Here is a 144,179-nt window from a genome sequence, read left to right as displayed (position 1 = left end):
CTTTATATTCCCCTTTGTGTGCCATGTCCATGAAATATGTTCACTTTCTTACTTTAGCAAACACACCTGAATATGCTTCCCTCTGCCCCCTGTCAGGGATGATGCCTAGGCATGCATGTACAGTCCTGGGTCTCCAGGACTGCTTGGAATCCTCCAAATTTGGGATTGACCTCCTCATCTCAAGCCTTAAGTTAACTCCAAACTTGTTAGACAGCAGGATGGGACTCTTCACTGCCAGCTGCCTTACAGCTTCTCGATGAGGAGCTGGCTGACCACCGGCTGCTGTATACAAAATAATCTGGGTTTAGGCAACAACATGTAAATGATTTCTTCCCTCTGCGGAGCAGTGTCTTTCCCAGAAAAATTACTAGAGCTCTTATTTGCCTTTAACTAAGAGAGCAGGAAAGTAGTCAGCCAGAAGCTATAAATGCAGATCCATTGTCTATTTAGCTCCAGGAAATGGCAACTGCTCATCTTTTGGAATGTAAAATTGACTGTAATAAAACATGCTTTCCTAAGAGGGACTGTGCTTCAGCAGAGCTTAAATAGCATCTGCCTGAATACACAAATGCCCAGGTACTGGATCCAGTCTCTACCAGAGCTGTATCATTTAGACTAGGTCAACCATTAGTGTTCACTGGCCAGACTAGTATCTGTGATTTACAGAATTTCCTCTGTACCATGTATGGTAAAACACCTGAAGGTTGCAGGACCATGTGCACTTCCATTGTATAACTTACTAGCGTACTAAGCTAAGGTGTTAGTGATAAAAACTAAAAAAAAAAAAAAAAAAAAAAAAAAAAAAAGCAAAGCCAAAACCAAAATCAAAAAACCAAACAAACCCCATCAAACAAGCTAACCAACACCATCACCACCACCTCCTCTGCCTTTTCACAGAAGAGTATTTGGTGTAGCAAACAGCTTCTGAGGCCTCAGTCAGATCTCTAACAAAACAGGAATGTCACAGGCTGCAAAAACATTTGATTCAGGCATTCATTAGAAACACACAAAACCACACACACACACGCACACACAAGGGAACGCACAGTTCATATGAGCAGACAGAATTTATATTCTGACAATATTCATGCATGTAAACACTTCATCTACAGATCAGGTTTTTTTGTGTTTGTGTTCTGTTGTTTGGGGTTTTTTATTATTAATCCTAACCTTTTTAGCAAATAAAAATGTTGCTGCAGATTTTCTCCAGTGCCATGATTTACAAGGAAAAATAATGTGCATCATCAGATATAAATATTCATGGATGCATCCATTGTGCAAATAGCTTTGTTTAAAGCAATGAGTGTATTTACGATACTTAGATCATGTCAACAAATACTCCAAACTAGGTAAATTGTGGCCAATCCCACTGAAAAATCTGGCCATGACTGACCAGAGAGTTCAGAATCATATGCAAAAATTATTCAGTAAATAATCAGAAATACAGAATACAGAATAAAGGGAATCATGGAATCCAGAAAATGGGATAGGATGTGTTGGTTGCATACTTTTGTGAATTATTAGCCTGCAGTCCTCACATAGCACATACATCTTATAAAATAAACTCATTTTCTTACAATAGAAGTCTTAAGACAGACTTAAACTACGTAGTTCTGTCCAGCTGTTCAGACTGATTATATCTCTATGAAAACTATTCAAGCCTCTGTTTATTTTTTCAGTTGTACTCAAGTTACTACTGAATGAAAGAGCTGTGACTCCAGGTGTCATTCTTGTGTACCCATTTAACAATCAGATTATTGACATTTCAGTCCCCTTAGTTTTTAGGCAATATCTCCAAAGGAAAGCTTTGTTTGGTGAAAGTATATTGAATGTGACCTTCAGTTTGTTGTGGTCATTATTAATCCATGTAATGAAGTTAAACCCAAAGGAATCAGTTTTAATTATGTGTTGAACAAATCATCTGAGCGCACTGGAAAAACTGAGTAAAGGTGAAATTTGAAGAAGAAAATGCATTGCCTTGTCTCAAATGTATCAAGTATATTCATCAGTCCACTTTATGGGTAGGTGCTTGCATCTACACACACACATATATGCATACACTGAGACAGATACATGCACATACATATCTACGTGCATATGAATAGCTTTATGGCAGGTGTCTCCAAATGGCAGTGTTCCCACGGAATCTCCAGTTCTGTTCCTTGGCAGACAAGCAGATTTTTCTGTCATGTAAAGACATGCTGTTATGAGTTTTAATTTTCTGGCTAATTGTTGACAGAAGGTCATGACATCTCAGGGCACCAAGTGAACCCTGAGACTGCAAAGAAAAGTGAAGAGCCTAGATACAGTTAGGAGCTCTTAGTAACTTGTTGAATCTGGTAACCTTATTTTTTTCTTGACTTTGGCCTTTATTCTTTCTCTGAATCTGCGCTTGGAGCTGGTTTGTGTGTGAGACAACTTGGGAGCCAACAATCAGCATGAAAGGAAGGATTGCTTTGCCCATGCTTGTAATCCCCTCTCTGCAGGAGAAGTGCAGACATCTAAATAAAACAAATTGCACTTTCTATGTCACCAGACTCATCCTCTATCGTGCTGTTTAGTCAAAATATGCGTATATATAACTCCAGTGAACTATCTATGGTGGAATACATGAGAGAGCAGAAGGAATTGCAACATCTGTCCGGTTTCTAAGAAAGCAAAGGACTTCCAGCCTAGCAAAAGAATACATTCAGATTAGAACACCACAGCTTTTTCTGATTCGTTGCCTTGGAGAAGTAAGAGCAGCTTTGGCATTGTGTTATTGTGTGCCAGCTATGACAGAAGCCACACACCGTAAGCCTTACACTGTAAGCAAAAATTTAAGTAAAAAACCACGGCAGTAATTGCTTCTTGTTAGTGTAGCTCCAACCCACAGACTGCAAAAGGTTAAGCTTTTGGTATAAAACCTAAATAGAGTTTGTCATGTTGGACCCTCATAAATACAGTACTCTTCTGTTTAGTTTGTTGTTTAAAACCTCTTGCCAGTGCCTGAGCCTTCTTCAGATGTCTGAACATGGGAGAAGCTTTCTGGTGTCAAGTTCATTTTGAGACTAGCCATTTATTTTACTTTGGGTTTTGCTTTGGGTTGCGCTCTTTTTCTTTTTTTCTTTTGCAATTTACTTTGTTTTGATGTTGACTTTTTTTAAAGAAATTCTTATTCTGTTCCCTGGAATCAGCCTTCTGTGTTTGACATGTAGAAACACACACGTGTTCATGAAACAATATTGTGGCCACTTGCCAAGAAAAAGGTCAGGTCCTCAGAACATGAGCTGGTGGGTTTGTATAAGTGCACTTGTCCACAGTGTGAACACGTTCACCATGGCAGCACATCTGAAAGTGCTGTAACAGAGCTCTGGGCTCTCACCAGGGCTGCCATGGAGAAGCCACAACCCCACCAATTGCCTGGGCTTTGAAAAGAAAGCAGATTTCTCAAGCACTGCTAATACTTCCTCAAAAGCCTTTGTGCACAATTAACTAGCGGAACTCTTTGCCACTAGATAGAATTGAAACCAAGGTTATACTAATATTCAAAGTATGGATGCAGAAGCACAGCACAGAAACACCCAGTGATACCTTAGCTTGCATAAACATATGTACATACAGAAAGCAGCACTGAATTTACATTTACAGGCAAATTTCTGTGGCCTACACTCATTAACAAATTTCCTTAAAAGGCAGTTAAACAGTTAATCGAGGCTACAGCTCCCTGCAGAAACTGTGCGTAAAAATGTAAAAATGTTGTTTTCTTTCTCTGTATCAGCTTGTGTCCCAATGAACTGCTATAAATTATTCTGCAATACAGATTCTGAGCAGTACAGTTAAGCTCATCTCAGATAAGAAAGGTTTGTTGTTTGCAAAGATGTCATGGCTTTACCCACAGTAATAATATATCCCTAGACACTGTAATCTCAGTTTGCTCGTGTGAATCCTCGTGACTTGCTATAGTGGGAAAATATCAGACTTAAAGATGGGTCAGAAGATGTTGAGTTAGTGATCAGCAATGCAGTCTCCTGAACTAACCTCTGGAAACCATTGCATCAAACTCTGAGATGAAACAAAAGTTCAGCTCAAGCCATTTCAGCACTGCCTAAACTGTGCTGTTCAAGCTGTACAGACAGCAACTAAGCATTTCATAGCAATTTCTGTAATTAACAGTTATATTAATTTAACAGAATTTAAACAGATTCCATTTTCCAATGACATTTTTTGTGAAGCATCTAATTTAAACACTTATCAGTATGACAATCAGGATATAAAACCAACTTTGGAGAGAATGATAAATCTTTAAAATGTATCAGACAACTTGCCCTTCTTTAAAGTAAGCAATTTAAAGAATTTTGTTCACCTGCACTATTTTTTTGCTTGAAGCTATTAAACATTCAGTTACACTGATTCAAGATTGTGATCACATCTTGTGTGATGAAAGAAGAAAATGTGTTAGATTAGATTTACTCTCAGGAGCCTGGATCACAAGTGCTTCCTATTCACTTCAGAATGAATCTCAAATAATTCCATTAAAATTTCTTTTCTGAACCTCAAACCTAATTCATGTCTTATTTGCAGGGCTTTTTACAAAGGCATATAACCTTATCTACCTGCTGTCCTGACATCCCTTGTTGGATTAATGGATTACTACCTCTTCTGCTCTACCAGCTGGCTGATGATTAGATTTGGTTTCATCAAGCATGGCCCAAACTCCTTCTGGAATGTCTATTGCTGGTCTCTGCTTTGCTTTGGTGGTGGGTTCTACACCTACTTCCTATCTTCTACCCTTCCCTTTTGTGTCTTTCCCTTGTCAGGTCTGCCCTGCCTCCCTTGTATGGGGCTCACTTCCAGCTGCTTCTTGCTCACCCATGCTAAGTGCAGATAATCTTGTGGCAAGCCCAGGACTTGTCTGATTTCCCTTTAACTTTGCTGACCTTCTAGCTAAATATTTTTTAGTGATTTCCAGGCAACTCTGCATCCTAATATTAGCCCCACCTCACCATTTGCCTCACCGTTCTCACTATTTCTTCTTGAACTTTCTCCAAATCAGATCTCAAGAGTTCTTTCAAAGGCACAACATAACCTTCCTGGTTTCTTTGGTGCTATTTCTCTTACTTGCTTTCTATCCCACAGCACTCTCCTTCCTTCCTTCTGATACAGAGGCGTTTGTGTTCCTACTCTAACACTGTCAGGCCTACCTCACATGGTGTCTTTGCAGATCCTGTCCCTCATTCCTCTGAATTTTTCACTTTTCTGTCATTTTTACTGCATTTTCCTCTTTCATACCCCACCTTAAAACATTGTTCTCCCATTGCACCTCCAAAGATACTGGTCGGGATCTGGAGTGCCAAGGTACTTTGACTCCTGTTTGTCACACTGAGTAGTAGTTGTCTCCTTCCCTTGTGATTGTTGTCCACAGCCATCTGTTGTTTCTTGCCTCGCACCTACTGCTAAGGTACATGATCTCGTTACCAACACTTGGAGGGTCACCGAGATGCACTGAGCCACCAGGAAGGCCTGTGTGTAAGCCATTAGCCATCAGCAAAAACAGTGTAAGACAGCTTAGATGGTAACTTTATTAACACAGGGTCTGTATTTATGGAGCTCTTTGTTGGGGACCTGACCCTAGAGTTCAGGTCTCCCAGGGGCTAAGATACTATGACTAATAATAATACCAATCCCACGAACATCAGCAAGGGAATGTTTTTTATTACAATACAGATGCTGATGTTTGAACACAAGGTTTCAAAATATGCTTGTATTGTAATTTGAAAGAGATGGTTATGCTGTGGAAGGCCCTTTGACCCATTTATTCTTGCTCCCAAAGTGATGTGAAATTCATTCCCTGAAGAAAGACAGTGCAATGAGCCAATTAGACCTCCAAGACCTACAAAGGGTGAGTTATGCCCAAAGAGCGCCTACATGTTATGAAAGTATATTGCTGAAAAAAAGTACCCCAACTGTGTAACAGTCTCTTTGAACACAATATAAATGCTACTGTGGACCACAGGGGTTAATCCATTACAACAAGGCAATTAGATTTAGTGACTGTTTGGAAGATAAAAGCAGCGAGTCATAATCAATCCTGAGAACCCAGACATGATAAATTTCTATAATTTCCTCTTACTTCATAGATCTGAGCATGACAAAGCGAGTTAGGGTGGAGTGGTTACAGTCCCATGTCAGAAATGCAAGAGGAATTTTATTTTTATTAAACAACTTACATGTGAAAAGAAGTCTTTCTCTCGCTCTTTTTCTGGCAATCCCATTCCAGATGGTGATATGTTTAGCCCTCAACCATTTTGTGGATGCCTCTTGCTAAGCTTTGAATGTCAGCTTCTGTAGAGAAATGAGAACAAAGGTTTTTGGTTTTTTTCCTACTGCAGCCAGGAGACTTCAAATTGAAGGTTCTCATTCTCTATCTTCTGGCTAAATCCTGCCCAGGACAGTTATGCTCTGCTTAACAGCTTGTTTCACGCACAGTGAATAGTAGGAAAACATGTTTTCTGTCTTGTCTAGAGGTAGTATGTAGCATTATGCACAGACACGTTTCCCAAGCCAAATTTCAGTAGTGGACCAAAGGATTTCTGCAGCAGAGAGTGGCAGGTCCTCCAGTCATAAACCACTATGCTGTCCTCAGAACCAAAACCCCAGGCAAGTACAAAAGACTCACTTAAAAGGAAAGCCACTGCAGCAGTTTGAATTGTGCACACATCGATCAACTCTGCAGCACAAGTCATCCAACCTGGCTGGAGGAGGATCCTGGCTCTCTGACAGTATCCTCCAGCAACCTGTGTGTTGGCATAAATTAGATATGTGAGTTTGGATGCAACTCCACTGATCTCACTACATTGTGATATGCCTACAAAGCAAAGGATCTTATTCTCATAGGGTATGAGTATCAGGGTGATGCCCTTGAAATACTGACCTCTGTGAAGTCGTTGTTCAAATTTTCTCTAGAGACTCAAGTTAGAGAAACAGCAATGCAAGTGCACGTCACTGCCACCCCACACAGCATAACTGTCCTTGGCATGTGCTACCTGGAGCTGATAACAGCTTGGGGGCTGAGATTCCATCACAAATAGTGGGACTTATCTCACCTAGACTTGGCTCTCCAAAAATTACTGACATAACCTAACCAAGTCATTGAGGTTCTCTCTGCACTCAGGAGGAAAAGATCAGCCGAGGACTAGGATCAGGAGTAGGCAGATTATCAAGAGCTAAAACAACCCTAAATAGGGGTGATTAATGCCCTTTTAAGTTGATAGCCATACAGAAGGACTAAGCAATTTGTTTAGACAAGAAGCTTAGCTTTTAAAGAGCCAAAGTTAAGTGAGATAAATGCAACTCTTTAAATCTGTACCAAGCTAGAGGCTAAAAGTAAACTCAGGTACCTGACATCAGTTAATTAGCCTCCTGCTCCCTTTTTTCCCTTGTCCTAGGGAAAGCCCAAATGAAGCAGGTTGGGCAGCACACAGACCTTGTCCTGGCCCCTTGTAGAGCTGTAGGTTCAAAACCACCACATAGGAATTCTCAGGAAGAAGTGTCCTTGGTGGGACAACCCTAACTTTTCCTAGGAGAACATTGGCAAACTGTCTTCTTCAGTGAGCCCACAGCTTCAGCACCGCAGGAGTAGAGTGCCAACCAAAAAGGTGACACAACGAGTAAATAAGTTGCACCCCCCTTCTCTCCCCACGCACCCATCACACCCAGCAATGTGCATCTGCTGGCAGCATTTGAGTAAAGAAAACTGGGCGTAAGCCAAATCGCTGGCTGTGCTGCTATTCAGTGCCCTAAGTGACACATAATCCCCTGTTTGACAACTGGCCTTCGTATCTGTGGTGATGTGACCAGCTAATTGCAGTTCGAGCATTCCTCTTCTGTGTGTAGTTCATTAGGGCTTTCAGCATTTTTTTTATAAGAATATGTGAGAAGGAAGAACATGGTAGCAATTAAGTGCAGCCGTGAGTTGTATGAACAGTTTGCTGGAAACCACATTAATGAGTTCATCAAGGCTGAGTGCATACATCAGCCCAGCGGTATTTGCTTTTTAAAATAAATGTAGTGCTCAGGAAAGATGCCCAGCTGACAGCCCTGAAGGCTGAAGCCCCCTCATAGCCACAGAAAAGATACAGTGAAAGCAATAGTGGGATATACCTCACTGCATTGCCATTCACATGTGGGCCTCAAGCCTGTTTCAGAAGGGTCACCTCTAGACTGGCAGAATAATTTGATATTACATCCTTTGCTGCTTATCTGTATTTGGAAAAGGTTCCTGTTTATGCCAGCAGTAATAGTATCTTTAGTGCTACAGTAACCAGAGCCTGGATTTTCTTTCAAACTGTACCTGAAGAAATCAAATTACAGCTTTCTAAAAGTCAGCATCATTCTGATGTACTTCTTTGCCTAATAGGAACTAGAGGCTCTGAGCTACCTGTGAAGTTAATCTTTCTTGTCTATTTGCTATTTTTTTTTTTTTTTATTATACATAACCTCACACCTCTTTTCCAGGCTGCCCTTTGAGTTTGGAAGAAGTTTCTGATAAATATCATAGAATCATAGAGCAGCTTGGGTTGGAAGGGACTTTGAAGATCCAGCCCCCTGTCATGGGCAGGGACACCTTCCGCAAGACAAGGTTGCTCAAAGCCCTGTCCAACCTGGCATCGAACGCTGTCAGGGATGGGGCAGCCACAGCCTCTCTGGGCAACCTCTGCCAGTGCCTCACAGTCCTTGCAGTGAAGAACTTCCTAATATCTGATGAAACCTCACCTCTTTCAGTTTGAAGCCGTTCCTCCTTGTCCTATCCCCACATTCCCTTGTCAAAAGCCCCTCTTCAGATTTCCTGCAGGTCCCTTTAGGCACGGGGAGCTGATCTAAGGTCTCCCTGAAGCCCTTTCCAGGCTGAACAAGCCCAGCTCTCTCAGCCTGTCTCCATAGCAGAGGTGCTCCAGCCCTCGGAGCATCCTTGTGGCCTCCTCTGGACTCCCTCCAACAGCAACACATCCTTCTTCTGCTGGGGCCTCCGAGCTGGACATGGGACTGCAGGTAGGGTCTCAGGAGGGCAGAGTAGAGGGAGAGAATCACTTCCTTTGACTTGCTCTCTATAAAATCTCTAAACCTACCCTATTTTCATTACATTGGTTCTCTTCTTAAGCATTCCCTTTGTCATACTGTCTAAAGAAGACCAAGTTGGAAAAAAACCCAACAATCTTACCCCAGTTTCTGTCATACTAACCAGCAATGACTCATTGGCTCTAATTCCAGGGCTATCTGTTCGCTTATTCTGACCCAACTGGTGGCTCATGGTCAGCTGTATCCTGCAGGAGGATATGTTCCAGCTCCAGACACCAGACACTGCATTTGTACACCTAAGAGATGGACAGTCTCAGACTGCTCTGATGCCTGGTTGGCTTTTGAATGCAGAAAAGTTAATTTTTTAGACTGTTGACTTCTTAGCAGAAGAAGCCATTTTTAATGCAGTTTATCAGAGAGCACAGTGAGATCCAGGTCTCCTGCAACAACAACAACAACAATTCCAGACAACCCCACCACAAAATTCATATCCGATTCAGGATTCAAAGACCCATAAATTTTATTCTTGGTTATGAAACTCAGCTTAGATTCTCATTACAAATGATTGCTAAGGCCACTGTCATAACTGGACCCAGGCCATCCTTTGCTAGGAACTGAATCACTGCACATAGAAAAATGGAAAATTCTCAAGTGAAAAGAAAAATACTGCCAAAAAATGTTTATAGACTACCCTTTCATCAAAATGCTATTACCTGTGTACTCCATTCTCAGTACTTAAGGCTACTTCACCCTATTTTTCACATTTTTATTCCATTGTTCGTGAAATCTATCACATGCTGGTTTTGCATAGGTACTATTTTGTAAGAAGATATTTGAGATAAAAAGCAAATCCATATTTATTTTTTTAATTTCCTCCCCCTCATAGTGTAAGAACTAGAAGAATAAAGAAAATGGAAACAAAGATTTTTCAAACACATGAGAGGAAAGAACTTTTTAACACACTGGGTAATAAGCCTTTGAAATTCATTACTTTTACATAAGATTACCAAACATACATGAGGACCTAAAACAAGTAATTGATTTGAAAGCAACCTTATATATAAGCAGAGCAGTTTTTAATTTTTGGAACAAAGGCCATCTTTCATTTCTTATAAACTTTTATGGGTTTTCATGAAGTTAAAAAAATGAGGAAATAATTCATCACGTAACTCCAAACAATTGTGTTCTTTTCAACAGAATTGCAAAATCACAGACCTGCTGAGTCTGGAAGGAGCATCAAGAGATCACCTAATCCAAGCCCCAGCTCAGAGCAGGGTCCACTACAGTGGATTGCCCAGGACTGTGTCCAGTTGTGTTTTGAATATATCTGAGGATATATTTTGAATGGTTTGAATACATCTGAGGACTCCACAATCTCCCTGGGCAACCTGGTTTTGTATCATCTGCAGCCTTGCTGAGGGTCCACTCTGTTCCACCAAACGTATCACTGACAAAGATGTTAAACACTGTTGACCCCAGTATAAACCTCTATTGCAAGCTGCTAGTGACAGGCCTCCAGCTGTATTTCATGCCACTGCTCACAAGCCTTTAAGCCTGACATATTACATATACATCACTTTTTTTCTTACCTAGATTCCATATCACATGATCCTACAAACATATATATACATATACCTATGTATCTGCACACATACCTGAGTGTCTGGCTCTAAAACTGGATATAGTCCTGATCATTTTAGACTTACTTCCTAACTATTCTATGATTCTTGTGTGCAAGCCTGTACAGGATCAGGACTTTTTAAATAACATATTTGGATCCAAACAAGAAATATTCATCTGACCTCAGAATGCTGGGTATCTCACAAACACAGCTGAGAGCTATGTATGTCAGGAAACTTACAAGTAGAAAGATTAGAAATGGAAACTCTGAATATTGAAGCATCTCCTTGGGTTTTTTTAATGTAAATTTCAATGAGGCCAATCTCTTCAGTCCATGTTTTTTTTAAACATTTCCATACCTCTCAAAGTATCTAAGGTATGCTAATAGCCAGCTTTTATGCAACACAAGCAAAACTACACTATTTCAAGTTATCAGAGTTCCTGCTTTGGAAAACAGCACCTTCCTAAGGGTTTGCACCTATTATTGTTGAGCAGCAAGGTCTTTTCCCATGTCTTTTCTGAATTAAAAAAGGGATTTCAAAGGTGGTGGTGAGATGTGCTGTGAAACATAGCTGTTTATGAGGAACCATGCATGTAATGTGTATTTTCATAATGTCCTCAGCAACAGCCAAAATTCCACTTCAGAAGAGCTAGCCTTTCACATTTCTTTTTTTTTTTTTTTTTTTTTTTTATAATATGGGAGGGAAGGTTTCCAGCACTTCTGTGTTTAGTTTCCATATCATGCTTTTGCTGGAAATGTCCTCTTTCCATACAGTACTTCTGAGTCACGGCTCACTGGGAAGGCTGACTATAATCTCCTCTTGACATTAAGATGTTGCTGAGCGACTAGAGGATATTTCAAGCAGTGGAATTCATGTTCAGCCACATGTTTGGGCTGACAACTAGTTAAACCTTGCTAGAGCAATATTTTTCTATGCCGTTAGTTTTTATACCAAACAAGGTCTGTAGTAACTGGATGCCTCAATTGAGCAAAACTGTTTACAAGAAATAAATCACTCCTGGCATTAAGAAAATACAAGGCCCATGACTCGCAAGCACAGCATCATTCACATCTTTATTTCTCATAAACCTAAACCCCTAAACATGTGTATTCTCATATACTGTGACTTGCGTGTTGAGTTGTGGTCAGCTCATTTCCATAACCCTTTATTATCATGCTTACCTAATCTTGTAGCCATATTTAGCTGCAAAAGCATAAGATACCGTTTGACTGCTCAAAAAGGGAAAGATAAAAAGAAATGGAGCTGAAGACCTGACACAAGGTAGGCATTTTATTTGCTTAACACCAAATCTTACCTTTAATGCAAAACTCCCAGTGATGCATGAGGACCAAAACTTGGCCCCAGGAATGGTGTGTGGCTTTCTCGAGCCACTGGTGCGCCTGAGTTTCAGGTCCTCTTTCTACCAACCTACAGTGGATAGGAGTTACCACAACTTCTAGCTAGGCTTTCCTGTCTGGAGGTTTCTGAGTTGCACCATGACGTGTCAAGTAAGAGAACTCTTCTATCACTTGTGAAGCTGTCAGACCTCAGTGCTGCAGACGAGCTTCCTCTGAGTGCAGGAGGAGTGCAATCCCCTGATGACTTGGAGTTTATGTTTTCCTACAAATTTCAGACCAGACCGTGGTTGTTCCATTTTGTTTATGGAGCTACACCCTCTGTTCCGCAAAGCCCCAGAGCACAGCTGCTGAAAGCAAAGAGCACTGAGCAAACCGCTTTGAAGAAAAGAAGGAAATGGAGTCCAGCACCTTGCTTGCTTCCCTCTCCATCACAGTAAGATGCAAGCAGAGTGCTGGACCAGAACGGGATGTCAACCTCAAATCCCTGCCAGTGTCCATTTTTTTGTCCAAGTGACAGTGACTGAATACAGCCTCAAGGCCATCTATCTCCCTCTACTTTGCAATACAAGATCAGACCCTACTAGAGAAGTTACAGAAACTGATACTCCTTGGAATAGATTTTTTCTCAAGCTGCAAGTTTCTCATCTCAGATAAAATTGGTATTCAATCCTTTGAGTGGTGCGTGTAGTTGTTAGTTCCTCTTTTGTAACGTAAGAAAAACAGTACTTACATTTTAATACTCGTAATCTCATCTCTCCAGACAGTTATCTTTTAGCACCAGAGCCTATTTCTTCCTCTCTTTCTGCACAATATGCAGCATAAGAAGGCCTTGATTTTTGACTCAGATGTCTCGTTTCCTCACTGTGGAAAAGAAAAAACCCAAGGTATTTTGAGACTTTAATTAAGTTCCCACACTACAAAACTTCACAATTTTTCTCTCATATAGGTAGCAAAATGTTATAAAAAGCGGAGAGTTTCTGCTCAAACATCGGATGTTTTACTTAAATTATATATGTTACATCGCTGATTGTTTTAAATGGATTGCCTCTGTTTTGAAGTATTTTTTCAAGTGTCCTATGGGTTCTCAGCCCATTTTCTAACCCTGTGGGTACCCACTGAAATGAGCCAAAATATTTTATCTTAGTTTTAACAGAAAACTACTATTTCTGCAGACAAATAAATAAAAACCTTTGTCAGTCAATCTCAAGAGTGTGTGTGCAGAAATTTTACTTCCTTCAGGGAAGGTAATTGACTGAAATTTAATGTGTTATTTCTGGTTCTAAAAGCATGGCTTACATGCACATAATGACAATTTTCTGTATTGTTTTCAATTATTAGTTAATTTTAAGTTATTTGCCAAATTTCTCATCCTGGAAACAGCTCTTGAAAGATGTAAGTTATGAGAGAGGCCAAAGGATCCCACTCAGAACAGTTATATTTATAAAAATAGATTAAATGGGGTCACACGCCTTTCTCTGGTCCTGAGGGCAAATGGCACAACATAAATCATGTCTGTGTCTTCTCCCTTATTTCCAAAACCCCCAGTGCGTCATTATCTGCACTGCTGACCAGGAACACCATGCCGTAGCCAGCCAGTACAGACCAGGTGAGTCCTTATTGGCATCTATCAAAAGCATGCCAGGGAGCACTTTTGATCATATGAACCTATGCTTGATGTAGAATTTAAATATGTCCCATGATATTAATGACCTTGTTTTCTCATCTGAATAATGTTTTTAATAGACAGAATTTTAAGGAAAAGTTGCTCCATCGTATTTCCACCAAGATGTGCTTATTTTGTTTTTAGAAATTACCAATCAGATCTAATATCTGCAGTAACATTCACCTGACACAGGCTGAGTTTGAATGCAGAGGTTTAGAAGAGGTTTTTCCAGGGTTTTTCAGATTTATGCTTGTTTATATTATTGAATAAAATATAATCCTAGAAAGAAAACCCAGAAAGCCTCCTTTTATATACTTTAGCTATGGGTGATCCACTGTTGGCTTTATGCAAACCCAGAAAATTTAACTTCTGAACTAATTAATGGAAGCAAAGATGAATATCACTGTTCCAGGCTCACTCCCATAAAAGCAGGAGCTGGGCTTCTTGTGTGGGCACAGGTTTTAGCTGAGTGGGCATATTTCTAGGCTTGGTACAGAGTGCAGCAGGTAGATCTTGTGAGACTCATGACAGGAAACTCTATGGCTATCAAGTGCTTTAAGATGTCTTTGAAGTCTCAGCTGTGAATAATCATAACATTTCCACAAAATTGACATAAATTCTATGGTGATTATACTCTTCACCTTAACTGTGGAGCCAGAGTTATAAAGCTGTGGCACCGGGTGGCAAGTGTGCTTGTGAAATCGGATAGCCCACACTGTAATTCGTAAAACTGGAGCACGTGTTTGGCTGTTGGATAAAATTGGAACAGATTAACTTTGTGTCATCAGTCCTAATAATATAAATAACACTTTTTTCCTAGATGGTCATTTTTGTCAATGATCCTCAAAGTCTTTTACAAAGCTGACAAGTATAATTAACTCTGGTTTATAGGATAATAATTCAAGGCACTGAGAAGTGAAATTTCTGGTGTTACGACTCACAGTCTGAGTTTTGCATGCCCTGCACACCCATCTGCATTCTTGGTGATGTTAAATCCAAATATTGGACTTGCAGATTCTGAATTCTTGTCTTTTTCTACCCCGATGCCCTATCAATATCGTATGCATGATATCTGTCTATAAAGGATTTAGGCTCGTTGCTTAAAAAATCCTATTCGTTGTTATTGAAATATTGTTCTACTTCCAAAGCCCTGTGAGAAAACAAAGCAGGTGGAAAGAAAGCAGGATAGCTTTTTGAATGCAGTAATATCACTTTTGAAGTCAATATGCCTTTTCTAAACTGTCCGACTACCCCAAGAACTGTTGTTCTTTAGAGACAGTGAAATAAGAAAATGCAACACATTGGCATAAGCCTCCTACGCAGATAAATTAAGAAAAGCAATTAGTAGGCATGAAACACTCAACCAGCTCTACTCTTCCTCTAAGCTCAAGTGTTCCCTTTACCCTCTCACATAGAAGTAAGTAGGAACAGAGCCAGACATACTAGGTTTAAAGGTTCAAACACTTCCTCCTCCCCTGCCCAACAGAGAAGAGAGACGTCCAAATATCTCCAAAGCAAATTATAATGGAGCCAACCACAAGAATGTCCTGACATTTCACAGTGGCTTGCGTGAAGCTGGTCTTGCTGTTTTCCCAGTGGAGCAGAGCAGAAGAGATGCAGCATGGTGCATGTCGACCTCAGCCCCGTCAGCCCTTTCCAGCCTCAGGAATCTCAGGGTAATTTATGACCAGCTGCCCTCTGCCTCTGTGGCTATCTAGGTAATTAGCAGTGTACTGGAGGGGACTTGAAAGGGTAAGAGCCATGCACTTTGGATCACCTTCCATCATAAACACATGGATCTCCTGGTGTACTTGGTGCCGAGCTTGTGGGTGGACATGTCATCTACATGGCGTTGCTCCATCTTTGAAATGCACCACTGGAAATCCAGGAGGAATACACCAGTGTTTGTTCTTACTTTCTGACAGCTTGGCTTTCTCTAGAGGTTTTCAAGACCTTTCTCTTGGCTTTGTTAAAAGTGGTTTCCTGTTCAAACATCCACTTTTAACAATATGCTTCATTGCACAGCTTTTGGGGGCAAGAACCACAAAAAGTCTTGGGTGTTTAACTTGTCCTCTAAGCTGTCCCTCTAAGCTCCTATGAAATCCAAATCCCTGTGTTACCTCCCACCTAACCTTGGAGATGCCTCAAAGGCACCATCAGCTGTATTCCCTAAATTTGCCACAAATCTTTGCTCTTGGCGCTGCTAAATAGCAAACAGCCTAACCTGCTCTGCATCTCGAAGTCCTTCTAATCCTCTTTTGAGTATATACCTGTATCTACCCAGGAATACAATTCACAATGGGGAGGAGAGGTGATTCAGTAATTCTAGCCCTTCTTTAACACCACTTGGTGTGGCATATACCTTCTGTGACAGCATTGTGAAGAAACTGGCAGAAGCATATTCTTTCACCTGCAGAAGAACTCCATGAGCCCTTAGCTCTGTACTATTCTTCAAAGGACACTGTCCTATAGCATGTACCTGGCTTTCATACGCTGGCCTACAGTAAAGGGAGCCTATACTTCATCCCACTACGACACTCTTTTTATAGCTGTTCATAACTTCGTAAATTTAACCATTTGGGATGATATTTTACAAATGCAGTTCACCTGTTTCCAAAAAAAAAAAAATCCCAAGAAAAAAAAATCCGTTATTTTACAACATAAAGCACACCAAAACCCAAATAGGTGTTTCATTAAAAAATTCTACTATCCTTTTTCTCTGGAGCAGAGATTTGGAATTCAGCAAGGGGCTTACCCTACTGTCAGAGACATGTCTTTTCCTGCAAAAACCTTCTCCAGTGAAATTATCCTACGAAATGAGCCTTTGGGAACTCTGAGGTCGCACACACTCCACAGAGGCTTTTTTCAACTTTAACAGCTTTGGAGTTTCCTCCAGCCCTGAGCCAAATATGAGTTTCCAGATAATTTGCTACTCTTGGCTGTGGAAGGGGTGCTGGTAATGCTGGGGAGATGGGGGAAGCCTCTCGTGTGCTCCCATTGCTCCTCCTGCTGGAGTAGAGCAGCATGAGGGAGGCTGCTGGGAAGGAGATGGCTAACACGGCAGTAGGGTGGGAGATGGATATAAGTAGGGCAAGGAAGAAGTGAAATCAAATATAGGCTTTGACCAGTCATTGCTGCTGGGATTGTCTGTTCAGGTTTTTCCCACAGTTACTGTAGTTGGTAATTTATATAGTTTTTTAATGAAAATTTAACTCTCTGTGCGAGTTTTATGTTCTGTCAGCTGGAAAAAAAGAGGTAATTCTAATTACCAGGGGAGATATAAGCACAAGTGTTCACAGCACCAGGAGCAGAAAACACAGCAAGAAAGCAGATGGAGCCTCTTACAACACTCTTTTCTTCCCCTGTAGTCCCCTACTCCATTTTCCCACATCCTCACATGAGGTATGGTACTGCCATATGGCAGATCCTGGGGCTTTATGCTCCTCGTTCACCCCTGAGAGCACTGATCCTGAGCATTGGATGATACTGAGATTGTTCTAAAGAGAAAGGATGTGATCATTTTATTCAAGACTTTACCATGGACCTTCTGCATATGGAAAGAAAACAGGTTCCAAAAGCTACCGAAACTGTGGCTTTTCCTAATTTCTTGCTTGCCTTTGTGACCTAAAGCTCTTGAAGCAAAGAGAGATGTGTGCATGCGTATGTACGTAACATACATTTTTCCCAGCTAATTTGTGTCTGGGTTAACACAGGCATCAGACTGTCTAGTGTAAAAGTATACAGTATGCGAGGTAATACTGCAGTCAGAAACTGCCATTTTGCCATGGATTTCAAAACTGAGAGACACCACAAATAGGATAACAAGGAAAGTTTCATTAATCCAGTTGCTCAATACCATAATGCAGCCTTTTTAAAGCCTCAATGGTGGATGCCTGTCTCCAGGCTCTCTTGTGGTCAAAGAAGTGTGAGGAGCCACAAATGACAGCATGTTCTTGGCAGCAGCATGCTGGCATTGCAGGTCTTGTAGGATTCTCGTACTTCAGGACCTCAGTTTTTCATGCACTGAACAAGAAAAAAAAAAAAAAAGGCATGTGTCTGATTTATTTTTTTAATTATTTTTTTCTGTCTCCTGCACTTCATGCACCCCCCCAGTGTGTGTGTGTATGAGTCTGAGAATGAAAGAGGAAACTGAAGGATTTATCTATTTCACATCACTTTTCAGTAATGTTATTAGACGGAAAATAAAAAAAAAAAATGAAAACCCATCAAGCAACAGAAAAGCATTTTAAGAAATTGAGACAGCAGACAGAACTGAAAACACCTGTCTGTGAGATGGCATCACATTTGATACAGACATGTTTGAAATTTCTCAGTGAATATGGAAAAGATCACAATCATTATATGTAGTTGTTTCAGAGGGTGGTAGGCGGCTGGATATTCACTTTGAATTTCACTTCAGTGGTTTTCTAGGTAAGTATCTCTCACCACAAGAAGTACTCAATGTTTGAAGTCCTTTCAATACTGTAAAGACAAAGCTCTTTTTTTAGACACTGTGAGAGAAAGACTTGCCTGTTGAGATCCTTGGTGAAAGAAGATGTTCAGAAATCACTTCTGGTAAATGGGAGAGGACTAAAATGGGACCATTCCCTCACCATAAAAGCAACTCGTCATTGTGCTGTGGGCAGCTGTTGTTTGAGACAGTGGGGAGTATCAGAGCTTCCTCTAGAGCTGGCTTAAACCAAGAACGATCAAAGTGAAAAGAAAATCCTATTCCTTTAACCATGTCTTAGTAGACTAATACATAACTGAAGTTAAAAATTCCTTTGGGATACAGAGATATTCGAAACCACTTTAGACAGCTCAGTTCATGGGCTTAGACACACAAGGTGCACATGAAGAGCAAGGGAAGATAAACAAGAAGTAATGAGTTTAAAATTCAACAAGAACAATCTAGATTTGAAAAAGGGACAAACTTTTAAAAGCTAAAACAGAATATTACTTGTGTATTTGAGTTTGGGTGATTTTTAGAGCAGGCAAACATGTCAAGGACAACATGGATGACATTTAGCTTTGCCTTCAATGTCTTCTTGAAGTCTTTTCCAGAATTCCAGAGTTATATTTCTCTAATTCTGAGATGTCACATCACACATGTAAAACTACATTAGAAAAACATCAGTAAGATTACAAAACAGGCTTCAAAATGTTCATAAAATCTAGACTTTATGCTTCTGTGTTTCATTTTTCTATCTTTAGCCCCCTGCATACATGCATGATGAGACAGCCAGCATCATTATTATTGCCTTTCTACCATTTTCAGTAGTAGCAGTGGCATTGGGTCTGGTTTGTACTGTTTGTTTCACTCCTGACTGTTTTTTCTGTCTTTTACTAATATTCATCTGACAGACTTACAAGTACATCCTGAATGTCCATATTTGGTCTCAGACATCCTTCTGTGGCAAGTATGTTTCTGCTCCAACACAAAGGAAAACTATCTGGAGGACTTCAGAGTTGGGGAGGCTGTTGTGGGATACAGCCTCAGATTTTCTATACAGAACTACAAATTCATACCTGGAATATGCTGTAGACAAGAGTGGTAGGAACATCCAAGCTGTCTGTCTTTGATGAGAGTCTGAAATTCAGATCTGAAAAGGGAAAGGAGGAAGCATAATAGCATGGTGTACATGGGAGCTAAATACCAGGTCTCTTTCTACTCCAGACCTAAGTGATAATTGAAGGGCAAACTAACATTTGTAATGTGTTGTCAATGACTGGTCTGGATTTGCTACCAAAACAGATTAATTTGTCCCTCAGTCTCAGGCTTGTTCAGCTAGCTTTTATAGTAGGATGAATTTAAGTCCAGTTTTGGAGTAGATACAAATGTAAGGTTTCACCTCTTTGCTGCTAATGGTGAGATTAAAGGTGTTTAACAATACAAAGACTGAAGAGATGCTGTAGACCTTTTATTGAGTGATCTCTAATTTGGGTCTTCTGCAGTGCTTGGACAAAGACCATCAAATCTAACATGAGTGTGCTTGACCATATGGATATATGCGGTCAAGAAAACAGTACATGTCCATGACTTGTAAGTGTAAGCACACAGGTTTGGTTGATTGCCTGTAACAAAAATGTCTTCTAAAATAGAAGAACTTTTAATCATCTTTTCTACCAGCAAGAGAGGAATTAATCAGATTACAGAAAAGAGAAGGACTGAACAGTTTGCTGGGCAAAGTCTGTTAGAGGTTTGATCGTATATCAGTATGGTTTAAGGCAAACAGTTAAGGTGCAATAGCAATTTTGGTACATCTTTATAAATTTTCTAAATTTGTACGGATGTGAACATTGTATTTTTGGTTCCACAACCAGCTCAAATATGCAATGCCTCAGAGGAACCACTTTGTCAAAGTGATAACTGCTCAGATGATTGGTTATAATCTAAGAAGTTAACACTTCCCCTGATACAGAGATGAAAAAGGCACTACAGTAATTGTCAGAAACTTATGATCTCAAAATTAGTGGTTTAACTCCCCTTTTGCAACTATTAGATCCTTTTTTGCAACTTGTTTTTTACCTTCAGCTTTGCTTCATTTGATGCAAAATTAATAGGCAGCTCTTCCATTTCTTTTTCTGCTCCTCACTGTTACATGTGCATTTACAGAGAGGAGCCTTGAGGAAAAAAGTGTATGTGATGAGATAACTAAAGACTGTATCATAATTTGCAATGCCAGAAGGCAATGTTTTGAAGTTGATTGACATCCTTAATTCTGGCATTTATCACCTTTAAGTGCTTGATTCTACAACTATAAAATGTTCTTTCAAGTTGGCTGGACTATTTATTTATATATTTATTTAAAAGTGTATCCCAGGTCTCAATAAATCCTTACTCTCTTCCCACCCCATGGTTCAGCAGGTGCCATCATGCTAACGTTCACCTGGGTCATGGGAAGGGCTGGACACTATTGATGCAGACTATGGACCAACCACTACTAAAGTTAAGTGGGAAAGCAATGGCGGGTGTAAATGTCATCTTCTGCTGGAGCTAGGTAGAGGTGAGAAAAGTTCACCTGTAATTTTCACAGGCATTTACTGACTTCAAAGAAATAATGAGCAATAGAAATGCTGGTAGTCATCCAGACTGCAGTGGGCACAAAACCAGGGCTCATTCCTTCTTCCCCTTCCTTTCTGACTTCTCCCCCTTCCTTTCTGACTTCTCCCACTCTTCTTCCTTCTTCTGACACTTTACCCAATCCCATGCTTCTCCCCTATAGAGCTGCTCAAAACAGAGCAGAAAAATATCTGGTGTCAAATTATACATGTGGGCATTTAATGATTCTCTGGACAGCCAGAACAGAAAGATAGACAAAAAGGTAAACCTCCTAAATAGGTGGACTAGAACAAGCAGGGGTATGTTTTTCTGTGACCTGCTACATATCTGATAACAGGTTTCATATTCTCACTGTGTTCAGAAACCATATTAAAAACGTTTTGGGACACATTATACTAAATTTACAAAATCTAGAGTCAGCATTTGCTCACACACATCAAAGGCCCATATAAACATGGGCACATTTGACTCCATAGTACAGATGCTAATGTATTTTCTTCCTGTAGAGGTTTTCTTTTTGGTCACTCATGTGGTGGAGAAGATACATTTCAAGAAACACAGTAAGTAAATTCAGTAAGGCCCAAGGAAGTGGGTATTGTCATCTGTTAACTACCATGTTGAGCTTTGAAGTTAGAAGAAGCCACAGTGCTCACCACACCGCCATGGTCAATTTCTGAGTGGTAACATCTTCCTCCAGATGTCATTATGTCAACCACTGCAATAATGTGCTCTCTCTCTTTAGCTTTGAAGGTTTTTCTTCCGATCAGTGTCTAGGATTTTATCGGAAGAGTCACAGACCTTGGGGGAACAACTGCCAAAAGCTCATTGTGAAATTTTGCAGGATCAAATTACAGTGGTGGAGAGAGGGTGAGAGTCCAAGACAACTTTAGTCAAATCTGTCTAACTCAGTTTATTTGATACAGGTTGTCTGGTTGCACAAAGCCTTATTTCTTTGTCAATATGAAACAGAAAATATTGTTGCTTAACAATGAGACAATTATATGGCTGGATTCCAGCTCAACAGAACGGACCTTGCAGTAAACTCTTTTTTTATTTCCCTTAAGATTTTTTATTCACATGAAGGTCCAGTGTAAAAAAAAACCTTTGTAAGAATGATGCTTTATGAATGACTAATGTTCAGCAACTTTTTATTACTCAGATGTCAGGTGCTATCAAAACATTATGGCTTGTGCTCTAATACTTTTTATCCTTTATCTCTTCAGTCTCTGTATCCTTTGAGTAACTATTTCTGTGAGAGAGACTTTTTCAGGTTTGTAATTGTTGTGAAATTAAAACTAGCTTGCTTAGACCCTCATTGTCTCAACTAAAATATGATCCAGACTTAGTCAAAAACCCTGTGTAGCATCCATTACTATATTAGCCTTATCCATGGTCAAACAGGAAGACTGTGAAATGACTAGAAAGTGAGTTTATGGATCCTATACCTAACTCCAGTTCCTTGACCACAACATCATCCTTCTCATAAATCAGTCACATTTGGTTTTGGTTATCCAAAACCTCATTGATGAGGTTTTGCGTAAGCAGAAAAATGCCAGTGTTGGGCTAACAGTAGTAGTCAGCTGGGCTATCCCAATCCTCATGTCTTCTGTGGGTTTGAATTGGTATTAATGAGGGCAGGATTTGCCCTTCTGTTACTTGGCCTACAAAAGGATTTCAGTATGCAATGCTTGAGAGGTATGGACAAGGGGAGAAAGATGTTCAAGGTATGGATTTGTGCAAGTTGCTTGGTCTTTTTATTCAATCATTCCTCAAATATACTGATCTTGCGTCAACTTTTTTCAGGATAAGAAGTACCATATATTGTTTGCAGCAATCCATGTGTACTCATATGTTTCAGCCAAGACTTGCATAAAGCCAATATAGAATCATAGAATAGTTAGGGTTGGAAAGGACCTTAAGATCATCTAGTTTCTACCCTCCTGTCATGGGCAGGGATGCCTCACACTAGGCCATGTTTCCTAAGGCTTTGTCCAACCTGACCTTGAATAAAAAATAGAAAGAGGTTCCCCTCTTTAGGTAAGTATAGCTCTAGAAATAAGTAGTGCAGACTATGCACAGGATCTTCAGACCAGCAGCAGATGTTTTTCTGGAAAATATGGGTAGATACATTAATGCTGTGCTTTGGCCAGGCAAGATGTGACCCAGAACAGGCATAATGAAATAAACTGTAACAGTCCGTTAAGTACAGTGAGTCAGATGCACTATTTCAAAGTTTTCAGTTTTAGACCACAAGGACCAAGTTCACCTTACCATGGGTATACACTGAAATACAGACTTCCACCAAAAAACAGTGACTCTGGATTCTTTTTATAGTCACAGTATCATAGAATCATAGAACCATAGAAACATGGTAAGGTTTGGACTTGAAGGGACCTTCAAAGATCATCCAGACCAGCCCTCCTGCCAATGGCTGAGGCATCTTCCAGTAGATTAGATTGCTCCAAGCCCTGTCCAACCTGACCTTAAACACTCCTAGAGGCGGGGCTTCCACAGCTTCTCTGGGCAACCTGTTCTAGTGTCTCACCACCCTTTTAATAAAATAATTCTTCCTTATGTCTAATCTAAATCTTCCATATTTTAGTTTAAATCCATTGGTCCTTGTTCTGCCACTACAGGCACTGGTAAAAAGTCTTTCTCCACCTTTCTTATAAGCCCTCTTTATATATTGAAAGCCCACTACAAGGTCTCCCTGGAGCTTTTTCTTCTCCAGAAGAACAACCCCAGCTCTCTGTATAGCCAATAAGGACAGATGCAATTTAAAGTCATGACATATCTCTTCCAAATATAGGTAACAAAAATAAGCTAGATGAAGCAATCCCTAAGAGATCCTATTTCCTTTGCTTATAGAAGATACCTGGGTGATTACCCTTAATGCTGATATCCTCATTGTATCTTTCTAGAGTTACCCAAGATGAATCCCACCTCAAGTGACAACAAAGGAAACAAATTCACTTGAAGTCAGGGTATATTAACATATCTCTTACTAAATTAAACTTTTAGAGTGGCATATATCAGGAATAACTCAATTCAGTCTTAAAGAGACTCCAATTCAACTGACAACTTATTTTGAAAGATAGTCTGATAAATGATGAAAGAGCCCAGGTCTCAGAAGCAGTTTGTCCCAGTTTCACAGTGCATTTTTGAATCATAGACTGTGTACCCCTCAGGTGAGGTTGACTTAATCAGTAGTCACTTTCAAAGTCTCATTTTTCATATATCATGATATTGCAGATTGAGTGAAACAGTGTTTTCATGGTATAAATGCCATTAGTTTTCTCTGAAAATCCATTCTTTAAAGTGAAAATCAACATTAACATCAATGCATTCTGACATTCTGATTGGTGGAGTCTTCAGAGAGTCTTTATCACAAACTCAACCACATCTGTCTTTCAAGCAAGTCTACTGACATTTCTAATGATGAGGAAGGGAGAATGGCAAGCCTGTTCACTTCTACATGTCTGGCTTTCCTCCCTAACATGACATCATTGCTCATGCCCTACTCTAGCATAATCGAGCAGGTCAGTGGTTATTCCAAGCTTCACCCATTCCAGATTCCCCCCTTAACCCTCCAAAATGAGTCTTTTATAGTTAAATGATTCACTTATTAGGTAAAATAAACACAAAAATAATGTCAAATTAAAATAAAGCGAAGTAGCATGAAGTTAAATTCAGACTGACACTGAGCAAACAGTCTGGCTGGAATCATTATACCCTTTTGGAAACAGGCACGGATATCAGAGCATGGATCCAATTAGTTTCAATTGGGAGGACCCTTCCTGTTACTGGCTCCCTGAGCTTAAATCTCACAGTTTAGATGTTCAATTACAGTTAGGTACAACTCTCCTGCAGTTGCCATCTACAGGAACTCCAGAAACCTGCAAACTGTTCTGAGTCCAAGACAACAAAAGTATTTGAAAGTATGTAATTTATCATTTAAAACGATCTTTAAGACCTTGGTCATGTAAATGCTCCACAAACTATGGCTCTTGTGACAGCTTGGAGAGTCAAATCCAGTCCAGATTCTCCAAGTCTGAGCACTGGTCTTCGTATCTGTTGCCAACAGACAGGCCAATGTACACAGAAGAAAAATGAGTGGAAAGAGCTGTGTAAGGGCTGTTCTGCAAGTCCTTAAAAGAAGTGCTAGACCACTTTTTCAGGCTTACCATTATTAATAGGGCGCCACAAATTATTTAGTTAGATTCACCACCAGATGATTGCTGCAAGCCCTTTTTTCTTTCCTGCTACTTCCCCTTGCCTCAGCCCAGCAGATACAAAATTATATGCAAAGTGGCATGAGAGAGCAAGTAAGCAGTATGGAGTAAGCTTTTAACTGTAGGTAACTTTCTGCCTTTCAAACATAAACTCCGTTGTTGAAGTTGCAATATCACAGAATCACGGAACATTAGGAATTAGAAGAGACCTCAAAAGATCATCTAGTCCAATCCCCCTGCCGGAGCAGGAACACCTAGATGTGGTTACACAGGAAGGTGTCCAGGTGAGTTTTGAATGTCTCCAGAGAAGGAGACTCCACAACCTCCCTGGGCAGCCTGTTCCAGTGTTCCGTCACCCTCACTGAGAAGAAGTTTCTTCTCAAATTTAAGTGGAAATATCTTGTGGAAAAACACAAAACCACAAAATTAACTCGGAGGTGCCACTTCAGGATCCAGCTGGACACAAGATCATCGCTGAGCACAGCTATTATTGGTGTCACCCGAATACTAACCCAGAAAAGGAGGAAAGCACATTTTCCAGGTAAGATAAGCTTTGCTGAGCTCACTGAGGAGAAGACATCTTTCACACTCATTTAGAAGAAAACTCCCAGCAGTGCTTGTAGGCTTTAAACCACTACTGAAACCATATCCAGGATGTGTATAAGAGGTATAGTATATATCCTTACTTGTTTGTAAACATGCCACTATCCTGAGAACTGTCAGTGCTCCTCAGCTGTATCACAAGGGGTAACATTTTAATATCCTGACCAAACAGAACTCAGGAACATCTCAACAGCTACCTATCATGAGGCAACCATGAGCTCCATAGATTAGATTTGTGCAGTTCTTGATTTTGCACACAGTGAGAATCAAGAAGAATGTCCGGATGTAATTTCAAATACTTTGATTTTTATTTGCATTTTGGTGATAAAATAGGGACATTAAATCCCTTTTTTCCCTGTGTTTTTTTGGGTTTGTTTGTTTGTTTTTGTTGTTTTTTTTTTAAAAAATCTCAAAACAAATGGAGTTACAGTATTTCTGCTGGTCTACACAAATAGTGTTTTTCTGAATTCTGTGTATCTGATGGAAAGCAGTTTTCAGCTCTGTTTGCTCTATCTTAAATTGCCAATGCACATAAGGGTATTATACATATGCTTAAATTACCTTTCAGCCCAATGAAAACCAGACATATATTTTTAATTATCAAACTGTTGACTTTGAAAATTGGGCAACAGTGATTAAAAAAAAATTAAAGATGATATCACCATCTCAGCCAAGTGAGACTGATCCAATCAAAACTTGGCATAATCAAATGGTACGAATTCTTCCAAGCACTCATTACAATCTTTAAAACAATCCTTCATCCAAAAGGCTGATACAGCATCAGTCATCACTCCAAGGAAGCACTAACAAAATAGGTAAGAGAAAAGAAAATGCAAAAGAAAAACTCTCTTATTAAAAATCATGTAAATTAGGCAAGGAAAGTCTTAGCTTTGTTTTTCTTATGCTCACTTCTCAAATATGACAGCTGATGTTGTCTACTTGTGCATGTCATCTGTGTAGGTTGAGTGTTCTCTGGATGTGGACATCAGCTTTTCTGCAGAACACTTTGCACCCTGGCAGTGTGTCACAGGCCTATGTCCACACACAAAAAAGAGCCATGTCTACATTAGTCTTAAGAAAATAAAACCAGCAAGATGGTATCTCTGTAGGATTTCTTCCCTTACTGCCCCAGGGAAGCTGGAGATTTCTGCCAGCATCTGATAGCTCTAGGCCAAAACTACAAGCACAAACAAAAAGAGGAGGAAGGTATTCTTGGCTGGGGAACCTCTGCAGCCTTCCCTTCTACAAGAGAAAGGCATTCTTGGTGCCAGTCCCATCTTCCCAACATGCCTTTCTGCAAGACAAGCCACCTTACCAGCATGTCCTTTGGTAGCATCTTGTCCCTGCGGTTAATATGGCCACTGCTGTCAAAAGAAAAGTGAGATTTGCCATGCTCACACACCCTAAGGAGAGCCAGCAGCCTGGCTCCTCTCACAGAACATAAATAGCTACTTGCACCTTTCTCACTTTCTTCAAGATGAACTTCTGCCCCGTCGGTCTGTCATGACTGTCATGACAGTTCAGCCCTGACACAATCCATTGTGATCCCCCTGTCCTTTCTCTACAGTCTTCAAGGACCAAAACACCCACTACAAAGAAGACATTGTAGCAGGTTAGTCAGCTTGTTGGAATATTTCTGGTTTGGAAAGTCTGCCAATAAAAAAATGTCCAATGCCCACTTACATACAAAATGAAGTTTCTGTGGGTTTATGCCCATAAGCATTCTGTTTACTAGGAGAGATGGCCAGGGTGAACTATGGGGCCCAGAACCATTGCTATTGATGACCAGACCCAAAGCATTACAAACAAGACTGTTGTCTGGGTCCAGTTTGATCCATTCATATCTTCAAAACCAGAAAGTGAGGCATAGAATTAGAGGCCAATTGCTACTTTAGGACATCTCTGGTCTATTCACTATCCCTGTCATTTGAATGAAACCTGTAGAGCTTAACCTTTTAAAATTTCATATGAGTAACTACTTATTCTATATGACCCATATCTTCCAAGCAAGTCCACAGATTGCAAGCACAACAAGAAATAGTGACTAATGTCCCTCACCAGTCTGGACCAAGGTGAGACTGTGCATCATTCACTACTATTTGTCCTCTGTGGAACTATAAATCTTCCTGTGATTCTCTTATTTTTACCCTTAAAAACACAGAACAGAAGTAATAAAGAACAGTCAGCTTTTAGTAGTACTTAAAATTCAGCATCCTAGCACAATATTGAAATCCTACCAAAAGAAGGTTGTTAAAGAGAAAGTATTTATCAAGAAAACAAGTGATGATTGAACGGATTGCCTTCATGGCCCCTTAATGATGGATGGTCTAAGGATATTCACCCTACAAGATGATAGTGAAGACTGTAGTCTGGCTCCTATTGACACAGAAGTACGTGTTTATATAAGCAAATCAATATGGCTCTGCATGATGCCTCTACTCCATTTTTATCACGCAACGTTGGACAAACTTCAGAGTTAGCTTCATTTTTTTCAGCCTAAATATTGCCACTCACTGTTTTATACAATGCAGCGTATCATCTATGTTAGCACTAAGAATGTCTTATAATCAAATACATAAGACCTATTTTCAGTATCAGATATTGCAAGCTAGTTGAACAGATGCTACAGAAGTAGAAGGCAATGCTGTCATTGACCTCACAGAAATCAGAGAAAGACTAATAAGAAATGGTTCTGGAAACACAATTTTGAGGACACTCATGAAGGAAAAATTGCTCATCTTGATCTCAGTAATGTGTTTCCATAGCTTACCCTTGTGAAAAGAAAAAGGCACAAATCACAGTATCTGCTGCTATCTGTCTTACAGCAAGACATTGTGGCCACTCTGCCTCCTTGAATTTTGTAAACAGTGAAGTCCCAACACACTGGCTACTGTTTTGTATATTAAGTTGTTGGGGAGGTGGTATCAATAAACAGCTGCACAGTCAAATTAGTACTGTTTACTGTCAAATTAACAAGGAAAGTGATACTTTCTGCTCTTTGTTTATAACTCTGCACAGTTGGCTCTGGCACCAGAAAGTCTAAATGAAAATGGACAGCTCCCAACGGTAGATGCTCTCCTAGATCAAGCAGAAGGGAAATTTTGTTTGTCTTGTAAAATAAACAGTATCTTTTCAGGTTCATGTGCTCAGAATAACAGCTATTCAGTTGCACCAGCTGTTTTTTATTTCACTGCTAATTGTATGTCTCATTCCTCAACCGACTTACAGGTCATTGTTTGATTGCTGATGTTCACTCAGGGAAAAGGAACGGGAGTCCAGCACACATGTGTGTGCATGAGGTAGTAAAGAATGGAGATGTTTAAATTCCTGGATGAAAGTTGTGTACATTTGTAGGTTTGTGTTGTACTGAGCTTTAGAAGATACGCCCTGGCCTTTCATCACGCTCCCTGAGCTTTGTTCTTGCAGAGGTGGTATGAAGGGGATTCCAAACATTTGCAACAGGTATAACACAGTATAATGTGCCCACATGTACAGTCTTTAACCCCCCAAAAATCTACAAATAGTCTTTGAGTGTAAAGAAATCCTGTGAGCTCCTCAGTTAAAATATAAATTTTGAACAGAATTGCATTACTGCTTTATTGTCTATTTTGATAGGAAAAATGTAATTCCTTCCAACCAAGCCTCATTTTCAGGCGTGGTGGAGGGCTCTTGCATCAGGGAACCATTATTTCTGCACACTGTGCTTCTTGCCATTCACTCACTCTTCTGCCATTTTTTCTTTCACCTTTCATTAAAATTTCTCTTGCAGTTACTCATTTTCTGAAATCCCAAATACTCAGAAACAAAAAATGTTGCCACTGCAAAGCAAAATAAAGTCACAAAAACTGTGCACAAGCTTTGTTTATAATAGATTTCTTCCTAATTTTACATGATTTGCATTATTGTCACTTCAAGACAGGTTTCTGCAGAACACTTGATGTTGGTGTATCTGCCTCCTTAATTCCAATAATAATTTTACCATGTATTTTCAAAAGTACAGTTAGGAAAGCTGCATGGAGAGCTTTATAGAGCTATATTTCTTATAAGAGTAAAAATTGGAGAAAGTAAAATACAGGCCATCATAGTTCACTTTTTGCATCTTTTGTTAAATGTTCAGAAACTGAGTGAATGAGTGTGACATAAATGCTTGGATGCATTAAAACCAAAAGACAGCACTTCTCTGTCCCCAGTTAAAGCAGTTTTGTGGTGATATCATGTTGATAAGAACTATGAAATGTTATAAATAAGTAGATACAATCACTAAAGAATGTACTTGAGGTATTTTAACTCATCCATCTCAAGAAAGAAGTCACTGTAAGCATCTTTTGCAGGTTACACAAAGTTTATTAGGCAGTTATGTCAGTGAGAGCTGCTCATTTCTCCTGACTTGGTCGCTTGCAGATTAGCATTACAGTTGGGAATCCTCACCTAAGTGTTTTACTTATAAATTAGACATGAAGGTTGGGACAAATCAAGCCCAAAGTGCTTTCAAGACACATTTACATGTTCCTGGTCATCCAGACCCCTGTTTTAGTCAGTTCAGGTTTAATCCTAACAGTCAGTGAGGTTCGTCTTGCTGTAGACATCTACATGTGATCAGATGATCTTTGGCCAAGGTTCCACTAACCGCACCAGTAAACTTTTAACTACAATGGTAGTCAAGACAATGAGTTCACAGGTAAATATCTACATCTATAAGTGCCTGAAAGTATGAATTAAGGTGACACATAAGTTATTTGCCTAGGTTCCCTGTATAAAGGATGAGAGGAATGTCCCTTATTCCACACTAAGAGGCAACTGTAAAATAACTGATGGGATGCCATACAGCACTAACTTCTAAGGAACCCTAGATGAATGATTAAAGCTACCTACACAGCTTTGGAGGACTGAAATTCAATAAGATGAAAGGAGGAGGAGAGGGGAAGAGAGAGAAAGATAGAAAGAAAGAAAAAAGAAAGAAAGACAAAAAGAGAAAGAAGAGTGATTTTTTTAAATAGAAAATAGCATCATGTATTGGGGAATTACACAGCCATCTTTACAGGCATTTTTAAAGAATAAATTCTTAGTTGCTATAAAGTGAGATATTGAATCAGGATCCTACCAATTGGAATTTTCCCTGTGCTTTCATCTGGATGTTTAATGATATACTTGCCATCCAAAAGCTTCTGTAATATTATTCCTTCAGTATGACACTTCACAAATAACTAAACTTCAGAGACAAGTGAAGCCATTTCTGAACACTTCTGGACATTTGCAGGCTGAAGAAAATACATCAGAATAACACAACAGCAAAAGGTGCCTGAGTAACATATGCTGTAGCTCTGCTAAACCCTAAACATGATAGCTACTTTATTTAAATGTAACAGCATTTCTGTTGTATGATGAACAAATGCAGGGACTCTAAAGCCAAAGAGAGTAAAGGAAATCATTTTTGCAAATCTTTGTCAGACCCCTTCAAAAGAAAACTAGGAATGTAGCAAAACTGATCAAAGACAAAAGAGCCTGCCAGTTTTATTTACTCTCTACCCTCTGTCTGTTGGGGATTGACATTTTTAATATTTTTATTTCTTTTTTAAAAACAATAGTTTAGACAAATGTGTCTAGACTGATGGTAGAGCAAATGTGACATTAATTACAGATTCCTGCACAGTGGCTCAGTGCATGTGGGCAGTTGCCAGTTCCCAGAGAAACAAAAATTGCCAGGCTGCCAAACTGGAAATAGCTGCTCATCTTACCATGGTTATGTCTCTTGAGTGTGACTGGTATCAGATGCTTCAGAAGAGGTTGCTGGCACGTTGAAGTGGACAACTGTACGGTAGCAGCGCTGGAAATGAGCTGCTACATTTCCAGCAAAAGGGGTTAATGGAGAGGAGCCTACAGGAAGATCTATTTTCACAGCTCTGCAGCAGGTACTTCAGACCAAGCCACATGCCAGGTGAAAGCTAACTGTTGAGACTGTTTCTGCACCCCAAGCTAGCTCATTTAGTGGTACCCCTCAGTCTGCTCTCACAGGGTTGATTTGCTCAGGTTTGTCCACAAGATGATGAGTATACAGAAATAGGCAATACTGCAGATCTTTTACAACAGTGTTAAAAAAACTTCCTTGCTGGGAATATCTTCCATCCTGGGAAGAGTTGAATCATAGAATCATAGAATAGTTAGGGTTGCAAAGGACCTTAAGATCATCTAGCTCCAATCCCCCTGCCATGGGCAGGGACACCTCACACTAAAAACCATATCACCCAAGGTTCTGTCCAACCTGGCCTTAAACACCACCAGGGATGGAGCATTCATAACTTCCCTCGGCAGCCCATTCCAGTGCCTCATCACCCTTACAGTAAAGAATTTCTTCCTTATATCCAATCTAAACTTCCCCTGTTTAAGTTTTAACCCGTTACCCCTTGTCCTGTCACTACAGTCCCCAATGAATAGTCACAATACCCAAATGAGGTCTCACGAGAGCAGAGGGGCAGGATCATCTCCTTTCATGTTATTCTGGTTCCATTACGTTGGTGACTCCAAATAAATATGATTATCAGCTAACAAACTAATGCCTTTCCCATCTCAGTTACTTTCAGTTGATGTCTCTGATATTATAGCAAAAATTCCCATTATTAATTCTAAAATGAAATCCTTGCATTTTGCTCAGTTGAATATCATCCTATTTCAGCTTTTCTCACCCTCAGGACATTGGTTGTCCCTGCGTGATACCTCAGTCCTTCTTTTTGTGTCATCAGCAAATCTCAGAGGCCTTTTGTGCTAAAGTGACTAATGGCCATATTAAATGCCTTCATTCTTAAGAAATGGATAATGACAAACATAGTCCTTGAAAAAACTGATCTAATAACCTCCTTCTAGCCAAATACATAAATTGTTTCATCACATGCATCTTTACTTTCTATTGAGCTCATTTCTTACACATTTTCCCTCTAATTCATATTTGATCACTGATCAGCTACTACATACATTTTGATATCTGGTGGGGTTTTTAGAGGGCAGAGCACGATATGAACACATGATAATAACAGGACAATATCATTTAGTGTAGAACATGCTGCTGACCATACCCTTCTACCCTTCTCAGTTTATACATGAAAGTCTGTATTGTAATAGTGTCCAGAATGGATTGTCAGCTTCTGCACAAGTTTCTAGGCAATGTTTTTAGCAAGAAAAAGACTTTTTAACACTTGGGCTCATGGCTGAGCCTAAAAAAAAACCAAAACAAACCAAAATAAACAAAAATAAACAAAAAAGTAAACAAAAACAAACAAACAAAAAAAAAACCACGAAAAAACCTAAAAAATAACTTTTTTTTTTAAAAAAAGATAGAAGACAAAATTGTTGAATGGTTGTGGTTTTTAATAAAGCCTCAGCAAGACAATTTTTAGAACTTGCCAGTGACACAACCTGTTGTTGGTTTGTCCATATTAAAAACTTCCTGTATTTACTTTTAATTAAAAATAGCTCTGACTGGCAGAAGTGCTGAAGGCTGTAACCTTCTGGTTATCCACAAAACTAGAATAACAAGGGCAATGGGGCAACCTTTCCTCACCGTGACTGTTCTCCCAGAGGGTCTAACTCTTCCCACTCAGTCTAGTGCTGTTTTGCTGTGTTTGACACCAAAACTGTGGAGCTGAATTTCCTGTAGGGATGCCAGGGACAAAACCAGAGTCAATGTGTAGCCACAAAAAAATCCCTTAAAATTTAAGACTCAGAAAAATGACTCAGTCTGGCTGAGGAAGCCAATTCATACAGACAACTTCTCTCCATAGCATTCAGGCTAGGGTGAAAGAGGTGGATGAAAACCCTTGCCCTCTTATTAAAAAAGCAATTTTCCTGAATTCTTCCTGAATTGAATTCTCCATTGCCATAAGTGAGACACTGGTGAAAGTGCAGCAGTCAGCTCTGCCGGAGCCAGAACCACAGGCGCTAGGCATTGCTCGAGCACCGCACATTTTCTCCGGAGGTAACACACCTCCTGAAATCTCTGGCTCTCCACTTTTATGAGGGGTGTGAATATGGAGCCGCTCAGAGTAGAGTGGGTAGGGATGGACTGTATGCTTCTCTGCTGTGCCTGATACCTCAAGAGTCTAAACCAAATTGTTATGGCATATATGTAGATAGCTTTAACACTCCATTTAATGACCAAGAGGAAATTAGCACATTTGCATGTAGTGTGTCCTCCCGAGCTGAATGAATGGTTCAGGCATGTTTTGACTCTATTCACCGGTGCAAGTGGTCAAGGCAGGTAAAAAGAGCTGGAAAACTAGGGCTCCAAGAGACATGCCAATGGGAATGCCACCTGCTGGGGCCTGTATCACCTCCAACTCACAGGTAGTGTTCAATTAAATTTCTTACTCCTCAGTTCTATCACATCCCTGTGTGTGGACTAAATGATGCTCCTGGCGTTTGCATGAAGACACTGCTGTGAGTAGAATGGCAGAGTCATGACCCCCAACAGAGAGGCAACAATCATGTCTGGACCCATCACTGCCAATTCCACGAGCGCTGCTTGTCAAAATCCTGCCTCCTCATGCTGCCCCCTTCTTCATGGGGTCTGGTTTTTAAGATTGAACATGTTTATTCAAATCAGCTCCCTGATACCTAGAAGGTGAAAAAAAATATACCTTTTAACTCAGACTTTGCCGGTGAAATGTTGTTTTTCTGCAAGAAGAAAGCAATCCTTGAAAGAACTGCTCCTGGCAAAGATGTATCATGAAGACAAACAGATAAGACACACAGAGGAAATTGAAAAGCCTTTGAAATTCCATATCAAAATGGGGTTTCCAAAGGTTCAAAATGAGGACTTATTTTACCCAAACCAGTCCAAGGAGCATTACCATACCTGCCAAGCTATGTGACCGCATGCAGAACAGCAACAGCAGCAGGAGCAGAGAAGAGGGGAGATGAGACACCATATGGAGCATTTGCTTCTGGCATGAACATCAATTCATCTTTCAAAATATGCAAAGAAAATCGAGATGAACAGCATTCCTTTGGAGTGTCCACAGTGTTCACTAAAAACATTTATTTCATGAAAAACAGGCAAACCTGCCTGGTGTGGTAGGAACTATCAACCTAGGTAGAGTAAGATCTACCTAGTGACAGTGAAAGACTCTGAATGACATCTTGGGCTTCCTGAGCCACCAAGTTCCCCCTAAGCTTTTTTTCCTCACTTGGGCTGTCTGACACCTTTGACATTGTCCACATTTCAATTTTTTTTCAAAAATTCTAGAAGAATATTCATTTTCCATGAAATCTTGGGCAAAGAAAAATACCTCTTTTTCCAACTGAATCCATAAGTAACAAGGATTCATGGATTATGGAAACAAATTAACTGCTTTTCTGTTCCCACTGTGCACCATTGTATTAGTTTACTTAAAATTATTTAGCTTCAGGCAGTAGTCAAGTCCTGAACACCAGTGCACAACAGGAGACCAGCTAATTTCAATCAACTTCCATTTAAAAGACGTATCTTTAAACGCAGCCTAAATTTAAGTAGGTGATATTGTTCCATAGATAACTCACTAGTGAAGAAGCTGGAGATACACCCTAGATATTCTGTATTCAGGTACTTGTCTTATTAGTATCTCTCTGTTCCTCAGTTCCCCTCCCTTTAAGAGACAGCATTAATATATCCTGACATATTATTGATACAAAGTAATACAGTAAAATTAACCAGTCCTGTTTATTTAGGAAATTCAAATCTAGAAGTTATATACAATATTAGTTAATATGCATGTAAATATTAAAGTAATTATTACTGATGCAGCAGTTCCTGAAGACAACATATATCTCAGTTCCCTTCTGCACATCGTCATCAGCTAATTTTAGTTTTCAATAATGCCCCAAAATGCTACTGCTCTGCAAAATCATTGACTGGGGGTTGCTTGAAAGGGAATTAAAGGAGACTATTTTCATAATTTTCCTTTGATTTTTAGCCATCTTTTTTCAGCCTCTTTTAATTTGCTAGTACTTTTCCTGGTTTTGTTGACTGTTGAATAATGCCCATGTGTTGGGCTGACTTGCTTTGTTTTTCTCCTTTTAGTATATTTTTCAGTTGCTCACTTCTCATGGGAGGTGATGACCTTTCCCTATCCTCATCCTGACAAGAAATGGCTATAAGTACTGAAAACAGGCATTTTCCCTGTTTTTTTTCACAATTGGACTTTTGGTAAAGAAAATCCTTTAAAATCCTTAAATAAAGAGGAAGCAACCTAGAATAGTTTTTTGTATTGTACTAAAACTTGATTTCTTTATGTGGGTTAGTCTGAGGCTGTTGCAATGAATTATATGTTCCCAGCATTCAAAGATTCGGAATGCTCACTGGCAAATGCCAGGAGTTACTATTAATAGTAAGCTTTGGACTACTTCCTGCTTGGTAAATGACTGTTTGTGATACAGACTGGTCTCATACTCAGCATGAGCAACATACATGCAAGACTGCACATTCATGAAATACACATGTACCCTATGAAAACAGGGGTCAAAATGCACTAAAAAAAAGAAAAGGGAGATGGGAATACTTTATAGATTGAGAGAAGAAAGAGAAAAGGCAATAGGGTTTGGACAAGCAGCAGAGCAAAGAAAGAGAAGGTGCAGGACTGTGGGACCCTGGTGTTCAGCTGTTCTGAGAATTTCCATTCCAACACGTTCCAGAAATCTGCCTCTAGTTGTTTATGATACATACATATTTAAAAATATCTATGCATTTATACTAGTACATTAAATGTGGGAGCAACTCCTCACTGGATTGTCCATGTCTAGGCTGCTAAATACTGTTCCAAAAGTGGTCAGCTGCATCCTTTGCTGCTGCTACCAGGAACTGGGAACAGTTCCTGCTCTATGCTAACTCCAAGCTCACCACCGGGCCCTGATGGGATAAGGCCAGAAGCATGCTGGGGAAAATTCAGGCAATTTGACAGCAGACTCAACCAAGGGGCTGCACAAAAAATTACTCCTTGGTACTGCTTAATCTATCAGCGTAGGTGAAGATGGTGTATTTGGTGAAAAAACCCCAAACAACAGCAGCAGTAGCAACATAAAGCCATGGATCAACTGAAGTAGCCAAAACCACTATTGCTCTCCCAAGACATTGAATTCTCCACATTTTGCTTTCAGAGCCACTCCTAGCAAGTGGCCTTGAGTCAACAAGGTATTTACTTATTTATTCTAAATTTATCCCACTGTTGAGTAACCAATCTTTTATTGGTTTCCTTCCTTTCTTGAGGGTTCCTTCCCCCACCTCCTCTTCTCTACCTCAGATGATGACCCTGTCAAATAAACATTTCCCAAGCAATCGGAGCATGTGGACCTCAAGCTATCTCTTCTTTGAAACAGGTTTCAGGACTCATTTTTAATGTATATTCAGAGTGTTGGGAAAGCAGAAAGGAGGGGAAATGTGCACAGTGGATTTATTTCTTTTTTGCACTAGAGCAAATCCAAATTAATTCCAGTTGTGCTGATGAAAGAGAAATTCATCTTTGTGCTGCCCAGCAGGGATCTTGTAAGCTACAGAGTATTCAGCTCCTTGGTTGTCGACCAACACAACCTTACAGTACACAGGGCTCTCTCTTCACAGCCCTTGTTTGGCTCAGCCCTGATTTGCAGATGTCAATAAGAGCTTTTCTCCTGGCTCCAGTGGGGGATGTCTACAGCTTTTGCCTGGTTTGCTTCCTACTCATCACATTTTGCTGGCAGCTACATCTACCACTGGAGGAACAAATGTGTTCTCATATATCTTCTAATTACTGACCTATGACGCTGCAATGAGAGGAGCCTTTCTGGGGCTGGAGCGGAATTTGTCCCTTGCAGAGCAGTGGTTCAGTGAATGTGACCGCAGATAATCCTGAGGGTTGGTTAGAGCAGCTGCTGATTGCCCAATCCAGAAAAGTGCAAGCCCAGTGCTTCACTTCAGGCCACTCATAGTCCCATTCATCTCCATATGAGATTATTCTCACTGGAGTTCACCCATCATAAAGCTAAATTAGTAGTCTGAGATGGTCCTCTGGAAAACAGGTTTGCTCCTCCCATCCTAAGAGATGTGTCTACAGTCAGCAACGAAAACAACTTTGTGGAAGTGCTCATCACACGTCATTGATAGCAGAGAGACCTTGGTCTGAGGTAGCCAACATTAGATAAGGACAAGCCCACGTGAAGTGTTTGGTGTGAACCCCCAACTTAGCAGAGTCACACCAAGGTGCACTGGGCTCTGCAGAGGCAACACTCAGCCCTTACTGATGCAGCAGTTCCTGAAGACAAATAAGAATCTTGGTTCATTCCTCCTGCGCATCACCATCAGCTAGTTGATCCTTGTGGTTCAGAGTAATATAAATAAATAGGCAGACCTGTGATTCGCAGCAGACAGGTTTCTAAGAGGGTTTAACATCTTTATGAGTGATGCTTTTTGCAGAGTGAGGTACCAGTGTCCCATCAGGATGCACCTAGTGCTGCTGGCTGAATTCATCGGAAAATCTAGCTCAACCTGCAGAGACCAAATGGAAAGAAATCCAGCTCCTGGGTCTTTAGAAAACCTGGCCTTTGCAGTTCAAAGTTTCTTGTTTATTTCCTCCTCATCTGTCACCTCTTGCAGTCCTACAAAGAGTCAGAAGAAACTCAGTGCTAGGAAATAATAAGTAAAGAAATATAGACAATTGTGAAGAGAGTGCAAGCAGGCCTTATTTCCAGAGCTCATCTTCACAGGTACTGCAGATGTGGCATGTATTTATAGCTCTCTGGGACTCAACACTTGCTATTCACAAAGTTGGTGCAGCCATCTTTTCCCCTCAGCCACTGCATGTATGTAACTTATGTGCCTGGGATGTTTTTACTACAAACTTCAGTTGTTCCTGGTTTGCACAAGTCCAGGTTGTGAGAAGCCACACAACTCCTTACAATGCCCCTGATGCAGTGATGGCAAACACCAGGAAGGGGTTGAACACCACCAAGCCACGGCTCAGCTGGAGTGGCAGCTGCAGAAAACCAGCTTCAAGTCAGGTGGGGCTGGACAATGCGAGGTCAGATGTCCGGTCTGAACCAGGACCTCGGTTTCTCTCTGCCTAGAGAGCATGTAGGCTCGTACCGTATTTGAATAACTGAGCAGATGCTTAAAAAAGGAGAAAGTGCTTTGAAAATATCATCTCCTCCACTGCCTTCGGTGCCCACAACTATGTTTGTACAAATATATCACGAGTATCAAGAATGTTATAATGATACTCCCTCACCCATAGTTCCAGTTAAAACCTCTGTAATAAACAAAACATACACAGCACATCACTGGCACCAGAGGCTATAATTTTCTCTGAGCAGAAATATTACCAAAAAAAAAAAAAAAAAATAAGGAAAAGAAAAAAAGGTAGTATTACATCCAATTTAGGAAGAAATCTACGCAGATCTTTTCTTTCCTTTCATTAAACTTCTCAACTATTATTAAAGGAAAGCCAGTAGCCAAAAATTCTTTGATGATGACATTGAATTATTTGATGATAGAGTGTTTTGGGAATGGCTGCAGATGCAGATCACTGGTAAAAATCTTGAGTCCCAAGAAGAATAATTTTTCAAACACCAGAATACTTTCCCTTTTGTGAGGGAACACTTTTAAACCCTCTTCTTCAAGTGTGCTCTACATTTTGTCTTAAATACTCTGGTTTTGCAGTTATGAGGAAAATAACATATGATGCCTTTTATTCTGAGGCTACAGAAGATTTTGAATGATGGCAAAGAGAAAACAAGTACCAAGGCAAGAAATCTTGATATTGCAGAATATGAAGCATGCAATACTCAAGCATTCTGGGAGAAAAGGTGTTTATTTTCTTATTGTCCTGCATAAGACATTACATAAAACCACAAGGAAAATGTGGGCTACATAGTGAACAATTCAGCTCTGCATAACTCCTCATTATTCCAAATTCTATTGTCTACATATCTGTAAGTTTCAGATATCCCTACTGATTTATTTTTCACTAGTTTTTAGTGCTTGGCTGCAGACACTTCAAAGAAGAACGACTTTAAAAGGTGCTGATCATTGCTGTTCAGAGGATGCTGTCTAAAGGTGCTTCTCCTGGTGTGTCACCTGTGTTCAGTGACAGTGACCTTCTCCCTTACCTTGCCCTTCTTTTTTCAGTCAATCCATCTTTCTTTAAACTTGAAGGAAATGCTCCCATTCAGTAAACAAAATGAGCACATCTTCAAGCACACACTAAACTCTATCCCAGATCAACAGACCATATAATCCCTTTGACTTCAACCCCGGATTTAAAGATAAGTATGTGGCCATGATTTTTCCAAGTGGGAGTCTAAGAAACAAAAGATCCCATCCATGCTGCATCTGGCCAACTTTGAGCACATGCGAAAAGAAACCAAGGGGTTGCCTGCACCCATCCTTATGATGAATTATGATAGAATCATGGAAAAGTTTAGGTTGGAAAAGACCTTTAAGACCATCAAGTCCAACAGTTAACCCAGCACTGTCAAGTCCACAGCTAAACCATTTCCCTAAGCACTCATTTCACCACTTTCCTGGGCAGCCTGTTCCAATGTTTCATAACCTTTTCAGTGAAGAAATTTTTCTAATATCGAACCTAAACTTCCCCTGGAGCAACTTGAGGCCATTTCCTGTCACCCTATCGCTTGTTACTTGGGAGAAGAGAGCAAACCCCCATCTCACTGCAACCTCCTCTCAGGTAGTAGTAGACAGCAAGAAAGTCCCGCCAAGACTCCTTTTCTCCAGGCTAAACAACCCCAATTCCCTCAGCCACTCATCAGTCTTGAGCTCTAGATCCTTCATCAGCTTCGTTGCCCTTTTCTGGACCCACTCCAGCACTTCAATGTCTTTCTTGTAGAGAGGGGCCCAGAGCTGAACACAGGATTACAGGCACAGCCTCACCACTGCCCAATATAGGGGAACAATCACTTCACTGGTCTTGCTGGCTGTGCTGCTGCTGATACAGGCCAGGATGCTGTAGACCTTCTTGGCTGCCTGGGCACAAGTTGCTCATGCTCAGCTCCGTCAATCAGCTCCCTCAGGTCCTTTTTCATTGAGCAGCTTTGGAGCCACTCTTCCCCATGCCTGTAGCATTGTATGGAGTTGTTGTGACCCAAGTGCAGGGCCTGGCACTTTGCCTTGTGAACCCCGTGCAACTGGCCTTGGTCCATTGATTCAGCCCATCCAGATCCCTCTGCAGAGCCTCCTCTTCATGTATTCCTTCACTTCATATTTCATCAGTAGTAAACTGTGAGTCCCCTGTATTATATGCCATGTTCACTCAGCCCACTTGTCAGAGGACAGCAAATGAGTAAAGCAAGAGGGAGCACAGAGTGACAGTGACTACCAGCCAAAAATAGCCTTTTTTGATGCATAAGAAGGAATAATTTCTTCTGAGCTGCCATCTTACTTAAATATGTAATTCCATTTCCAAATACTGGCTTTCAATTAAATATTTAATGTTGGTATCCTGGTTAGTAAATGAAGATTAATTGTTTTGGTGGAGTTTTTTGTGTGTGTCCAAACTACCAATTTTATATGGAAAATTTTGAGAAGATTACGTTTTTTAATGAGAATTTCCTTTTGACTAAAAATGTTTTTCATTTGGGATAGACATTGCTCAGAAGAACCCGTACCTAACTGAGAAGTCACACATAGAAGACTAATGAGCTATGCATTCAAATTTTCCAAAACTGTTGATAAAAATAAGTGTGCCCCTGGGACCTCAAGTCCCCAGTGCAGCAAGAGGTTCCTGACCAAGTCTCTACAGGTGATGAGCCACTCTCATGGCTCTCAGGTACTCCTAGGAGACATCAGGATTCCACTGGCCTCACTACAGAGTGGATAAAGGCAAGAAAGGTGCCTACCTGTGATGTCCAATCCTTTGACTGTGTGCTGGTTTTGTCTGGGATAGAGTTTATTTTCTTCATGGTAGCAAGTATGGGCTATGTTTTAGATTTGTGCTGGAGAAAGTGTTGATAATACAGGGATGTTTTAGTTACTGCTGATCAAGTAACTAGAGGCAAGGCCTCTTGTACTCCTCAGCCCACCCCACCAGTGAGCAGGCTGGAGGTGCACAAGGAGTTGGGAGGGGACACAACTGGGACAGCTGACCCCAAGTGACCCAAGGGGTATTCCATAACGTACGTCATGCTCAACCTATAATGCTGGTGGAAGGAAGAAAGAAAGGGGGGAACATTCAAAGTTACGGCATTTGTCTTCCCAAACAATTGTTATGCATGATGGATCCATGCTTTCCTGGAGATGGTTGAACACCTGCCTGCTGATGGGAAGTAGTGAATGAATTCCTTGTTTTGCTTTGCTTGAATGCACAAGTTTTGCTTAATGATTAAACTGTCTTTATCTCAACCCATGATTTTTCTCACTTTTACCCTTCTGATCCTTTTCCCCATCCCTCCTGGGGGAGAGTGAGCAAGGGGCCGTGTGGGGCTTAGTTGCCAGCTGGAGTTAAACCATGACAGACTGCTACAGTGGTAGTGGCACAGAGAACATGAGGGTTTGTTGATCAGTACTATTTATCAACTGCATGATCTAGCCCAAATGCTGAGCATGACTTCAACCCTCTACATAAGATAGGAGGTCGAAAGCTAACATGGAGCACGGCACAGACAGATGTGGCAAACAGAACAGGGAGGAAGAAATGGAAATGAGATTGTCATGCTTATACAGTGTCTGGTATCCTACATGGTCCCAGAAATAAGTGAAGACTTGTGGACTCAGAGGGGAGCTTTTCAGAGCATGGTCTGGCTATATTTTTCTCTAGAACCACCAGATGGCAAATAGGCCCTAAATAAACACCATTTCTTCTTAGCTCTGGCTTTTTCTTCCTAACTCACTGTCTCTAGGTTTCAATCGAAACTCACCACTACCCTTTTCCTCTCTTCTTTCTTTCAATGAAGAAGAAAACCTTCCTTTATGCTGGAAATAGGAAGGCACTGATGATCCTCTGCTTCATACATTAATTTCCAGGAGATGAGGGCTGAACTACTAACCTGGTTATCTGAGTGATGAGTGAACATCTCTGGACAATCCTCTCTCTGCAAATGGAGGCTCTAGTAAGGCATCTTTATCCCATTTGGCTTACAAATACATGGGAGTAGCACAATCACTTCATGAACTTATTATATTATTGACATAGTGTGTCATATTTTTTCATAGAGAAAAATCATTATTATATTGCTACATTACTAGAATATGATGTCAGGCTTTGTGTAAAACCTCTTTCAAAGCTTGCTGTGCCAAACGATGCTGGTGTTACCCATTGACTATTTGTCACCATCCCTTACACTTCTCTGCGGTTTTTCCAGAAGAAGGGATTAACCAAATGCTCTGCCATCACCTTCTGACAGAAGCAGGCAAGTTTGTGCACAACCATCCTCACTGCTCATTCAAACTATTCCAGATAAACACCATCATTGACCTAAAGAGTTCTCAGGCAACCCCTTGCCCATGGACAGAGTTGTAGCAAACACCTGAGACAAGGACATTTTTCAGCAGCTTGGTAGTTTGCTTAGCAAACCACTGTCCATAGCATTTTACAGCCCTGAGGTTCTACGAAGATAAAACAAATCTGATTTATTGGCAGAGAAAGGAGGACTTGTCATGGAGGATCTCATTCCTGGGCACTTCCCAGGATGGTGTGGTGGCACCATGGTCCCACTTGACCACTGTGGCTTGTGGCACTGGGAGGTACAGTGAATTTAAATCAAGTTGTGTCTCTCCCCAAAAAGTGAAAGGTAAAAGCATGTTAAAACATGATTTGTTGAATGGCAACCAACAGAACAAAACTCCTTAGGCAGCTGCTTTTCCCAAGTGTCTCTTCAACAGGCAGCTGGAACTGATAAAGCTGTAATTGCCCCTTCCATTTAAGACAGCAGCACGAGGAGGGGTGTACCAAAAGCAGTCTCTGTTCTGCCTGGTAGGTGCAAGGGTTTTATGCAGAGCAGATCTTTCAGTGGAACTGGTGTAAAGATGTAGAGAAACCATTTTACTTTTTTTTTTTTTTTTTTTTTTTTTTTTTTTTTTTTTTTTTTTTTACATCAGCATATATCACCTAAAATCCCTTGGTCCAGCTGCATCTCTTTACAGACCTGGTCTGCTGGTCATGAATGTAGGACACTGATACAAGGGAGAAAGCAGAGTCCCATGTTGCTCCTCCATGCATGGCACAGATACTCAGAGGCCAGAGGAGCCCCAGAATCAGTCTGGTCTTGAAGGAAACAATGGCATTGTTGCCACTGGAATAAACATCCTGGTGGCCCATTTGTGTTTATCTGGTATTTTCATTCGCTGCTGATTAACCCAGCCAAGAGAAGTCTTCATGTGGTAATTACAACACAGCTCATTTGTGTGTGTTTTACAATGGTGTTGATATAATCCCACTAGAGCACCCCAAGCATGTGCAAGGAGTTCCCACCAGAAATCTAAATAACGCCCCAGCGCTGCTGACAGCTTAATAACATGACAAAGTTCAGCCTTACTGGATGTCAGGGACAGGAATGCAGCTCAGGCTGCTCTGACCTGGAGCTTTCAAAATACCTTACAGTTGGGACTGAGCATTTGACAAATAACCTTTTCTTTGCCTGCTCGAATACATCAGACGTTACCAGGTGCCATGGAAAGGCCACATGCCACTGTTAAAATGTTAAATTGAGTGGCACAGCCATCGAAAGCTCTGGGGAGGAACATTTATCTTTATTATTATTGTTATTAATAATGCAGATATTGCTGTGTGTTGCATTCCAAGGTATTTTTGCAGCACTTAATCACCCAAATGCCCATCTATGGCCCTGATAAATCACACAATAAACCAAAATTCAATACAGCTGTCAGCCCAGACCCCAAGCAAAATCTCAGTGAGCTTAATTATAAAGTTCAGGCAGGGACTGAGCCTGTTTGAAAGGGGATGAGTGGCAGCATGGCATTGCCATTTCAGGCACTTGGGAAAGGCTATATCAGCCTTCTCCTCCTGCTCCTCAGTATCCCGGCACTGCCAGAAGCAGCAGGATGGGGACAGCTGCTCACAACAGCATTTCTCATTGTTTTCCTCTCTCTGCTCTTTCCACACTGTTTACTTGCTTCTTATTTATTTTCTCCATTTGTATTATTTCTACTTTTTCTTTTGCTCCTCTCTTTTTCTCCCATCTTTCCCTCTCCCCCATCACTTGCCTTCTATCTCACCATCCCTTTCTTGCTCTTTCCCTCTTCTTCCCCTCCTGATCCCCCCATCAAAGCAAGGAAACTCTAACCCAAAGGAAGAACAAGAATTGAACCTGTGCCAATGTAATGGGCCAAGAGGCTACATATGGAACCAGCAAATCACGGAGCCTTGAAAGATGTTAGTGATTTAAAGTTATGTATATTGAAGTCTGGATCTTAAAATGAATCCATAATGGTAGAGGTAACTAATGGGAAGACTTAACTGACAGCAAGCAAAGTTTTTTCTTTAACATTGTTATGTTCCCACAAACTCCTCTTTTCCTGTCCCCACCCTTTCCCTGCTCCCCTTTCTGATTAGTTCAACATCCACACTGACAATGAAAAGCTAAAGCTGCTGCTTTGTGAATAAACATTTTAGTCCATACACCGTAAATACGAGTGTTACTCTGGTTGGACACAGAGCAAGGCACCCAACTGGCTCTGACAGCCATGGGGCTCTCCCTGGGGAATCGTGCCCTGTGGGAAGGGATAGTGAATTTTCCCAGCCGACTGGGCATGGTAGCACATCTCTCACCGCAGTGTGATAACTAACCTCACTAGGACTCTGGCTTCAGTGAAGATGAGGTACAAAAGCCAGCTGGTCCCCTGTGGCAGCTCAAATACCAACTGCACCTATTTTCTGTGATTCTAGATACCCAGACTTAAAATGCTTCTCAGAGGGAAGGATGACACTATACATGTATACATACATACATGTAAATAGATGTATATATGTGTCTATGCATGCATATTCACACACACACAAGACATTACACAAAGAAAAATTACACTAAAACATTACTAAATTTGCAAAGTCAAACACTCCAAATTTAGGAAAGACCAAATACTGCTCAGCTGACCCAAATGTGCTACTTTTTATACACGAGCATTCTGGCAGCACTAGGACCCGAAGCAACAGTTGGGGTGCTGGAGCAATGAGCACTCCCAGCTCCACTTACAAGCAGCAGGAACTCAAATACCTGCTTTTACTGCTTAGCGTATATACATAGATGTATGTATTTCTAGACTGTGAGATCCTTTTTGGTTCAGGCCACCCAGCACCCTCCCAAACTAATCTGTCCCCAGCGTCGTTTGGAGGTTCATTTGCCCAGGGCCTGTTTCTAATAAGCAGTTTGCAGGCAGCCATCCAGTTTGGGAGAGTAAAGCCAGTATGGACAGGAGCCATATTGCTCCAGTTTGTCTCAGAGATCAGGAAATTCCCAGCACATTGAATTTACTGATACAGCAGTACCCTGAAATTGCTGTTTAGTGCAACATACTGCAAAAAACTACATGTTAAATAGATGAAACTGAGCATCATGATCCCATGATACCATGGCAATTTTAAAGAGCTTCCTAACAGGCTGAGTAATAAGGAACAAAGAAGGCCCAGCACCACACATTGCTGAGAAAACAAATGGCATCACCTGTTCAGGGGTAGGGCCTGCGCAGGATGTGGTACATGAGCCGATGAAAGCTGGTACCACAACCCGTCTGCACAAGGACATGAATGAGGATTACACGGGTGATCTGAACTCCAGCAGGTTCTTTAAAGCCCTTCTCTTGACACCTATCATGTTCTTTAATGTTTTTTTAACAAAGATTTGAGGGAAGGGAAACTTCTTGCAATAAATTCTCTCTCGCACTTCTCAGTTACTGTATTTTCACCTAGCTTTTCCCAAACCCTGTGGCTTCTAATAGAATAAATCCCCCCTATTATCTCTACCCTAGAAATCAGGAGCATAAGGACTTAAGCACCAAAGAAAACACTCTTTCTTTTTGTTTTTGGCAATTTAGGCTTTCCAGCCTGCTTCACCTTCTTCCCTATGGCATTAAATAACCCTTTGCATTCCGCAATGCTGACTTAAGGAGAAACTTAAATAGATTAAAAGCCCCTGGAGTGTGCATGAAACACATGGGAGGGTAGGACTGTTTCCCTCTAGTTGCTGAACAAAAGGAGACTGGGCATCAGCATAGTGACACTCAGCCCTGTGCTGACAGTGCTGGTGGAGCTGGTTGCAGGCCTGCTGTGGAGTGACTAGACTGCGGGTTTTTCTTTTTCCTCCAGGCTTCACCAGAGAAAGGCTAGATACTCTTAGCGGTGGCTGAACATTGGCCAGATTATGGGGCATGCGGGTATAGCCTATATTTATTTTTTAAGTATATATTTGTTTGATGTTTTGCAAGCATCTGCTTAAGATTTCTGTGCTTATCTAACGGGAGGAAAGAGCCCATTCTTCCCAAAGCCAATTCAGTGCAAGAAATGTCATAATACTGCTGGGCCCCTTCGTTTCATCCTTCGCCAGAGGGACTCCATAGTTCCTCTGCTACTTCTTGGAAAGCCAAGAGCAGTGGCTGGCAATTAAAGGCATCTGCTGGGTTCATGAAAAGAAAGGCATGCATGAGATATGAAGGATGGATGACACCTGAAATGTCTAAACTCTTGTCTGGCGCAGACTGGACTGATTGCAGTGTGTCTAGCAGGATGTGTAGAGTGTTACAGCAGGTATTGAGATAAAAAAGAAAAACTAAACCCTCCTTCACAAAACTTCTCCCCCACTCCATCCCTGAAGGAACTGGTTCCAGCAGCTCCATGCAGCCTGCTAAGGACACTATTTTTCACATAGCAAGCAGGGAGAGACAGCAGTACAAATCCCTGTCAGATAGAGGGATTAGCTGGGTAGAAGTGACGCTTCAGAGACCAAATGACCAAAGAAATGACCAGCAGCATATACACATGGTGGTGGAAAGGGGAAATGTTGCTCAAAGCAGATGCATAAGGAATGATAAAGACAGGAAAAATGATGAGTGATCCAGGTCGTTACTCACCCCATTTTTCATCATTCAGGTCTGCAATCACAATCACTCATACACAGAAACCTCTTTTCTTGCACAGAGCCAAATGAATCTTATGCACTCACTACCATAACATATTACCCAGACCAGTGTTCAGAAAGCCTTAGACCAGTGTCAGATCTGTTTGTACCACAAGAGCAGCCAGACCTATAGGTAGTTATTTTTAATGAAATAAACACTGAAAAAACACCACCAGTGTGGCACATTTTTTGTGTGTGGTCAGTATGTTAAATCCCAGCCTGGGGCTCCTGGCACCACCTTTTGAAGCATTCAGTACAGACCACTCTCAGGGATGCTCATCAGGGTGGCACAGTCTCATGTGTGTGGTTCTGGCAATGCAGCGACATGATGGAGCTGTGTAAGGTGTGAGTTTCTATAAGAAAATGCATGGCAGTGTTACCAATCAGCCACAGCAGTGCTAGCCACGGTTGACCCTCATGCAATTGAGTGACCAAACAGCAAGCTGTACTTCAGGACCAGTTACAAATTGGGCGGTAAAAGCATCACATTACCTTATTTATTCATTCTCTGATATGCCTGATGGTGAGCTTTGCAGATAGTCTGGTTTTCCTCCATGCTGTCAAAGGGAACGACTACATCTGCTATAAAGATGCAATTGAGTATACATTGAGAGCTTAGTCCAAAAGCAACCAGCTGAGGACCAGGGCTTCTACAGTTCTGGACAACTGAATGGCTATTTCAGCACTAGTTAAAGCAGAAACATTTAACTGATACTTATCAGCTTGGGTTAGAAGAATTTGAAACAAATTCTCATTTGTATACCACACATCATGAGAGATGCTATACTAGAGGGATGTGGCCTAAAGGGTTCAGTCTTTGGTCACCAGAAAAAAAAGTTGACGTGTAAGCTGGGAGAAATCCTACATGTTCCTCTTCAGTTGCAGCTGTTGATGATGGACTGTTGTTATTCCAGATAAATGGTGATTCCCTGTCATTTGCTGTGAGAGGGACTCTGAGCCTTTGTCTCTAATGCCTCTCTGGAAGTGGTTTGCTTTGGGAAAGCTAACTTCAAACTTCTGTGCTGGAATAAAATTTGCAATACTTCACATTTGTGTATCATAAGCCCAGAAAGGCCATCCCAGAGCCAAGCCACCCAGCCGTACCTCAGCTGTGTCTAACCTCTCACAGCAGAAGTAATATGAGAAATAAGGCAAGTGGAAATCTGGGCCTTCTTCCTGGACCCTCTCCCACCCTTGGCATTTAAGGACTTCTTGACCTGAAAGCTGCATCCAAACTTTCATGTTTAAAAAACATTAATGGATCTGTTCCTCATGAAGTTGTCAAATTCATATTTGAAAGCCATTTTCATTTTGATCTGCAGAGCATCCTCTGGTAAAGGTTTCCAAAGTTTAATTATACAATGTGTAAAAAGGCACTGCTTTCCGTTTGCTTTTGACTTGCTGCTTCATCATTTCGTTAAGAACACATACCCTCTGATATGAGAAATACTGAATAATCATTCCCTATTTCACCCATTTCATTATTTTGTAGACTTATATTATAACCCCACCAGTTCTCATCTCCTGTGTGCTGCACTTGGACTCTGTCTTGAAAAGAGGTTACCGGTCCAGGCCAAAAGGCTTCCACCAGCTGCACCATCTATATGGCACCAACATCCTGGTGACAGTGTGTGAGTTATACCCTGACCATGTTTCTTCTTCCAGTACAGATGTAGCTTACTTGTTCTTGCTCTCTTTCCCTTTATTTCTATTAAATCTATTTTTAAATCCAGTGATGAGTATAGCTGTATTCAAGCTGTGAGCATAAGTTTTTTTGATAGCGGACAAGGGAATGATGCCTGTTCAAAAAAAAAAAACAACGGATCAAACAAACAAAAAAACCCAATTAACAAATCAAACAAAAGTTCAGGAATAACCCAATGAGAAAATAAACCACTTTTATTCAAATTATCAGATGTTAATAACTCTTAGAATATAAGATTATAAACAGTTCCAATTCAGGAAGGTGCATTTCTTCATTTAACACATACTCATTTGAAGGATACAAAAGAAATGTTTGCTTATTTATCCAAAAGCTTAAAATGAAACAATGATCAGATTCTTCCTTGCTTTTAAAAATTAAATTTGACTATTTCTTCAATAATAAAATATACTACCTATTATACAAAAAGGACATTAATTTTGTTCACAGTTGACAGAATAGAGCCTCACAATCAAAATAATAAAGGTGAACTGCAATGACATTTTAATTATATTATTCCTATTATTATATATTATGAGGGTTAGAGCAGCACACACAGGCACTAATCAGGTTCCTTTAGTTTCAAGAGCTGCACATACAGAGAAGAAATATATAGTTCTTATCCAAAAGGTTACAGTCTAATCTAAAATTATCCATCAACAGAGGATGTGCCTCAACTGAAAATCACAGGTATGTGAAGGGATTTCTCCTGCTTTTCTTTCATATATGGTAGAGACCCCTAGATACACAGTTACTTTTCATCATCAACCACTATAAAATAGCTGTTTACAAAGAAATAACTTTTTTTTAAGCTTACAAGGTCTGAGTTTAAAGGTCATTCACGCTTCCTTCTTAATAGTTCCTCATTTTGCTTTTACCCCAGAATTTCAGGCAGTGACAATTCCAACAGCCAGTTCTGAGATTAATGACATTTTGGAGAAGAAAATCCAGTCCTGGACTTGGGTCTGGGCCAATACCTAAAAATTTGAGTGTCCTTCCAAATTAGATATTTTTTGCCTGTATAATGCCCCAAAGAGAAACTGTTCCCAGTCGTTAAGTGTTCAGATTCCAGGTTTTGCTTTTAACATCATTTCAATTTTTAAGCAACTATGTGTCAGCTTAGGGCCATTCATGTGCAGGCTGCTTTCATGCTGAACATCAGAAACTGTTCATATACCTCCTAGGACTTCCATACCAGTTCCTATTATCCTCTCACAGTGGAAGGACAGTAGCACATACAGTGGGTTTCCCTTCCTCTCTTACAAATTCAGATCCTCCTCAAGGTAACCAGGATTGTGCCCCAAATGAGTGGAATGGAGTTTTGGAAATGGAATTGGAGTTCCATGTGAATTGGAAATGGAATTGGAAATGGAGTTTGAATTAAAAAACCCAGCATTTCCAATCACACCTAAATCTCAGTATGCAACTTGATTTGATATTCAGGCTTTAGAAATGAAAACAGACAACAGAAATGAATCTATTGATCACTGGGTCATACATTTCCAGGCTACACGGAGCAGGATCCTGAAAATAAAAATGAAAAAAAAAGAAAGAAAAAAGGAAGAAAAGGGGGAATACCATCAGAGCTCTGAGGATTTGCACAGATGAAGACCCATCCTCCAGAAGCCAAAACAAGGAGCTATTGGGAATCTATTTGCAGATTCTGAAAATACATTCACATGCACAAGCAGTCAGTTTTGCACTGGGAAAGAGGATTGAGTGGAGTTTGGGGTTTTTCACCTTAATTTCTTATGGTTAATAATGCCCAGTAATTTCTAGCACTAAACAATGCAATATACTCCTGGTTTATTTGAAACCCAAGGCTTAGACACAAAATGGCTTTGGAAATGAGAAGTGAGGCAGTGCGGCAGCTCAGCACACTTAAGGGAACATTTTTAAGCCATTTAGCAGGAGTTTATTGCTTCAGCACAGGAGTCTTTGAGCATTCAAGCACGACAGGGAGTGCATTGTTGTGCCAGAATTGCCCGCCTTGGGTGTGTGTGGTGTGCGGCAAGGGGCCAAAGGCTGTGTTTAAACGCACCCGCACGAGAAATGCGATTTAGGCAGAACAAAGCACACTCCTGTTGTGCCTCCCCGTGATTATAAAATAGATCTGTGTCATTATAAATAGAAAATGACTGGTGACAAAGATGGTGCTTTGACTCACTTCTGAGGCCAAGCTCTTACGCTGTGGTTCCTGATGTCAGACCTATTTAGTGGCTGGGCTGCAGGCAAATGTGTCTGGTTCGGGGTTAGCCAGTCCGCATCTCATGATGGCTTAATCTCATTTTATAACAGCAGGGGATTCACTGTGTTCCTTCACAAGCAACGCTATCCATTCACCCAAGGACGCTCCCAGACGCCTTCTGAAATGCACTGTGCCCACTGCAAGACTCAGATTGTTAAATAGCAAATTACCCTGTCCTCCAAAGAGACTGCCAAGCTATCTGGATCTGTGAATTTGAGATCCTGCTCCTACACAACTAAATGCTGCAGCTCTTGTTTATTCCAGTGGAAACAAAATCAAACACACAGAAATAATAATGCTGTTTCAAGAGTGTAAGTTTTCCTCTTTATGTCACCTTCCATCCTAAACCGATTTATAGCACATTATTGAATTAAATAATGCAGTTAAATAAACATATATACATAGTTTCTATGTTGTACAATAAGTAATTAAAAAACCCAAAACATCAGAGATTAAACCTGAATCTTAAGTCCCTATTGCAGTATACGGAGTATTTTGGTGGTTTACTCCTAAGCATGATCCTTAAAACAAACCGTAGTCTTCCTGCCAAAATTATTTAATCAGAATCACACTTCTATGTATATTTTATACCACAGTTTATTCCCAAAGCTGGGGATAACCTCTCATTTTCTTAAAGCTCTTAAAAACTTCCTTAATGAAAAAGCAGAGAAATCTGCTGTTTGCAAGTCCTATTTGCTTATTGCTTACTTCCAAACTAAAGTCGTTAATTTAATGAAGGGGGGAGAAAAAGCAAGAGAGAAAAAGACTAATGTGGTGCCCGTAGCCATTTCCCAAATTCTTCAGAGTTTATAGACCTAAGGAGACGGGGAAAAAGCAACTTCTCAGCAGTGGAGCAGAATAGGCTGAAATGACCCTGTGAAACCAAAGTGATTCTGGGAATTAAAGGATGTTCACTCCTCTTATGTTTCTATGCTGCAAACTCCTTTTAGGGCTCCCAGTAGTACCCATTAGCAATAGCCAAGCTTTTCTGGTTTAATTTAATTTAATTTAATTTCCACCAACAAATTCCACCCTGTGGTGAGAATTGACAGTATCATGTTGAGAACCATTAAAGCATATTTGGATCGTTTTTACTCCATGTACATGTAAAAAAAAAATCCCCCACCCTTCTCAGTATTTTTTAGACAAGCAACTTCATAATAAGAGTGAGGCAGACACAATGGAGGCATGGTTATATTGTGGGATACCACCATAGGGAGCATGGTTGGAGATATAGCAGAACATGCTGTGGCATTACACTACAGTGTGGCCTGGTCCCAGCTCCATTGTGAACCTCCCCATGATAAACCAGAATGGAGCCTGGAAGCACTGGTGGTGTCCCGCCAGGTACCACTGGAACATAGGTGGTGTCCTTTTTCTGTAAGAAGACCCTATATATCAGTGCTGCTTCATTATCTCCTTGAGAGTTTTCTGTTCTCTAAGGACATCTTCACACTTGAAACATCTTCATGCTTATGTAGCCTTGGGCTCTACTAAGGAATTCCTATTGGGAATTCCCCCACTGGGAATTCTGCCACCAGATTTCAAAGGAAAGAGAATAATAATGCTTTTCATTAATATAGGCTTTTCTGTCATAACTTTTAGGCCCCTCTCCAGGCAAGCAGGCAAGCACATGTTTAACATTAAACACACCAGTAGTCTCCATTCACACGCTGCAAGCTAGAAATGCTCATTAGCATTGGATCATGGCCCCAGCTGAGCTGCTAACACACTTCAACTAGAGAGCTGGGCTGGAGAAAAGGTGGCACTGAAACCTTTCATCATGGCTGCACCATCACTGACTGAGCAGCTTCAGCATTTCCTACCTAAGCACTGCTACTCCAATTGGCAATAGGTCATCCACTTGGCAGCAGAGGCACAAACTGTTGAGCTGCCACAGTGTCATCATTCAGAGCTGGTTAGCTGATGAGCACAGCTCAAAATACACCACATTCAAGTGCATCCTCTGGAGTATTTTCAGCTTTAGCATCTCTGCAATGAATGGTGAAAGGGGAATGATTTGAGGCAACGGGGGAATAGCATGATTGCTGCAGTCTCTGAGACAGCGCTGGGTACTGTAACACTGCATGGTGGTTGCCTGAGAAGTTACATGGGGCTCTTCAGACCATTATGTTACACATTAAAACATGGACTGATCAAGCTTTGAAAACCAGCATTGGAGAGGGTTTCCGTACATCTCTATGTATCCTGGAAAATACCTGAGCAAAGCCACCTTAAACATGGTGGCTTGCTCAGGTCTGTGCGGAAAATCACAGTCCAGACTAAACAGTCTATCACTCTTAGTTTTAAGTATCCCAGACGAAAAGACACATTTTTGTTTTAAACTGCTTTTAATACTGTTTTCTCAAAAAAAAAAAAAAAATCATTACCTCCTTGAACTTCTCAACAAGTATAAACCTCACAGCTTTCCTGCCTCCTCTGGCATTGCTAGGTCATCGCAGACATCAAAATTGATGAAGAGATGAAAGATTCAGCAGAAAGGCAAAATCTTACTGGAAAAAAAAATATTTCTTGATATCAAAAGCAATTTGAGAATAATGAATATATCTATCAGAATAATAAACAAACTTCCTGATGCTTAAAAGAATTCACATGAAGGAGGACATAAGACTTTGGGGTTTGGATTTTTTTCTTTAAAACACCAATTCATTTTTAAAGTGAATGTATCTATGTGCTTCTGGGGCTTTACATGAGTGAGATTTGCACTGACTAAATTTTTGCTATACTTTAAACTCAGCTAATTAGCCAAACAGTGCAGAATGGGGGCTCTCTTTGCTTCATCCTTCAAGACAGATGGGTTAAGCTGAAACACAGTTCTCCATGTATCCATCCATGAGCACCCTGCTGCTTAACACTGAGGAAATGGCAGAATGGTTCTGGCTAACTTGGAATTGAATTTGAGCAGGGATGAGAGATTTGGAAATGTGGCTAGGGGTTAAAATAAAATGAATACATATCCAAAATGAATGCTATGTGCAATTCAGCTGAACTTTCTTGTAGGAAACTGAGATGTTTAGTTTCTTTGTGATATAGACTGTCTGTCCTCCCTGTCAGTGGCTTTGCAGCTATTGCAAACATAGAAATAACCTGTTGCTCTATATTCCACACTAGACCTGATAAAGCAGTATTATGATAAGATTCTTGGTATTGGAAGAAAATGTTTGTCAGAAGCCCTCGTTTAAATGCTCCTGAAACAATACTTCTTTAGTCCTACCTGTACAGCAAGATGACTTCTTGGCAATTCAAACAGTCTAAATAAAGAATGAGTGTAACTAATGTATGGGATACTGTAGCACTCCCATACCACTGCTAATAGAAGAAAAATCAATATTAGTTCCAATATGAATGGAGTGTTGGATTGACTGAACAGGGAGCTTTGAAATAAATATCTAAGAAATGTTTGGATGAAATGGACATCTTTACAGACATTTGGTCTGCATTTCAGAAATGTATATGATTAAATCCACATTGTTGGCTTCTTCCCCCTCAGCACTATGTCTTTCTTTAAATCTTGCAAAAAATTTATGAACAAAGTTATTGTAAATCTGCAATGTCTGTCTTGTCACTTAGATTCTTTTCAGAAATGCTGCGTTGCCAATGTAGATATACAATCCTGGATGATTAATATTTATTACTTATAATTCTAAATACAATGGAAGGTCACCAAACATACCGTGCCTAAAGGAGTCTGGAGCCCTTTAAAATCTCACTAGTGATGGATCCTGAGTGAGCTAAAAGTCTTAGCAAAACACTTTTCTATGTAGGATTTCCAGTATTTCCTGCTTCTGACTATGGCTAAAGCCAAAAAGCACAAAGGTGAGCAAAAGTTACAGATCTGAAAACATGAGCTTGGATTTCAAACCCAAACAAAGGTTCAGGAATGCCTGGATCTTGGATTAGTCTGTAATGGAGTTATAAGTAAAATGTGAAATTAGGATGCAGAGTGAGACTTGAATTCAGATAGAACAGGGACAGTAACTGAAAACTGTTTCATTTTCCTCTTTCTTATCTCTTTCCTTTTCTTATATCCATCAGTACATCTATCTAGAGTATCTTAGGGGTGTTAGAATAATGAAGATATTTAAGAATTTTTTTTATTCTTATTAATTAAAAGGAAGGTAGCTTGGGGATTTTCAGATTTTTTAATGAAATTCTAGAAAGATTTTAAGAACATAAAAATCATCTTAAAAAAAGCTCGTTGCACTAACAGCTCATTTCCTTTTTGTTATAAGCTCAATCATTTTTAAACACAGTATTTTACAAATAGATGCAACTGGAGGTCACTGAGATCAACTGATTATGATTTAGCCCTCTTCTAGCAAAACTAGAGAAAGACATTAGAACATATCAGAACCATGGGATCCAGTAAATTGGTGAAGATTCAGGTAGAAATCATGTCAGACCCTGAACTCATTCACTTACCCTGCCTGAGATCTGCTGCATATTTGGGCAATCTTCTCTAAGGAGCTAAATATAATAAGCACATAAGAATCTGCATCTGCCTCTGTGTCTTTATTCAAAGATTCACTGCAACTGTGATTAAGCAAAAGCACTAACTGAAGTACAGAACTGGGAAAAATCAACTGAGAAAAACGTAGCTTCTGTTGATGGGCATGCCCCTAGCCAAATCATAGTGAAAATTAAAAAATGCCAGTGACCATTAATCAGGTAGAAGTCTTTTCTCTAGAAATGAATTTGCAGAGCATTGCTGATGACACTTTTCTAAACAGACATGTTGACCAGTGTGATGAATGAAAACCAGAAAGACAGACAGAAAGGACTGAGTCAATTAAAATAAATAAATAAATAGTTGCCATAATAAAAAAAAAAAAAAATTACAAATAATTCCAATCTCATGAAGAAATGTTTTTAACAAGCCATATGTGCTTGTGCAGACACTTCTAATCTCATTAGATTTTTCTGGCTGCTATCAGTGTTCTCTGGGCCAGTTGATTTCTCAGCAGTGTTTTAAAGAGTGTGAGCCTTTGCTCTCCAGTCTAGCCACTGTTAAAATAGCCCATTCTAGGAGAAGACTTGGGAGTTCATGTATTTTCTTCTAAGGTTTTGAAAGTTTGGAACAAATTGACTATTGCATGTGAAACAATAGTCAACCACAAACTATCTTCACAATCAACAATCAACATTCTGCTCCCAGCTGGTTAGTGTGAAAAGTGGAATAATCCCACCAAAGCAAGAGGATGGCTTCAGACTGTCATCAGCATCACATGGCAAAGGCTGACTTTCAATCCTGTCTCCAGTCCTCCAGCTTTTTGGTGCCAAACAAGAATCTCTCTGCTGTGAGATTCCCCTCAGCCAGAGCTCACCAGTTTGCGGTTCACTTCAAATCAGTGCAGCTCTAGAAGCTCTCATCAGAAGGGAAGCCACCTTGGGTTACAGCTTAGCTTTATTTTATCCTTGAAAACAACATTAAATCTCCCCAAACTGAAAATCAAGAGCCATGTGCACTGTTGTACATATCAGGGAAGTTGGGTTTCATGCAAAAGAGCTGTCATTCTGAATTTGCTAAAGTAAGGTGCAAATAATCACTCATATAAAGCAGATTGTGTCACACAGATGCTACAGATAGAACAAATAATCAGTTTTAGAACATAAACCTAATTCAGAAACATGTAACCTGGATGGGTAAACCCTGGATGAAAGGGACTAAGGCATCATGAATGGATTTTGGCTAGCATACTTGTTGAATTTCTGGATGGAAATGTGCCTCTCTCTGTTTTAGCCTGCCCTCTCTGAGAGTCTCAGAGCAAACTTCTGGGGTGAGATGATGAGTGTTTGAAAGTGACCCATCTGGAGCCCAACAGGAAGAAAATGCCTCCCCTGCCTGGAATTCGTGTGCAGCAACAGCTTTCTCCTGCCTATCCAAGTTTCCCAAGATAGCAGTCATAAAAGAACTGGCAACCACACAGTCAAGATGACAATACCCTGCATCGCTTGGTTAGCTTTGCCAATTCCCTCTATAGTCACTGGAGACAATATGCTGTCCCCATTATCGCTGTGTCTGCGTGTCACTACCAACTTGCAGATCCAAGGGCTGCCCATTCAATTGCTTGTTCACTCTCTTTTGTTTTAATATTCAGATCCAACTATATCATGTAAATTCTATGCAAAGTAGCATCTGCAAGTCTGACATACTCACTCAGGTTTGCCCCTCTTGTGCCGAGTTGAAGATAAATGCCCTATAAACTCTTGGGCCTGCTAAAACAGAATATGCAGTCTGAGAGTTGTTTGTTTTAAATATAACAGCTAAAAGCATTTCTGCTTTAAGGTCATACTCCTTTCCCCCCAACCCCTCTCAGATTTTGCTCCTGCCTCAAGGATCTCCATAGCTCTGGGAGAAAAGGCATCCTTGAAATAGCCTACAGAAGAACCTGTTCTATGTGTTCCTAACTCTTGAAAATTCAGCTAACATCCTACTTTTAAAACTCCAAGGAATAGAGGTGGTGATATACCCCAACATGAAAAAAGAAACTATTAAAGTGGATTAATTTCAAATACTGATTGCAAATAATACTAGTTGAGCAAGATCTCAGGTTCAGATTTTAAAGGGTCTCCATGATCCCACACTAGAGCTGCCTTCTCTTTTCTCAAGGGAGAAGCAGATTTGTCCCTTATCAATACATTTGAACAGACGAAGGCATAGGGATGCCAACCAGATAGCATAACAACAAAGTATATCTTAAGGCAACAAGGAGAAGAGTCTGTAAAAGGGGATACTGAGCCACCACTGAGGTCACTTAGGACTTGCTGAGACGCTTGGCCACGTCTGCGTAAGCCTGCTCAATTTCCTTGTCAGCTGCACAGGTGTTGGTGAATTCATCCCTGGCATACGCATTCTTCAGGTACCGCCACAGCCCTGTCATCTCCGTTGGGAACTCAAAGTTGCGGTATTTCTTTGCAACAATCTAAACAAAGATAAAAGAGAGAAACAAGTGATTTGTTAGTTTTATATCTCCAGATTATCTTTTAGAGAGCTTCTTACTCTTTCTTATTACATAATTAATCATACAATCATAGAATAGTTAGGGTTGGAAAGGACCTGAAGATCACAAAGTTCCAATCCCCCTGCCATGGGCACTAAACCATGTCACCCAAGGCTCTGTTCAACCCGGCCTTGAACACCTCCAGGGATGGAGCATTCACAACTTCCCTGGGTAACCCATTCCAGTGCCTCACCACCCTCACAGTAAAGAGCTTCTTCCTTATATCCAATCTAAACTTCCTCTGCTTAAGTTTGAACTCATTACCCCTTGTCCTACCACTACAGTCCCTAATGAAGAGTCCCTCTCCAGAAACAGGAAAAGACAGAAATGTTTGGAGGCTCAGGGACCTGAGAAACAAAAAAAGCCTGAAAAGTGACTGTTTGTTGTCCCATATCTTGCAAGGATTCTACTTGGCCTAAAGACACTCTAAACCAATGGCTTGGTTACTGTCACCATATTATGACTTCTATGGTATCTGAAGTTCATTAATTTTACCATATTGGGTTTTGGTGGTTTTTACCAGTCTTCAGTACATTACTTGAAGCTGAGACGCCACATCAGAAAAAGCTGATAAGCTGAATCATAAAATGCAAGATAGGTTTAAGAGAAAGATATTAGCAACAATTTTATATAACATATCTTCATAGTAATTTTTACATTTATATTTACCATTATATTTTATATATACTGTATCTGTATTTTTAAAATATGCAATATATTTTGCCTGGCCAATGATGTCAGAGGATGTAACCACCTACAGCTGTTGGAAGGCTGTATCTGTGTTCATGAAAAGGAAAAATTCAGGGTGGTATGGGTACCATGACTGAGAAACCAAGATGATATAGCAGACATTAGAAACAGAAGTATTAGAATAAACTGGGAGAGAAAACGGTTATTTCAAGACTTGTCAGACTAAGAAATTGTCTATCAAGGGAAATTTTCGATTTCTAAAACCAGTCGGGCCCTTATTCAGGAAAATAGTTAAGTGTATACTTAATTCTAAGCACCTGTATAGTCCCATTGAAGTCAATGGGACTAATCTGTGCTTAAAGCTCCTTGGTTGGTTAAGTAGCTTCCTGGATGGGGACATTTGAGTTTTCCTGTAAGAATATACCATATAGAATAATCCTGCGGTGACAGAATGAACTGCTGATAGGAAGGGATGGATTAGCTAATTTAATGAGTGCTTCCAATCTTTAATTTTTCTGACAGTATAAAATTGTTCCTGGGCATAAATTACATACATATGTGCCACAGAGTTCCCCTTTATTTTTAAAGCACATAGTAGAGCTGGTTTCCATCTCAGATTTCTCAGGACAGTCATGCTCTTAGAAATGACTGTGATTTGTTTTTATTACCAGGATTCACTTGGTATATGCAAGTCCAAATCCTGTCCTAAACTGCATTTAATTAAGCATTCTTGCCTTCAGTGATGCTTCACACACACATGGGGAAGATAAAACCCACTGGGCAACTTAAGTCAAGATTTTCATAATTTCCAGCACGCATCTTCCATCAAATTAAAAACTTATTTACCCTTTTCTTCCATCTGTAAAATGTTTTTCAGGCAATATCCTATGGCTATGCTTGTCTGAGAAAGATTTTAATTCTTTTTCAACATCTTTCATTTCATCCAAGGGAACAAGAACCAGTAAAGGGCCACATATTCATTTTGCACTGTCTGACTCCAATGTCACCAATGAAGACGAGCCAAATAAAGAGCTAAATCTGTGAGGATACTATCACATTTCTTACCTGCTGACTTAAACACTTTTGTTTTGTTTTGTTTTTACCTTCTTTCCATGTGTGCAGTCAGCTCCCAGGCTCAGTTTATGTTTTGGCTTATGGAGCCAAATTAAATGCATGGCTTTAATTCCTAGCTTATTTGCTTGCCAAGGTCTGCCAGGTACTTGCTTTATTCTAAAGAAACATGACATCTTATAAATTAAGTAAATGCAACATTTACAAGTCAAGACGAGGTACAACGTTTGCACTATACCAGTGACCATTGTACATCTTAAATCCTGGACCTCAGCAGTGACTTTCATTTGTTAACTTCTCTGTGTGAAATACCAGCTGGAACAAATATTCCCCAAAAAGATGGACTGCTGCTCTTAAGTTATAAATGGGTGGGAACAGACTAAAGTTTTGATTTCTCTCTTAAGAATAATGGAAACTGATTAATATGAAAGACTGCTGTTACTTGCAGCAGGGTAAAAATAAAGAGATGAGATACCTAGATCTTAATATTGTCTTTGTCACTAATTAGTGATGAGACAGTTTCCTCATGTATTTAATATGTTACTTTAATTACCTTTAGGAAATAGTGAGGAGCAAAGCTACTTCAGGTATCTATGCTGAAATATATATTGAGTCTAGAAGGCAGCTGTCAGAGCAGGGCACTTCATTGCCAGATAAGGCTTCTTTGACCATCGTATGACATCTTTTACCTTGACAACATGGAGCTTGGGCAGAAGATTGCAGTCAGCAAGGGTCAGGTCATCTCCATCCAGAAACTTGCGTTTAGACACTTTCTCCTCTTCGGTGCTGTCTGCATCAATCTCCTCTGGCAGAGGGGTTCTCAGATAGTCATCCAGCTTCTTCAGAGCCTTCACCAGACCTTTTTCAAGGGCTTTGTCAAAAAGAAACCAATAAGTGATTAGGGCAAAATAAGAATTATTTAGAAACACCCACTGACAGTGGCTATTTTCTAGCATCTAGAAAAAAACCTAAGAACCATCTTTTTGTTGTTAATTTGCACTCCAAAGTAGCCCAGCAAGGTCTGCCTGAAGGTAAAGTTCATCCTAAGAGGATGCAAAAAGTGGACAGAAAAAGTGGATGCAGGAAACTACTGTGCCACATCTTCTCCTGACTAGCACAAAGAGGTCATGGAAGGAAAGAACAGCTTGTCAGCATGATACACCAATAAAACACATACACCCTACAGTATTCCTCTGGTCTGTTGAGGCCATCACACAGTAAACTGGAGGCCTGTACACTGTTACTTTATATTTCTAAAGAGCTAGGTAGGACTGTAATGAATCAGAATTTTCCAGCATTACTTCAGCTCTAAGAAGTTGCAGTTTTACAAGTTTTAAACTTCTTCCCAAGTAATTAAAGGAAATAGCAATAATTCTGAAGATGCTAACCAGAGCTCTAAGGAGCTGGAAGATACACTGCAACTGAAACAAAGGTAATATTTGTATAATATTGTTGATATTTAACAATAATGAAAAATAGCACTACACAGGTGAGATATTCAGCCACTGTTAAGATTTTCCCCACTTCACATTCAACTTAGGTGCAAATTCTCTTTCTGACATGTCTCCAACAGGGTGTCACAATGGAGAGGAGATTTTAGACCTTTTACTTAAGACCATGTCCCACACTGCTGCTGGCTCCAACAAATTCTGGTCTTTAAATGCCACTTAGACATAGTATAAAGAAGAGTACAAAGTTTTTACTCAAAAGTATCAGCCCAGGCATAGAATTTGTGTTCTTATACTTTACTGACAGGATAATAGAAAAACTTGATTGCAATAATGCACTTACAGAAAGCTGCATGACTGTGCACAAATTTGCATGGTATTTAAGTATCAAACACTCTGGGATAAGAAGGGTCTTCTGCATTTCTGTTTGAAGGGTGACAAGCACAGTGGAGTCCTTGCCCCCGACAACTGCCCCAAAGTAAGAAAGCAATATAAATAAGAAACAGCAAGAATTTACAATGTGAAAAAATAACAACATGACTCATGGGCGTAGGGCCAGAATTTCAGCTGGTGAAAATTACCTGCCGTGATTTATACCTGCTGCAGATCTGGCCTGGAGTCAGCATTTAAGGCCTAATCCTGTAAAATGTTATATCCCTGAGTAACTTACTGCCATTTAACTTGGGGGAGACTACTCAATGCTTCAGGTTACTCAGGTAGTGTAGCGCTACAAGGCCTATGGAGGTAAATATATTTATGGAGCACAACACAAGCTCCAAAATGCTGCAGGGATCACCCAGCATAGAGCAGCTTGCTAGCACAGGTAGCTCTGCTGGCTCTGCTGTCAGCCACCCCTGTGCTTTTGGCATGGAGAGAAATGAGGCACGCACAGGGCCATTGAGAGAGCAGGAGCTGAACACCACAGAACATGATTTCTCTGCTGCCCTAGCATCCACTAAACCTTGTGCCAGTGGGGGAAGTCAGATTAAGCTGCCTGATGTTTTGCTCCCACTGAAGCCTCTTGGCCAAGCACCAGGAGCCATACCAGCTCTTTTGTGGCTGACTCCTAGACACAGTGGCAAATCCTGGTTTAATTGATTGACTGGAGAAATGACTGCAATCCAACTGAAAACACCCCAACAAACATAACAAGGAGAGAAAGAATTTTATTTCTGAAAGCAGAGCATCTAAAGCGACTGAAGTGCTGCCATCCATAAAACAAAAGTGTTGCCATCCCTTATTCAATCAATCCAAATTGAATTTTGACACTGACATTCTGCTGTCAGATACTGGCAGTGGTGTCTTTAATTGTCTGCAGCTGTGCTCTGCTGCACAACTTCTACTGAAGGGTAATAATTGCATAGTGTGTAATATACCCCCATGTGGCAACACTCAAAAGATTCAGCAGTCTCTCGTTTGACCCATAACACCTGTTGAACAGATAGTTCTCCTTCTCTTGGTCAGCTTCAGACTATGCCCTCTTACAGGGCATTCATTTAGAGACAGTGGAATCAAATTACTATTATTTAATTCAATTTTGCTCATCCAGACTTTAGAGAACTGACTTAGTACTGAGCATTTTCCAGTATCGCCTTCACCCAGTAGGATTGTTGGTCGCCTGAGTCCTCTCTGCAATATTTCAGGTATCAGTACTATGTTAGATGTTTGGTGCTAGCCCATGGGGTCAGTTAGGTGTGAGTACAAAGACAGGAGTGGCAGGTGAGATGTGTTTATGTAACTTTTCTGGAACTTATTATGGTTGGGGTTTTTTTTGCTCTTACTGATATATCAAAGTGCGTCATGGCTGTCGCAAAAACAATGCCTGGAGTAAAGCCTATTTGTGACAGTGGGAAAAACATCTATCTGAATTCATACTTGGCACTTGCCTACAGCAACTTTCAGCCAGAAATAAGTATATGTTCAGCGTTTAACACATCTGTGACCTAATTCACAGGCACTGCTGGAACCCACAGGATCCTGTTGACATCTTACAGGCAGGACCATCTCATATCAGTCAAGAACTGAATCACTACTTGTAACACCAATGACCCCATGTAATTAATCAAAACTCTTCTGATTCTAGTAGATCTCTCATAACAGCCATGAAAATCAGAGTAGTGAAGAAGGGAGAACTGCCTTCCTTCCAGCCGAATAGTGACAGAATTTTTAAAAGCTAAGAGAATTAAGATCCTAAACCTGCCATTTCAGATGCAGGTCAGGTATAGGATCAGATTTTTAAAGTCTGTCAATGTTTTTCAAGCCACTTTTTGAAATCCATATGCAAATATCCATGTTGCAAATCCTACTTTCTAGGTGCCCTGACAGATTCAGATTTATCTGTATGATTTGAAGTCATGTTCCTTGAGAAAGGTGCTCAGAGAAATGCCCACTGAAAGTAGGAGGATGAATAAAAGAGTCTCAAAAATATTGAAGCAAGAGGTTTCTAAGTGTCACATCTCAGAGAGAATCAAATGTATAACGCTGGCATGACTGGGGAACTCACCCTACATTTGAATTCACCAGTGACCCTCCAGAACAGAGAGGTATCAAAAGGACAGTTTTTAGTTTCTTAGAAAAAAATCCTGGGAGAAGTGCTCTTCGTGACCACAAAGAGTTGAGTTTAAAACCTTGATACAGTGGAGACCAGTGATGAGTGGCATTCTTCAGGGGTCAGTACTGGCTTTGTCAGTGACATGGACAGTGGGACTGAGTGCACCCTCCTCAAGTCTGCTGATGACACCAAGCTGTGTGGTGCAGTCAACATGCTGGAGGGAAGGGATGCCATCCAGAGGGATCTCAACAGGCATGAAAGGTGCACCAGTGCACACTTCATGAAGTTCAACAAGGCCATAAGCAAGGTCCTGCAATTTCAGAAGCAGTTAAACAGCCAGTTCCCTTAGCAACTTACCCTCTTGGAAACATCATTAAGTAGCTACTTGAACTGATAACAGCTGAGGCTCCACTGCAAGTCAATGGGTGGGATTAATCTTCAGGGAAGTGAGTAAATTAAATGAGCCTCCTGTAGTTAATGGAGTTTCTTCTACATTTGGTTTAGGTGCCTCCTAAATCAGCTGCGTGGAGAACTTTTCCTGAAGTGTCTAATCTCAGACTTTACATTGTCCTGGTAACGTCAGGGTGGAGGATTCAGTATTACACCACTGAGTGGAACTATGCCTGAGAATGTGGCTCTGTGATGCTTTTGGAATTTCTACCTTCAATTACTTCCCCACCCTGCAGACTTTCAGTATTAATATAAAGATCCGAAATGTGACCCATTCTGCAAGAGAAGCCCTGTCGTTAGCCTACCCATGCAACTACTGCTATGTCTGAACTCTTAGAAACCATCTTTCTGGATAGTGAATTCACCAAGTACAAAGGCACAGGCATTGTATTGCCTCCACGGTGATGTATTTAATGTAACTTCAAATTCTAAGAAGTTCTAGCTGTGTATATACACAATCCATGGTGGAACCATCTCTCTCACCCTCCACTCTGGGCTATTTATGCAGCCCACAACAACTTATAGCAATCACGGTCCTGCTGTGTCACCCTACCAGTAGTAAACAACAGTATTAACAAAAAAAACCTTCACGACCTCTTTGTGATTTTCCTTCTGCCTTCAAAACTATGCTTTATACAACTTTAGTTAAGAATCCCGAGTTAGAAGCCAGAAAAATAGCACTTTCCAACCTCAAAGCAACCACAGAACACTTAATGAATGTATTACCATCTGTCAAATGCACAGGGTGAGGTTCAATTTAGCTGATGATACCCAATTCACAATGACGCTCTGTTTTCAGCAAAAGGTTACTTGATGTTGAACAATGACATTAACAAATCCTGACATGCACAGAAATATAAATAATGTAACAGAAGTTAATAATTGGCAAAATTGTGCTCTCAGTTACACTGACATTAAAGAGGAGTAACTCCGCATTGTCAACAAGCTATTCCGTATTTACTCCAGTTCAGCCAAGAACAGACTTTGACTCTGTTACTCAACTCTTCAAGCAAAAACTTCCTTAAACTATTAGCCTGTGCAACTATTTCCAGGGGACAAAGAGAAGCTCTTGTGTCTTGAAGTAGTTATACCACAATGGAACGAAACACTGGGAAACGTAAATGCATGGAGCAATACTTCAAGTGGGGGGGTGGGGGAAGGAAAGGGGGGGCAAATGTCAAAGATTCATTACTAGGTACTCAGGATGAAATTTTGACCATACCAAAGCCCATGGAAGTTTTGCTGTTGACTTCCATGGAGTTAGGATTTCTCCTGAAGCTTTTAAAGCCAAAAGGGACTTTATTATCAGTTAATCTGACCTCCAAAGTAATACTGGCCATAAAACTCCCATCATCACTGGCCATTGCCATCTCTACTTTCTGTGGGTCAAATAAGGCTGAAGAAAAATGGAAAGTAACTAGAAAGTAGCAGAAGAAAAAATGTTTGGAAAAAGTAAAACTGATTCAGGCTGCTCACACCCACAGCATTTGCAGAGGTCAGACAAGGACTCTTCTTCCCCTTCCTTGAACTCCAAATATTTCCTTCCTTGTTCAACGCTGGGACAAAGTGAAATAGCAAAACAGACAAAGCACATAAATGCCAGACTCTGTGGCCTGAAGGAACCACTGGAAGGCAAATCATTCCATCCTAAAATAGTAGCCTAGGAAAAGCTGAATTACTACCAGAGGAGCCTCTCTCTTTTGAGAACAGGCAGACTGGCTACCTAAATTTAAAATAGCTAAAATTAGGTGAGATGACTCCTGTTTTATGGGTCTGAGTGGAACCATTGCAGAATGAGAATTTTACTTGACAGTTATTACGGGAAGAGATGCAAATCGTAGAGGGCACAATAAGAGCGTTAAGAACAATTGTTTCTTTGCCAAACTGAACATGAAAAACTATTTGATTTATGTTATACAAGAGCAAGACTAGTTCGTTCTTTAAACAAAGTTTAAAAGCAAACAAAGTAGTTTAAGCAAAATAACATAAGATTTCCAAACAAGCATGAAAACAAAAAGAAAGCCATATTTTGGGATGGTTGGTTAAGTAAGTCATGCCTAGACATTCCATCATTTTCACATCACTTTTAAAATGGTGGTAATCTTTAAAATTAACATCTTTTCCAAACTGAAAAAAAGAATAACCTTTTGTTTCAAAAGGTTTAAGAGAAAATACTTTCACTTTTCAAAACAAGTCATTATTCACCAAATTCAACCCACATTTGCCAATAATTCAGGTTACTCACACTGCACACGGCATTTTTTTGTCAAATAAACATTTTGTCACAAAATATTTTCTCCAAGGCAAAGTAAAATACATGTGGCCCTCTTCATAAGTGAATACCACTGAAAGCACAGTGACAACAAGGCTTCGAAGTCATCTAAGCCCAGCAACATAATGACTTTTGTAGCCATTATCTGAAACCACCTGAGACTGACCTCGGCAGAACCGCAAGTTTCTTAATTGTCAAGCCTAGGCAAGTTCAACAAACAATGATCCATGTACAAAAATGAACAACGATTCCTGCTGCTACCCTGGATCACTGATTGATGCTTTTCCTTTTTACTGCTTTCTTCCACTGCCCTCCAGTAAGATTTATCCTGTAACACACGCAAATGAACTTGGTGAAATATGCAATGAGGGAAAAGGGAGAACAGTACATAAATATTCACAGGCTCACACAAACAATCTGAGATTTATTTTTCCTTTAAGAAAACAAACCACCTTTCCTGATCACTTCCAGATTCACAGAGTTTGATATTATGTGAGACCCAATACTGTTTTCTGGTAGGAGAGGGAAACCAGCTAAGAAACAGCAATTTAAGGTAAGAAAATATCATTCTACCAGCCTGACAGTCTGATTAAAGACCAAGGATTCATATTTTCACTCTCTTTTTTTCTCCATCCTGCTCATTTTTTTTCCAGGCAGGCTCAACAGAGTATTGTAACTTTAATCTGTATAAATTAATCCTTCTCACATGGAGGAGCTGTGACTGCAATATGTACACCACTGTATTACATATTGAACAATTTATCTTCCCCCCTGTGATTTCAATATAACCCTTGGGATTTGAGTGCTGCCTTGATTTCTTTTGTTTAGCCATTTCAGAGTCAGGTATCTTGTCTAAACTGGTTATGTAGGTTCCCTCTCTGCTCAGAGGTACTAAGCACCTCCAGAGGGCAATTCCTTCCAACTTCCTGAGACACCTGATTTAAACCGGTGTGACTCACTCCACACATGCCCTCCTTGCTGTGTGAATTACAGATGAAGCCTAAAGGACTAACTCAGACTAGACACCTAACTTTCAGGGAGGTAAAGTTAGATGAGACGAATCCTACCCTTTAAATACAATTTCACGGTTCACTTAATGATGTAGGATAATACCTCCCATTTTATTTCATGTTACTTAAATATTAGGGCTTACTCCCCAAAGTACATTGCCAATTTGAGCATTGCAACATCCTTTCCAGGCATGTTTCTGCCTTGTAAAATCCCCAGCTCTGAGCAGCGCCTATACTGAGAGGCAAATGAGTGGGCAGTCACAAAGAGAACCATTAGAAATTCAGAGAAGGAGGATGGATGTTGTATGCTCCCATGCATCCAAGGCATATAGATGCCTAGCTCTGGGCCAAAGGGAGTTTCAGGGTGAGTCACCCTCCTATTAAAGATGTTCCACTCTAGATAAATAATTCAATATTCACTGGAACAGAGACTTGTGCATGTTCTCACAATAAAGATAAATGCCCATACACCCATGCTGAAAGGTTGTGATCTGTTTCTCCTAATTTAATGAATCAATGAATACCTAGTTGTGTATACAGAAGAAAAATAGATTAGTGTTTCTTATTCCTCAACTCTACTTTCCTGGTTAGAGATTTCTCTTAGGGATTTTTCTTAGGGCACTGCGGATCATAACCATCAACAAAATCAATCAGAGCTGTGACTTGAAAATGGATTTTTACTGCTAGCCAGTGTTCAGGTGAGCTCACACCAGATGAGTCACAAAAAACACGGGTACACACATGCAAACAGCCACACAACTTCAGTCATAAGCTGCCTTTCAGACATGGTCTAAACCAGGCATAAATAGGTATATATATATCTGTATATGTTGGCATATATGTTCTGTGTATGTCTAGTGAGAGAAATGGAGGTGCTAAACCCCAGGAGCACTTCATCCATTACTTCAAGGAACATGGAGCTGAAATACAGCTGTTAGATACCCAAAGCAACCTTAGGAACACAGACACATCAAAAATCTGATGATTGACTTACAGATAAGGTTCACCTTGCCTAACTTCAACCATCAAAGCATTAGGTAATTAGTCCAACCTAGTTCAAGTCTCCTTTATAGATAGCAATGAAACAAAGGCACTGCCTTTATATACATACTTTAAGATCAAACTGCCCTTTTGAAATGGATTTATTTCCCTCTCCATTGACCAAAAAGAAGCCAGGAATATTGAATGACTAATGTATAACTTTTAGAGACTTAGATGAACTGATCCCTCCCTTAGAATCATAGAATCATAGAATAGTTAGGGTTGGAAAGGACCTTAAGATCATCTAGTTCCAATCCCCCTGCCATGGGCAGGGACACCTCACACTAAACCATGTCACCAAAGGCCTCATCCAACCTGGCCTTGAACACCGCCAAGGATGGAGCATTCACAACCTCCCTGGGCAACCCATTCCAGTGCCTCACCACCCTCTCAGTAAAGAATTTCTTCCTTAGATCCAATCTAAACTTCCCCTGTTTAAGTTTTAACCCATTACCCCTTGTCTTATCACTACAGTCCCTGATGAAGAGTCCATCCCCAGCATCCTTATAGGCTCCCTTCAGATACTGGAAGGCTGCTATGAGGTCTCCACGCAGCCTTCTCTTCTCCAGGCTGAACAGCCCCAACTTTCTCAGCCTGTCTTCATACGGGAGGTGCTCCAGTCCCCTGATCATCCTCGTGGCCCTCCTCTGGACTTGTTCCAACACTTCCATGTCCTTTTCATGTTGAGGACACCAGAACTGCACACAATACTCCAAGTGAGGTCTCACGAGAGCAGAGTAGAGGGGCAGGATCACCTCCTTCGACCTGCTGGTCACGCTCCTCTTGATGCAGCCCAGGATACGGTTGGCTTTCTGGGCTGTGAGCGCACACTGAAGCCTCCTCATGTTCATTTTCTCGTTGACCAACACCCCCAAGTCCTTCTCTGCAGGGCTGCTCTGAATCTCTTCTCTGCCCAACCTGTAGCTGTGCCTCGGATTGCTCCAACCCAGGTGTAGGACCTTGCACTTGGCGTGGTTGAACTTCATACGGTTGGCATCAGCCCACCTCACAAGCATGTCAAGGTCCCTCTGGATGGCATCCCTTCCCTCCAGCGTGTCAACCGAACCACACAGCTTGGTGTCATCAGCAAACTTGCTGAGGGCGCACTCAATCCCACTGTCCATGTCACCGACAAAGATGTTGAACAAGACCGGTCCCAACACCGATCCCTGAGGGACACCACTCGTTACTGGTCTCCAGCCGGACATCGAGCCATTGACCACAGCTCTTTGCGTGCGGCCATCCAGCCAGTTCTTTATCCACCGAGTGGTCCACCCATCAAATTGATGTCTCTCCAATTTAGAGACAAGGATGTCATGTGGGACAGTGTCGAATGTCCCTTACCATCCCTCTTCCATTCCCTCCCCACCCTATCTACAAACCCTTGATGATGTGGATTGATTGATTAGCACTTCAACCCAGAAGTCTAAGATATTTCGGCAGACTTGTCTCAAAAACTCCACAGAAGACATCTCTCAGTCTCAGAGAGACTGACACCTGGATTCCCCAGGTACTCCTTCCTAAAACTTCCTAAAATACAATGATCCAAGTTTAGGAGGTTAGCTGGATTTAGGACACCTGAGTCTCTTCTTCCCAAGCTTTTCTACATGACCTATAGAAGGTTTAATGACTTAAATTCCCTGCCTTCCAACTTCCTATATAAAAAATTATAATAGCACTCTTCAGCCACAAACTGTACATTGGTAGAACCAGTATTTTTTAGCAATAAAAAAGAAAGCAGTAAAAGCAGTCCACCAGCCATGGACTTATGTTTCAGTTTAGAGGGGGATAAACAGTAAATATAACAAGAAGAAGAAACATCTTCCTATTTTTGTGATACCGTCTGTCCTACTCCCAGATTAAATTTAGCTGAACAGGTGAATTAATAATGTTTTCTAAAAAAAAAAAAAATTAATTAAACACACTTTTCAAACATCTGGAAAGTTCGTTTTAACTTGTTTCTAGTTTTAGACTAAAAACTCAGTTTTCTTCCTTCCCTTTTCTTACATGGTTTTACAGTGGAGGTAAGAAATAAATGTAATACTTATAACTTTATCATAAAGAATGAAACTGGAGCTCCTTCAAATGCTGTTTTTTAAGAAGAGAACCCAGGTGTTGAAATGACACCGAAAAAGGGGTTCATTTCCCAGTCTCTTAAGAGGCTAAGTGACCCTGAGGGCAGGAAGCAAGTGAATGTAAAACTACCGTTCTACAAGTGCCCCAGGAAGAACAGCACCTAACGTGCATTTCACAAATCATTGTAACCTTGCAGCAGCACGTAAGTGACAAGCATCACTTCTAGAGTACATCCCCAAGGGCCTATTCCTGACCCCTGTAATGCTAGTCTTTTGCAGGTGTCCCTAAACCAACTGCAGACAAGCAGCAGCTGATTTGCATCAGAAAACTGAAAAAAACCCCAAAACCCCCCAAAAAACCAACCGAAACCACCAAGCCTGGGTGATTATAAAACCGCATATTTATAGCATGAGATTATCACTCTGCTATCATGATTTTTAGGATGTTGTATGTTTACTCAGAGTGTAAAGTTTTGTTTTACTACTAAAGAGCAAAAAGATGATTCTGGGACTAACAAAGGAAAATTAACTACATGTTTTTGCACTAAAGTTAACTTCTGGCAGGGAGTGCAACTGGGCTTTGGAGACAGTGCTGTGGGGACCCCTTGTGTTCTAATGTTTAAGCATAGAAGATCGTTCCTCTACAGGCTGTTGATGCTTACATCTTTAATATTCTTTCAATCCCAGGCATGTAGAGGAATAAAGTCTGCTTTTGTTTACACCAGGATAATAATCCCCATTGCACTCCCTTGTTTTCGACTATGTTATTTAACTTCAGCAATGGTGGAGGGAAGACACATGAGAGGGAAATGCAGCAATGTGGCCCAGAAGCATCTGAGGATGAAGTTTTAAAGCTTATTGAACTCCCACATCCCATGTTAACTTGGCAAATCTCAGTCTCAAATTGTTGCATTTTAATGTTTCCAGTATTTTCTGCCCTTTGTGTCCAAAAATTGTTACTGAGATACAAAAACCGTGAGATGATGAGATTTACAAATGACTCATATCTGAATTCTGTTCCATTGTTTTTCTGCTTTTGAGATTTCTTTTTTCAAGCCCCATGAAATGACTTAGGGACCATCATGACTACGCCTCAACTTAACCTCTCTGAAAGGAGCAGAGGCAAAAAGAGTTATAATTATGTCTGGATATATGTAAAACTTTCAAGTGCTAGTAGGGAGTTCATATTCTCTCTGTTGTAACTGTACTGTTGCGGCAAGTATAAGAACATTATTCCAAGTTCTAGTGTCCCCAGTTTAAAAAGGCATTGGAAATTCCAGCAAGTGGTCAAAGGAGAACAGTGTTTTAATGAGACTAAGAAAAGGCAGGCTTTAATCCATTTCTGACAGAAATAGGAGAAACTGGGATGGAGAAAGACAGAGTTGCATAGGCAGGTCATGGCACTTTAAAATCCCTAACATCAACCTTTAGGTCTCAGAACAAGAACAGAGGTAGATTGATTGTACCATCATTGATGTCACAGAGAATTTGCTAGTCAACATTAACACTTCATGCTTAAGATGCTTGCAAAAAAATCACAGTATCTTTTCTCCTAGTATGCAATTAATCAGGTGTGTTATGGGCTTCTCCACGGCTACCAAGTCATTCTCTGCTAGACATGGGAATGGTTGGACCGATGCCTTGGAGTGGTGCAGGAAGTCTTGCTGAGTAGATGCCTTCCTCACATGTTCAGAGTCATCCTGATTCCAGGTTAAGGTCCGGGAAATAATTGGTTTTGAGTGGATGAATCACTGGGGGTTCACCTTCCCCTGTAGTACAGAATATGGACCAGCTATTGCCATCAGCTGAGTATCCCTCACCCAGGATTTTTTCCCCCTTAAAGAGGCATTGTGCACCAAAGACACTTGAGTTTGTCTTATTCTCTGTTCTGATTGAAAGCAACTTATGTGTTAAAGGATTAAATCCTAACATGTTTGCTCAGTGGGCAAAACTGACTGGAATATAATTTGCAGGAGGTCATAATAAATAATCCAAAGGTTCTTCTTGCTTCAAATCCATGAAATTCTGATTTTTTTCTGCACTCAGAAGAATCACAATATGTAGACAAGAACTATGTCTCCAACTCCCATTTAGTCGTCTTATTCCCAGCACTATTTTCAAGCTAAAGGTCAAATATTTAGGATCCAATCTAATAAAGGAAATTAGCAACATTAATTTTAATTGATGTCTCGTTCCTTTTTTTTCCCCATTATTTTATGAAGAACATTCACATGCATAAAACAAAAAAAATTCCAGGCCAATCTTTCTCCCTTTGAAGTCATCAACAGTGTTGCAAACTGACTTCCAGAAGAGCCAGTCATTGGAATCTGTCATGTGATAGCTTGCTTTACAATTGTTAAATATAAGCCTGTGTACAATCCTCTTGGGACAGTAAGACCAGCTGGGTGCTTAAATCTGGACATTTGCTTATGTATGATTTGGACACTTTACTGAGTAAGACCATAACTTCATCTAAATCTTTGCTGTGGGGAACATACTTCAGATGCACCAAGTGTATTGCAATGAAAGGAGTTTACCCACCAGGGTGAAACCATAGAGCGATGAAGTTAAAATTCAATTCTAAATAATAATGTAATTTAGGCCTCCCATTCCAGCAGCGAAGAGCTTAATTCCTCCCAGGACTGCTGCCGCCAAATTGCTCTAATCCACTTCCAGCTGTGCTACTGCTCCTGTGTGCGAGCATGGGAGCTCAGCTGGGAAACAGAACAAAGCATCCGAGTAAAGCCAGCAGCAGTTGGAGGAATACTCAAACACACAGGGGAAATAATTCCCTCTTAAAGAACAGCATCTGCCAACTACTGTTTCCATTGCAAGTATTTTAGTCTAGGCCTGGCCTGTGCATATAGGCCTGTGCAGATTCAGCAAAGGCCTTAATTTGAGTATGTAGAATCATAGAATAATAGAATAGTTAGGGTTGGAAAGGACCTTAGGATCATCTAGTTCCAACCCCCCTGCCATGGGCAGGGACACCCCACACTAAACCATGTCACCCAAGGCCTCATCCAACCTAGCCTTGAACACTGCCTAGGATGGAGCATTCACAACCTCCCTGGGCAACCCATTCCAGTGCCTCACCACCCTCTCAGTAAAGAATTTCTTCCTTAGATCCAATCTAAACTTCCCCTGTTTAAGTTTTAACCCATTACCCCTTGTCCTGTCACTACAGTCCCTGATGAATAGTCCCTCCCCAGCATCCTTATAGGCCCCCTTCAGATACTGGAAGGCTGCTATGAGGTCTCCACGCAGCTTCTCCAGGCTGAACAGCCCCAACTTTCTCAGCCTGTCTTCATACGGGAGGTGCTCCAGTCCCCTGATCATCCTCGTGGCCCTCCTCTGGACTTGTTCCAACACTTCCATGTCCTTTTTATGTTGAGGACACCAGAACTGCACACAATACTCCAAGTGAGGTCTCACAAGAGCAGAGCAGAGGGGCAGGATCACTCCCTTTGACCTGCTGGTCACGCTCCTTTTGATGCAGCCCAGGATACGGTTGGCTTTCTGGGCTGCGAGCGCACACTGCTGGCTCATGTTAATCATATCATTAATCTCTTTGACTTCAGGATATGTTGTCAACTGATTTTTAGGGGTTTGTATATTCTGTGTCTTGAACTTATGTAAATATGTATATAAATATGTATATATACTTTTTTTTTTCTCTCCCTCCCTATGGTATGCTATGATTTCAAAGCTACTTCAGCACAGATGTGCCAGAATATTGTGTTTTCTAGCACACTAATTGTAAATATTTGCAGTTCCCAGAATGGCTGCATCTAAGACTACTAATCAGGCATAAAAAGTCCCCGCCCTGTGGTCTTGCAGTCTGATTGCATCTGAACTTACAGAGAGTTTTAGGTTTTTATGTTTTCAAATAGTATTTTTTACATTTCCATCAGGAAATCTACATACCTTAATTGGCAAGGTCTTAGAAGAAGGAAAAAACCCCAAATAACAGGAAGGTCAAGAAACATTCCCTAGTAAGGTAGATATTTCTGAGATTCAGATGATGGTTTGTTATAATTTTAGAAAACTAAAAACCTCTTCCTTACAATGGCATAAAATTTCAGTTCTTAGTTTTGTCAAGTCAAAAGATATTGCTCCTTAAAGCTGTCACTGGTACCAGACGGAATACTGATGGCTCTGGGCCTCTGGCCAGCATGATTTTGAGGAGAACTTTCAAAAAGTTATTTCTCAAACAAACGTATTTGCAAAGTGCTGTTTCTGAGCATTTTAGAATCAATCATTGATTGCTGGTCAGAAAGCACATAAAGCAGGAGAGATGATAAATGCAACTTGCAGCAGTATTTAACAAGTTAGCACACAGCCATCACCACTGTTTTAGCCATCTTTATATGTGTGTTTTTACAAAGAGACAGAGTGGAAAACAGTTTTATTAACATATCATGAGTGAGTTATATGGGTCATCCCAAATGAATGGCAATAAAAGCTTTATATCACACTCACCAACATGTATGTGGTACTTTATGTGCCACAAATGTTGCAGAAAAGCTATTTTACATATGTTTTAAAGACTGGGTATTTTTTATATAGAGCTGGTTTGTAAAGCTGCCAGGCACTTCAGCTACTGTGAGCCCAACAATATTCATCTCAGAGGGAGTCATAAAAACTTGTTTAAAATGTTCTGAAATAGCTTTTTTGTGCTTCAAAATGCCAAAGTTAAAGATCTGTCATCCTGATATCTTCCATCACAAAGCAAGTCCTTTTCTCTAAAACAGTTTTAAAACTTATTTCAAGTCCTTCCTGGTTGCATGACAGAGAAAACTTAATATTGTCACAGCACTGAATGAGCTGTGGCCCGTGCTGGACCTTGGACAGGTGTAGAGTTTTGTAGTGCAAAAGGGAAAATCTGCAACTAAAGAGGAAGAAGGAAAACTTTTAATGGCAAGCTGATACACAGCCATCACACACACAAATACCTATATATTCATACGGCACCTTGGAAATCTGTACAAAAAGCATAAACCATTAATGTTGGTTCCAAATTAGAACCTGATCCAAGATCTCTGCTACAGGAAACTCACCATCAATACAAGGGCATTCAAACAGCAACTTGCTTTGTCAAAGTCAGGAGGAGTTTTGCCAGGAACTTTGCTGAGCACAGGGTGAAGCCTTTAGGCACGAAATAGGCCAGAAGAGTCAAAGACTCAGGACAAGCTGCATCACCTTTTCAGTTATAATCTGACCCCTTTGGAAGTCAGAAGCCAGGTTGGAAGGAAGAGAGGTAAACCCCAGCCCTTCCCCACCAAGCACGGAGAAGCTTTGGGGACAGATGTTTTGCTTTCCTACACTGACTTGCTGCCAACCCACAACATTGAGAAGCTCCTACCCAGGTACATACATCAGCTCAGGTGCCACAAAGGGCCTGCACCACAGAGCTGTTATTACTGTAAATGCTCTGTAGGTTTTTGAAATGAACAGATTTTCTGCTTATTAAGGAGGCACGCAATGACTTCTAAAAAGAATCAGGGCACACCACCGAGTATGTGCACATATCTATGCTATGAATCTAACTCTCTTCTTAGCAGGAGTAACTCCACAGCATAAAACTGATGTAGGCCAGTTTTAATTCCAGCCCTGTACGTGTATGTGCATATCTATCTACTGTATACATACCTACACAGCACATGGAGACATTTCCCACCTCACGCACTTAACCACAAAGTGTGATGTAGCTACTGAAAGAGGTGAACAGCATTTAATCACATGTAAGTTAATGGTTTAAATGCGCTTTTATTTTTGGCCTCTTGATGTAAATCCAAACCAGACAAGCGGAGTCCTCTGGTCAGACTGCTGGAAATTCCTCTGCATGAAATCATGTTGGTGGTCTCCCAGCTCAGCGCCCTCTGAAGAGCCATACAGTCAAATATCCTTCCGTACCACTAATGAATGCGCCCACCCACACTGGAGCTGGTGCCCCCTAAGAACTCAATTCAAGAACAACTTTTTAAACTCATAAATGAAATCAAAGGGCTCATTCTATGAGCCAAAGAACTTACAATTTTAGGCAGGACAGTTAATGGGTGGTTACTACAGGTTGTCCCCTTGGTTTGCAGTATACAATCTCACAAGAAAAAATAGTAAGCAGAATACCAAATATGTACACAGCATTCCAATTAATTAAATTTCATCCTCCTCCAGTGAATACATATATTGTTGCTACCCTGGTTTACTGTACAAAGCTTGAATGACTTGCCTAACATCAACCAAAGGAGCCAAAGTAAACACACAAGATGCTGGTTTACTTTCCTGAGCTCAAACAAGATTGCTTTCTAGATATTAAACAATTGCCAAGCAACCAAAAACCCTCAAATTAGCCATGAAAACTCAAGCAGCAGAATCCAGCAAACAGTTTTTAAAATGACTGACACTAAACTCTCCCAAGGACCCCTGTTCTTGTGTGGATGAGTACTTGCCATTTCAAGTACAAGCAGTGAAGCCTGGTGGCAACGTCTGGAGAACTGAGTAACTCAGCTGTGCCACTGAAGCAAGGTGTGGATATAATCCTGCGACGAGGAGAAGACTTCTTCATAGAGGCCTGTTATAAAATTATCAAGTGACACGGAGGGTGGAAGGAATCAAGCCTGTTGTAATTGAAGTGACTTGAAATAATAAATGCACACACTTTCTTTAAACACAGCTTGCCACATCCTGAGAATCTGGAATCAATTCCTTCCCTTTCAAGAAGCTTAAAAGTGGTGGGACTTTGATATGGCATGAGCATGTTTGCTTCTGGGCTTACAGCCCTTGCCAGCCCATTCCAAGCCTTTTAACGTTTTTATATTATAAGACAGAAAAGTTAGGAAAACAAAGATGGAAAAAAAGACTCAGAAATTCAGAGAACTATTAAATCAGGGCAGCCTGGCTGCCAAATACCTTTGGTAAGTAAATGAATCATGATCAATAACATATTGCCTTACAGACTTACAGAGAAGGTTATCACCTGCTTCTGTGCCAGACATAAAACATAATGGTGTGTGGCTAATGAAGTACTGCATGAATCCAGAGAAATAAAAATGCTGTTTTTCTTTGTAACATTAAAGCATTTTACCTCAAAGTAATTTTAACTCATCCAGAATAAACAAGATTTTTTTCCATGAAAACTTGGTAAAAATTGATAGATTACTATGAAACACTTCTCTTTTGATGATGTTGCATTTATAAGAGGAAACTGTCTTGCTAAAAGGAAACCTATTTTGTTAAGGGGATGTTTAAGCCCCAATTGTAAAGCTGCTTGCTTTATATATTCACATATTTGCCAGCAGAGGGTATTACAATCTTAGAAACAGATATATACGTATCATTGTATCTTCTTTACAGGCAAGAAATCAGACATTCACTAAACCAAGAAATTACAAATCTTGTTTTCTTCTGTAACTTTTCCACTATCAGAAAAAAAACCCAAAACACAGAAATCATTTAGCTAATTAGAGGCTGCAGACTCTGTTACCTGTGCCACTTCACCACCTCTCTCAGGATAAGGAATACCGCAATGACATGGCTAAGTGATGGAATCAGTTGAAGTCTGAAAGTGTTGCATGACCCTGACTGTAAACCATCTTGGGAGGAACACCACCTTGGGCTTATCTTTGGCATGCATTAAGTTCTCATTAATTCTCACATCCATTATTCTCATACTGCATAAATCTCATTCATTATCCCAACCACTTTTTGCCACTTTTCAGCAGAGGTAATAGCCACAGGCTGTAGTGAGAGCTCGTGTTACGTAGACCGCACAATCACTGCTAAACCAGTATGCTATGAAGAATTATCATATATAATTACACTTAACCCATACTTCTCACAGCTAGAGATAGGCTGATGCTACAAATTTCCAGTCTGATCTCCCACGCTTTAATGAATTCACCTCCCTGACTCCCAGTTTAAGAGAACATAATTTAAAGAACCTGATACTTGGTGATTTAACTTACTTGGTAGTCAGCATTCCCCTATTCCCAACTAAAATAAATGACAATTGCATTTTTATAACAGTCTGTATTCTGCTTTCTATTATTGGTTTATTAACAAGTCTTATTCTACTTGTGCATTTTGATTATGCAGAACTGATGTCCCAGTCACTGGTGTGGATTTCCAGATTAACACAAGAACTTGAATCAGCTGGAACTACAAGCTGATCAGAGGATGACTGTGAGACATGTATTACATATATTACCTTTATCTGAGAGCTGGAGTATATGGGAACAGTTTAAGATAACCACAAGCAGCAATCTCTGTTCTTTTTGGATCTCACCTGCTCACATGGACATAGGGAAAGGGACATTCACCTACATAAGTACATTTTATATTTATAAAACGCTTTCTGTTATTACAGATCTATATACAACTACTTCTATCATTATATAGAAACGATAATGCATCAGAACCTTCTGCAAAATGACATGCATCAGAGCAGGGCTAGAGCCCCAGATCCCTTTCTAATTGGTCTTGCAATTTAAAAATAAAAATACCATTGCAATTTTAAAAAATGCCAATCAAAAAGAAATAGGCTCATTAGGAAATAGGCATCCAGTGGTGTTGTCCTTTCCTTTTGTGCAGTCTTTTCACTGCTCAAGAAATCTAACACAACTACCTTTTAATAGACTCATTATCTGCCATCGAAATCAGCCTTCAGAATAACTGCTGTAGTTTCAGAAGAACTGGATAGGAAAGTGGGTAAGATATCCCTGGGATAAGGGAAAATCTATTATTGCTTAGCCCTTGAAAACTGAAAGTCAATTTGCCAAAACTGAGGTCTACTTCCTGCATGCCTACGGCGAGCGGGGGTTGGAACTAGATGATCTTAAGGTCCTTTCCAACCCTAACCATGCTATGATTCTATGATTATATGGCATAAGTCTGCATTGATAGTCCCAAGGACTCCAAGGTCTTCAGGTACTTTACTCTGTTGATAGAAAAAGCATTTAGGTACTACTTATACTCTGCTCATCTCTGCTTTACTCTCCTTGCACTGCAGCACTCCAGCTGTAAAAACTTAAGCTAAAAAGTTTCCTCTGCTTCAAATAGGGAAGTTGAGTATCAGTATGTTTAGAGATTGCAGTGTGTCTGGATATCACAAGATCACAAGCCAGATAACAAAAAGGAGTGAGGATGTTTGAAGGAAACAATGATTGTTGTTCTACTGCCACTTAACACCTCTTCCCTATAGCCTTAGTGTGCATAATTGCCACTGGGAAGCGTTTTCCTTTCATTTTTAAGAGTACCTAAACCAAGAGTCTGCTGGGCAGAACTAGGGAAAGCTCCCATTAATCACACTGCAGCTAGTAAAAATGTGCAGAGCCGGTCATGAGCACTTAGCAGGATTATATTCCTTATCTTACAGGAGCAGATATACAATCTTGAATTCCAGCTCTAGTTATGACCAGATGCAGACACCTGTAAGATAGCCATTCATTACTGGCTGGAGATGCCAGCCCTTATGAGCCCAGAGATTTGCATGTTGCAGAGTCACTAGAAGCAACACATTGGGATTATGCATGTGAACAGATACCTGTGGCTGTTTTAGAATGCAAAGGGCAGCACAGATGAACTTCAGATTTACAGTTGCAGAGCAGACCATAAAAGATTTGTTGTCTATAGCCAAGATATTTTATTTTTGCTGTAACATCTGTTTAGTCTAACTCTTCATTTATCTTCCTTTTACAACTTCCTACAGAGGTTAGCTGAGCATCCCATTAGCATTACACAAAAAAACACAACTTTTTAGCATCCCTGAGAAGTGAAGCACTATAATTATTTCCTTCTGTTAACAACACAAAAATATTAAGGAGCAGATTATTATCTGACATAAATCATCATTTAACCATTTTCATCTCATGGGTCAGCCCCAGGCAATGAAACATAATCACACAGATGAAAACTGTGGCAAAGCTGGAATCTGAAAAACTCTAGTCTTCTCTGAATGATACAATACAAGTACATGGTATTTAACACGCCTTAGGTCTGTCTGTGAAATTAGTAATATACAGTAAGATGTACATCAGTGAGTAACTGCAAGTATTCTTTTAGATCATTTCAAGGGATATTGCAGTGTAAATCCATTAGCTTTCACCCAGGAAGAGGAGCTTAAACTAGCTGAAGTCTTGCCTTTCCAAGGGGAATATAAAGAATAAAAGCAGTTTCATTAAGAAGACAATGTAGGATGCATGTAAAAATGCATGGCGTCCAGCTTCTCGGTTTTTTATTTTTGACACACAAACATATGAGGAAAAGTTTGAAGCTTACAGAGTGTAAATTGCATTTCTTAAAGCCACTTCTTATTTATTTTACGTTTAATGTCTTGCTGTAAGTCAGTTTATATGAGCAAATTAGCTATAACAGCGTAACATGATCATAAGTGGGCCAAGAATCTGACGGCTAGATCTAACCAATTATGAAGGTTCAGGGCATGAGCTGCTTTCACCCAGTCATTCACTGCTAAATTTTCAGTACTAGCACAGTTTTGAGCCCAGTCAATACACGTTCCTCTAAGAGGTGCCTGGGCAGAGTAGAGGAGGCAGTCAGACCACCAGGCACTTCCAGTAAGCAATGTGGGATCCTGTTCTGAAGGAGAAGCTGGGCTCTGTGGACAGGAGCTGTGCCATGACCATTGGTAAAGGTACTACAAATTGTTCTGTGGCCTGTTTTATTTATTGTTATAGATGTAGTTAATTCAAGCATGGATGGACATGTGAATTGAGTCCAGTGAACCAACCACCTCAAAGTGATCAGTAGCAGTACCTGATGTCATGTGAACAGAGTCTGCAACAAAAGTATCACAGTATCACAGTATCACAGTATGTTAGAGATTGGAAGGTGTTGAAGAATGGCAAAATTATTACACATCTAAGCACACAAACTCCCCGACACATTTGATAATGATCCTACTCACCAGCATTATCCTGCTGCTTGGTGTTTTTGATGTATGCAGAAAATTTGGAGAAGATATCAATTCCAGCAGTGTTTGACTCCCGGTGCTTGGCAGCCAGCTTGGGGTACCTAGAAAGGGAGAAGCAGTGTGGAGTATGACATCTTGTTACCAGCAACACAGTGATGATTATAAATACAATTTGCAAGAAGAAACAAAAAAGCCCTGTATGAGGAACTGCAATTAACACTGTCATTTATCTCGAAACAACAGCTTGGCAAGTCCCTCTTAATAATAATTGTGTCTGTCAAGGCAGGCGTTTGCATAGTTACAGAGGGACGGCTTCATGACAAAGGTAATTGCACTTGTGCTTTATGTTACCACAATCCAAGATACAGTGGCCTTAAATCAGAAGGAAGCATAAATTTCCAGAAAGGTGCAGGCGAGTTCGGCAGCTGGCTCTCTCCATTATGAATGTCAGTCGTGTCTAATTCCTTACACTGAAAATGTACTCCAGAATGTAATAGTGAGGCATATTAGTATTACCCAGGTGAAGGAACATAAAGTTTTCAGTCCCTGAATTGTTCTTTATAGACATCTGGCACAACTAAATACATCTATTTGAAAGACCAACACAAACGAACGACTCCTATTGCCTTCAGTGGTCTTGGAACAGAGTATAGAAAATTTAAATATCTGATCTCTTGCCTCAGGACTAGCCTATAGCTGCTGATTCACTTGGAGGTAAAACATCCTGCAAGGAACCAAGCCAATTTTCATTGATTCATAGATTTTAAAGTTCAGATCACAAGCCAGCAATTCCCTCCCCTCCCTTTCCTCTCCCACCATTATCCTTGTCTGAAGTCCAAAATGTTGGACTAACTAAGGTGTATCTGTTTATCTAAATCTTTCTTTGGGAGCTTGTTCCAATGGTTAATCATTCATACAGAACACAATTGTGCCTTCTTTGTAATCTGAATTAGTTTGGTTATAACTTCCAGTCATGGGCTCTTGTCACTTCTTCACTAGAATAACAAGCACTTTTCTGCCTCCAGAGCCTCTCGTACTCTGTAATCAGTTCCCCTTCCAACCTTTCTAACACACCATACAGTTCAGAAACCTCCAGTTTTTCACTGTAAAATGCTTTTCCTGGCACAGATATTTTTGTGTGGCAATTCTCGGCATCTATTCAAAGTTATTTTTAGCTTTGTGAAATGTGGACACCAGACCCCTACAAAATTTTTCTAGCATTGGTCTCCTTAATTCTGCATACAAGGGCATCCTGAAATGTGTACGGAGAAAACATTCTGCAGTTATTAGTCATACAAGCAACCTTCACACATGGAAGTCATCTCACTGAAGCCAGTAAGTTTCATAAATAAATATTACTCCTGTAAGTAAAGATTGTAGGATGGAGTGCTTTTTAGGAACTCCTCTTAGGACGTCTTTCATTCCCAGGAAATGGAATATTGACTGAAAGAAAAATCACAAGTTCTTACTTTGGAGGTGCGAGAGTCTCTTCCAAGAATTCCTCAATCTTGTTAACATCTGTCTTGACTTCTCCATTAAAAGTCAAGAAAGGTGGGTGGGTCCCAGGAGCCAGATTGTGTAGGTCAGCTGGCTTTCTGCAGAGACAGAAAAAGTCATGAAATCACTAATCTTTATGGCCAAATATTTGCATAGTTTGCCCTTCTTTTTTTGCTGGTTTCTTTTTTTTTTTTAATCCAGTTTGTGGTTAGAAGACTTTGAAACTACCCCAAGTACCCTGTTTAATATAAAAACATTCCACACATGAAAAAAAAAAAAAAACAAAACCAAAAACAACAACCCAACCTGAATCCCAACTATTTTATTGTGTACCAGACTCTCTAGGCTAGATACCAATCTGATTGAACCTGGGAGGGCCTTTCCATAGGGAAAACACTGGATCATATAACTATTTTCAATTAAACTGAATAATTTGTACCTTTTCAGGTCAACAGTGGTGACGTTGAACACAACTCCTTTGAGCCAGAGGATCATGAAGAGACGCTGGGAGAACGGGCAGTTCCCAATGCTTTCTCCATCTATCCCAGCCTGAGGGATGGAAAGAGAAGAAAAATAGATTTCAGACTTGTTAATCACTTACCTCCCTCGAGATGGAAAATTGGATGTTGAAAGCAAAATAAGCACTTTAAAAATAACCATCAGTGCCTGCTTTTTAATATAGTTTATCATCTGCACAAAAATGGAGTTACTCCAGGATTTGGCCATCATCAGGAGCTTGAGAAAGTTGCCTGAAGTTTCTCTTGAGGGCAGCTCTGGGTAAAGGAGATGTGTCTCTTGCTGATGGCAAGCAGTATCCAGGAGACTATATTCTCTGAATTACTCACACCCCTACAGGACTGCTCACCTCATGGACATGCTAGAAAATTCAGGACAGGTTTTCTGCTCTGTTTAATACTGTGGACTGCAGCTTGTATCAGCCCAAGGTATGTTTCACTGTATTATGGTCTAAAATGTGGACTTTTAGATTTAAACTTAAACCCAAGCACTCTGGACATTCACTCATTCTTGTTCATATCAGTAAAGCAACAGCCTCAGACACAACCAACCAGATCTAGACAAAATCTCCATCTTAATCCTTCCAAGGTTCAAAGCAGATTTCAGCCACCACATTCAGTCTGTTCCTATCTCTAGTATCTAACGAGTTGCCTACAAACCACTACAAAACAATAAAAAACTGCTAGTGTTAGCATTGAGGAAACAGCCTATTTTTTCCTCTGAAAATTTATGGTCCTTAGCCATGCAAATCCTGACTTTGAGCCATGGAGGGATACAAATAACACTAGCTGAACTGAGCCAGAGCTGCGTCCAAGGACAACATCCTTCTACAATAATTATGCTTGTGGCCAAAGCTTTCAGGACGATAATGGTTTTGATAGATTTCCATTTTAATTTGTGGTACCATTGTGTTTAAAAGATTCTTTTAATCCTGGTGAAGCAACCAACCTTCCGTTGTTGAACCACACGGGTTGCATAACTGTATTTTATGCACGCTGTGTGTGTCAAAAAACGGCTGATGAAAGAGCTAAGTAAATAGATGCCCTTTTCCTTTGGAGAAAATATTATATTACGCTGTTTGCTCTCATAAACTTTATCTTGTTAATATTCAAGCTGTGAGGTAGCATTTGTCTGTCTTCAGGAAAGAATCATTTCTAATTATTGCAGTTCTGTGAAACATTCACAGCACAATGAGAAGCGCTTTTAGATGAGTCCAGTTGCTACAGATTCAGGCCTTGCATCTGAAATGTTTAGCTGAGAGATTTTCTGGTTGGCGTCGGGAATCTTTCTCATGTCTTGAACATAGCTCTTGATGATTCTGGGTTTAAAAACAAATTCCACAACTCCTATCCACCAAAACACAGAGAGACGGTAAAATCAAGGCTTGGAGACAACCCGCTGTGAAGTTTAGGGATATGTAAAGAGTTTTTCTCTGAGGTAAGATTGGTTTTGAGCACAAAGATTCTAGGGGTATTTGGATATGGTGTACAATTTGGCTGTATTTTCACCTGGAATTATGGATCTGCAATATGCCTTGCACAGGGCACATGCAAGAATCAGCAAACAATGGGGTGAAAGTGGTATGGTGTGAGGATGAGCAAAAGAAGAATGCACTTTCCCATCTGCTTGAGGTGGGGTTAGCGTAGTTCTGCAAAATTTCACTAGTTAGTTAGCTCTGATCTTCAAATCTCATGGCAAAACAATGACAATGTTACAATGGGAATATCAGGCACAACTGGATTGCATGCAGTAATTACTGCAAAGTCATATTCATTGATTTGGCTTGTTAAACCATTGCCAAGAACTTTTAACTTCTTACCCTTCCTGAAAAGAGGCAAATGCTATAGGAGAAAACAGCAACACAACACCAAATTTCTCCTTGGCTTTTTCACCATCTCAAATCATAATCATATCCTTCATAATGGAGTTGGCTAAGTGAGTCTAAACAATTTATTACAAATCTAAAATTTGAAGAAAAACAGATCAACAACTGAATTAGAAGGCTAAAGAATGCAGACCAAAGGGATGATTCTCATCTTACATTCTCTGGGTTTACTTTGGCTTGTAAATTCATTGATTCCAATTCATTCTTCACCTGATTCCCTTCAGAGTGTAAAACTCTGATTGGCCAAGTCCTTCAAACACCTTGAGAGCAAAGAGGTCATGTCTCACAGTAATATGCAAAGTTCTGGCCTTCCTTGTAGGTCTTCATCCTTCATGGAGGTGATCTCCTGCCTGTCCTCATCACCTACATCTTGTGCTGCAAGTAATAACATCTTTTTTCAGGAAAGATACTTAGAGAGACCATTTCCCTACTCTCTCCAATTATATATTCTCATACAAAGGTTAAGGGTTACCCAGATTTGCATCTTGTTACCCGTTCTATATCCTGCAAGGCAATAGTGGAAAAAACTCTCAATACCAGAGAGGACTAAAGGGGTGATAGAGCAGCCGCATGGCAAGGAAGAAACAGGAGTGATGGGTCATGTGAGGCTAAGGGATGCAGAAGTCATTGGGGACAGGAGAAAGATGTGAAGTCTGGAAGAAATAAGATTCACTTGGATATCAAAACCAAAATTAATTGTGCAGGTCAAATGAGGCTTCCAACAGCTCAAACAGTCAAAATATCTTCCCAACACTTCCAAAGGAGTGGGAAACATTAATTGTTAGAGACACATTGGGAATAGACAGAGGAAATTCCAGAAATGAAAGATAAACTAAAGAAAAATCACGGTATGATCTCTGTTCAAAGCTTCTGGATCTGGAAGCCAGGCTCATAATTTGGGTGGAGTCTGACTCATGGTTTTTGATCTCATGTGACTGGCATAACCGAAAATGCTACCACAAATCACAAGGCAAACTGGTGACAGAGGAGGGAGCAGAATCAAAATCTCCCCAGCAACACAAATTACCCATTAAATTCAGCTCTTTTTCTGCAGATATTATAGTCAAGCCCCTATTGGTTTTGTGAATTCTTTCTCATTGCTTCTAAGAGCAGTCATTATTTCAGAGTTCAGCACTCAGAAAGAGTAAAACCTTAGTAGGTAATAACTTCAAAGACTTATCAGAGAGTCTCGAGACCCCTGTGAAGTCTATTAACTACCAGAAGGAGATAAGGAAGAAAAGAGAACTTCCCAGCCTTAGTCATTCTGAGCTTCAAAGAAAAACAGCTTGCTTAAAGCACCCCACTAGTGCCTAAATACAAGCTTATTATGTATCTGTCCAAGGTTAAGGGCTCAGAATGCAGGAATTAAATAATACCTTCATCAAGATCAAGAAATCAAACAGTGGATGGAAAGAAAAGAAAAAAAATTGACAAGTTAGAGAAACAACATTTATCCCTGGTGTTATTCACAAATGAGCACAAAAGCTTTTTCACATAGCTTCCCTGAAGCACAGCAAAAATGATCAACTACATATAAAAAGGAGCAAGTTGATGATATATGCACTCTCCCTGCCAGAAACACCAAATATTTCTGACTTAATGTTTGCAACTAGGGATAGGCTTGAGGCTTTGTAAGCACTAGGATCAAGGACATAGCTTTTAAAGAGCACTGTAAGTCCTGAAGCTGTGAAAGGGTTTCAGAGCTGCCTTTTCCCTACAGAGAAGGACCTCATCTGAAAAGGCAAATCCCCAGAGTGACTGTGGAAGAGTAAACCAGATTCAAGTATCTGCCAGGTGAGATTCTGGTTAATGCTCATCCCACTGAAGTTTAGGCCAAGGCCACCATACACATCCAAAAGATTGATCCGGTCACCTTTCACTTTGACTGAAACCGATCAGTGCCTGAATTCAGGTGTGATGAATGTGGACCTCAGCAATAGAATAGCCTGGAGTTTGAGAAGGCAGAATTTCTAAATAATAAACGTTCTCCATGTTGGAAACATCAGTTTCTGCTCCCATTGCTTCTCACAAGCTTACTTGCATTGGTTCACCTACTAAAAAAGTAAGTCCTTTTCTACTTCTTCTCCAGCCATTTAGGTACTTCACACCAACTGACGCAAGGTCCTGCCCTGGAACTTGGTATAATCACATCAGGAAACCTCCACCATCATACCAGCTGCTTGTTTCTATCTGAGTAATGGCAAGAATGAACAAGACGTTCTCCTTTATTATTTATAAGGTACTCCTCCTTAAATACTTTAGCTATTTTTAATGAATTAATTAAACTTCAAAGATATTTGTGTGCACAACTGGGGGATGTATGGACACATTATCAAGGAACACAATTAAGGAGGGGAGGAGGAAGTCTTGGTGATATTATGAGTTTGTGCCAAGTATTTTTATAAAGTAGAGGTAATATCGAGAGCATCCAATCACTGCACAGCACAGCTGAATGACACGAATAGGGAGCTCTTCTTAAGTTCAAGCTAATACTCTGCTATAAATGAAATAACTGGAATAAGCTTCCTCACTTGTTCCAAAAATACACCAACACAGTGACTGCAATGCACACAGACAACTCTATATTACTTTGACTAACCTTCATGGGGATGAAGGGAAGCAGAAGGAAAGCAAGTTTCATTTCCAGTTATTCTCAAAATACAGCAGTTTTAAAGAAATATACTGTCATTAATAATGACTAAGCACCTAGCTTAAACAAGGCAGCCCTGGAAAGAGCTGCATGTCAGAAAGCACTGTGTTTTCTCCAGGAAAATAATGTATCTGGGTTTACCCATTCTCCTCCTCCTTTCCTTTTTCATTGCATTGAGGCTACTCTGCACAATGGTCCAGTGCTCTCTGAGACTCTGGGGTGAAGTAGGGAGACATTTTTGATGACACTAAAGCACTTTTCTATTTTAAAAGGATTTTAACAAGTTAGCAAAAGCAGGCAGGCGAATTTACCTCAGTTTCCCAGTAAGGATTAAGGAAGGATTTGATTTCATCATCCCTACAATCAAAATCTAGACTCACATTACACACGGTTACACCCTCTCTGTTTTAAAATTGGGAAAGCGCCTGCCTTTTGACGCTTACTCTCCTTACGCTCAGAACCCAAAGGGGAAGTGAAAATCCTATTTGAAACCCAGAGCAGGCCAGGAAATATCCTATTTATTGTGCCATTTAAAAAAAAAATCTGTCTTAGTAATTATACCACACACACAATAGCACAAATCTCCATTGTAGGGGAAAATCATTGGCTGAAACACGAGATCAGACACGCCAAGGTATTGCTTTAGTAAGGATCATTTTCTTTTCCAGTTTCTCCTCTCTTTCACAACTTCTCATCCAAATGAAAAAGCCAGTAAGCTACTTGGAGTGCCACCAACAGAGAGGCAAGCTAAGAAGTGTATATTCATAGAGCAGTGCTGGTAGGTCTCAAGTAAGAAGTAAATTTTGTAGCACAAGTCCTGTGTATCACAGGCCACTCTTGTTGACTATGGCTCCAGTTCAGGAAAGCATTTAAGCATGTGCTGAAATACATCCCAATTCAGAGGAAGTATATGTTTGACTTTAAGTATGTTCTTAAGTCCTGATGATTTCAATGGAACTTAAGTATATACTTAAGTACTTTCCTGAATAAGGGCCTATAACAACAATAATAAATTTGCTGCACAGCATTTTAACTTTGTTGGACTTTCCCTGAGATTTCATTTTGTTGGGAGAAACTCTGAGCAGCAGCCTTCCAAAGGAGAGCAAGATAGAGCAGAAATACATTCCTAAGCACACACACATGGAAATGGACCATGTGCATACATGTCAAATAAAAATAGAGCATTTGCTAAAAAGACTGTCAGGGTAGTAACAAAATAAAAAGGAAGTGGTGAAATTCTTTAGCAGGCTCTCCAAAAGCCAGCCAAAATATTGTCCAAGTCTGGCATACATACAGACATATATTATAGATGCACATAGCTTATCATGGTCTGCACTGCCGGCCAATTTGAAGGGAACTGGCTTGAAACCCTCAGTTCAAACTGGTTAAGCAGGACATCAGTAGAGCTGAGGATCTCCAAGGAGCTGTCATTGTACTTCTCAGATCTCTGCAGGTCTGGAAGAGATGTGTTTGTACCCTTGAGATATTCAGGATTTCTGGGAGATGGAATTGCAGGTTGGAGACCCCATAGGCATCAGTAGTTAAGACATGACAAGTATTTTCAGCAGGTTTGGGAAAATCATTATTTTCCATTTTTTTATGTTCACACGAATGGCAGTGTGGGCAGAAAGCAATCAGTCATAAAGGTCAGCTTCTTCCTAGGGATCCTTTCATGATGGCTTGGGATGTTCATGGTTAAAAGATCCATTGACTCAAGGTGGTCCATAGGCCTGGTGCAGAGCAGATTCATCAGCTGAGGTCCTGGTAGCAGAGCAGCTACATACACAGTGATCAACCTGTCCAAATAAGTCTTGTTTTTTCTCAAGGGTTTTGTTAGAGCCATTGGCTACTGCACATGTGCCACGTTAAATATGTTTTGCTTTGAAATAAACTTTGTGAACTCCCATTAGTCCTGTGCAGTTTGGATTTGGAAAATTACAGACTAGACACAGGTAAATAATCTCATCACGTGAAAATGATTCATGCTATTCCATCACCTATTTTCTATAAAGAACTAAAGGCGCGTGACTTGACAAATACCAACAGAGTAGAAAAGCGCAGACTGGTTCGACACCCAAACCAAGAAATTATTTTGTTCCCATTAATATTTGCAGATCTCTTGCTTATCATTGCATGTGTTCAAAGTTATGAGAAATTGATAGTAGATACCTAAAGGAAGTGGGAACTGTAATGAAACTTCCTACACCAAAATATATACATACATATCTATCTATCTATCTTTCTATGTGAATTAAGGCTGGCACAAACATGTGGTTTTTTCCTAGAAGACCATGTTCCAGCATGCTCTGCTGTGAGGAATTTCTGCATACCAAGTCTCATTTTCACATGGTTATGTGTAAGGGAAAAGCCCCCAAAAGAGTGAGAGTCATTAAGTAACATCAGCAGTACTGTAGCAACAAACCACATATAGCACATCTTTAATGTATATTCTTTCAATATCAGCAAAATACCAGCTAAAGGATGGGTAGTAAATGCAGGCTGACATTTTCAAAGTGGCTAGCAGTTTTAGATCACATGAGACAGTTTGAAGTCAAGTGACTTTTCACACATATCAACTCTCAACACCTGGAAAATCAGGCCATGAGCCACCTAGAAGTAATAGCTTCTCCTTTGGAAGAATATTCTTTGGAGGAGCACACTTAGGATTTGTCAAATACCTGGTGGAGATGTGCAATAGCTTTGGCCATACCACCTTGGAAACAGCCTAGAGTCCTGGTCTGTGGCTCCACCCCTGCAGTCCAGCTGGAGCATGGGCAAGCTGCTGGGACCATACAAATTCAGAAGACCACAGGGTCCCAACCCCAATGTGCAGCTCAGCCAGGCTCCTGGCTGCCCCATGGCCCATCCACCAGCCAAAATTTCCTGTGAGAATTACTGACCTTCTTTCAGCTTCCCTCTCACAGAGAACCCCCAGCTTCCCTTCAATAACGCTGTGAACGTTTCAAAATGTGGGGTTTAAACTTAGAGCAAAACCTTGAAATTCTTCAAAACCCATAATTGCCATCCTCATTACAGCTGTCATTAGCAGATGTATGCACAAAGGTCCTGGGCTTCTGGACACAGTGAACTGGAAATCTATGTTTCTGTCTTAGTTTGATGGACTAATACCAATCATCCTTTATGCTTCTTCCAGAGCCTTTCCCAACCTAACAAAACAGTTGTGATCCAATCATTCATCAGCATCATGGCACAGGATCCTGTGTACCCACATTAGCTACTAGATGTAATCACAGAGAATAGATTTTAAAAGCTTTGCTTTTGAGGGACTCATCAATAACATATTGTGAGACACCACAGGAACAAGAAAAGGTCTCAAGAAATGACAGGTATCTTAGCTGAACATATAAAAGATACTGGAACAAATGATTAAACAGTAAGCTTGCAAGCACATGGAGAAATCTAAAATTGATAAAGAATGGCAATATGGACTTTCAGGAACAAATGACACTAAACCAAGCAAATTTTGCTCTCTACCCAGCACAGTGGGTAGGAAAGAAGCAGCCGTTATCTAGAAGCTGACTTCTGTTAGGTTTCTCACAGAACTCCAGACTGTATTTTCCTAAACAAAGTGGGGAAATAGCAGGAAATCTCTGCCAAGTGCTTGTATAAGTGGTTGAAAAAATAGTTCCGGAATAGTAATAATCAAGTTTTCTGTCAGTCTAGAAACATAACAAATAGAGGTACCAGAAAGGTCTGCAACAAGATGAGTCATATTTAATGTTTCCATTAGCAAAATGGAGGAAGGAATAGACAGAACCTTGGATTTCCTGACAGCAACAAAGATGAAGATGTTATTGTTATTTCCCAGGAGAGGAGCAGAATCCAAAGTGATGCTAAGGAATTTGAACAAAATATGGTAATCACTTCAATGGAATTTAGGAAAGTAAATGTCAAGGTATAAGACATAAGAAAAACAAAATCTAATGTACAGATGCAGAATGGGGAAAGCTGCTGAGGTTTTACAAAGGAAGAGGCTGCAAAGGAGATTTTACATAAATCACAAGCATTGTGATTATGAATGATCAGTGTATGCAACTACAAGCAACGACAACAACATAATGCAATGTACATGCAATGTTCTACCACTACATAACAGTCCTCGAGCCCATCTAAGACTATTTTACAAACTGGATGATGATCCATTGTTGCTCATGCCCCCAGAGAATAGGATTAGGTATTTTGCTTAATTTGCAACTATAAATCTTTAGAGGGAAAAAAATCCAGTGTAATTATAGGACTAACGAAACACAAAGCAGGCTTTCTAAGGAGGTTGTGTAATCTGCATTAGTGGAAGATTTGAAGAAATCAAGAGAAAAAAGCTGGTAAAAATGGTCTCAATTTATTTCCTCCTGATGCACAGGATGCTTTAAAAATCCTTTCTAACAGTATATATTAGTGACTGACAATAAAGTTGTCCTAGCTAGATGCTTGGCGGGACAGACCTTTGCTTTCCTCTGATCTGCACAGAAAGAAGTCAGTTCCCTGTGCAGTCCATGGGAATTCTGCCCATGACTTTGATGGGGCCAGAATTTCACTCATAGGTTTAATGGCCAGAAGGGACAATTAAAATAATCTTTCCTGACCTTTTGCATAATACAAACACAGATTTCACTCAGCCTGTAGCCAACGTCTTGCGGTTGAACTAGAACATACGTTTTGAAAGGTTTTTTGGGAGTAGACGTATGCTAGAGTGGTAGTAAAATCCCCTCTAGCGGTGTATGTTTGCACTGCAGGGTGAAGTTCCCATGGAAGGCAACCGCAAACCTCACGTTTGTAGGATTTTGATAAAGGTAGATAACTTGTCCCATCACTTATATAGATTTTGGGGTTTGTTTTGTGGGGCTTTTTATCCATCAGTTGCATTTCTATATGTGGGTTTAGGTGCTGCAAGGAGTCTTAGTCACAGAATTTGGGGAATCCACAGCTGTACTCAGAAAATCGTCACAATTTTAGTAAAAGTAATAGAGGTGCTCAAGCATCAGCTAATGCTTGGTTATCTCGGATACAACGGTGTATCTCATAGGAAGAGGTAAGGACTTTAAACAGGAAAGCCACAAATCCTTTTTAAAGACAAATAAACTTATCCTGAAATATATTCATACTGGATGGCTGTTCATGCTCTGCAGATACAGAATGCAGCTCCTACATTTAGGAAACTTATGCCTGTAGCTCCATATTCGAGTTTTGGCCTTTTGGTGGCAGAGCTAGTACTGGATTATACTCTTATACACTTGATCTAATTCCATAACAATCAATATTCATACAAAATATTCCCACTAATGACAAATATTCCACTGACTTTGGTAAGTCACACTTCAGGTTCACTGGATTCTTTCAAATAAGTGACTAAAACCACAAGTCATTTTATGGGCTCTGGAGACAGAATGTAGGAATTAATTCAGTTTAGCTATTCATAAAGCACAAATTATAATCATTTTAAATATTGATGATTCTATATCCTGAGAGCTGATTAGATATATAAAAAATCATTCCCCTAGAAAAGCTGCAGAAAATAAAATGAGAGATAGATCATTGTCAAAAGGTATCACAGGCAATGCAAATTATACTCAAATTATTCCTGTTCCTGGTAGAGATCAGGTGCAAATAACGGAGTCATTTCTCCAAAGCAAGCTCTACAGAGCTTCAGTTATTATCAGAACCCTGCAGGTAGGTTTTCTTGTAAGAATTAAATCTGTGCACATCTGGAACTTGAATGTCTGTTAAAAATCTCTGAGCCAGGGACAGTAATCTAGTCATGTAGTATATTCTGCAAATGTTGATGAATTGCAGCCAAATTTCCATGCCTCTAAGCAGCATATCAGACTAACAAATAACAGCAGCCAGATGCTGAAAGTTAATGCTGAACCTGAAATCAGATCCAGGGCTGAATTATTTATTGAAATTCCATGACTTTATTTGCACTATTAGAAGACAGAGTCACCTGCAGGCATTACAAATAAAGGTCTGAATAGCAGGGTCTCAATGATAAAGGCATTTACCACCGCATCAACCAACCTCTTTGAAGGCCATAACCTGCCCTTAATGATCTCATTTTAGATCTTATTTAACATCATAAAAGTACTGTTCATAGGTGACTTTAAAAGGGATGAAAGGGCAATCGGTAAGTCTTGGGTGCTATCCTGCAGTGGGCAGGACTTGGTCTTTCTATCTCCTTTTGCATCTCCAAAGTTCACTGAGCTGCAGAGGGTATGACAGAAGCATAGCCCCAATGAGTGTTTACGACTTTCACTGAAAGCAGATCAAGTTGCGTTGCAAGGAAGCAGCACATTGCAGGCTCAGGCTGGTCTTTGGGTTGATGTTTACATCTCGGTATGACTTCCCAAAGCAACCCACAATACCTTCAGTAAACCCACCATTTATCAATGCAATGCTTCCAGCATTTGGACCAAGTCTTACTGCCATGAGAATACAAATGCAATATAAATGATTTTATAGTTCCCATACACTCACAGAGAAATCATTGCAGAATTTACTGTTCAGGTGATATTTTTTCACCTTTAATATTTTCTTATTTGCCAAAACTGCTGTATTTGTTTGTCTGGTCATTTACACAGACATGGAGTCAAATTTAGGCATTAAAGGGGTGTTACACTACAAGGTAGTCTTTTCTGATAGCCATCTACAAAGGAGGGGAATGTGAAAGTTTCTGGATGTTTTCTTAAACAAGAAACAACAGGCAAGTTCTGAGTTTGTAAATGTAAATACCTGCAACAAAAACAAGAGTCTAAAACATACACACAGCAAGCAAACATTCCTTGTGACTCATTTAAAAGCAAAACAAGCTGCATTTTCAATATCAAATGCTCAGGGAAAAAAACTAACAGTGATGTTTTCCAAAAGCTACTGAGAGTTTCTGAATAAGTGTGTGTACAGGTAGAAATACAATTCACAAGTATTTTAAGGTACAGACTTCTGAAACTGATGTATGATAGGTGTAAATATTAAAACAGTTGGATCGGTGAGTGGAGTTAGGATCACATTTCTTGTCCACCCACTGTCTTAGTGCAGGATGATTTCTTAAATCTCTTTGCCTATACTGTTTGAGTCAGTTTGAAGCGCTCCAGTGATGCTGCTTTACAAACTTCCTATAGGAAACAGTTTTCACAATTTTCTCAAAACAAATTTTAACTTGATACCTAGACTGAATTTCCTTTAAATTCATTTTATCCTGTTATCAGCATAAAAAAAGCTTTATTAAGTTTAATTCAATGCTATTTATAAAGACAATTCTTACTTTTCTTCCCTTTATACAAAATCTTACTTCATTATGCCATTGCAATTTCCCTGGTATCTCTTCACCTCTTACTGTCCTTTTGCTCCTGGCATCCTTGACCATGCTGTCTATTCCCAGTATCATCTTTTTGTTTTGTTCTTATCACTCCTAAGTCCCTCCCGCATGCTCCAAGTGGACCACTCTCCAAGAAGGCCAGCAGTGACCCCAGCGTAATAATCATATGGCAAAACTCTTCTCCATCCTGTTCTTTTCTATCATACCTGTCTCAGAAGCAATCACTGACCTTCTCCACAAATTTTTCTTGCTCACTCTCTTTATCCTTCAAAAATAAATCATTTTCTTAATTTTGTTTCATTTTTTGCCCCTCATCTTTCAGCCATACATTCTGTTCACTGGCTTCAGTGATCAAGTCAGTGATGGCAACACTGAAATCTCCTGTCCCTTCCCCTGACTGCTCTCTCTATTTCTCTGACATTGTCACCCAGCTGCATTATTAAAATTAAACAAATCCCATTTGATATGGTGGAAATGGAGTGTAACACAGAGATCATGCACTGTAAATCCCTTCACCCATTTATTATCTTGTTCATAAGAAGATGCCACCTTTTCCTCCTCCGAAGACAGTCTTCAACCAAACTATGTAAGTCATAGAATCGTAGAATCATAGAATGGTTTGGGTTGGAAGGAACTCTAAAGCTCATCCAATTCCAACCCCCCTGCCACAGGCAGGGACACCTTCCACTAGAGCAGGTTTCTCGGAGCCCCGTCCAATCTGGCCTTGAACACTGCCAGGGATAGGGCAGCCACAGCTTCCCTGGGCAACCTGCGCCAAGGCCTCACCACCCTCACAGGAAAGAACTTCTTCCTAATGTCTAATCTAATCTAAGTCAAATGTTTATTCTGCTTTCCTCTGGCTTCATGATCCTTTCATGATCTGCAGCACTAATCACTGTCTGGCACTGTTAAAAACAAGTTCTTTCTCACAGCTTTTCCTCTCTCAGGCTTAACAAAATAGACACAAAATATCATCTGAACCTTCTTGGTCTTCTTGTTTGTTCTACAGGAAAACATTTGCTTAATGGTCACTAAAATCTGTCACTACAGTTTAATCTGAACTCTCAGGTTTGGGCTGATAGAGCTGGATTTTGTGCTGTGATAAGAACACATTTTACTTCCTATGCCATGCTCGTGCTTCAGACCTAGAAGCTATTCTGGAGGGTTTAGAAAGAGATTTTATGCTATCAATCTAAAATCTTGCTAGTCTTCACCACCATTTCTATACTTTTTTTATTTACAGATTAATATTTTATATAAACTGTTTTATATTTACAGGCTTATTTTATTTTTGCTGTTTGTTGTGCTATCTGTTAAGAGGCATGGTCAGTCTATTTCCCAGCATGGTTAATCAATTATAATTCACACCTTACCACCTTCGGGTGCTCTTAGACAGGTCGTTAGGCCTAGCCATCATATCTAGAGAAGGGCTAATTCTCACCCTGCTTCATTTGAGAAGTTTCTCTGGCAGAATTTTGTTTTATCCTGTGCTCCTGCTCAGAGAAGGCAGCAGTTTTCATTTGCAGGCTGTCAGAGAGTTGTTAGCCTGAACAACTGCAATCTGCAGAATGCCATTTGAACTCCATACGCCGAGCACCCACCAAGAAAAGTTTATCGGTACCTCTAGGTTAATGAAGTAATTGAGAAACTAGCATTTGGCAAGACAATATCTGAACATTTTATGTACATTTGTGTACAGCTAGGCCAAATTCACTCAAGTACCTGACTCAGCTTTGGAGAATTAGGTATTATTTTCATCTTTAATTACAATTGTCTCTGAAATTGAGGGGTTTTTTTCTACTATTGTGAAATGTCAAGCACACAGGTGGTTCGTGAAGAATAACAAATACATAGAAATCCTATAAGTTCACATGTCCAATGAAGAGCTAAACATCAGTCAGTACAATAACCCTCTTTCTGACAGCATGGTGTAATGTGATTACCACTAACTCCACTCATTCTCAAAGATCCTGGATATGGCTTTACATAAATGTTAAATCAATATTTAAATGAATAATTTTAGAAAAAATAAAATGTGTAAATAATTTATAAATTTCTTTTTTTTTTTAAATAATCCTCGGTGCCCAGAGTGGAAGAGATGCCCAGGGTCTGATTCTGAAAAATCCCTTCTTGCCTATGGGAGCTGCAGCAAGGTGCTGCCACATGTGCAGATGAGGCTGAGAGGAGTGGCCAAGGTTGAGGGAAGGAGGCATTTCCTTCCCCTGGAAAAGAAAATTAATATGTCAAGGTTTCTCTCTTTGTCAGGGGAGTGGGACTGTGCTTCCTTTAAGTTCCCTTCCTGGTCACAGACTTCCCAGGCTCTCCAAGGTTAGAACTGAGTGGCTGTGCACAATCAGCACTTTTTAAAATTATTATTGTTGCTATTATTATTATTGTTGTTGATGTTGTTATTATTATTATCATAGAATCATCTCTTTTGAGACAAACATCGAACCATCAGGCCATCAGGCAAATATCATGCTCAGGCCAGCGAGACAATGAGGTGTCCCTATACAAACATACCGTTGGCCTACTGTTTTTAGCATACCAGAATGGGCAGATAATACTTCCCAATCTGAAACAAGTCTTCCTGCATGCATGTTTGTCTGCCTTTATTACAGGCTAAATGCTGTGAAGTCAGACTTATGGGGTGTTTAAAGAAATATCTACTTAGAGATGAACTAAACCCCAAAAGATTACATTCAGGCACTCTGAGGAGATCCTTATGGCTACGTCTTGGACTAGGGAGAGTGTTTAATGCAGAGGAAGCAACAGATCATTTTTGAACCTCTAACAAGACCCAGCTGTAGAACTGGATCTAGAGCTTAATGGGAGGACACAGACACATTGACTTTAAAAAGAAAACAAAACCAAAAATTTGAAGTTCGAGCACCTCAATGCAAGAAAGGGCAACTCAGTAAATCAAGGCAAAAAGACTATTCCTTGTCAAGCTGCATGGGCGAGTCAACAGTCAGAGAATAAAAGTGAAATAAAATTACCCAAATGCCAGTGGAAGTCTGAAAAAACCAGCTTAATAATGATGGGATTTGAAGCACTGCCCTCTCTTGGCACGTTCTGAACAGGTAAAAAAAGCTGGGGACAGAAAAACAACTAGAATGGCCACAACGATGCACTCTGATAACCTGCAAGAATATTCCATGATTCAGACCCTCATCATCCAGGAAGAGCTTTTTAAAAAATGCTATAAATAAAATAAATGAATGAAACAGGTCTCCAGTTGCACACTGAATCAGCAGCAATGGCTCATCACAAAACATAGGGCAGTGAAAAAAACTAATTTCCTCCCATGATATGCATTTGTATCTGTTTGAAGCTGCCCATTCAGCAGCTAAAAGCAAAAGGAAAGCAGTAGCACAACATGCCTGTTGACCCACACAAATTGAATCACAATCTAGAAAAACACCGGCAACAATAGCGATTCATCGGGGCTGGTTTCTCCTATTGCCACTAGTTTTGGACAATACACAGGTACAGACACACACCAGCACCCAAAACAACAATAGCTATGTGCCATGCGTGGCGAGGTTCCGGATGTTTTTTGGGTGTTAAAATGTCATGGGGAGGATAAGCTTGGCAATTGATCCATTGAAGCACCTGCCTGACCTGATAATTAATTCAGTATTTTGTGAGGAGTTAAACCACCATGCTTTAATAGCTTTTATAGTCATTCTTCTGTGTAAAGAAAAATGATGGAAGGCAATTTTAGCTGGAGAAGTTACCTGGCTACACAGATATGAACACGAATGTTGGTGCAAATTTTCCATAGGAAATTAAGCCAAAGGAAACGGATGTGCCATGACTTAGGCAATGACAGACAAAGGGAATTCAGCTCTCTTATCTCCCAGTCTAGCTCTTCCTTCATCTCAGCCTCAAGGTCTGACCTATAGTGACACAGCATTCAGAGGCCTGGCAAACCCAGCATCTCCTCAACCTTTGGAGGTGCTTCTGTATTCTGGCGCTTTCATATCCAGACAAAGATAAGCAATAGCATATTTAACCATCACCTGAACTAATCATATCCCACCATCACACCCAGGACACCAAGAGACATTTTAAGACATGCAAGCAGCCTCTGAACATCACTTCTATCAGACTGGCTTCCACCAAATTTGTGCTATCTTTCAGAGACACAGAAATCAAAGATTTCTTCTGTGCTTTAAGCAAGCCCTGTTCTGGTCTGACAAGATATCCTCCATTGCAATGCCTTCCTGGTTTGTAGATTTTATGTCTTGTTTATTCCTTCATTGACTTTAATTATATGTGTTTCACTACAGCATATCTAGTCTTGATCTGAACTAGAAGAAGAAAAGGCATGACTCCTTTGCTGGTTCGTTCCAACGGTTAATCACCTTTACAGTTACTATTTAAGCTTGTTTCTAAGTTGACTCTATCTGACCTTAACTATTAATGTCTTGTTATAGTTGTTATCACTATATTAAAAAGCCCCCTACAGATACATTTAATATTGCAGTCAGTGACATTTGGTCTTTTACTTCAGTGAGAAAGACTGCCCTAAGGATCCTTTAAGCCTTAAAATTATTCTTCTCTACATATTTTCCAATATTAAAACACACATTAGACCCATGTGCACTTAAAATAGCCAGCCAAAAGGTAATCTAAACCTTGACCCTCCCCGCTAACAGCAAAGGAAAAAAATAAGGAAGCATAGTTGTGACTAGTATAATTTGTGTATTTATTATTGGAATATTTACTGTGAATTACTAAGCAGGTGTGGCACATGAACACTGAATCAGCCATGCTAAGTGCTAAGTAAAAAACAGAAGACACAAGACTACGCCTAAAGAATGGAACATAGAATGAGGGTGGTCATACAGAGCACCATTAAGTCAGATTAAAGCAAATGAAAGTCAGATCTGGCCTTGAATATTCTTAGAAATTCTTGTTATATTAATTCAAGCACATACAGGTGGATGCCATGGGCTGTTGTCTTCTGCTCCATACACAAAATTAATGACTATCAAGAATGAGGATTTAGAAGAGCAAATTATCACTATCTGAGCAACTTCATCCTTAATACAACGTCATTTACGCCAAAGTAGCAATAGAAGGGATAGGTTCAACTCCTGCTGTCCTACTGAGGCATTAATAAGTTATTACAATGCAACCCTCCTGAAATACATTTCAATTAGCTCAAACTGATCTCCCCACAGCATCACTACCTGTCTGGGGACAGTGCAGTGCTAGCACCACTCCACAAACTCTGCACTAGAGCTAGCTCACATCCAGATACTAAATAAAGAACTCAATGGCCTCTACCTGAGAGCAAATGCCTTGTTTCCTCTGGTTTGATTTATTTTATGTCCAGGAAAGCGAGATTTTCAATATGCTTTGCCAGAAGATAGCTCTATATTGGAGACCTGAGCCCATCATATATTCCTCTTCTATTTTAAGTGATGTTCAGTATGCCATACTGGAATAAGGGGGAAGAATGTTCCCTGCTCCCGCAATGTATCAGTCTCTGGTGGAGAAGGACTGGTTATTAGCCTTTCATCAAGGAGAGGCCTGAATAACTTGCCTTGTCTTGCTGAAGAAGGCAGAAAAGTAAATAGAAGTCTTGCAAGAACATAGATAGAAACCTACTAATATTACAGAGCTTAACACCCTGCAAAATTTGCATGGCATGACCTTCTCATAGTTTGATTAGAGCAGGAGGAAAAGTAATTAGAAACAGAGTTTTTAAAGGTGGGAGCAGTTGCTGTAGCTTTTTTATTAAAATAAAGTGGTGAAACACTGACCTGTTCATGGAATGGGAAGTCAAAAAAACGTTGATTCACATTTTGAAAACACAGGGGCAATTTTAAGACAGCAAAAGATACCAAAAATGCTATGGTGTGTTACAGAACTGTATCTGGGGTGCTGCATGTCCCAGTCTCTTTTCTGAGCACCCCTCCTTATGCAATTTCTGTGATGCAACAGAGTCACTAAATCAAAGAGGAATCTGTGGTATATCATGGAAGATTCACTTCAGGCAGTGAACACCACTATTAAAAAAGATACATATAAAAGGATACATATAAACTCATAAACACTCTAAAATATAAGTTTTGAATTATTATTGTGAGGAACAGAATAATACTAATTTACAAAGAACCAAAGAGTCAGAGAAAACATCCTATGGACCTTGTTCCACATTTATGTGTGAACGTGCAATCAAGCTGTGTAGCAAACAGCAATGACATGCTGTAAATGCAATCAGGTACACAAAGTTCTACCCTTAGGTATTATTAGATAAAATTCCTGGCTTTGGATCTGGATATATTTTGAATTATTTCTGTTCCACTGTAATAATTTTCAATGCTTAAGTGTAATATCAAAAATCATGCCAGGAATACATGATGCTGATTAAACTCATCAGACCTACAAAAATCTCAGATTTTTTTAACTCATAGCTCCAGATGTAAATACATATCACTGTTATTGCATCTAGATGAGTTTTACTGTGTGTCATCAAAATTGCATCTAAATGAGCTTTACTGTGTGCCATTGATACACAAGTGCAAACAAATGGAGAGGCCAAGGAAGGAAAGGGAGTAAGGAACTATTTCGAACTTTGCCCACATTAAATTTTACTGTGTCAAAAAAGCCACTTTGAGCTATTTTCGAAGTACCTACTGTAACAGCTTTGGTACCTGCTCTGATTTCCTAGTTCACATAAGATTTATAGATTTGAATACCAGGATAAGTATGAATCCAGCACAAATCCAAACCCTTCCATATTCCAACTGGTTGTCCCTATGACTCTGAGTCAGCCTTTGCTAAAATAAAAAGGATAATTGAATACTTCTGTTATTCATGTATAAAACTGACACTCAGACTCACAGGCCTTTAACATCTGTTTGTTAAAACAAGAGTAATTTGAAAAATCTTCTACCTGAAAAATGGAAATGCTAATGCTGATGTTACCTCTTTGCAGCATTGCTGGGATTATTGTGCTGGCATCTTCCAGATTTTGAGGAATTATAGGTCATACAAGAACTAATATTTTTGCCATAATGATCAATATGCTATCTGAAACAATCCTTACACAGCCTTCCATCAAGATATATTTGACACAGCCAGGTGAACCGATACTAACATTGCACTCTGGAGCACAGGCAGATGTACTTCCTACTGGCTCTTTTGGAAAGGATCCCTGAGTATTTTTGGGATGTTATGTCAAATGATCTCTGTGACATTTGCTGTTCGGGAATAGCCACAGCAGAGCCATATATTGCCAATGAAAGTTTCCTGGGGACACTTACTGGAGCTTCACTGTCATCACTGAGCCATGACACAACAACCTGTGAGGCCGACGAGATATGTGCTGCCAGAGATGGAAAAAGAGCAATCTGCAGCTAAACATAGAACACCAAAAGCATCCTGGTGGTGATTTATAAGTAGACACAGTAAGAATTACAAATATCCCCAGTTTCTCATGGTAGAAATAAAACACTGTATTTACCTGGTTTGGCTATCAGGCTCAGAAAAGCTGCAACAGAAGAAGGAGTTTGTAGGTGGCATTTAAACAAGATCTCAAATACACTTAGAATCATAGAATTATAGAATCATAGAATAGTTAGGGTTGGAAAGGACCTTAAGATCATCAAGTTCCAACCCTCAGCCATGGGCAGGGACACCCCACACTAAACCATGTCACCCAAGGCTCTCTCCAACCTGGCCTTCAACACCGCCAGGGATGGAGCATTCACAACTTCCTTGGGCAACCCATTCCAGTGCCTCACCACCCTTACAAAAAAGAACTTCTTCCTTTTATCTAACCTGAACTTCCCCTGTTTAAGTTTTAACGCGTTACCCCTTGTCCTGTCACTACAGTCCCTGATGAAGAGTCCATCCCCAGCATCCTTGTAGGCCCCCTTCAGATACTGGAAGGCTGCTATGAGGTCTCCACGCAGCCTTCTCTTCTCCAGGCTGAACAGCCCCAACTTTCTCAGCCTGTCTCCATACGAGAGGTGCTCCAGTCCCCTGATCATCCTCGTGGCCCTCCTCTGGACTTGTTCCAACAGTTCCATGTCCTTTTTATGTTGAGGACGCCAGAACTGCACACAATACTCCAAGTGAGGTCTCACGAGAGCAGAGTAGAGGGACAGGATCACCTCCTTCGACCTGCTGGTCATGCTCCTTTTGATGCAGCCCAGGATATGGTTGGCTTTCTGGGCTGCGAGCGCACACTGAAGCCTCCTCATGTTCATTTTCTCATTGACCAACACCCCCAAGTCCTTCTCTGCAGGGCTGCTCTGAATCTCTTCTCTGCCCAACCTGTAGCCGTGCCTGGGATTGCTCCGACCCAGGTGTAGGACCTTGCACTTGGCATGGTTAAACTTCATCAGGTTGGCATCAGCCCACCTCACAAGCGTGTCGAGGTCCCTCTGGAACTTAAACTCCCTAACTCTGCTGCCTCTGAACTCAGCACTACAAACCTGACTGGCTTTTATGGCCATGGGATATAACCCACCCTGAACACTTCTGAAGTCTTACCCACTTGAATTAGGGGTCCAATTTCTAAAGGCATCTAAAGAAATTAAGTTATGTATATTCAACAAAGCATTTGAATGTGTTTGATTTTAATCAGATGATTCGATCACAATTAACATTGATATTGTTGCTACCAAGTTCAACAGAAAGCAAGTAGTCACAGAGATTTATATGAGGAAATAAAACAAACCGTGGCACCTAAGGCTGTCATTCACCTTTAGCTTCCTTAAAAGATCAGAGAAGCAACTATAAGCCCAGGGAGCATCTCCCTGATTTAACTGTGTCTGTAGTGGAGTTATTATTTTGAATCGCTATTAATTTGTTGTTCAATTTCAGGAAGCCTGACTCTCTTCTTATGCTCATTATAGATATATAAAGCCTCTATGGGCCTCAACCCAGTCACTCATGATTTGAAATGACCTAAGCAAGATAGCAACTGAGCCAGAATTACACTGAAACAACTGAGCCCTCTGCATGGAGCTTATGAAACACGTTTATAAATGTTTAAACAAATCCAGTAAAGCTATTTTCCTCCAGACTACCAGTAAACCTTGTAAATTTGGTAACCTCAGTGCCAATGCAGAAGGCCAATGCAGTAGAAGAGGAGACTTAGGCCAGTGATCATACATTGCTTCACCAAAATAAGAGACATGAACCGTGGTGCCCACCCCTGCTTGAAACCTTTGAAGGGATGAAAAATGCTAGGTTTATAATAACCCCTGTGCTCACACCATGTCCAGGGTGACAGCTGAGAAGTGCCAGAGACTGCACACATTTACGCTATAGGGTGGCTATGTCCCTCTCAAAGTGTGAAAGGTTTGGCCAACCTCATGACCAAGGATCTGAAAAAATGCTATTGTTGGTCTTTGAGCACCAGACAGGTTGAACCAGATGTGTCGGTATAATTATTCTTCCTTGTGCTTTTCTCTCTTTAGTATTTCCTCTTTACCTAGAAAGTTTCCCTAAATGTAGGAATGATTTTGTATGGAAGCTAAGAGCTGAGTTCATAAAACCCAGTGAAATACCCAGATTTCTCAAGAAACAGAAATTCAGTTTGTACCTTCCAGATCTGATTCTGATTTCTGCTCTTCTCAAGGGTGGTCTATGAAGCAAATAAGTTACAGAAACTGCATTATTACAACTGTAATTATTACAACTGGTGTGGTGAGCTGACCCCTGGCGCAACACTAGGTGCCCACCAAAGCTACTCTATCACTGCCCTCCTCAGATGGACAGCGGAAAGAAAATGCTGTGAAAGGCTCATGGGTTGAGATAAGGGCAGGGAGAGATCCTTCACCAGTTACCGCAATGGGCAAACCAGACTTGGGAAATCTGTTTCATTTATTACCAATCAAATCAGAGCAGGGTAATGAGAAATAAAACTAAGTCTTAAAAACACGTTTTCCCTGCTCCGCCCTTCTTCCCAGGATCAGCCTCACTCCGAAATTCTCCGCCTCCTCCCCTCAAGCAGCACAGGGGGACAGCGAATGGAGGTTGTGGTCAGTTCATCACACATTGTCTCTGCCACCACTTCATCCTCAGGGGAGAACTCTTCGCATTCTTCTTCTGTTCCAGTGTGGAGTCCCTCCCACAGCAGACAGTCCTCCATGAACTTCTCCAGCACAAGTCCTTCCCATAGGCTGTAGTTCTTCATGAACTGCTCCAGCATGGGTCTCTTCCGTGGGGTACAGCCCTTCAGGAACAGGCTGCTCCAGTGTGGGTGCTTCACATGGTCACGAGTCCTGCAGCAAACCTGCTCCACTGTGGGCTCCTCTATCTGTGGGGCCAGAGGACCTGGTAGGAGCCTGCTGCACTGCAGGCTGCCCACAGGGTCACAGACTCCTTTGGGTATCCCTCCGCGCCAGTGTGGGATCCTTCATGGGCTGCAGGTAGAGATCTGCTCCACATGACCTCCATGTGCTGCAGGAGCACAGCCCACAGCCTGCATCATCATGGGCTGCAGGGGAATTTCTGCTCTGGTGCCTGCAGCACCTCCTCCCCTCCTTCTGCCCTGACCCTGGTGCCTGCAGGGATGGTGTTCTCACATATTCTCACTCCTTTCTCTTGCTGCAACCGCTCCTTCTCCCTTTCTTAAATATGTTACCCCAGAGGCGCTGCCACTGTTGCTGATGGGCTCAGCTGTGACCACCGGTGGGTCCATCTTGGAGCCAGCTGGCACTGGCTGTCAGACATGGGGGAAGCTTCCAGCAGCTTCCCACAGAAGCCACCCCCGTAGCCCCCCTGCTACTAAAACCTCGCTGTGCAAACCTGATGCAACAGGTTAAAAGGTTCCTGTCAGGTTCTCTCTCCTGGTTTGTAAAGTCATTATTTGTTTTCATGCACCTGAAATTCTGAAACTGAACTGAGATTTCTTATCAGAGAAACTCATACATTAAAACCACAAGAGCCTTAATAGCAGGGAATGAATGATTGTTTGTACCAACCAGGAGTTACGAGTTGTTACCAGGAGTAACGTTTGTATTTTTATCTTCCTTCAAGGCTACATAGCAGCAGTTCACCAAAATCCAAACCGGGGTTAGCCTGAAATCACCTTTTGGCAGGCACAATTTCTTTGAAAAATCCAGAAAATGCACAAAAAGAAACCTCAGAATGCATAAAAATCCTGCACCTCACTGGAATAATCTCTGGGATAACTGTGTCCAAGGCTGAGGAGAAGGGCAGCTACACCCTCCCAAGACTCCTGGGCTTTTGATGGAGCACCCTAAATCAGCAGGATGAGTGCTGTGTCCTGTACAGCCAGGCTCTCTGACTGGCCCACTCATTCTGTGATCCTCCCATATGGACTTTAATAGTCTGAACTACTGCATGTAAAAAGAGCACCATTCCAGTTCAGCCATTACAGGTGCAAGATTGCCAGGAAAAACTGAATATACCTTCCAACAGGGTGTCATTTATACAGAAGCACTTTGCTACAAGTTAATTAAAATCAACCTGAGTTACAACAAGCCGGGTTAAGCACTGAACCAGCGCTACCTCCCCATGCTCACCTCCCCAAGGCTGCTACCGCCAGCAATTCGCACTACCTCACAGCAAGCCTTTTCCTTTGGCAGCCTCTTCCAGTTCCTTGTCAAACAAGTTTAAAGGGGGGAATCCGAGCTGGGGAGTTTCAGTGTTCACATAAGGCCTGCTCACACAAACTGCAGATCTGATTAAGGGGGCACCATCTACCCGGCAGACCTCACCTTTGCCCGTTCTCACCATCAGTCTGCTTGTGTCCTGCCCCAGATTTGAGAGGGGTTACTCTCAATCAAGCACCTCTTGCAAGAACAAACATTTGTTCGCAAAACGATCTCATAGATCCAGGTTAGGGCACTGTTAGAATAAGAGTAAAATCAATGGGGATGGTAACAAGGTGTGATAACCGCTTAAACCATCTGTGCCAGAGCAGCTCAGCTGTGCCCTGGTAGTGCCCAGCCTATCTGCACAGCTCAGGAGATAGCTAACCTGCATTGGGTTACAGCGCGGCTCTTCTGTTTACAATCACCTCTCTACTTGTCTTTTTAAGGTTAAACGGAAAAGTGAAATAGAGCAATTGTGTAACACCTTTCTTTTTTTAACCTGAGACAGAAACTGCTTTTATTAGAGACTCTATGGCAGGTGAAAAACAGCCCTTTCTGGTTTGTTTGTGCTTGTGGAAGATACAGTTTCCTCCAGGCCACATCTCCTGCCCTACATTTTCTCGCAGATCTCTGCATTTTCTGGCTGTGTGTTCATTCAAAGGTGGAGGACAGAACTCTTTTCCTTGAGTAAAGTATTAGTTCCACAAAAATCAGTGATGAAATGCTCATTGGCCCCAACATCTCCTGCTATTTGAACTGGCCTCAAGTGTGGTTCAGTATACTTAGATTTGTCACTTGTCACAGTATCTTCTACTCATACAGAAATTGTCACCTTTTAGTTCTTTCCAGCATAAAACAAAGTGCCTTCTCCTTTGTAGACTCTCTCCTGTTTATCTCCTCTTAGTAATACCACAGAACCATAGAACGGTTTGGGTTAGAAGGGACCTTAAAGCTCATCCAATTCCAACCCCCTGCCACGGACAGGGACACCTTCCACTAGACCAGGCTGCTCAAAGCCCTGTCCCACCTGGCCTTGAACACTGCCAGGGATGGGGCAGCCACAGCTTCTCTGGGCAACCTGTGCCAGAGCCTCACCACCTCATAGTGAAGAACTTCTGCCTAAGACCTCACCTCAGTCTCCCCTCTGTCAGGTTAAAGCCATTCCCCCTTGTTCTGTCCCTACACGTCCTTGTCAAAACCCCCTTCCAGATTTCTTGTAGCCCTTTAGGCACTAGAAGCTGCTCTAAGGTCTCCCTGGAGCCTTCTCTTCTCCAGCATGAACAAGCCCAGCTCTCTCAGCCTGTCTCCATAGCAGAGGTGCTCCAGCCCTCTGAGCATCTTTGTGGCCTCCTCTGGACTTTCTCTGACAGGTCCATGTCCCCATCGCCTTGGGGGGCCAGAGCTGAACACAGTACTGCAGGTAGGGTCTCATGAGAGCAGAGAAATTCCATGCTCCAGAAGAAATTTCTGATCCTGTTTCTCTTACATGCTTCTATTTTTCAGCAATATCCTCGTCTCTTGTTGGATGTTCTTTTCTTATTTTCCAGCTTCTGAGCTGTATAACTTACACACTCTGGTTACCTTATACAACTTTTTAGACTTTTAATTAAATTAATGGCACCTTTCCAAAGCATCAAGAATTGCAGTTTTTCAGCCTAAGTGGAAAGTCTGCAGGAAGATACCAATTAATTCTTTTGCTCCAGCTCTGCAAATTCCGAGTTTTATGTGAGAGTCTTCACGCAATTCTGTGTCATACATTATGCAGGAAGTCACATTACTAAAAATGTTCTTTCTGGAGTTATAAATCTTCAGGTGATGGCATGGCTCAATCGAATGCAGTGCAAATTTTTTGTAGTACCTTATGGACCCAGAATTTCATGCTATGAATCTGAGCAATGACCTTCACTTTAACAGCTGATGCAGTCAAAGCACCATATATCACAAACACTGTATCAGCCTCAATAAAATAGCGTGGGCACTAAAATGAATCAGTAGCTAAACGTTTTCATTCCAGAATACATTTGTGATAACAGAGTGCCAAACAATCCCACTAACCTATTTTGTAGCCCACAAACATCTCTATTAAACTCACTCTGGTAGAAACAGCTTGTAGGAAGCAAATTGTCTGGATATGTGGACCCATGCTGGTCCATTTTAACACACAAAGGATCTAGTGGGCATTTATGAACCAGAAATTCTTGTAAAATCTGCTTGCTAAGGAAAAAGACCTTGATGCTGGCTCTGTCAGAAAGACTGCACTGAACTGACTGGTTTTGGAAGATGCGTGAAAAGGCCATGTATACATATCATGGATGTGGCTGCCATTTCAACTTACAGCCCAAAATATCCATCAGGGAGCACAAAGCAATTATATACCCTCAACTTAACAGAAGGGAGGGGCTGGAATTTGCTTCCCCAATCATTCAGTACTTTGTTTACAAAGGGTCTGATGTAACTCCTGTATATTGATAGTAATCATATTAATTTACACGAATGGTTTAGGCTCTGAGAGACCAAACACCTGCCTGTTAAATGTGCATAGTGGATTTCAGGCTCAATGTACATAGAGCTTTCAAACATGCTCTGAACATCAAAAAATCTGAGCTCTTCACTGGGACAGAGTTTGCATGAAGTTTGCTATTAATAAGGTTGTATATGTAATATGTTTGAACATACGATTTTAATGGCCCAAGACTAACAGATGTACTCAATTTGAGACATTCTGAAATCTTATCATGTGACAGATGTACTGACTTTTCTATATTTTCATTATATCAGTTTCTGTTCTCTGTTACCCTTGTATAAAATCAGCATGAGCCTCAGGCTGAGGAAAATGAGAGTAAAACCTGGTTTCTTTTTCCTTTTTTTTTTTTTAGGGAAAAAACCCCAAATAAACAAAAAAGTATTGCAGGAAATAACCAGAATACGGCCAGCTTATCTCAATCCTTTTTGGTTTATGTTCCGCTAGTGTTTCAGACCTGACAGCCTCTGCCGAGGTACCAAACCATGGTACCCCTCAGCTCTTCTTGCTTTTTTCCCAAAACTGGAGAAGGAAGTCAGGATTCTTAGTGGCTAAACTAAAAAGCCTAAAGTTAGGACACAGCACATTGCAGGCAGCAGGCTAAGAATAACAGGACAAACTCACAAGGGGAGAAATAACAATAAAACACAGGAACTCTGGCTCTCCCTTCACAACATTACCTAATTCTAATGTCACGAAGGAGAAAGCAGTATGAACGTGTGCGCAAGAGATAACAGGCTGTCAAAGCACCGCTTCCACTCAGCGCCAGAGAATTAAAGTTTGATTATTCAGTAGAAGCTGAGCTGATCTGAGAGTCACACCAGTGTCCAGTTCACAGTGCAACTTACCTTCACAAAGAGCTCAATTTCAGGGTCCTTTCCTTCCCCATTAGCAGCAACAGAGTCTGTCATTTTTCACCCTCAAGGCTACCGGCTGATCTCCCACTACCAAGCAGCCAAAGGAGGCTTCAACTGCACAGCGGGTGGGTTTCCCTTCCAAACAGCTCTCTCACAAAGCTCTTAAAACATCATTTGTAAGGATAAGGCTCGAAACCAGTGCAGAAAACAAGTTTGCGGCTAATAAATGAATAATTAAAAACATAAGAAAACGCAGGCAGCAGAGCAGCAGTCCCTGTTAGGGCTGTGTAGTCCTTCAGAGCAACAAGTGCTGCTGTGCTCTGGTACAGTATCTCATCTGTCAGAGCTGCAGTTCTCGCTGCGTGCCCAAAATAGCCCAGAGCATAAAAAAAGAGGGTGGGGTTAACTCACAGGGGAGGAGACAAGCTCCTGGTACCTACGGCAGGATCAGGCTCTGAGCACATTAATTCCGCTCTTCCCCGTTTTCAGCGTTTCTGTTGTTCCCTCCCTTATTCTACAGCTGGGAGCACCGGTGACGGAAAGAGGGAAGTTCTGCCGCAGGCTGGTTTCATTGCTTTAAGCAGCAGTGATGTTTTTTCCTTCTTTTCTAAAGGGTGTTTGTCCTGCTTCTAGCTGTTCAAAGTCCTAATACTGCTATTGCTAAGAAAGGTAAGGGGGGAAAAAGCCTGATTTCCTTCCCCTGTGCATTAGCTGTTGCATTGGCCCAGGGGGTGCTGAATAACAGAGCTCTGCCTTGGCGAATGCCCCATGTGTGATACAAAGAGGTACAGAATCCAAAGTGTATACTCTTAGGTGAAAAAAGCACCCGTGGTGCCACCACTTTTGAATGAGTTCAGGAGCAGAGGAATGGGGTTACACAGGAGAATGAAGAGCTTTATGGCCTTGGGAAAATAAGCTATTTGGGTCCCGTAAGCATTTCCCAGTGCTCAGGATGCTGGCTGTAGAGGGGGAACAGGAGTGATGATATGCTGGGGTGGAGTATGACAGAAAACTTTCAAGGCCCTCAGCCTGCTATTGACACACTGTTCTCGTCTATACTCCCTTCCTTCACCCTGCATTCCTTGTGTGACTCAGAGGTCATCTCACAGCAGCCCTAAGCCAGAGGTGGCACTCTGTAGAAAGGCCTGACACAGCTTAAAGGCATGGAGGAAGGGAGTGCTGGCACAGGAAGGAAGAGCAGGCCAAGGCAAAGGGGTCTGTGGGACATCCTCATCATTGCCATCAGTGACTGGGTGTCGTGGTTTAAGCCCCGGCTGTAAATTAGAACCACGCAGTCTACTTCCCCCCCCCCCACACTCCCCAGAGGGATGGGGAGGAGAATCGAAAGAATGTAACTCCCACGGGTTGAGATAAGAACAGTCCAGTAACTCAGGTATAACACAAATCACTACTGCTGCCACCAATAATAATAATGATAAGAGAAATAACAAGGGAAGAAAATATGATACCGCTCGCCGGAAAAGAGCCCGACCGAAAAGAGGACGTGCCCTTCCGGGTAGCTCCCAGTTACATCCCCGGGCATGACGTGCTGTGGTATGGAATACCTCTTTGGCTAGTTTGGGTCAGGCGTCCTGTCCCTGCTTCCTCCCGGCCCCTCCTCCTCCCTGGCAGAGCATGAGACTCACAAAGTCCTTGGTCAGTCTAAACATCAGTGTTATCAGCTCTGTTTCGAGGCTAAAAGTCAAAAACACAGCACTGCACCAGCTACTAAGAAGGAGAAAAACTGACTGCTACTGCTGAACCCAGGACAGTATCCACCCCTTATTCCATACCATTCACGTCATGCTCAGATCCCACATTTTCCATATACCCTCACTCTCATTTCAGTGCACTGTTATCTTAGTGCACGGACCAATTCCTATAAAGCTACTGAGTCCGTTCGGTTCATGATGTTGGGCTCCATCTCTTGTAACAGTCTTTCAGGGCAGGAGAAGCTGTGTGCAGTGTTGGATCGTTGTCTGCTGATGCTGATCATTCCTTTACTGTAGAACTCATCCGGTTCTATCAAAGTTCATTCTCTGTTGGGATGATGGTCGGAGGGAAGTCAGGGCCAGTCGCTGGTGCCCTGCAAACTTCTAGTTGATGGCTATAGCAGGCAACAGCGTACAATTGAGTTCATTGTCTGTTTTCCCCTAAAATCAAATCCCCTTGAGGTACGCATCGGACTTCCCCATCTTCCTGCATTACCCACCAAGTATATCCAGGTCCCTGAGCAAAAGCAATCCCACGAGTGGGTTTGCCTTTACCTGAAGCAGGAATAACCCAGACTGTCTTCCCCAGCAAATTCTTCATGTGCACCACAGGAACTTTGTCCCCCTCTACAATATGTAAAAGTTCTGACTGGGCTGGGCCAGCCCTATTGGCAGATCCTCTGGTGTTGACCAATCAGGTGGCCTTTGGTAAGTGTGTATCCCAATGCTTGAAAGTTCCCCCTCCCATTGCTCTCAGTGTAGTTTTTAACAGCCCATTGTACCGTTCGATTTTCCCAGAGGCTGGTGCATGGTAGGGGATGTGATATACCCACTCAATGCCATGCTCTTTGGCCCAAGTGTCTATAAGGTTATTCCGGAAATGAGTCCCATTATCTGATTCAATTCTTTCTGGGGTGCCATGTCGCCACAAAATCTGGTTCTCAAGGCCCAGGATAGTGTTCCTGGCAGTGGCATGGGGCACAGCCATCCGGTGGTTGCTTCCACCATGGTAAGCACATGGCGCTTGCCGTGGCGGGTTGGTGGGAGTGTGATATAATCAATCTGCCAGGCCTCCCCATATTTGTACTTCAGCCATCGTCCTCCATACCAAAGAGGCTTTAACCGTTTGGCTTGTTTAATTGCAGCACATGTTTCACACTCATGAATAACCCGGGCAATAGTGTCCATTGTTAAGTCCACCCCTCGATCACGGGCCCATCTGTATGTTGCATCTCTGCCCTGATGGCCTGAAGTGTCATGGGCCCACCGGGCCAAAAATAATTCACCTTTATGTTGCCAATCTAAGTCCATCTGAGCCACTTCAATCTTAGCAGCTTTATCCACCTGTTGGTTGTTCTGGTGTTCCTCAGTGGCCCGACTCTTGGGTACATGGGCGTCTACATGGCGTACCTTCACCACCAGGTTCTGCACCCGGGCAGCGATATCTTGCCACAGTGCAGCAGCCCAGATGGGTTTCCCTCTGCGTTGCCAGTTGCTCTGCTTCCATTGCTGCAACCACCCCCACAGGGCATTTGCCACCATCCATGAGTCAGTATAGAGATAAAGTACTGGCCACTTTTCTCGTTCAGCAATGTCCAGGGCCAGCTGGATGGCTTTCACCTCGGCAAACTGACTCGATTCACCCTCTCCTTCAGCAGTTTCTGCAACTTGTCGTTGAGGATTCCATACAGCTGCCTTCCATCTCCGATGCTTTCCCACAATACGGCAGGACCCATCAGTAAACAAGGCATACTGCTTTTCACTTTCTGACAGTTTATTATATGGTGGGGCCTCTTCAGCACGCATCACCTCCTCCTCTGGTGACATTCCAAAATCTTTGCCCTCTGGCCAGTCCATAATGACTTCTAGAATGCCTGGACGACTGGGATTTCCTATTCGAGCTCGTTGTGTAATTAGTGCAGCCCATTTACTCCATGTCGCATCGGTTGCATGATGTGTAGAGGAGACCCTGCCTTTGAACATCCAGCCCAAAACGGGCAACCGGGGTGCCAGGAGGAGCTGTGCTTCAGTGCCAATCACCTCCGAAGCAGCTCGAACCCCTTCATAGGCTGCCAGTATCTCTTTCTCAGTTGGGGTATAGCTGGCCTCAGATCCTTTGTATCCCCGACTCCAAAAGCCGAGGGGTCGACCTCGAGTCTCCCCTGGAGCTTTCTGCCAGAGGCTCCAGGTAGGACCATTCTCCCCAGCTGCGGTGTACAGTACATTTTTTACATCTGGCCCGTTTTGGACTGGTCCAAGGGCTACTGCATGAACTATCTCACGTTTAATTTGCTCAAAGGCTTGTTGTTGCTCAGGGCCCCATTTAAAATCGTTCTTCTTCCGGGTCACATGATAGAGAGGGCTTACAATCGAACTGTAATTTGGGATGTGCATTCTCCAGAACCCCACAGCACCCAAGAAAGCTTGTGTTTCTTTCTTATTAGTTGGTGGAGACATTGCTGTTATTTTGTTGATCACATCTGTAGGGATCTGGCGACGTCCATCTTGCCATTTTATTCCCAAAAACTGAATCTCCTGTGCAGGTCCCTTGACCTTACTCCGTTTTATGGCAAAACCAGCCTTCAGCAGGATTTGGATTATTTCCCTCCCTTTCTCAAAGACTTCTTCCGCTGTATCACCCCACACAATAATGTCATCAATGTATTGCAGGTGTTCTGGAGCTTGCCCCTGTTCCAGTGCATTCTGGATCAGTCCATGGCAGATGGTAGGGCTGTGTTTCCACCCCTGGGGCAGTCGGTTCCAAGTGTACTGGACGCCCCTCCAAGTAAAAGCAAACTGTGGCCTGCATTCTGCTGCCAAAGGAATTGAGAAGAATGCATTGGCAATATCAATCGTGGCACACCACTTGGCTGCCTTTGACTCCAGTTCATACTGAAGGTCTAGCATGTCCGGTACAGCAGCACTCAATGGTGGTGTGACTTCATTCAGGCCACGATAGTCTACTGTTAGTCTCCACTCTCCGTTAGACTTTCGCACTGGCCATATGGGGCTATTAAAGGGTGAGCGGGTCCTGCTGATCACTCCCTGACTCTCCAGACTACGGATCAGCTTATGGATGGGAATCAGGGAGTCTCGATTGGTGCGATATTGCCGCCGGTGCACTGTTGCGGTCGCGATTGGCACTTGTTGTTCTTCGACCTTCAGCAACCCCACAACAGAAGGATCCTCTGAGAGACCAGGCAAGGTGGACAGCTGCTCATTTTCCTCAGTCTCCAAAGCAGCAATACCAAAAGCCCATCGGTACCCTTTTGGGTCTTTGAAGTACCCTCTCCTGAGGTAATCTATGCCGAGGATGCATGGAGCCTCTGGACCAGTCACAATGGGGTGCTTTTGCCATTTCCTTCCAGTCAGGCTGATCTCAGCCTCCAGTACAGTCAACTCTTGGGATCCTCCTGTCACTCCAGAGATATAGATGGGTTCCACCCCTTGACAGCTTGACGGCATCAGGGTACACTGTGCACCGGTATCTACGAGAGCTTTATACTTCTGCGGGACTGATGTGCCAGGCCATCTGACCCACACAGTCCAGTAAATCCGATTATCCCCTACCTCCACCTGGCTGGAGGCAGGGTCCCTCTAACAGTCATCACAACGTTGGACACCTAAGTCGTGTTGAAAGGGATTATTCTTCGTTATCATAGGAGCTGGAGTAAAATCAGCTCTTCCGCTCCATCTGGGAACCTGCTCACCAGAGACTGAAGCCGCAGCTCTCATGGGATGATTAGTCTTGACCCTTGTTCCTATTTTCAATTCATGCACCCGTTCCTCCAAAGCTGAAGTAGGTTTTCCATCCCACTTCGTCATGTCTTCTCCATGATCCCGCAGGTAAAACCATAGGGTGGCCCGTGGTGTTTGCCTTCTATATCTTCTGTCTCGAACAATAGGACGTCTTTTGTTAACAGCTGAGACGTGTGTTGGTACACGTGAGGAGCTGGATAAATCAGATAGATCGTCCCTCAATTGTTTGACATCCTGGGACAGTTTTTCCACAGCTGAGATGATGGAAGGGGTGAGATTGTCTTCGAACTCTCGGAGTTTATGAATCATTTCATCCACTGTTGGTGTTACTATGTCACCCCAGGTTACTGTTGCCAATGAATGGGCATATGATGACGGTGCATTCCGTGTAAGTTTTCGCCACATGGGTATATCTCCGTTATTCGGTTTGATATGATAAATCATCTCTACGATGGCTGATTCCCTCAGAGACTGGATGCCTTTGTCTAAAGTAGTCCACTTGGCCGAACGACTCGTAACATCGTCCTTGTATGGAAACCTTTCTTTCACAGCTGCCAAGAGCCGCCTCCAAAGACTGAGGGACTTTTTCTCTCTTGCAATTGCTTTGTCAATTCCCCCTTCTCTAGCAAGTGATCCCAGCTGCTTGGCTTCCGTACCTCCTAGTTCGTGACCATCGGCCCCATTGTCCCAGCATCGCAGCAACCAGGTGATGATGTGCTCCCCTGGTTGACGGGTAAAATCTTTTCGCATATTCCGTAGCTCGGTTGAGGTCCGAGGTCGAGAAGTCACCTCTTCTTCTTCTTCATCATGTGATGATGACTCCTGACCAGATGCTGTCCTGAGTGGTGAATACATTGTTTCTTCATCTTGCTTCACCCTTCTTGCCTCTTTTTTGCTTTTTCTCTTGCGTAGAGGGGCAATCGATATTGGTACGAATTGGTCCTCTGGTTTAGCTGCAGTCATCACTGTGGTTTGAGTAGCAACAGTACTTGTCGCTGGGGGTGGTGTAGCTGCTGTGGTTGGAGCTGGGGTAGCTGCACTGTCTGTTGCAGTCGAAGTTTGAGTAGCGGCTGTACTTGTCGCTGGGGTAGCTGCACTGTCTGTTGCTTCGCCCTCAGATCCAGGGACATTTTTTCTCTTTTGAAGGTGCTGGATAGCGTTGAACAAGGCCTGGTAAGCATAGGCCAAGCCCCAGCACGTTGACATGATTTGTCCCTCTCTGGTATGACCAGGATGACAGCACACCTCATTTAAGTGTTTTACTAATTCTTCTGGATTTTGCAGTTGTTCGGTGGTGAAATTCCAAAACACTGGAGGGGCCCACTGACCTAGGTACTTGCCCATACTATCCCACACACCCTGCCACTCATGGCTGTCCAGCCTCGGGGAAAATCTCTCGGTCCCCCTATTTTGTCGTCTAACCCCAGACAAGACCCAAACCCGACTCTGCTTAACTCTTGAGATCAGACGTAATGGTTGTGGACAAAACACACTCTGTATGCGTGCCAACATGGTGACCCCCATCACAATCAGCAAACAGGTCTCAACAATATTAAAAGGCCACTCAAAAACTTCAAAACTCTCAAACGATGCTGTAAACGGTCTGGGAGGGGCACTGGGAGGGTAAAAGAATGTCTCCTTCATAGGTTGACCACCCAGGAAGGAGAAAAAAGATGTATAGTTGCTAAGCATTTGTATTATATACCTCCCAAAGTATAAAGGTGGTGATCACACTGGGAACACAAGCCAGATCAGTTTCATGATCAATCCTTCTATTGTATTACAAGTCATTGCCACAAAATACAACGAGACAACAACCTTAGCCCAAGCCCCACACTTGAAAAACACCAACACAGCAAATACCGGCTCTAAGTAACCTACGGCATATTGAGACTGTGAGATCAAAAACAACAACTTTGAGAGCCAATAAATCAGCATTGTGACGAGTGACTATTAATCTAAAACACTGAATGCTTATCACAAATACGATTAGACACACTCCGGTCAGATCTGTCGTTATCTCAACCCTTCGTGCCCCACGTTGGGCGCCAAAAAGAACTGTCGTGGTTTAAGCCCCGGCTGTAAATTAGAACCACGCAGTCTACTTCCCCCCCCCCCCCACTCCCCAGAGGGATGGGGAGGAGAATCGAAAGAATGTAACTCCCACGGGTTGAGATAAGAACAGTCCAGTAACTCAGGTATAACACAAATCACTACTGCTGCCACCAATAATAATAATGATAAGAGAAATAACAAGGGAAGAAAATATGATACCGCTCGCCGGAAAAGAGCCCGACCGAAAAGAGGACGTGCCCTTCCGGGTAGCTCCCAGTTACATCCCCGGGCATGACGTGCTGTGGTATGGAATACCTCTTTGGCTAGTTTGGGTCAGGCGTCCTGTCCCTGCTTCCTCCCGGCCCCTCCTCCTCCCTGGCAGAGCATGAGACTCACAAAGTCCTTGGTCAGTCTAAACATCAGTGTTATCAGCTCTGTTTCGAGGCTAAAAGTCAAAAACACAGCACTGCAACAGCTACTAAGAAGGAGAAAAACTGACTGCTACTGCTGAACCCAGGACACTGGGGGGACTCCATCCCCACTGCCCTCTGCTCCTGTTTGTGGACCACTGCAGCTCGCTCACAGGCTGTTGGCCATTCACACCGCCAGCCACAAGCAATTCTACCTTCCCCTTCTCTCAGAGAGACCTTTTGGGTATGGTTTTGACATGATCAGACAGTTGCTTTTCCTGAAAATGCTCTTAGCTGTGTGCTTTTGTGATGATCTCTAACTTCCTCCCGTGACCCCCAGGCATTTGACACAGGTCCAGAGCAGTAGCAGCCAGCATCTCCATGGTTTTTTGGGTAAGCTGTACAGGATTTCCCCACAGCTGTCTCATGTGCACTCCACGAAGCACTGAAATGGTTAACAAGTAAATCTCATTATGCTGTTGCAACAGCAATTACAACATAATCAACATTATAATTAGTGTAAAAGTGTGCTTATGGTTTTTAGATCTAATTAGCACTCATTCAAATAACTGGAAGGTTAACTGGAAGAGAATTAAGTGTTATTACTCCTTTGATTTCAAATTTTTACATGTAATTTTTGGAGTAGGCACATTAATTACCAAACATTTATTGTATAGTTATTCTTAGGCATACCGGCAAACTTCCAGGGACATGGGCTAAGTGTACTTACATGTGGCAAAAAGAATCATTGCATTGTAATGATATATTACAGTTGTAAAAGTCTGCCAAAAACCAAAGTATAGTCACCCTATCCCTAAAATGCATCCCTAAATAATGTATTATCAACTATCACAGAATCACAGAATGGTTTGGGTTGGAAGGGACCTTGAAGATCAACTATAGGATTATATGATCTTGGTTTTGCTGAAAAACTGTTTGGTTTCATTTGCACCTCATGTGACGATGTAATTTCCCTTTAATGAGGGTTTCTGGAAACAACGGGAATTGAGTCATCTTGACTGAGGTTACCTGTAGCTTCAGCCTCATTGAAAACACTGTTTTGATATAGATAAGTGCTTTGAACAGTCTAAATCACAGGAGAGTATATATCAACTCTGGAAGAGAGACTACTGCTAGCTATAAGAACAGTAAGGAGGTAATAGTGCTCATGCTAAACCAAAATGTTTAAATACAATCAGCATTCAAGATATCAGTGCTTATAAGGTGTGATGCATGTGACCTATTTAGATGCCTATTTTAGAATGAAAATATGTGCCCTAGAAGTGCCTATTTTTTTTCACTGGTGATAAAGGCAGCCCAGGGTAACAAGCTTAGATAAAGGCATTATTATGGTCAGACAAATCCTGCTGTAATTATTAAGTAAAAGAAATCTGTAGCTTTAGTGCCTGATTTTTATGCACGTGTCCTCTCCCACTTCAGAAGTTGCGCATGCCTTGCGCTTCTGAAAGTTAAAGTCTAGAGGTAGAGACTCAATGTGTCAAAACATTTAAATCCTTCCTTCCCAATTACTGCCTGGGTTTCCTGGTATATTATAATCAGTTTGCAAGACAAAGGTTATTGTGCTTAGCAAATTGAGGCTCAGCAAAGCAGAAGGGAAATTGTGCAAGGCAGAGAAAGGAGCTAAGATGCCCTGAAGCCATCTCCATCCTGACCCAGACATAACCTAGTGCAGGAACAGACCAGACCCCATCTAATTCAAGATGCTTCTGGGCAGCAGTGCCCTTGGAAGGTCCCTCCCCCGTCCGCTTTCACCTTTGAGGCACCACCTTGCACTCATCCCCTGCCACAGGACTTGATATGAGGTGCTCAGGGGCTACAGAAGCTGTAGTGTGGATACCACACATCTGTTATTCCAGCTGTGCTTTAAGTGTCCACAGAGAGAATAACCCAGCTCACCTCAAAAATCTTCTGATTTTCAGAAATCTCCCTGCAGAACCCTAGAAGAGACCAAGAAAATGTGTCCTTGCTCATGTAAATGCTGTGGGGTTTTTTGAATAAATCCTGAAAGCTGGATTTAAGACAAACATTGTAGGAGGCAGTGAGTAGGAGGAAATATAAATATATATATATGTGCACTACTTCAGGAGTCTATTCATGCATTTACTGCTTTGCTGTCATATAAAACTGACTTATCACTTACATCTGGGTGGAACTTTTTTGACTACAATGGTGGTTACTGCCTACACAGCTCTGTTTTGTGTTGTGAAATCATCTCTTTCTTCAGCCAAATTAAGGGGAAGATACTGATAAATAATTAGTACACTCTTATTTTACTGCAAAGAATGGGTCGCTTGGTTTGGCCTATCATTTGCTCCAAACTCAGAAGTAGCAGAGGCTTTAAGTTACGTACAAGAACATTGGACACTGAATTATGAACTCTTCATAAGCCAAGTCATTATAGTTTGAGGTTTTCGAGATATATAAGCGAATATGAGCATGTCACCCCATTAATAAAAGAAAAGGACAGCTTCAGAAAAGGACCCGCCACATCTCCACATAAGACCTCTATTGTAGGTGAACTGTGACGTGCTATCAGCTTTCATGAGCCTGATCCAAGCTTCACTTCCAGCAAAGATTTGTTCTGAGGGGGTGAATCAGAGGCCAAGCATCCAGAATGTAATTCTATCATGGAGTTCTCCAGCAGACCGCTAAGTTACCATGAAGGATCATGGCACAGATCTCCCTTGGTGCTGCCATCCAGCTCATTTTGTGAGCAGGGTATTACAAGTTGTATACAACACAAGTAACATTTTTCACACTGTGAATAAACCTCCATGATGGATGAAAATAAGTAAAGTCTTTGTGCAGCTGCAGTAAATGGTATTTGAGGGTATGATTTTACCTGGGAATTATTGAACTGCTCAATTGCCCAGAAAAATACAACTAAGCAGCAACCAGGTACTAAACGAGCATGTTTGAACAGGTCATGAAAATATGTCTTCCAGGAACAGACTGAATTACTGGTAATGTGCAACTGCAGTTATTGCATTGCTGGTAGCTTCAACATGCTACTTATTTCACAAGTTAACAAATGCAAGGAACTAATCCAATAAATTTAATTTCATTTTGAATTACAATGTGTCACTATCAAGTTCTTGTTTAATCTTCAAGAAAATCAAAAGGGATTTATCTCAGATATTTGGGCTCAGACTGCATGTTCCCTGCCCTAGATGAACAAGACATGCAAGGATGTGCAAAGTTCTTCTCCTCAGCCTCATGCCAAGGCTGCGTAAGCAGGTATTTTCCCTCAATTCCAGAGATGTACAGTGCCTAAAAACATGCTGGTTTGACAGAAGAACTGTGATTCTGTTCTTTCTTATAAACTGTCCCACACTCAAAAGTATACCACAAAAGACATCCAGTGTTACAACAAGCATACAGGCTGAATGACCCAAGGTGGGGATGGGATGGCAAAACCTAGGCCAGAAAACTTTGCAATCAATTAACTGGCAAATTTGACATAGTCCACTCTGTATCCCCAGATATTATGAAACCATTATAGTCATGAGGTACAGCAGACCTCCTTCACCTTATTATGAACATGCAATATTTTAGCACTAAAGGTTCTGGCTGTTTAATGGAATGATAGATGACTAGAATCAGCTCAGACAGGATTTTTGCAAAGTAAATTTTTCTATATAGTTATGTTCTCACGTGGATGCAGTAGCAAACTTTGCTGTAGCATTCATAAGCATTAACACCCTCAAGATATAACCCCACTGCTGTTCAGTGTGAAGAGAGATTTCATTACAGATAATTATCTCAGCGGTCATGTTGAGACAGTCACAGCCAACCATTCATGAGGAAGTGGCACTTAAAAGGTACAAAATCATCTCCTCTAGACAGGCTTCTAGAGGGCAACAGTTTATTCCTTTATTTCTTTATTTTGCTATCATTCTCAAACTGTCATTTCAGTTAAAAACAAAAGATATTTCTAAATAGGGCTGAGACCGCTCTGGAAAGAGGCATTGTAGGGAATACAATGGGGAGCATTACAGATTGTCCCAAACTGTGAGCTATATGGACAGTGATGAAAGGAGGAATGTAGATATCCTCAGCCCTTGCTTTTCAAAATAAAACCTCCATACTGTTAAGTATGATGAAGAAAAACAAGTGTGATGTACCTGTTATTGTTGACTCACTACTGTCATACAACTACAATGACATTTTACTTACAAGTCTGCAACAGAGTAAGTAATGTATATATATCCCTGTCTTACAAGTGTTCTTAGTGCAAGTTCCTATTTAGATTATGATAATTTCTTTGCATGCTTCTTGTCATTGATTAAGTCTAAATTAATTAGGATTTGAGCCATGAACAAGGAAACAAGGATTAAATCCCCCCAAGTAAAAGACCAGCGCACAACACACTCTCCAGTACCAATTTATGAATTATTTTCAGCAAGTGTTCAAAATGGCATGTACAACATACTTGAGTCTCAGGCTAGGTTTCAATTCCTCCCAGTAGGTAAAGCCCAAAGAACACACAATTGCTGCTGATTTTGCTTGATAGATTTGTGTTTCGCTCTGTTGTTTAGCAAACAATTTGGTTGAAAGCAGAAATTGCTTTCTATATTCTGAGGCACATTATTTCTAAAAGATGAAGCCTTTAGCAACTCAGTTTTAAGGTCCTTGTGACTCAGACTAGTTCCCATGGGTTCAAATGTTGGCCTCAATGATGTTTAGCTGTGCCAGATGAAGCTATAAAGAACCTGTGCATGGATTATGTGTGTGGATCTGCATAGCGGTACAGGATCCCCTGTGGTGTATGCATTATTTGGCTTAAGAAAGGACCTCTGGCTTTTGGCTCCCTAATAAACCCACTCTTGTTCAGTGTGAAATAGCAGGCATCAACATCTTTACATCTTTCCATGGCAGCAAAGTTTAACCTCTGCTTATGTTATGGTCCACCTCCTCAATGGCAGTACCTTACGCAAGCGTTAATGCAGGTTGCTGACCTAGAGCCTTACAGTGAACTGTAGAACTCTTCCATTCTCCTTAGAAAATTGCCCTCATTAATTTTTCATTTCACCTTTTGGTACTTCTGTGATAAGGTTTCCATAAAGTTTGCCAGTGAACAAGCTCACTTTCCTTAGTGCATCACTTCGAGCTGTTAAATGAATGGTGCGTTGTTTGGGGTTGTTTTCCTTCTTTCTTCCCGTATAAGAGGTCAAGGTCTTGAAGCACCTGACATTGACTTGGTGGTATCTCATTTCAGTTTTTGTTTGCTGATGGACCCTTTTCACTGCAGAGTTAATGCAGACAACCATGATGAATTGGAGTAATGTGGTTAGTTAAGCACAGAAGTGAACCCCTCATCTGCAACTACATTCTCACATTAGTAGATTTTTCATTGGTGACCACCATGCACAGGTTACTAGGACTAAAGACCATGTCCCACAACGCTGATGTTATAAACCTTGCAGGGTATTATTATAAACCAGAAAAAAAAAAACCAACCCAAAACCAAAACTCTAACTAAAATGAAAGGGAATCTACACATACAAATTTCATAGTGCAAAGTTTCATAAAAACAAAAACCCACTGGAATAAATACATGAGGAAATAGTTTAACATTGATAGGGTTGATACTGCCACCCATTTTAAAGACTTCCTAATGCTTTACCCAATTACATCCTGTTTTCAATTCAATGTAACATTCGCCAGAGTTTCAAAGGGGAGCTGTTCAATGTAGCTGTGTCCCTTCTTTATTCATCCAAAGCACTTCAGACACCCAAAGGTTTATCTTGCAGTGCAATCAACCACTGAAGTCTCTGTTCCCCCCAAGACTACAGTATAAAACAGAAGACAGGCAGAGTTTGGCTGGGAACAGAAAGGCAAGGAAGGGACCCGATTTCCCCAGAATCAACAGCAAGGCCAAGAACAGACTCCCAAACTCCTCAATGTGAGCGTAGTCAAACCATTGTCAAGCAAAACCACATTTGTTTTTCCAAGTGTTCAGAATTCCTTCGTCATGGAGTATACTCCTTGTACAGGTAATTATGTGAGCATATTTACAACGCTTTTGCACACAGACCCACAGATATTCCGCAGGCACCCTTCCAAAGACATTCCTCCAGCCCACCTGTCATGCTCTGCTCAGAAAATCTGGCCTTCAGTTTATGCCTTTTTTGTGTCTTTGAAGTAGAACTTGGTTACTTCCCTCATGAGTCACACAGTCTGGCGTGTGCCCTTACTTGAGGAGTTAATTGTTATGGGGAATGAAGCAGCAGAATGTTCTTTGGTCATATATTTGCAGGGGCTTGGAGAACACTGTCTCCTCCCTCGCTGGCAGTCAGGAGGCAATGCCAGGACAGCCCTGCTGCTCACTGGGCTTTTATACCAGCGCTATTTTTAGCTGTTATCAGCTGCAGGGTGCAAGGCCAATCAGCTCCGGATGCCTGCAAGAACTGCTCCCTTCCAAACTTCACGCACCCTGCAGCCTCACAGGGAGGAGCCAAACGACTGAATCTGCTGCTTCAAAACTGCTGCTCTGCTGCTGTTCTCTATAAGGGCTCATTAACACACAGCAACGCACCAGCGCACCGAAGTGCATGAGTAGTTAGGACCATCATGAAGTCACTGATTCAACAGATAAGCACCATGTTTGGTGAATATAAGTAGATTTCAAGTGCCTCATAAAGTCCATTAAAGTATGCAATCCTGTGGGATGATATATATATGTACATATAAAACAATCTGTGTGGGTTTTACAACACTGTTCTTTTTTATGTCACCTTGTAACTATGCACTATGTAACTAGAAACCACCTACAGTGGATTATTTACAAATCCATGTGCTCACCAATGAAAGGGAAGAAAGACTGGTGCCTCTTCAAAACAGGACACAACTAGATTTGTGCAACAAAGTTTTGATACTGGGCTTTTCCCAGCTTATTTATTTAGTGACTTTTCACAGAAACATGACTTTGTAGTAACTTTAGGCTTAGAGAAATGGATGGTGGGGTTAAATGGTATAGACATAGACCTCCAGAGATTAATCAAATACATCGTAAAATAAATCCAACAATGGTACAAATACATGTGAGCAGAAGTCAGAATCACAGAATGGCTGGGGTTGGAAGGGACCTCTGGAGATCATCTAGTGCAACCCTCCTGCTAAAGCAGGTTCACCCAGAGCATGTTACACAGGAACACATCCAGGCAGGTTTTGAATGTCTCCAGAGAGAGAAGCTCCACAACTTCTCTGGGCAGCCTGTTCTAGTGCTCTGTCACCCTCAAAGTAAAGTTTTACCTCAAATTCAGACATAACTTTCCTTGTTTCAGTTTGTGCCCATTGCCCCTTATTCTATCACTAGGAACCACTAAGAAGTGTCTGACCCCATCCTCTTGACCCCATCCTCTTGACACCCACCCTTAAAATACTTGTATGCATTGATAAGATCCCCTCTCAGTCATCTCTTCTCCAGGCTAAACAGAACCAGCTCTCTCAGCCTTTCCTCGTAAGAGAGATGCTCTGGTCCCCGATCATCTTCGTAGCCCTTCACTGGACCCTCTCCAGTAAGTCCTTGTCTTTCTTGAACTGGGAAGCCCAGAACTGACACAGTACTCCAGATGTGGCCTCCTCAGGGCAGAGTAGAGAGGGAAAATATACTCCCTTGACCTGCTGGCCACATCTTCCTAATGCAGCTCATGATACCACTGGCCTTCTTGGCCACAAGGGCACATTGCTGCTGGCTCATGGACCAAAACTCCCAGGTCCTTCTCCACAGAGAAGTGATCAAGCACTTGCCTTCACTGAAATTCATCAGGTTCCTCTTCACTCAAGTCTCCAATCTGTCCAGGTCTTGCTGAATAGCAGCACAGCCTTCTGGTGCAACAGCCACTCCTCCCAGTTTTGTATTATCAGCAAACTTGATGAGGGTACGCTCCATCCCTTCATCCAGGTCGTTGATGAAAGAGTGGAACAAGACTAGACCCCGGTACTGATCCCTGGGGGAACACTGCTACTACAGGCATAAACTAGACCCTGCACTGCTGATCACAACACTAAGCCTTGCCATTCAGCCAGTTCTCAATCTGCCTCACTGCCCACTCATCTAACCCACACTTCCTGAGCTTACCTATGAGGCTTTCATGGAAGACAGTGTCAAAAGCCTTGTTGAATCAAGGTAGATAACATCCACTGCTCTCCCCTCACCTACATAGTCAGTCATTCCATCACAGAAGGCTATCAGACTGGTCAAGCATGATTTTGCCTTGGTGAATCCATGTTGACTACTCCTGATAACTTTTTTTTCCTCTACATGCTTAGGCATGACATCCAGCATGAACTGTTCCCTCACCTTCCCAGGGATGGAGGTGAGGCTGCTGGGCCTGTGTAGCTTCCTGCATCCTCCTTCTTGACATTTTTGAAGACTGCCGTGATATTGGCTTTCCTCCAGTCCTCAGGCACCTCTCCTGTTCTCCATGACCTTTCAAAGGTGATGGAGAATGGCTTAGTGACAACATCTGCCAGCTCCCTTGACACACGTTTGGCTAAATGATCTCTAACCCAATCCTCCTCAACCAAGGGAAAATGATAGAGTGTTGAGACCATTACAAAAGCAGTAAAAACTGAACCAAAGAAGGCATTCAGTAACTCCACCTCTGTAAGAGAGAGATTAAATACCTATAAATTGAGATGCAAACTTCTGCTCCTTCCATTTGCTTCTCAACTAGTCCTCAAGCTATAGTGATAGTGTTGAGCTTCAGATTCTGATTTCCCAAAGAACAGTAACACAGACAAGTGAACAACCCCATCCAAATGTCAATTAAGGATCCAGAGAATAGCCCTCTAAAGCTGTTGAACTTAAGACTGATGCCTGGTGTCTGTGACTACTCCTAACACCAATGGGACAGTGGGAATCATGCTGTGCTGGCAGACCAGGGAACCTTACAATTGTGTCAGGAAAACTGTTCCTGAAAGGAAAACAGGTGTCAGGATAAGTGAAGAACTGAAAAGCACCAAGAAATTAATGAAGCTTTCTCTGACTAACTCTAATGTGTTTATAACAGGACAGTTCACCTCAAACAGAATGATGTGTTTACTTAAACAACCATAGATATCATAAACCAAGAGATTATTAAAGAATCTTTTATGCCGCTTGTTTAGTTTAGCTATAAAAGTAGAAGCAATCTGAGACAGGATGCAACTGTGAAAAAAAAGGCACCTTTGTTAAAAGAAGGTACATGTGGAAGGGGATTAATATGACAACTGGCAGAAATGGAGACAAAAAGGAATGGCTGGTTTAGCCCCAAAACATCTGAGGATGTCTAAGCCTGAACTGATTTTAAAAAGTGCTAAACGAAAGAGTGAATGCTAATGGACCATGTTGGCGCAAGAACAAGGAGGTATTAGCTGCATATGAATAAATGTCATTTGGAAATTAAGGTGTCGAACCATCAGAGCACTGATGTTCTGAAACACATTTCCAAAATGAATAATAATGGCCACTTAGTTTTTAGATCAACCTTGATCAGCTTATGAATTATGTATTATACGATGAGACTGTCTGTTTCATGGAATCTATTTCATATCCGTAAAGGTCACCTCCAATCCCATGAAATGTTTTTCAGATTACCAGGAACCCCAAAAAAGTGATTTTGGTAAGTGCACAAAGACCTTTCTGTGACTCATCTTTATAAACCTAAAACGAAAATGTTTTCCTCACAGAAGATGTGTTCTTGATTTTTAATCCATTAACACTCATAGATTGCTTTGAGGTTACTACATGGAGGTGGCAACAGAAGATCAATTAACTTGTGAATTGAAACCCTGGTTTCAAACACTTCTTGCCTGTACTGCACCCTAACCAGTTCACTTCTCATCTGCTCCTGATTGTGTCATTGTAATTTCACAAAGGTCACTGACGTCTTACATTATCAGAGATGTACCAACAGTATAAAATCAATCATAACTGTATTATTAGTTGACATGGAAAGAATTACCTAGAGATCAAAATAGAAAAATCACACCTTTAGACAACAAATCAATGACTCATTTTAGAGTGACATGACACCTCCTATTATTTTTTTTCCCACAGAAGGTAGTTTCATAGGGGTTCATAACATCTGCCATTAGACAGCTGTAAATATTTTAAAAGTTGCCACTGATACAGGAAAAATATTCAGGGTTCCTTTGCAGTCACAATCACAGTGTATGAGCGGACATAAATATGAAAAATATTTCTAAAAGGACCATTAAATACAGTTGCAGGACAGTGGAAAACTTCGCTCCGATACAGGGTCTTATGACCCAAAGAAACAAAGCAAATTTTCTTTTCACAATTAAAATCTTAAGCTGTGTTGGAACTGGTAGCTGAGAGCGCAAATCTAGCATATTAAGTTGGCTCTTCTCTTCTACTCTGGTGTCTAAAATAAAAAGTAACAATAAAACAAATACAGTTGAAAGAAACATATATGGGAGGGGCTGTTCAGAAAGGGATAAAGGTTGACTGAAGTTAAAGAAAGAGTGCTGGTTCTCAGTCTTGGAAAGATGCTGAAATGCATTAGATTATTTTATTTGAGTAAATTAGTGAGCAGCCCAAGCGCCCAACATTGCAATGTTTGTTTGCTATTGCACTTCACTTGTTGCCGACTGTGGACACTGAGAGAAAAAGGAAAGTTAAATAGCCTGGAAAAAAAAAATTAGTCCAAAATTTGTTTTCAGATACTCATTACCAGAATCAGCTTCTAGTCTAGTCTAGTAATCCATGCTTTGTATTTAAGCTGTCACTGGTGGCATTTAGTTTATTTAACTTCAGGTGATAATGCCATTGTACTCAGTGAAAGTTTATGGCTTGATTCAGTTGCCTAAACCCAGCAGCATTTCAGAGACCCTAGAATAGCTGAGGAAGTCTGTAAACATATATGAGAAACGATCTAAGTGAGACCCATAGCAGAGGCAGCTAGAGGCCAGGAGGGAAGCCTTAAGACAGCATTGGATGCCTCTGTTTAGAAAACTGAATTAGGCCCTTACTCAATAGAACAAACGGCATCTACCAAATAAACCTCACCCTGCAGCTGATGCCTATGACCACACAAATGAACATCCCTTTGCACTATTTTAGATAGTTTATTGATGCGAAAGGAGCCTAGACTTCCTGCAGAGATGCAGTTAGCAACTTAGCTTACAGAAGCACCTTAGGCTGGGTGAGCAAAATCCAACCCTTCATAGAGTCACAGACAAGTTTGGGTTGGAAGGTACCTTGAAGCTCATCTAATTCCAATTCCCCTGCCATGGGCAAGGACACCTTCCAATAGACCAGGTTGCTCAAAGCCCCATCCAGAGCAGAGCAGAAAAGCAGCTTTTCGCTTACAGATTCCAAATATTTACATGTTGCAGTTGCTCTGAAGTGATTATCTATTATTGGTTTGAAAAATGTCTGTCTCAGTAGAGCTGCTCTTTAGCTACTTCTGCAAAATAAAAATAATACAAACCCCTCTGTATTGGACAGAAACTATTTAACAGTAACAATGCTGCTACATAGATAATTTTTCAGGGACAGCAAAGAAGTAATCAATCCACAAATCGAAACATTTATCTCTGTAATATGTAGGAGCTGTTTCCAAAGAAAAGAACAACCCAAGCTGGGATAACATTCTTATTTCCAGAACATCAAAGAGAGAGTCACAAAAAGGAAAATATAAGGAAATGAATAAATAAATCCTGTTTTCATTTTCTGTCAGTATGACCTACATATTTACATTGTATTTGCTATTGCTGCAATCACAGTGCAGTAACAACTTCCTAGACAATACAGGTACTTATTTTGAAGCCATTGCTATGCTACTGTGCTATACCCAGCCACAGTCACTGCTGGAGCCAAAAGCTAAAGGTGGCAGGCGAGTGTCAGCTGAAAATTGATTCATGGACCTTTCTGGAGGCAGAAAAGGTGCATGAACAAGGCACAGACTCAGCAGAGGTCAGAAGCAAGGCCTTTTACCCTTTGTATCTAAAAGATTAACCAAATTGCTATACCCTGCTGCTAAAGCACGTTCTGTTTATGACTGATAGTTGGGGAACTGGATGTTATCTGTAACAGAATGGCCATTTGCTGATCTTTTCACACACGCACCCAGAGTAATTCAGATAAGCATAAATCAAACTATGAAGACACTACAGTTTTCCTCCTCAGAAATAAGGGTTGCATTGCTTTTAGGTTTATACATTAGATATAAGATTACCCATGACAAGGTAGAGGAGCTAGCCGTAAAGGCATGTTGTATCTGCATAGTATGATGTGTAGATGTTGCAGGTGTATCTCTAGTCTCTGAGTTAGTAAAGCAAAAGCATTGGTGATAGTCCCCTCCACACAGGATTTATATCAAAGAAATTTTGTGACTCCAAAACCATACTGTTTTCAGGGATGGGTGATCGATCTGGTTGCACCACTAAAAGAATCCGAGTGTTCTTGGAGTCAAATGACAGGCACAAACTGTGCAAGAGTACTGCATTACACCTGCTGGAAAACAGGCGAGTGACAAAGGGTTGAGATCATTACAACAGCATTTACTGGGAAAATATCAGGGCTAGAACATGAACTTTGTAATCCTAAACAGAAGGTTAAAGGATACACAAATATGCTAAAATACAGCAGATACAGTGTTCTGACTAGAGAGTTGGACAGACAATTAAAGAGGTGCTTGCTGCAGTAATTTTTATTTGCACTGCTAAATACACTACCTGTGTCTGAAAACTGGAGCTGAAGAAATATATCAGTTAACTGCCAAAGGACAAAAAAAATCCCCAACCAAACCCCAAAGAACAACAACAAAACCCACCCTAAACCAAAAGAACCCACAACACACCAATCCACTCCAGTTTAGAAATGATGACTCAAGCTTGAAGGCAGGCTGAAAGAACTGCACTTGTTTAGTCTAGGAAAGCAAAGACCGAAGGGAATTTGATACATCTTCTAGTACATAAAGGATCTATCTATTAAAATACAAAAATAGCTCTGAGCAACAGAATTTTAACACAGGAAAATTTCTGTTTCAGGAGAACAATTAAGCATTGACAGAGACTAATAGGTGTAAGTGCTGAACCTGCACCACTGAATGTTTTCAAAGAAGCATCTGCAGGGCACAGTCTAGATAAGGCTGAGAGCAGGAGAACACATCACTTGATATTCCAGGCTTGTATTTCTATACTTAATTGTACTTGTAAACTGTCTCAAGTAAGACTATTTTCAGCAAAAAAATCTCTTAATTTCATTTAAATTATCAAAAAAGCCAACATCCTATTACATTAGGATATTGGCTCCCCATTAGTGATTTCTTCTGTGTATGTACTAACCTTAGCATGTTGTATCTTAGTCTATAAATCTGCCATGACTGAAGAACTATGAAAATAGTTGTTGGATCTTTTCCTTGCTTAAGTCGCTCAGTTAACATTATTTAAAAGGTAGACAATGAATCATTTAACCTTTTTCTAAGCTTATTCATAAGACCAAAGTAATATTTGCTTACTTCCACTGGATTTATTACAAAAAATATTTTTAAAAGCTAAAATGGCATAAAAAGGCAAATTGCTATAATTTTATGTACATATAGAACACTATATCTACCACCTGGCTTCAGCCATTTTCACCACGATGGTAGGACATGGGAATGGCTGCACAGAGAAGCTGTGGATTCTTCACCTTTGGAAACACTCACAACCTGACCAGACATGGCCCTGGCCCTGAGTAAAGGGTTGGACTAGATGATTTCCAGAGGTGCCTTCAACCATCCATAACTCTGTTACCCCAGCACAGTGACTCAACATGCATGTTCACAATGCTAAATGACTGCATTAAATTGGTAGTGTTTGCACTACACAAGGTGTTTATTGCTTGGAGTGAAGAATTACCTTCCTTCAGGGACCTGTGCTCCTATAGCACAAATGTGTACAGAGAGGGTATAATCTGCAGGTTGTCAATAAACCAGAAGGGCAGTAATTTAACAACTCAAGTTTCACAAAGACAAAACATTAACATTTTCAAAGAAACTCACCCCTCAGAACACACACATGGCTACAGAGGGAAATGCAGTCTACAAGTGAGAAGGCTGGACCTCTGAGCAACAGGTACAATCAGGTCAAGCTGTTCTCTGCACTCAGTAACGTAGCCTGTATGTCAGTCATATTTCCATTTACATTGCAAAAGCTTTTGTTTGAAGAAATTACAGTGTTACTGAAAGGGCATTAAGATGGCTGTTACAAGCCTGGACATGTTGGATTCACACAAGCATCTCCATTTTTGCATGTGCTATATTCTGCTATTAAAGGTACAGGAAATTCCTTGATGAAAGCCAAAATAGCACATCCTGAAATAGTCTACTGGCAGTGACATACTTACCAAGTACCGATCACCAGTGAAAGATAAATTAATGTGATTTAAACATTTTCTTGGTGTCTAATAACACAGAACGGGCTACAGAAAAGATTATCCAGTCTAACTGAAATTATGGTCCTATTGCAACAACACAATATCCTGATGAAGTTGAAATTCTGTCCTAGGCAGTGCACTGCAACTAAGCCAACTAGACAGTAAACTAGATGTCATTTAATCTCCCACTTCCTCTGGTATTCAGTCAGCAGCAACCTCTGTCTGACATTCACATGTCCAGCCACTCAGAGAGATTTATTAGTGCTACAAACAAAGGAAGAAATACATAGTGGCAATTGTCATTACCACTATTGTCCCACAGCAAAAGGTCCTGCTGTCACTGTTAATGTCTGCAGAAAAGAGCAAATCCAGAAGCTTTACCCAACTTCAGAGCCACACTGGCTTCAGGTGGACTAGAGACCATTGGAGAAGGGAACAAACCATGAATAACAGGCATTGACATAACTGAGATATTTGATTCCTACATGCAAGAAGCAATAGCCCTCAGGTATTTCACAACTGTTGTTATATATTACTCTATGACCTTCTGTTTTATAGGCTTTTTGCTACCTAGATAATTAAAGATAGCAAAGCTGGATCTGCAGTCCATGGAGTTAGTGCTTTATTACCTCGATACCAGAAAGAAAGAAAAGCAAATATCCAAACTGAAATGTCACTCATTTCTCAGGGAATAAAACGATGTCACAGTAGTTCAGGTCAGCCACTTACATGACAGTATCCAGTGCCCTGCCCATCAGGCCTCCAGCTCCTGCTGGTGTAGGATCACCTGAAAGACTCATGTCCTGTCTTTCAGCTAGGTAGGGATGTCTGCGGCTAAAGGACATCTTGAAGGTGCTAGGCACTTATGTTTTGGCAAGTGAGTTGAGTCCAAAGTTTGCACTTCTCTCTAGAGCTGCTGATAAGCCCCTTTATGAGATCCTCAGCTACTCTGCACAACAAAAGCAAGGAAAAACACTTCCTTGATCCTTCCCCAGGACAGTTTTTTCAAAATACTCCTCTTCTCACCTTTCAGAAATTTAAATTAACCCATCATCTCTGCTTGAACAGGAACATCCAGACTGCTTTTCTTGTGCATAAAGAGAAGACATCATTATTTTGAAGCAAGAGGAATGTGGAAGAATAAGGAATAGAGAGAGATTATTTTAAAGGCAAAATGCAACACTCGTGTTGCTAACACCATGTTGTTGCTAACAAACAAAATACACTCAATCGTTATGACTTTTCAGACATGTATGTAGGACTACTAGCAGAGATATGAACTTGAACCAACACCATAGATCTTACTTTGTCCAAATAATTAACATAATTTCAGCAACAACCATGATCCAGTCACAGAAATAGGACAGCTACTGCTGCAGAGTCATACAGTGTGTTACAAAGTTAAAAAGGCCAACTGTCCTCACATATGGCTCTCATAGCCCACTTCTACAGAAACCTGTGGCAGTATGCATGGACCCAGAACGGTTCACAAGCCAGCAATCAGTAGATACTCCCTTTCCTGAAGGATGCTCATCTTTCTACCAGATTAGCTGCAGTTATATTGAAATTCAAGAAAAATGGCTGAAGTTGTACAGTTTGTCTAATGCAGAGTAAGACTGAGTAACCTGACAGCCATTTCTGGTTTTGCTGGTTGGTTGTTGGTTTTGGTGTGTTTGCTTTTTATGCTTTGAGGGTCTTTTTGTTTGGGGTTTTTATTATTATTATTATTATTCATTTTTGTATCAATGATTTAAATTATCAATCTTTATGCAAAAATTACAAAAGCAGTCATGAAGAATTATCACATAGAGAAGGGAGACATGAAGGGGGCATAACATCAACTTTTCATGGAACCATAGAACGGTTTGGGTTGGATGAAACCTTAAAGATCATCCAGTTCCACTCCCTCTGCCATGGGCAAGGGCCCAGGCTGCTCAAAGCCCGTCCAACCTGGCTTTGAACACTTCAGGCACCCTGTCATCTATAGGAATAAATAACAGACAGGAAAAGTATTTAAATCATATCTTTCTTAATGCATTCAAGAGAATCTCAAGGTTTGGTTGACACTTCATGGAAGCACTCTCCTTTATCCTATACGTGAATGTTGGATAATTTTTAACTCTGTTTTCCAAGAAATCAAAGTTTTACAAGAGAAATCAAATGAAGTATTAGGAGAGTCCACCATGCCATTTGATGTCCCCTAGCTCATATAAAATAATCAGCATTTCATACCAATGCAAATGTTATAGTGTGCTCTTGTCTAAATAAACTAAATAAAAACAAGTACAGACATTTCTGAAAACACTTCTCACCATGTGGCAATGAAATCTCTCAGCCTGCTTTCAAAGCATCTTTCAGTGAAGCTAAGGAACAGATTCTCATAATCTCATTTATGTGAAGTTATGAACTTCACAAGACTTCTGTAGAAATAACAGCATTACGTTCACAGTAGATGGTCCTGTTCAACGGAAACAAGAACTTGAAAATTTCTCTCATGTAGTTAAAAAGGAGGAACTGTCAGGTTTATTGGCCTAATAAATACTGGGAATGGTTGAATACAAGAGCTTTTATGAAGGGAAATGCAGTGTTTATTTAAGAACACAGGTGTTTACGGTTTAGAAATTTGAGTTATACTTTACAAATACAAGTATTTATAAAATACTTTTTAGAGAAAGTGTGAAAGTCCCTCAGTAATTTCTACCTAACTTGAAATCAGTTAAAATTGTCACAGAAACACATTAATCTGAACACTGAAAGAAATAAAAGGAAAACCACTTTCAGGGATGAGCATTTGTAGAAATTTTATTGCCATTATTTAAGCCATATATTTAGTTTTCTTCATAGCATTAATAACTTTTGAGCTATAGCTACTAGCTAAATAGTGAAATACAGGCATATCTAAACTAGCTTAACTAAACCAAGTAGTAGTTGTCTAGCTGTAACAGCAGGAGATTTCATAAAATAAATAAATTGCAGTAACGATCAGAATACTTTCACCACATTCAGACATCCACTTGAACTAAAGAAATCCCAGTCATCTTCACACAACACAAATCTCTTCCCGTACCTTAAGATGTCAGAGGTAAGTGAATGAATTGACCTGACACAGGCAGCAGGGTTGGGAACAAAGCATTGAATAGATGTATTTTACTGATGTGGAGGACACATACAGTGATTTGGGGTTTAAAACCGGCGTGTTCTTAGGAGCACTCAAGCTCTTACCTTTACAAACATGAAAATCTCACAATCTTCCTGAAGGTTGTCAGTTTCTCCAAAGTTATTGTTAAGAGGGAACTTGAGGGAAGTTGGAGAGTTGGAAGAAGTGCTCAGGCTCCGACGCAACTGGAAATCCAGAGGAAAATGCATGTTGCTCTTAAACATCCTGCCCTCTACATGTTTATCTTCCAGAGTTGGGCTCATCAGATCCATCTCCTGGTAGGGGCGGTCTTCTTCAGCACCATGGTGAGATGAAGAACCATCCTCCCCATCAGCCCCATGCTGAAAGGCCACAGAATTACTACAGCTATCTTCTGAGCTGTCCTGACTACTATCCATGCTCTCTGGGAGAGTAGTGGTGGAAGAAGGAGATGCTGGATCTTCATGGACATGATCGTAAAGATTATCCCTTTTGTCTTCTTTAGCGTCTTGAATCTCATAGATATTGGTGGTGTTAACATTTTGATAAACATTGGTAAAGACCTGATCTTCCATGACTGCTATCTAGTGAGTTTTGCCTGCCTGCTGGTACCTTACAAGACTGCAGTTAAAGTGAGATGTTGACAAACGCTCTTCAGGAGGAAGCAGAGTCTGTGGTGTGCTTTCTGAATGCTCTGCTACACATGGCAGATCTCCAACAATCATTTACTGAGAGCTATAAATCAACAACTACACTTCCACTGAAGTAAAAGGGCTGTCTCAGTTTTAACCCCTTTGTTGATCTGACTGCTGGTTACTATATTTTAAGAGATGGAATCACTTGTTGTTCATCAAGATATAGCCTGGCCAAGTACAGTGACAAATAGATGAAGCACCTACAAAGCTATGGTAAAGAAATACGTACTTTTTCCACAGAAAGTCAAAAATAGTTTTACTGGCAATCTTATGTACATTTTGTGTAAAGAGAAAAAAATGCAGACTTCACCCATTTACTCATATTTTCAACCCTCAAAAGCCTAGCTTCAAGGAAAAGCAAGGCAAAAGTGCCTCAACAAAACAAGCAATCATCTCCAAATTTTCACTGGTTACTTACAACATCATCAGCAAACTATAATAATTTATAAAAAACCCTACAAATATAAAAAATTATAAAGTGGTATATCCATGAGAAAAAGGCATCAAACTTGAACTCTTTCCAGTTTCAACAGTGGTTCACCTGACCTTGAATGACTCCACATTTAACGACTTTATCCTCTCATCTATAAATTAGGCCCAAGACTGTAAAAGGCTTGTGAGTTACCCTGGAATCTAGGAGGGTGGAAAAAAACACTGAATAAGCATTAACTATTATTATGCATACTTAATTTATCAATTACTTGTAATCATTCAGGTTATACATCTCCATGTCATAAGACATGGACCCAAGCTGCCAAAGTTGGGTTAATGCTGCTTGACTTCAGCAATCTAGTTAGCCTCCTTCTCCATGCAGTTCCTTTTCTCTAAAGGATAGAGACACACAGAAAACCCCAGAGTCTAAAGCAGAGGAATACTTTAGCATCCTTCTTAAAGACGGATACAGATTCCAGAGCATCTGAAATCACTGGAGCTGAAAATCTTTACAGATTCAAATCTGAATTTATTAAAGTTGTGAGAACTTCACACCTTATTGACTTTTTATCTAGATGTTTACTACATCTGGATATATGGATTATTACAAGAACTGTTAGGATCCAATTATATTTAATCTTTTGGGGTTGAGCCACAATTCAAATTAAAGGCGTTTTCCTCCTGACCCATCCTTGTAACTTCATGAGGGGTAACTGCTACAGCAAGGTTGGATTTGTAAAAGAAACACAGAAGAGAGATTAAAGAGAAGGACTGTAATTGCAGCCATCTCCAAACAGAACTAGGGGACCACATGCTGCTTCACTTGTAGCAGGTGCTTCCTGTCTGAAATTTATAATCGTAATTTACTGTCTTTATTCTTATATTGAACCTTTTAGACAACTATTAAAGTTCAATATCAAAAGCAAACCAGTGCTTCACCTTATCAAACATGGATTCAACTAAGGTTCCTAGATAATCCCAAAAGTGCCAAAAGCATAGTCACAATCAGCAACACAGTACAAAGACTCAGGTAAGTATCAGAGATCAAGGAGATCTCTTAGGTCATGAGGGCACCTCAGGGGCTCCAAGGATATCTAACCCATATCAAGGCCTAATTTTCAACAATTATTACTCACAAATTCCTGCCTGGCACATGCAGCCCATCAGCAAACAGAACCAATCACATCTCCTATTTACATTTTCTGTATGTAATTCAGTCAGAATTATTCATGTGGAAATCTTAAATAAGAGATTATGAAATGAGTGCTGTCATCTGTACTGCAAACTTCAAGCATTCCACAACAGTGATGATAAAACTGACTTAAAATCATGAGCTTAATTTACTAAAGCTCAAGAAACTTGGGAAAGCCAACAAGCCAACTAGAAAATGTTATTACTTTATTTTTTGAGTATTTTTTACTTTTATAAAAACACTTCCATTTCTTCACATTTTTAGAAATGCTACCTGCATCTGCTCAACTTGCTCTGAGCATGGCCTTGATAAGCAACTCCCTTGATCTTCAACCCTTCTTACAAAGTGCTCTTGCAGGATTAAGTATGCTGGGATTGTAAAAATTCCCTCCTTAGACACTCTTCCAGCAAATAACTTCATGAAGAAAAGAGAACACAGGCATATTCATGATGCAAAACAAGGAACAAAGTCCAGTTGCACAGAATTAAGTCCAATGACTGACTTCTTTTTTTCCTGCACAAAGACACCAGCAGGAAGCAGCAGCACCTGCTGGAGGGTATGAAATATCACAGGTGAAATAAGGAATAAGAGAGTCATGTTTGAGTATTATTTAAAAATAAATAGAGTTGTTGTGGATTTCACTACTCAGAAAACTTCTCCTTTCCTCTGCCCCCTCCAAGAGCAAAGAAAAGTCCCATTCAGCTCCAAGATCCAGATTTCACTCTTGTGACAGGGTGATAACACCCCAGAGTAAACTTGACCACATTTATGAATTTATCCAGGTGAAAATCAGGTGCATTTCAAGTCATCTTATGTGAACCCACTGCTGGCTTATAACTCTTATATTTCATCTTCAGGGATGACAGAAATAATTTTGGTGCCATGATTCAAAAGTTATGTTGTAAGAAACAAGATCAAAACTGAGGTGTCCACATTGTGGCTTCGAACATGAGTGTCCTGTGCTACTTCCCCCCTACTCCCAAGCTGAAAATGCTCTGTTCCAGCAAAGGAACTTGTGTCCAGTGAAATGGGACTTCTCTCCTGCAGAGAAGTGAGAGGAAAGAGGTTGTAGGAGGCAGGAGGGCACTAAAAGGTCTCAGCATCACTCTGCTCCATTCTTCACTGGAAAGTAAAGCCCTTCAAGCATCAGGTCCTTCTCTACCATCACAAGAACATAAGGCTACAAAACAAAGAAATCACCAATTTAATTTATTCCCCAAATTCCTCTGCTCCCAAATCTAGGGTGCTAGAAATATTTTCTGCTGTTAGTTCTGTAATTCAAGCTGTGTCCCTTACCACCCATACCTATGTGAGACATCCCATCACACTGGTTACTTGCTGTACAGAAATACATATAACAATATAACCATAAGCAGCAAAATTCATATAAGGACAAAGAAAACAAGCAGCAAAACTCATCATTTTCAAGGTTTATTTTTTACTTCAGGTCCGAATTTCTATTTTTATGCTAACCTGATTCTTTTTAATGCAAGAAATATCAGAATTAACATGACCATAACTCCAGTTAGCACACATAACCTCATGAAGTTCAACAAGGCCAAATGCAAGGTCCTGCACCTGAGTGGGAGCAATCCAAAGCACAAATACAGGCTGACTGAGCATAGCCCTAAGGAGAAACACTTGGGCTTGTTGGGTGATGAGAAGCTCAACATCACCCAGCAATGTGCCAAGCATGCCCTGGGCTGCATCAGAAGGAGCATGGCCAGCAGATTGAGGGAGGGGATTCTGTCCCTCTAGTCCGCTCAGGTGAGACCTTACCTGCAGTACTTCATCCAGCTCTGGGGCCCCAGCATAATGATGGGGCAAGTCCAGATGTCATGGTTTAAGCGCTGCTGGCAAATAAGCACCACACAGCCCCTTGCTCACTCCTCCTACTCCCCAGAGGGACAGGAAGGAGAACTGGAAAAAAAACAAATGGAAAACCCATGGGTTAAGAAAAGAACAGTTTAATGATTGAAATAAAATATTATAATAATAGACTAATAACAGCAATAATAGGAAATAGAAGAAGGAATAAACAAGAGTGTTGCTCACTACTCACTGACACCCAGTCCAACCTGAGCAGCGATTGGCCCCTTCCAGGTAACTCTCCCCAGTTTCTGTACTGGGCATGATGTGCTGTGGTATGGAATACCCCTTTGGCTAGTTTGGGTCAGGTGTCCTGTCTCTGCTTCCTCCTGGCTTCCTGTGCCATTCCTCATTAGCAGAGCATGAAAGACTTGAAAAGTCCTTGATCAGGGCAAGTGCCACTGAGCAACAAAACATCAGTGTGTTATCAGCATTGTTCTCAGACTAATGCAAAAACACAGCACTGCACCAGCTAACCACTAAGTCTTTATACAGTCTAATGGACAGCAACGGGCATCTCAGAGACCATGATAAAGAGAGATGAAAAAAATTACATCATAACGAAATTAAGTATATTCTGAAGATGGTCTTTATTGCTGCAAAAGTCAGTCATCTGAGCCCCTTCAAATAGGTATCTTCTCAGACAGCAAGGTTGGAATTCACCTACATTTTAAAGGCTAGAAATGAACTGCAAAACTGACACTACAAACCTAGATAATTGCCTGGTTCACTCTATAGAGAAACACAGAGCTCAGTTCAGTAGCCTCAAAACACATACAGGCATTTATTGGTATTTGAGTTTGCATAGACCAACTTGGTTTTATCTGAAGGCCAGCAAATATAGTAAGGGCCCTGACACACTTAGAATAGTATGTTAAAACCACTGAAGCTGCTACTGAAACTTAATCTGTTCACCCTTTAACCCCTTTTAGCAGCAATCAGCACCTCCAGCTTAAAATAGTCAAGCAGAAGACTAGCTTGCAAAGAAGTTCCTATACTGTGAGAGTATGTTATCTGAAGAGGAAGAGAAGGGTAGAAAGAAGGAAGAGTAGCAACAATGTCAGCATACCTTGCATCTTCTCAGAGATTAGTAAGTAATTTGCCTGCCTCGCAGACAGTCCACAGCACTGGAAACTCCAACTCATCTAGAACTGCCATGAGCAGCTTCAGTAGTTAACAGCCCTGTTTAGAATCAGCAACCTGTTTCTTTTGCAGTTTCTCAGGAGGCAATTTCTATTTGGTTATTGCTGATTTTAGAGCTTTAATTAAAAGAATCTTTAAGTTTTATTTATTCTCCCTGAAGATGCTTCCACACTTTAGTGAAGAGCTTGTAAATCTTTCATCACAATCTAAATAAATTGAAGTCTGTCAGTTGCTTGCTCTAAAGTAGCTTTGTCCAGCCCTAACAAGAAAACCTAATAGCTAAAACACCTGTGTGTTCTTGGAAACAGTTGAACCTGAAACTGAATGATGGTGAACCTTTTTTATGCTGGAAGAAATGGAGGGATCTTTTTTGTGTTCTCTCTAGAAGAATGAGAGATTCAAGCCTCCTTCCTCAAAATGCAGGGTCATCTCCTTCACACTACTGATCTCTGCACCTACCCAGGAGGTGAGAACGAGCAGTAACAAGCTTCCCAGATGGATGAAACACACACACAAACAGCACCCGGCCCAGGGCACAGAGCCTAGGATCGCACTCAAACTCCAACATCCCACAATGGGGGTTCCCTGCAGACCCGCCCTAAAATCCATTCTTTAGGTGCCACCTGAGGGTTCATTCCTCCAGTTAATTCTGAATCCTCATGATCAATAACGTAATAAAGTTGGGATAACCCCAGGACAGGAGAAGTCCCCACCTCATTATCTGTCCCACAGTGGGTCTGATCCAGGTTTAAGGCACGCAGTGAAACCTGAAGCAGTGCTGGCCCCAGTGACACACCCACGCAGCCCAATACCCAGCCCAGCCTAGGGTCCTTGACATCCCAGTTCCAAACTGGTCAAGGTGGGGAGGAGGCCCTGCTTGGGATTGGTGAGGAGCAGGCAGGGGTGTGCAGGACAAAGCACTATCATTAGGCACATTCCATAGGCATATAGTCACCTCCAGCAGGGTTCTGGGTTGCACTCAGGGGTTCCCAGTAGCCCTTAGAGACTGACTCCTAGTTACACCCAGAGGCTCTTGAAGGGTTTGCAGTTGCTCCCAGTTGCCCACAAATATTCTGGGTTGCCCTCCGGGCTCCCTAGTTGCCTCCACAAGGCTATATGGGATGTTCCACCTTCCCCTTCAGAGGCTCCCAGGGTGAGTGTCCCTTGTGCCTGTGTACCATCTCATGCAGCTAGGTTTCCTGCAGCATTCAGCCCCACAGGCATGAGAGGCAGTGCTTCCCAGATTTACCACTTATTTAACATGTATTTGGTTGGAAGGAGGGAAATAGTATTTCAGAAGTGTAAGGACTGAAAAAACTCTCCCTGCTCATGGCAAGATGGGAATTAAAACAAAAAAAAAAAAAACAAACCACCAAAAAACCCCCCCAAAAAAAACCCCAAATAAATTTGCTGGATTTGGGCAGGATTTTGACTGCATTGGAACAAGCCAAAACTCCTGAATACCTGCAGTATATTGATGACATCAGTGTGTGGGCCACACAGCAGAGGAAGTGTTTGAGAAAGGCAGAAGAATAATCCAGATTCTTTTGAAAGTGGTTTTTGCCATAAAACAAAAGTCAAATGACCGTCATAGGAGTTCCAGTTTTTATTAATAGTAAGATGGGTGTCATCCATATTCCAGTGGATGAGACTGAAAAGATCAGTTAGGTCTCCACCAACTAACAAAAATAAGCAGAAGCTTTCTTAGGTGTCATGGGGTTTTGGGTAATACAAATTCCAGGTTATAGTCTCATTTTAAACCCTTCCTATCAAGTGACCTGGAAGAAGAATAATGCTTTACACTTCAGCCAGGGACATGGCGGTGTTCAAGGCCAGGTTGGACGAAGCCTTGAGTGGCATGGTTTAGTTTCCCATGGCAGGGGGGTTGGAACTAGATGATCTTAAGGTCTTTTCCAACCCTAACTATTCTATGATTCTAAGTTCCTCTATCCAGTTATTCCTACAGACATTAACACTCACAGACCCGTTTGATAAGAAAAGATTGTGAAAAGCAGCACTCTAGCAGTCTAAGCATCTGCAGCTCCCCAAATTGTTTCAAGATGGGAATGATTTGGTGAGGAGGAGGAACAAGACTGTTCAGTATGGCCATCTGTGATCCAGCCTTTGGATGGTCACCTTTGAGCACCCAAGAAGATCACTGGAACCTTGCTGCTAAGAAGGGCTACTTTACAAAGGACAAGAAGTTGCACAGATACACTGACAATTTTATCTGTACTGTTATGTGTGTGTATGGAGTTAGCATGTTCTGAAACATACGCTTCAGCTCAGTTTCATAATAACTGTTGACATGTGCAGCTTTAGCAGTTTCTGCATTCTATTTAAGACATA

At 41.0% G+C, this 144,179-nt stretch overlaps 1 protein-coding gene across 2 annotated transcripts; it reads right to left on the bottom strand.

Annotated features, from left to right (window-relative positions):
* Window positions 1-58,401: 58,401 nt before the first annotated feature.
* On the bottom strand, window positions 58,402-137,074 carry CLIC5 (chloride intracellular channel 5; the record flags this gene model as incomplete). 2 transcript variants are annotated; one of them, XM_080616904.1, is made up of 6 exons in its annotated part: window positions 58,402-58,569; window positions 61,098-61,279; window positions 82,180-82,286; window positions 83,655-83,780; window positions 84,122-84,231; window positions 136,586-137,074. In XM_080616904.1, 6 exons carry the CDS (start codon window positions 137,072-137,074, stop codon window positions 58,402-58,404), a joined length of 1,182 nt encoding a protein of 393 aa, XP_080473030.1. The 2 variants fall into 2 exon arrangements, with proteins under 2 accessions (XP_080473030.1, XP_080473031.1); XM_080616905.1 differs by lacking the exon at window positions 136,586-137,074 and adding an exon at window positions 111,027-111,089.
* Window positions 137,075-144,179: the final 7,105 nt, after the last annotated feature.

Source organism: Psittacula echo, assembly GCF_963264785.1.
Source record: "Psittacula echo genome assembly, chromosome: 4".
Classification (NCBI taxonomy): Eukaryota; Metazoa; Chordata; class Aves; order Psittaciformes; family Psittacidae; genus Psittacula; species Psittacula echo.
The sequence above is the reverse complement of the archived record's forward strand: the minus strand, read 5'-3'. Positions and strand labels throughout refer to the sequence as shown.